At 45.3% G+C, this 144,179-nt stretch overlaps 5 protein-coding genes and 1 long non-coding RNA gene across 8 annotated transcripts in view; 2 read left to right on the top strand and 4 right to left on the bottom strand.

Annotated features, from left to right (window-relative positions):
* cttnbp2 (cortactin binding protein 2) overlaps nt 1–19,402 on the bottom strand; it is a 53,064-nt gene extending 33,662 nt beyond the window's left edge. Inside the window, exons 1-2 of the mRNA XM_056598982.1 lie at nt 19,256–19,402; nt 14,798–14,905 (exon numbers count right to left, since the gene is read on the bottom strand). Of these exons, the coding sequence (XP_056454957.1) occupies nt 14,798–14,905; nt 19,256–19,336 (189 nt within the window). The 5' untranslated portion in view covers nt 19,337–19,402. The remainder of the gene's footprint in view (nt 1–14,797; nt 14,906–19,255) is intronic.
* Nucleotides 19,403–41,521: 22,119 nt separating this feature from the next.
* Nucleotides 41,522–49,566, bottom strand: tph2 (tryptophan hydroxylase 2 (tryptophan 5-monooxygenase)). The gene is made up of 11 exons (XM_056599425.1): nt 49,356–49,566; nt 48,786–48,920; nt 48,006–48,189; nt 47,261–47,361; nt 46,228–46,295; nt 45,856–46,052; nt 44,830–44,965; nt 44,354–44,480; nt 43,841–43,936; nt 43,021–43,154; nt 41,522–42,448 (listed from the first exon to the last, which is right to left on the bottom strand). Exons 1-11 carry the CDS (start codon nt 49,524–49,526, stop codon nt 42,274–42,276), a joined length of 1,524 nt encoding a protein of 507 aa, XP_056455400.1. The 5' UTR covers nt 49,527–49,566; the 3' UTR covers nt 41,522–42,273.
* A 2,528-nt stretch (nt 49,567–52,094) lies between these two features.
* tbc1d15 (TBC1 domain family, member 15) lies at nt 52,095–71,789 on the bottom strand. Of its 3 annotated transcripts, none has more exons than XM_056599688.1 (17): nt 71,695–71,789; nt 71,012–71,113; nt 70,686–70,760; nt 70,222–70,363; nt 69,276–69,483; nt 66,431–66,533; nt 65,796–65,987; nt 61,049–61,177; nt 59,990–60,093; nt 59,684–59,778; nt 59,305–59,421; nt 58,876–58,976; nt 58,073–58,172; nt 56,988–57,085; nt 55,503–55,619; nt 54,873–54,959; nt 52,095–53,388 (listed from the first exon to the last, which is right to left on the bottom strand). In XM_056599688.1, the coding sequence occupies exons 1-17, from the start codon at nt 71,716–71,718 to the stop codon at nt 53,182–53,184; spliced, it is 2,001 nt and encodes a 666-aa protein (XP_056455663.1). In that variant the 5' UTR covers nt 71,719–71,789; the 3' UTR covers nt 52,095–53,181. The 3 variants fall into 3 exon arrangements, with proteins under 3 accessions (XP_056455663.1, XP_056455661.1, XP_056455662.1); XM_056599686.1 differs by lacking the exon at nt 71,695–71,789 and adding an exon at nt 71,374–71,688; XM_056599687.1 differs by lacking the exon at nt 71,695–71,789 and adding an exon at nt 71,374–71,688 and having other exon boundaries at nt 65,796–65,984.
* A 419-nt stretch (nt 71,790–72,208) lies between these two features.
* Nucleotides 72,209–98,880, top strand: LOC130389753 (zinc finger C3H1 domain-containing protein-like). Its single transcript, XM_056599685.1, has 36 exons — nt 72,209–73,055; nt 73,491–73,973; nt 74,136–74,311; nt 74,525–74,671; nt 74,763–75,117; nt 75,365–75,573; nt 76,065–76,188; nt 76,285–76,379; nt 76,620–76,796; nt 77,033–77,197; nt 77,685–77,822; nt 78,140–78,255; nt 78,447–78,596; nt 78,939–79,113; nt 79,415–79,543; nt 79,685–80,401; nt 80,889–80,998; nt 81,120–81,251; nt 81,343–81,464; nt 81,712–81,816; nt 82,945–83,073; nt 83,912–84,089; nt 85,639–85,825; nt 86,048–86,239; nt 86,780–87,017; nt 88,025–88,130; nt 89,434–89,632; nt 90,333–90,427; nt 90,563–90,670; nt 92,169–92,273; nt 92,381–92,546; nt 93,858–93,958; nt 94,252–94,353; nt 96,402–96,441; nt 97,277–97,339; nt 98,704–98,880. The coding sequence occupies exons 1-36, from the start codon at nt 72,518–72,520 to the stop codon at nt 98,839–98,841; spliced, it is 6,510 nt and encodes a 2,169-aa protein (XP_056455660.1). The 5' UTR covers nt 72,209–72,517; the 3' UTR covers nt 98,842–98,880.
* Nucleotides 98,881–103,183: 4,303 nt separating this feature from the next.
* LOC130389657 (uncharacterized) lies at nt 103,184–104,367 on the top strand. Its single transcript, XR_008896583.1, has 3 exons — nt 103,184–103,404; nt 103,801–104,011; nt 104,092–104,367. It is a non-coding gene; the product is annotated as an uncharacterized LOC130389657 (long non-coding RNA).
* A 2,330-nt stretch (nt 104,368–106,697) lies between these two features.
* LOC130389019 (leucine-rich repeat-containing G-protein coupled receptor 5-like) lies at nt 106,698–119,231 on the bottom strand. Its single transcript, XM_056598679.1, has 13 exons — nt 119,068–119,231; nt 116,770–116,841; nt 116,229–116,300; nt 115,830–115,901; nt 114,690–114,905; nt 114,323–114,394; nt 111,383–111,451; nt 111,009–111,080; nt 110,069–110,140; nt 109,826–109,894; nt 109,228–109,299; nt 107,715–107,780; nt 106,698–106,851 (listed from the first exon to the last, which is right to left on the bottom strand). The coding sequence occupies exons 1-13, from the start codon at nt 119,229–119,231 to the stop codon at nt 106,698–106,700; spliced, it is 1,242 nt and encodes a 413-aa protein (XP_056454654.1).
* Between the last annotated feature and the right edge of the window lie 24,948 nt (nt 119,232–144,179).

Genomic DNA, 144,179 nt, shown 5'->3' with positions numbered 1-144,179 from the left:
TAAAATGTCTATAGTAATTCTTTGACCTACGGTATGACCCTCAGGGTCCCACAGACAACAGAATGCAGTGGCCACTAGTAGTCATGGAAAGACCTCAGTATGCAGTAGTATTATTAGACTGTCTTACAATATAAAAGCAGCGTGACTTTATAACAAGCAAGTTTGTTCCCATCAGCTGGAATAGATGAGTTTGCTCGATTAGCTGACGGTAGAAATTAGCAGGGTAGTAATACTCTGTTTAGCTGAATAATCAGTCTTTGAGGTAATGCATATCCCCCTACTGTCGGGTCAAGAAGTCTGGGAAAACACACTGAACCACAACTATTAGTAGTATTAGTAATTCTCTTGACCTCTCGAGTCAAGTCATCCATGTAATCAGAGCATCATTGAAAATGACTATATCCTTCAATGTTGGCTATTCACAAAGGCAGGCAAGAGCCAATTTGTGGGACATTTGCCCAACAGTTGTGTTTATTTGAATCTCTTAACTAAAAGTGGTTTAGTGCTGGCGGTGAAGCATAGCCAACCAGGGGGCCAGCTGTATCAGCAGAAAGCAAAGCGTTGACATTACAATAGATGACATTAGCCAGCAGGCCCTACATCCTTACATAACATGCTACCACTGCCAGTGGGATTCAAGTCAGCCTCATCTGCAATTGTGGTATAACACTCTGGGCTAGCATGGCAATGTGCTGGACAATGATCAGGTTAATTGAGGTTTTATAATGTAAATAAGGGGGAAAAGTATGTGTACCGGGCAGCCAGGGTATTTTATGGTTTTATTAGGAACAGAATCATTATATTGGAACTGCAGGACCAGCGCTGTCCCTGGTGAGGCACGGTACTGCAGGACCAGCGCCGTCCCTGGTGAGGCACGGTACTGCAGGACCAGCGCCGTCCCTGGTGAGGCACGGTAAATGGCATTGCCATTTCTGATTGGCTGAAATGACGTTGAGAAAGTGCAATTACATTCTGCGATGCGTTCGATTATTAAACCAAAAAGGGACATCTTCTATATTATTTCAAATACATTGTACTAAACTTAAAAAGGTATATACATTTTTTGAATTGAATCTTTCACTTAAACTGGCTTGTTGGTTAAACGTATCGACGCTATGATATAGATAGAAATCTAACCAGCGACAAAGTAGAAGAGCGAAGGGAAGCTACAATATGTCTCTAATGCTAACTCCTGGCCCAGAGACGACATCACCAAACCAGGCCAATTAATCCTGAATGTCAGCCACTGAGAAAGTTGTTTTCCTGTACTCAGTAAGCAATAAATGAGCAAGAGATATACTTGGCCCGATCTATGTGTGCAACACACGCTCTGTGATGTCCAGGCTACTTGCTGGCATATTGGAGAGCGGCAGTTGGATCTCAGGTTATAACGCACCTTTAAACCAGAGGTTCAACACTTTAACAGTAGCGGTGTGAAGTCTGCCACCCTTGACCCTATGTTGTCCATTCATCACTAGCTTGCCCTAGGCAGCATGTGACAGGTGGCCTCATATGCACTATTTACGTTCAGTGAACATTTGCATGTTACTGTGCAGACTGGGAACTGGAAGGCTTTGAGTGGCTGAGGAGAAGTATTTTTACCCAGAATGCCTTGTGCTTGCAGCTCTCCTCATGTTTAATGAGTTCAAGCTGACGGTTTGAAATGAAAGTTTGATGAAGCCCCCGATACCACATGTCCAAACACGCACACCAAACAATACACAATCTCTAGGGGGGGCTTCACGGCTTCTGTATGAAAACAAGGCCAACCCCTGACAAGAATTGCTCAATGAGGAGAGAGAGTCGCATTTCATTTTAACTGCACTTGGAAGGTAAACACACACACACACACACACACACACACACACACACACACACACACACACACACACACACACACACACACACACACACACACACACACACACACACACACACACACACACACACCACAATATCAACCAGTGACATTATTTGTCAACAGTTCATTCAACAATTGTAAGTTTGTCAAACACACACACACAACCCCCCCCCCCCCCCCCCCCCGGGCAGAGCAGGGGGGCTGTTCCTCGCCAGTGGAGTCAGCTTCTTCGTTCTATTTCGGTCCTTAATGCCACAGGACACTGATGCAGATCCTCCGCCTGAACACACCACACTCGCCCCTGGGGCCACTACACTAAACTAACCCCCCGTCTGATAGGGCTAGAGTGTGTGTGCGTGTGTGTGTGCGCGCGTGCGTGCGTGCGTGCGTCTTATGGAGTCATGTTTATGGAGCATGGTTGGATTGTAAACTAGTTTACCATTTGTGTGTGGGTGAAACCCATTACAGTGTGCGTGTGTGTGTGTGCATAAATTATATAGATACACATGTTGTTACATAACACTCACACACCCACTCTGTGTGGGTGAGTGAGTGCACGTTTGTCGTGGTGGAGCGATGTGCTCGATATCTGTGGTGTCAGCATTTTTCTATCAGGATCATTGAACTAAGCCGGAAATAAACTCTGCAAGCACATATTAAGCGCAAACACATTATCAAAGATGCATGCCAAAATAATCACAAAGTTTTCATGCTGTAATTGGTGAAATTAACTCCCAACACACACACGCACATGCACACACACACGCACACGCACACACACACACACACGTCAACAGGCTTGTATTCAGGAGTTCATCTCTTGCAGCCCTTTATAGTCCAGATAAACGCACGTAGAAATAAAGAGCAACCGTTGCATAAATGTGTAACAAGAGTCGAAAGTCCTCCTGCCGGTAAAACACCCAATATGAACCAAGCAGGGAGTGCGTCCCATGTGGCTATCAGCCTGCCGGGGAACTCGTACCCCAGTACGCAGCACTGTTAGTCCAGTCCAGTAGCACCGTGCAGAGATGCACCCGGGGGGGCGAGAAGAGAGGATGGATACCAAACGATGGTGCGGTGGAATAACTCCATCACATGGACTTCAGTTCAGTGTATCCCTCCGCCCACTGCTACAGCGGGTTGGACTGTGTGGGTGGAAATGTCACAGAGCTCTTGTCAGAACATTTGGTGTGATGCTCTCCATCTTTATGCCACAGACACACACAGGCCGATGCAACCTACATCCCGTTACCATCGGCAACCCATGAAGAGAGTTTGAAAGCCGTCCGGAGCTCACAATAAGCCACATAAAATCTAATACTACCTCGGCCATGTATTCATATATATACATACACACACATATACACATACAAATATAAAAATATAGATATAACTTTGGTCTACTGACAACCAAATGATCAAATAAATCCCAACCCTTCCTTACTTACACATGACAAACGTATAAAACCGTGCACCAGACTATAAATAGCTATAAAGACAAACTAAACGCGTTGTGTTGGCAACGCACCCTTGAACAGAATTCACAGGGTTCTTTAGCTGTACATTCCACGTCACGATGGGATTGTAGCTCCTTTGTCCCCCTACCTCCCACCCACTCTGCCTTTGGTGTAAATAACAGGCCTTCGTATGAGAGAACCACACCATAATGCTGTGATTACGCCGCGCTCTGTTTAAAAAGCACACCCAATTGAATGAAGGACCACGCTGTGGAAAGACTGAATTAAGAAGTGCCTGAAAGGCATCCAGTAACACTAGAGAAGGGAGAGTTTTGGACATTGGAAAAAAAGACTGATTAAACCTAAAGGAAGTAACTACTGTTGGACAATCTGCCCATAGGGATCGTTAAAGCAACTCAATCAATTCTGTGTGTTTATACATTCTGATATTAGTCTCCAGCGATCTGAACCAGCTAACATATTGGACGATGTCCTTTATGCTAACAAAGCTCATTTGTATTCCATCAAGTTTAATGCATCATGTCGGCAATTGAAACTGCATGTATTCCAATTTGTAAAAAGAAAAGTCAGCTAAAGTAAGCCCCTATTACAACGGTTTGTTTCCAAAACAACGATGGAGCTATTGGGACCGGACAGCTACGGGCTCCACTACTGAACTCTTACTGACGTTCCTTAAAGAGCTGATCCACTTCAGGCCTGAGGCTAAGCTGAGGACCAGGACAGGAGTCTGTCTCTTCATGTGCATGAGATCCAAGAAGCTCCACCAAGCAGGGCCCCTAGTGAAGGGTCAGCGGGTTCCTGAAACCAAGAGCTCCTGCTACGGGCTCACCGCTGGGACACCCGAGCTCCTGGCCGGGGCTTTCAGAACCGGACATGGCCCTGACAAGCAACCGATACCCACTGGGCATGGTTGGCCAGGCTGCGCCCCACACACACACACACACACACACACACACACACACACACACACACACACACACACACACACACACACACACACACACACACACACACACACACACACACACACACACACACACACACACACACACACACACACACACACACACGTTTGGGTTAAAAAAAATTGAAATACCCTTATCTTAGCTGATACCATTTCTGTTCGCTGAACGTAGAACAGTGTCTGATTCAAGCAACCGAGAGGGCAGAACAGGGAGCATCTTTGTCCCCACTTCCTGTCGGGAGAAGACGCAGATAGAAGTATGCCCGGCTACTCAGATTGCAGCGAACACCTGGAAGTTTAAATGTGATCCCAGGGGTTTGCTCGCGTATCAGTTATATCAACACAAGCGTTTAGGAATAGCCTCTACATCGTCCCGGGGTTCCTTGTCTTCAGTGAGTTTCTTCCAGGGATAAGTGGGGAAGAAGATTTGTTTCAGGTTACCATGTTGAACACTAACCCAGTGAAGCTACATGAAGAGCACCAGAAGATAGCTTTGGCTCATCCTGGTTCAAAGTCAGACTATTTAAATGACCTTAATTCCTGTAGAATGAGACTAACCACATAGCAAGGTAACACAGGGGAGTCCACAGTGCATCCATGGGTTGGACTCCAGACCACGAGGTCCAGCACTGCTGTGGGAACTAATAAGGACTTCAAACATTGTTCCGCTTCATTTCATTGTAGCACCGCATTGCCTTTTCCTCTCCTGTCCAAGTTTAACAGGCCATCCGTCTTTCTCGGGCGGTCTTTCTCTCGTTGCTAGGGGCGGTTGCTAGGGGCGGTCTGCATCTGTTGTCTGTACATCTCTGCAGTGCCGTTAAAAGCTTCCTGGCTGGCTTGATCATCACATATGGGGACATACAGTATGCGACGTCCTACTGAACTATCAATGATCCCATGACATTTCCTCTTTAGCTTTTGCACTGCAGGAAAGACGACATTCATGATTTGGATTTTATGAGCAAGAGTGAATTAATTGTTCACAATTCACATTACTAGCTGGAACACTAGAACAATGAACGGCTTTGTTGGACATGGAGCCTTTGACAGCGGGGGGGAAGAGACGCAGATTGATATTATATTAAACGGCATTCAGTGGCTGCCACCGACATCATGCAGCATCATGCGGGTCCAACAATAGAAACGCATGCGTCCAGACCCGAGCACAGCCTGCCCAGCCCCCGGGACTGCGTCCAGACCCGAGCACAGCCTGCCCCGCCCCCGGGACCGGGCCCCGCCCCCGGGCCCCGCCCCCGGGACCGCGCCCCGCCCCCGGGACTGCGCCGCTGAGCATAGCGTCACAGGATTAGCGGGGGAATGTGTGCATCTGGGTATCCGTGTGACAGTTCCAGGCGGTTCCTTGACATTTACAGTGGCATGAATCTCCTCTTCCCATGATCTCCGGCTCCCAGGCCTCTGGCATGCAGTCTCACTTCCACCCCTAAACCATATGCTCACCGCCCCACTGTGAGCCCCGGTGGAAGACAAACGGCATCAATAATACTGTTATGACCCGACGGTTGCATTGCAGTAGTCTATGTAACGGACGCTTTCAATCTACAACTTTATGCTAATTATTAAGGAGGTGGAAAATGGCAGGTCCAGTTAACAATAAGTTAAAGCGCATCCACCTTTACCGATTAGAGGGAATTATGGAGTGACTTTCTGTGTCTGTAGATGTTTCACCTCTGAAAAGCCGCGGGAGTGTTAAACAAAGGCTTTCCCTACTGTGCAACGACTCATGAAGTAAATTTATGACATTTGATGATATCCCAACTGAACTTCATCAATTCACCGCACAACAAAGACTACCCTGAACTATTGCAGCTTTTCTTGACTGCAGCGTCTGCCCTCTAACCTGCAGTTAGCCCTGGAGGTGCCTGATTCAACCAGCTAACCCTAACCCTGATTCAACCAGCTAACCCTAACCCTGATTCAACCAGCCAACCCTAACCCCGATTCAACCAGCTAACCCTAACCCCGATTCAACCAGCCAACCCTAACCCCGATTCAACCAGCTAACCCTAACCCCGATTCAACCAGCTAACCCCGATTCAACCAGCTAACCCTAACCCCGATTCAACCAGCCAACCCTAACCCCGATTCAACCAGCCAACCCTAACCCCGATTCAACCAGCCAACCCTAACCCCGATTCAACCAGCTAACCCTAACCCCGATTCAACCAGCCAACCCTAACCCCGATTCAACCAGCCAACCCTAACCCCGATTCAACCAGCTAACCCTAACCCCGATTCAACCAGCTAACCCTAACCCCGATTCAACCAGCCAACCCTAACCCCGATTCAACCAGCCAACCCTTACCCCGATTCAACCAGCTAACCCTAACCCCGATTCAACCAGCCAACCCTAACCCCGATTCAACCAGCTAACCCTAACCCCGATTCAACCAGCCAACCCTAACCCCGATTCAACCAGCTAACCCTAACCCCGATTCAACCAGCTAACCCTAACCCCGATTCAACCAGCTAACCCTAACCCCGATTCAACCAGCCAACCCTAACCCCGATTCAACCAGCCAACCCTAACCCCGATTCAACCAGCTAACCCTAACCCCGATTCAACCAGCTAACCCTAACCCTGATTCAACCAGCTAACCCTAACCCCGATTCAACCAGCTAACCCCGATTCAACCAGCTAACCCTAACCCTGATTCAACCAGCTAACCCTAACCCCGATTCAACCAGCCAACCCTAACCCCGATTCAACCAGCTAACCCTAACCCCGATTCAACCAGCTAACCCTAACCCCGATTCAACCAGCTAACCCTAACCCCGATTCAACCAGCCAACCCTAACCCCGATTCAACCAGCCAACCCTAACCCCGATTCAACCAGCCAACCCTAACCCCGATTCAACCAGCTAACCCTGATTCAACCAGCTAACCCCGATTCAACCAGCTAACCCTGATTCAACCAGCTAACCCCGATTCAACCAGCTAACCCTAACCCCGATTCAACCAGCCAACCCTAACCCCGATTCAACCAGCCAACCCTAACCCCGATTCAACCAGCTAACCCTAACCCCGATTCAACCAGCTAACCCTAACCCCGATTCAACCAGCTAACCCTAACCCCGATTCAACCAGCCAACCCTAACCCCGATTCAACCAGCCAACCCTAACCCCGATTCAACCAGCCAACCCTAACCCCGATTCAACCAGCTAACCCTAACCCCGATTCAACCAGCTAACCCTAACCCCGATTCAACCAGCCAACCCTAACCCCGATTCAACCAGCTAACCCTAACCCCGATTCAACCAGCCAACCCTAACCCTGATTCAACCAGCTAACCCTAACCCCGATTCAACCAGCTAACCCTAACCCCGATTCAACCAGCTAACCCTAACCCCGATTCAACCAGCCAACCCTAACCCTGATTCAACCAGCCAACCCTAACCCTGATTCAACCAGCCAACCCTAACCCCGATTCAACCAGCTAACCCTAACCCCGATTCAACCAGCTAACCCTAACCCCGATTCAACCAGCTAACCCTAACCCCGATTCAACCAGCTAACCCTGCCAAAAAATACTGCCAAGGAGGCAGTGATGAGGGCGATACGGTCAGCAATCATTTGCAACTGGACATTAACTGGCTGGTGGAAGAAGATGGGCAGGTCCTAGCTGGAGGCATGTGCACGCTCAGAATCAAACTATAAGTAGAAATGCTATTCAGAGGCACCCAGATATTCAGTAACACAAAGTCAAATGTACACACGTACACACGTACCCACACACACAAATGGTCAAGTCAAGGTTATTGATCTGAAAGCCTGGCTGTGTTTTAGACAGTCAGCTGATTTTCCAGAAGCCAGACTGACCGAAAGCAGGACGGACAGATAGAGACAAAAGAGACAAAGGATGGACAGATGCAGAGAGTAAGAGAGCCTTGAATACAGCTAGCGGGGGAAAGGGCTTTAGTTTGGTTTGTTTGGTTTCGAGCTTTTCAATTGATTAGAAAATCTTCCAAAGACAATTGAGTGAATTAGCTCATAGACAAACGTGACATAAAAAGGAAATTCAGTGTCCTTCTGATCGAAAGCAAAATAAATCGTCTTAAAGCATCCACATTACTTTGAAGAAGCATTAAAGATCATGCCAAACCAAGCAGCAGAGATATCAAGAGAGAAGTGATACCCATCCGTGTGTGAGAGCTGAGTCGTGCGTGAGGGCTGGATCGTGCGTGAGGGCTGGATCGTGCGTGAGGGCTGGATCGTGCGTGAGGGCTGGATCGTGCGTGAGGGCTGGATCGTGCGTGAGAGCTGAATCGTGCGTGAGGGCTGGATCGTGCGTGAGGGCTGGATCGTGCGTGAGGGCTGGATCGTGCGTGAGGGCTGGATCGTGCGTGAGGGCTGGATCGTGCGTGAGGGCTGGATCGTGCGTGAGGGCTGGATCGTGCGTGAGGGCTGGATCGTGCGTGAGGGCTGGATCGTGCGTGAGGGCTGGATCGTGCGTGAGGGCTGGATCGTGCGTGAGGGCTGGATCGTGTGTGAGGGATGAGTCGTGCGTGAGGGCTGGATCGTGCGTGAGGGCTGAATTGTGTGTGAGAGCTGAGTCGTGCGTGAGGGCTGGATCGTGTGTGAGAGCTGAGTTGTGCGTGAGGGCTGGATCGTGCGATTCAGGCGACCGACAGCACCAGTTTGAGGGTTAACACAGGGAAAGGGTTACACTGTTTAGCAGTTGATAAGGTAGGATATAAATCATAAAGGCAACAATCACGTTAACCTTTAATTATATAATTATAGCAACTATTGAATTAAGCTGCTGAGAACCCTAGCCATATTCTGAGTGCATTGCGATGATTCCCAGAAACAAAAACACAGTAATTGTATGCATAAATTGTATGTTATACTTGACTGTTTTCCTTCTATCTGGCTAAGCGGCGTTTGGGTGGCATTACTGCGGATCTCGGTACGCAGAACTACGGGCTTGGCCGTTGACTTCGTGGGCATTTGATCTTGCGTCTTGTGTATCTTGGTGGCCCTCATCGGGCCAGACCCCAAGAGTTAGAAAGAGGAAGAAAAGAGTTGAAAGATCTTCATAATGAACAAAGTAATATTGTATTATTTTTCTTTAAACCTTCATTGAGAGAAATTTGATTTCTTTCTTTCCAGCCAATATTATTTCAACATATCATTTTAGCTCACTGAATAAAAAGGTGATTTATTTCAAGTGACACAGGGTGAAAATGCACAGAAACCATAAATTCACTTGTACAGAAAAAGTCCCAAAGACATACACAGACGCCGAGCACCATGAGGAGCCGAATGTAGAGAGAGACGGAGGAGAGAGAGAGAGAGACGGAGGAGAGAGAGAGAGAGAGAGAGACGGAGGAGAGAGAGAGAGAGAGAGAGAGACGGAGGAGAGAGAGGGAGAGAGAGAGAGACGGAGGAGAGAGAGAGAGAGAGACGGAGGAGAGAGAGGGAGAGAGAGAGAGACGGAGGAGAGAGAGAGAGAGAGAGAGACGGAGGAGAGAGAGAGAGAGAGAGAGAGAGAGAGAGAGAGAGAGAGAGAGAGAGAGAGAGAGAGAGAGAGAGAGAGAGAGAGAGAGAGAGAGAGAGAGAGAGAGAGAGAGAGAGAGAGAGAGAGAGAGAGAGAGAGAGAGAGAGAGAGAGAGAGAGAGAGAGAGAGAGAGAGAGAGAGAGAGAGAGAGAGAGAGAGCTGTGACCTACTTGCTAAGCTCATCTCGAGCATCCATGCTTCCAAGTGAGGATGCTACAACACACACACACACACACACACACACACACACACACACACACACACAGTGCATCCTCCAATAAAAAATAAAAAGCTGACCCCATCCTTCCATTTGACTGACAACCCTACAAGACGATCCTTTAAAGAGACACACACATACAACTTTGGCCCGCATGAGGAGGAAGGGCATGGGGGGGTTGTTGGTGAGGGTGTGTGTGTTTGGAGGGGGGTGAGGGGGGGTAGAGGGCCAGAGCAGCCTGCCGGTGGGTGGTAGTGAAACTTGAGATGGGAGCCTTGATAGGGAGCACTCCGTTGCTATGGGAGACCGGGGTAAGGGGAGGGAGGGGGTCTGGTTGCTATGCAGTTGACGGATCAGAGCGCGCGCTCTCTGTGTGTGTGTGTGTGTGTGTGTGTGTGTGTGTGTGTGTGTGTGTGTGTGTGTGTGTGTGTGTGTGTGTGTGTGTGTGTGTGTGTGTGTGTGTGTGTGTGTGTGTGTGTGTGTGTGTGTGTGTGTGTGTGTGTGTGTGTGTGTGTGTGTGTGTGTGTGTAAAGAAGAAGAAAAAACAATGCTGCCATTTAACATAAAAAGACGACTAGAGAGAGACAGAGAGCTATTATGATATTCTCAAAGACTTCAAAGTCCTCTGCATGCTGATTACTTCTGCCATGCCCACTGCTCATCAAATGAAACAGCAGAAGTGCAGACCTACATAGCCCCCTATTCAGCAGGGCACCAATGCACGTTGTTTGGATTCAGTGGAGTTTGATTGACTTGAGCTCATACAAAGCAATTTTTCCATAGAAACATAATCCAGGTGTATACAAGGCAGACTTGTACATAGCTTGTATGCTTAGGTACTAAGGAGTAAACAAAAGAGTGATCTTCAGCCCAAACGGTTCTTCCCTGTTGATCTCCATGTCAGAGCGCAGGGGTCTCAGTGTTGCCAGGAAGTCTGGATGGACCAGGGGCTGAATGTAATGGAGGAACGCGTCGGCAGGGTCTCTTAGCATCAGGGCAGCTCCGGGAGAGTGCACCCATTATTACTGACCAAATTAAAAACACCATCTTTTGGCTTTTCTGATAAACTGTGGTGCTGACAGACTGGAGCCTCAGACTGAAGCCAAGAGACACAGATATTATAAAAAAGGTACAGAGAAAGAGAGAGAGAGAGGGTGAGATATCAAGACCGAGATAGAGAGAAAGCAAGAGGAGCAACCTCAGTTTAAGAAACATACGTAGCTATAAAAGATGAATGGATGCCATTTCAAGTGTAAATGTCTGTTCCACTCTATGCATCATAGAACTGTCTCTATGCACCTTATACCTTTTTGGGCTCAATCAATCCATGACCAACTATTACACAATAGAATGTACAGCATTATCGTACCGGCCAAAGGCTTGAGATAAGTCCTCCTCATTCTTTTGTGTTTGTGAATCCACTTTTAAAAAGACTGTGTGTGAATAAAGACTCACGGATAAAATGTATTATTAATCTCATTTAAAATATCAATACAGTAAGCGTGGGAGAAAGAAGCAAGAATAAGGGCAAGCGAGAGTGAAATAGCGAGAGCGATCAAGACTTGAAGGGAGAATGAGAGAAAGTGTGAACCAGAAAGAAAACCGGGACTAGGGAATGAAAGTGAGCGAGAGAGGAAAAGTGAGGGCGAGTGAGTGAGTGCACGGTCAGAGTGATGGGGAGGCCCAGCGACAGTGCATGCCTTAAATAGCTGGCTACTGTAACATGGTGCAGGAGAAACACTCCTGGCTCTCTCTGTGTGTGTGTGTGTGTGTGTGTGTGTGTGTGTGTGTGTGTGTGTGTGTGTGTGTGTGTGTGTGTGTGTGTGTGTGTGTGTGTGTGTGTGTGTGTGTGTGTGTGTGTGTGTGTGTGTGTGTGTGTGTGTGTGTGTGTGTGTGTGTGTGTGTGTGTACCTCTGGAACAGCCAATCACAGGACTCGTCAGAGGACCACGTGACCTTTGCTCGTCCAAGTCGGTAGATTGGTCCGGACCAGAATATTGACTGCACACATGGTCTCCTTTGGCCATCAACAGATTAACTACTGAGCTGAGAATGAATAAGGTAATTGGCCAGGTTTCAATGGGTATTTGCACTACTGAATAGGTAGTGATGGCTGACAAAACAGTGATTGTCGCCCAGGGTTATTGAACTACAGGCCAGAGTTAAGAAGCCATTTCAGTGCAAGATACTGAATCTAAGTGACAAAGAGTAGTGTACGGCTCGGCTCGCAATACATCCGACCACGTGATCTGTTTGTGTTTCTACAACCTGCCGTTCTGTGAAAACCGATACGGTAGCTTAGCCAGCTTTAGCCGCAACGCTAATTAATCAACGACGATACCAAAGCCTCTTATTAATGCTCGACAGGCCTCACACAATCATGGCACACCAGGAGAAGCTGCGGCTTGGCGAGGCCATTGTGGGAGCAGTGAAACGGCACCAGGATTAAGCCTGGCACTGGTTTTAGCGGGGATCAGGCCTTGCCTTCAAAATGAGTTACAATTGATTTACGTTTCCTTCACTACCGTTTTGACCAATATGTACCCGTTAATAGGTAGAGCCCTCCCACTGCCATGGTAAGGGCATTTGCAGGTCAATAGGCCAAACACTAATGATGCGAATACAATACATTAATGTATGCTTTTTATTTGGCCATTAAAGTCAAATTCTTAATTTGGCCCACAACCATTAGCTGACAAAACGATTCAGGTGAGGGAGTCCCACTGGCGTATTGAGAGAGAAGTTACGCAAGCATGGTTTCCCCGCCATTTATATGCAGTCCCATTGAAGATCTATACAGTCAAGTTATCATCCTTATACCCTGTACCAACAGGGTATAATAGGAGTGGCACAAGGCCTTGGTGCTGGGTTAATGGAGGACATTGATGATGCATGCAGCTGGTGTCCACGGCAACTCTCTTTTTTCAGAGATTTTTTGAAAAAGAAAGATTGTCTGGGTTAATCCCTTCTCGTGCGCCATTCTTTGTCCAAAAGATTATAACCTTGCACTCTCTCCATCTGGTTTTCGGTGGCTTTTTCATCATCCGTCTTCGCACTTAAATCACATAAATGTCTCAAATACAGTCCGTTGAGCCTTATGTTGGATAAAAACAAAGGGGCGTTGAATGTTTTGCAGGGAGTCGACAGCCGATAGGACGGCCACAAGAGGGAGGGGCGCAGAGAGGAGAGGGAGCGCGACAGTGAGGGGATCCATCGGAGAAGAAGATGACTGAGACAGGGAAGAAGCGGATAAGAGACGGTAGAAACCTGGCCAGGCATCGAAGTAGGACAGAGAGAGTGAGAGAGTAGTGGCCGGGACAAGGACAAACATTGCCCTTGCGGAAAGGGGATTGCTAATTTCACCACAGGCCGCCCGGTTTAAACAAGGTGAATTATTGATACAAAGGAAGGCACTGAGGTGCTCCAAAAGGACACTGGTCCCAGCCCTGATGACGTCACCGAAGAACAGCCCGGGAGATGGCATAAACGAAGGTTTATTAGGGCAGCATCGAAATGGGAGCAGTGGCAAAATATGATGTTAATCATGACCTGAATACAGCTCTGCCCCACACAGAGAGGGCGAGACAGCTCTGCCCCACACAGAGAGGGCGAGAGACAGCTCTGCCCCACAGAGAGAGGACGAGAGACAGCTCTGCCCCACAGAAAGAGGACGAGAGACAGAGAGATTGTATAAGAGCTTGTTCAGAAATAGCACGTCATCCTTGCATCTGTGGAGGACAAGCAACATCCGAAGGAAGTAAGCCAGAAGGAAAAGAGTAAGAGAGAGGCATGGGATGGACTGAAGCACTTCCATTTTGAACCTCGTAACCCCAGTTTGTATGGGTTAGAGTTGGAAAGGGAAGCAAATAAGCCGAGTGAAGATGGGCGCACCTCAAACAATACCATTTCAGCATCTCGTTGACTGCTACGTCGCACCATTCAACCACAGCTTTGTCTGTTTGCCATGGTTTGTTTAATTTGTTACATGGAGAACATAATGGCAACCATGTGCAAAAGTGCTATAGTACAGTAGTAGTAAATATTGATACAGGCAACAGAAGGTGGATTACGACCACAGGACCTTAAAGCCACTACGGAGGCCGGCTATTTTCTCAAGGGCTTGTCACTCTGTCATCCAGCTGTGATTTAACAAAGGTAATCCGAGAGGCTCCTTATCTGAGGGGAGACTCAGGGTCCAGGCACCGAGTGTTGTCCCTACATCCACCTCTTAGCACCATTCTCCGTTTGGACTAAACCCCCATCTGTTCCCCGTCACCGTGCTACACTTCATTTAAAACCAGGTCAAGATCCCTTTTTCTGGTACACACTACATTCTTAGCGGCCGGTCTACCTTTCACACGCGCACAAAGGCTTTCTGCTCCGTATAGCCAGCACTACGGGTTAGGGTTAACCCTAACCCAGCACTACGGGGTCAACATCCATGGATGAGTTGGCAAGAATTAGCTGGGAACACTGTGACACTGTATTTGTGAGACCGCTAGGTGAGTGCATGACAGCTACAAAACGAGATACAACACACACGAGATACAACACACACGAGATACAACACACACGAGATACAACACACACGAGAGAGAGAGAGAGAGAGAGAGAGAGAGAGAGAGAGAGAGAGAGAGAGAGAGAGAGAGAGACCAGGGTAGATTGAAGAAGCGGGCGAGAGAAAGCAGACAGACGGATGCTATTATTAAAAAAAAAGTGATTAGATGATTAGAGAAGAGAGAAATGTCAGGACTCACCCTCAGGGTCTCAATGACCAGGTCCCGTGCTTCCAGCTCTCCCTCCATGATGCTCAGCAAGGTGAGGAGCTCTGGTTTGCTCAGACTGTCCATGTTGAACTCACATTTCTGAAAGAACACAAGACACACAGGGTTATAGCTGGAGATAACATGATGGTAAACGGGTTGGTATATACATCATTGTAAACAAAATGGCGGTTTACATTGTGCCATTGAGGTAGACGGAAAAGGTCAACAGCATAGTCATAAAGATGGTCTTCAAAAGATTGGGATATAACAGTTCAGTTACTAAATCTAAAAACATGTGATTTGCCAACATGTCAAGTCTGAATCTCAGTGTCCTTTTACATCTCAGCATTGCTATAGCAAAATGGATCTAGTTGTAGACGAGTATTTAAAAAATAAAATAAAATACTCCACCAAGCTTTTAAAATTCTCACAAAATTATGCCTAACACACACACTGGATGGCTATATGCAAATTTACTTTTGACGTGTGTAAATGTGTGTAAACACACTCCTCAGTTTCCAACTGGTCCCATTAAGTCCAACAATCAAAAACCATGCGGCAACGGGTATCATTCTACCTTGAGGCTTATTTTCTCCAATTAGTCCACATTTAGCCAGGTCATTAGGCTCTGTTTTGGCTAGCAGAGGCTGCAGGGCATGCCAGTGCAGATGAATAATTGGGATTGACCAGACCACTTTCCACAGCGCCTTATGTAAATTAAACGTTTTTTTGCATCTACTTGTAAAAAGATGGGAGAAAAAAACTGCATCTCACTCTCTAGTATGCGTTGTAAATTGCAGGAAAGCCCAACTTCCATCGACACCATCAGATTTACAAATAAGGATCTATATTGCTAAACAAAACATCTGGGGTGCAGCTCGTTTTCAGGGTTCCATCTTGCATCCTTTCAGTCACATTCCCAGACATTGTGACTGAAGCTAGCTGGTCGGCATTCCGAGAGCCAGTGTCGGAATGTCGTGTTCATAAACAGTAAACGCCATTGTGTTCGTTCAACGCATAGAGACGAGGAATACGGTGAAATTCTTACATGGTCTGTTGAAAAAAGTTAAATGGGAGTGGGAGGAGGACTTGGAGGTTCACAGCATGTCCCAGAACCCCACGCTAATCAGATGTTCACAGTAGAGCTTGGTGACACATTCGTTTCTTGGGGCCGTTCCTCGACACCATCTGCTGCAATAACTTGGACACAGCCATCCTTATTCTTCTTGTGTAATATCAACACGCCTGTCATCGGATAGATTGTAAAACCTAGATCAACGCAAAGCAGCAATCCAACAAAAGGGAAAATCTCTCTCTCTCGATCACAGGTTTCCACCAGAAATATGTAAACCTTCAACTCCTGCAGATGATCGGTTGCCTGTAGGGATGGACGTCTGATGTGTGACCCATCTATGATCCATCCTGAAAGACGTCCATCTCTAAAGGCCTCACTGGAGCGGCCATGAGCCCAATGTGTCTTGTTGAGAGTGATCCATCGAGACCCAGGGGAGAGGGGTTAATACAGACCTGGGAGATGGTCTCCCTGAGATGGTTAAAGACTTCCTGAAGGTTAATGGTGGTTTAGGGTTAGGGTTAGGGTTAGGGTTATTTCATGTGAGCTGGAGAAGGGCTTCATGAAGATTATTGGTGTTTTTCTGATGTTTTGGTATGAATAGTTTGAAATTGAATAGTGTCACATGTAAAAATGACTGAGGATAAATCAAGCTACCCCAATGAAGATTTTTCAAGTAAATGTGACTTAAGAATGCTTGTTTTACAGGCCAATATCATTAGAGGTAGAACTCTGACGTCAAATCTGAGAAGCGGTTTCCAAGGACAGATTCATAGACTCAAGGCCGACCAATCGATTTTCACAGCCTGTTCCCAGAAACCCTTTCACTGTATAGGCCTTTCAGAGAATCACAGTGGAGAATCTAGCTTCTCAGTACCCAATCCCTTCTATCCGGTCATGTGAACATGGTGTCAATGTGTGATAATGTTACAAGCCAAACCAGACACAGATAAACAGACACTCAAAATATGGCAAAGCGATGAAGTTACAAAGCTGTCATAAAAAAAAGTTGGAAAAGGCTTGTCTCTATTCTCCTATCATGGGATCCATTAGCCCTATATACATCACTTGGCAGGCTTCTGTCCCACATCCCAAATTAAATTACAAGGGCCAGGGCACTGCCTGCAATCCTCCAACCGACCTCGCGGACAAAAGTGTGTACTTTTGTACACACTTTATTTACTAGCAGGTTTACTAGCAGGTTTATTTACTGTATTTACTAGCAGGTCATGATACAGAGAGTTGCATAATATATTTCTGCTAATAAAGGCTGATTTACATTCAAGTGATGCTATTTTTCCGACCCAAATTAAGTGATTGAAATTAAATAAAAATATTCCACTGAATGACTTGTCAGATTGCAAATGATCTTTTTAATATAATAAGGTATCATACTTAAACCAATTGATCTCCCCACTGGTTAAATCCCAGTCTGTCAGGTCTGTGAAGGAAGGCCAGGGGGAACTGAGCTGCAGCGGGCATTTAATTGACCTTTAGCCCCTTGACCCCTCTTGAGGACTAAGTTGAGAGGTCATCCAGTTATTTGGACTAGAGAGCGCCCTCCTCTCGGCTCACACATGTTCCCCTAGGAATCAATAGGAGGTGCTGCAAAGAGCAAAGAGCTTCATCAAGCAGCCTTTGGCAAGACTGGCTGGTGATACGAAGAGCAGAAGGCCAAGACGTAGCTTGTAGCTCGGTGGCTGCACAGCACCTGTTAGCGTTAAAGCTAATCGCTAAACACAAACTCTGCCTGGCAGGGAAAGAGCAGCGAGCGTGCTCAGTGGGACACTGAGCTGTCACAGTACTCCCCGCAATGCCCGCTGAGTCACTGAAATTAAGACCAATTTAGAAAGGTGTCCGGTGAGCAGACCACCCCCTCCTCTTAGCCTACAGCTCACACTACCCCCATCAACCATACACTGGCTCTGCCTGCCCCCCCCCCCCCCACACACACACACACACACACACACACACACACACCCCTTCACTCATCAATCAATATTGCCTCCCAACACACACACACACACACACACACACACACACACACACACACACACACACACACACACACACACACACACACACACACACACACACACACACACACACACACACACACACACACACACACACACACACACCATAGGCTAGCCCTTGAATCTCTCAATCTATCGTGGGCCATCTCTGGAACTAAATGTTACCCTGGTCTTTCTAGCCAAGCATACCTCGCCTGAACACCATATGCTGCCTGGTCTACTTTTCTAGATTTGGAAACTTGGCCATATTAATGTACATGAATAGTACATGACGGGAATCAAGACACAGTGCGGTTCACTATGGTTAAGAGGCTAGCAGGATGTTGCCAGTTTTGCACGGATAATTAAACTAGGCCCATTGCAATGGACATGGAAGGATTTGGCCGGTTCAAACCCCCTACACCCCACTCCCGGCGGCGAGGCAACAGATTGATTAATTTGCCCAGAGGGGTGGCAAGCTGGTGTCCTCCTGGTACATATGTTGCAACCTGCAAAAATGTCTAGCGTTGGAGATCATAACTAACTGTGTGTGAACAGACCAATCTCAATCCCGATTAATGTTCACATAGTCCGCGTTGGCTGGATAAGATTGTGATCTACACCTCTGGGCATAAAAAACGGAGACGTTATAATGGTAACCATATATGGTTATACCGGACCCATAACAAGGGGTCATTGGAAAATAAGGGACATAAACAATCAGTCCATAATGAGGACTATTCTGAAGCCAAATAATAGTTATGGGGCCAATCGTCTTTAAATTGATATTGTAAGGAAAACATACTCAATCCATCACCATCTTTGGTGATGGATTGGTCTCCCTATGTCTCTCTATGAAGCAGATGGACACATCGAAACAAAAGTAAATATAAACACGTTTTATGATTATAATAAGCAGATCGTCCGACGACGGCCACCCGGCGGGTCCCGTGATGATAAAGAACGGGCTAACGCTCCATTGATACGGGCTACGCTTCGGCGGTTCGCCGACTCAAACAGCAGAAGAACACATCCGACCGGAGAGATATCAGAGCACGGATTTAACAATAGGACCCCTAAAATAACCACCGGGTAACAGAAGCACCGCATGTCATCTCGGCTGGTTGTAAACCTCTGTTTCCGACATTTCCATATCGCCACACATTGTTCCTCCGGGATTAGGTCGGCGGCTGCTCGTCGCCTCGCAAGCCGACGCGCTTCTGGGAAACAGATGCGCGCTATTAGCTCCTGTTTTCCTGGCGTATCTCTACATCAGGGTGATCTACAGCCCTGACAAGCGATTGTATTTTATCTCACTCTCTCTCTCACGCATACACACAGACACACACGAAAATGTCTCACCGCGTCCACACTTCCCATCGCCGTTGTCGCCAGCGTTTGTATTGAAGGAGGTTGCTCCCCGCTTGCTCCCTCCGACGCCATCTTCGTACTGTCGCGGTCTGCTTGAGTGAGGGCACCACACACGCAACATAGAACCGCGCATTCGGTGATGGTTAACTATTGCGCTGCTGAGAGCGAGTCACCCACGGCCGCGGTCGCCCATTACAACAAAAAAGGAGCTGGTTATAGACTACATGTAAGCCAGTAGAGCGGGCCTCACAGGTTGTTCTGGCTAAGAGATGTTGTTGGTGAGTAGGCGGGGTCCGAGGCGTATCCAGAGGCGTATCCAGAGGCGCCCCCCCCCCCCCCACATACACACACACCCCCACCCACCCCCAGTGCTCTCTCCCTAACCGAAATGAGGTGTACAGCAACTGAGTGACAACGGCATTTGTCGAGACGAGCTGCCAGAGCCATAGCTCCATCCTATTTTTGTCTATTACTCAGCCCACCTTTTAACAATCCCCCTGAAAACGAGCCTATTTATCGTGGCATTTACAAGCGGACATCTTCATGTATGAATAGGCCTATATGTCTATAGTCAACAAGGAGCGGTTCTAAAATAAGATAAACTTTAAATCATTCCCTGAAGGAAATTGTCCATTGTGATGACATGTAACAGCTAAGATAGCCTTCTATTTGCTTCATTTGTTAAGTGGAGTAGTACAGCGAACCGAGCTCTCTCTCTGCCATGATGTATATCATTTAGGATTAGTGGATACCAGGGCAATGGATATATTTAGTTGCTATTTGGGTTAACCATTGCTAGGACATAATCCACTATTGGCGATGACAGCAAAGCCATGTTTCCATACGATTGCAACACATTCAACCCGGTCTGGAGTTTGGAACGGTGGTTAGCTTATTATCATGTTACCACTTTCAGAACAACACATGTTTATGGAGAAGACAGTCAGCAATTCTTCATTTTGATGGAAAAGGATCTACTACACACATAGGCCTGTCCTAACACAACCTCACGTTAGAGATGCTCTCGAATTGAAACAGATAGGCCCAGAGATAGTCTGTTACAGATTCAGACTTGTTCCCCTGCAGCCCCCCTGTGTTGTCATACAGGCTGACTCATTCTCATAATTATAAAGTACCCGCATCAGACCTCATTTTGTAATTGTCAAGGCGCCGGCCTTTTTGGAGATTTTCTACGAAGTAGGAACTACTATAAAGAAAACAAGCCCTACATTTTTTCAAGGAAAGTGTCTCACCCCTTGTGACATGAGAAGACTGGTTTCACTGGGAAGGAGTGGGGTCCGTTTATCCAGTGTCCACTGGTTCAGAGAGCTACATGATGTAACTCAGCAGGGCTTCAGTGCATGTATCCATGTAACGGTGTGATAATGCAAGAGCTTTATACATTTTAAATCTAGTCTGGTGGTTCATAAATACACCTAGTAATCTGTACAAATCTGGAAATTGCTTCGATTGCTTCGGTGGTGCTCAGCAAAACAGGCTCCATATAAACGACTGCGGCGGGTCTAATGAGCGCCAGGGGTATAGACTATGAGTGTCTACACTAAACCTGCTGAGAAGCAGTACCACTGTTCTGGCCCACTCATCCAAATGAAAGACAGTGCATCTGCCAAACCGAGCTAATCATGTCTGGTGAAATTGGACTGATCACTCAAAGGGGGAGGCCAAAGACTTCACAAAGAGGTCCTGCCCAGCCAGGGTCTTGTAATCAGCCGGTGGAATGACATTAGGCCACTTGGTAGCAGTATGATGCATCACACCGCATGATCTATCCTCAACTGGCTAACAGCTGAGCCATCTTATTAAACGGATGTAAATCCGTTAACATCTTTTTTTTTCAACTGCCGACTAAATCAAACTGTCACCAGTCAGTCCTTCTCAGGGGATTCCTGCCAGCTGATCTGCACATTTTTAATTTCCTGGTGCTGAAACATCAGTGCAAGCCCATTGTAATGATGTTTCAGCACCCGCTGCGGTGGCATGGCTGCTAATGTAGAAACTGGGTTCATGGCCAGTTCAAGATATGGTAGCTAACAGCACACAATGATGGTACTATTGGCTGGCTACAAAGAGGACTGCAGTTAAACTGGCCCCAGACATGGATAACCGCTGGCAGGGGGAGCCAAGTTTGTTCGTCCAGGATCCTACATGCAATCAATCCTTCGGCTCCCATTGGCTCCCATTGGCTCCCATTGGCTCCCATTGGCTCCCATTGACTCCCATTGGCTCCCATTGGCTCCCATCGACTTTGGCATTTTCTTTGGGTTGTGGAGAAAACGGAGGAGGAGGAGGAGGAGGAGGAGGGGGAGGGGGAGGGATAGGGGGGGGGGGGGCAGCATTTCTCTTCCTGTCAGAGGAAGGGTCCAAGCCCAGCATCACTGGGTCCAGTGTTGTGGCCGGTGAAGCGCGCTCGTTCAAGAAGAGAGGGAGAGAGAGATCATTACAAAGACACACCCGGTTGTCGGATCTCCGATTCTGGACCCGAACGCCTCAGGAACGGATAGACAGCAACTCTGGAAGGGAGAGAGGGAGAGAGTCTGAAACTGGCACACATCATAGTCGGATAAGCCCCAAGGGGTTAGATATAGCTAGCTATCTCTCTATGCATCTATCGATCTGTCTATCTATTTATCCATCTATTTATCTATCTATATCTGTCTATCTATCTGTTTATCTGTCTATGTCTGATTAGCTATCCATCTTTCTGTCTATGTTGATTCAGCTAAAGTCTGACAGTGTTAATTATCAATGTACAGGTAGCGTGTACGGTAGCTATACTATCACTCTTCATTATAATGTATAAGTGCAGCCCCCATTTCAACCATAGACCGTTCTGCCTTCAACAGCTGCTGCTGAGAAGCAACCATAGTATTGTGTTGTCCAATCTAAAGGATGTCTCCACGAACGTTGCTCTATGTACTATGCATGCCTGCATTTTATTTTGCTTGTGTGTGTGTATGGAGGCATGTATGAGTGCATATGCATGTATGTGTGTGTGTGTTTGTGTGTGTATGTGAATATGCATGCGTGCATACCATAAGTGTGTATGTGTGTGTGTGTGTGTGTGTGTGTGTGTGAGCTTGTGCATGCTTGCATTCCTACGTGCATGTATGTCTGTGTAGGGTTGTGTGTAGGGTTGTGTGTGTGTGTGTGTGTGTGTGTGTGTGTTGTGGTAACCCGGTGCTCGGTTGGGCCGGGTTCCACGGACAAACCACGCTTGGCATTGGGGTTTTAGCCATTGCAGGCATTTATTTAACAATCACCTTAAACAATCAAACCATGAAGGAAACGCGGTCTCTAGGGCCTCCGTGGGCCTCTAGGCTCTCTGGCTCTCTCGCTCTCTCGCTGCCACGAGCACTTCCTTCTTCCTCCCGTGCCGTGCTGTGCTTTGCCGTGCTGCTGTCTGTCCTCGACCTCCTTTAAGATGGCTCCTCTGCCACCGGCCAGGTGTCCACCAATCACCCTGATTGGGGAGGCAAAAGGGATGCTCTCCGTCGCCGGCTGGTGGGTGGGGGTGGTATACCCCGTCCTTCACGGTCCCTCGGGCCTGTCCAGGCCGAGGTTTACGTGGCGGGATGCCACAGTGTGTGTGTGTGTGTGTGTGTGTGCCCGTGTGTGTGTGTTTAACCACTCATTAACTTCTCCCCTGTGTAACTCCCCTCCTCCCTGTGGTTGCCGGTCAGGAGCACCTTGAGTCTGCGCTGACCTGGTGCACGGAGAGAGGGGGGGGGGGGGGGGGACAGTGACCTGGTGCACGGAGCCGGAGAGAGGGGGGGGGGGGGGGGACAGTGACCTGGTGCACGGAGCGGGAGAGAGAGGGGGGGGGGGGGGGGACAGTGACCTGGTGCACGGAGCGGGAGAGAGGGGGGGGGGGGGGGGGGGACAGTGACCTGGTGCACGAAGCCGGAGAGAGGGGGGGGGGGGGGACAGTGACCTGGTGCACGGAGCCGGAGAGAGGGGGGGGGACAGTGACCTGGTGCACGGAGAGAGGGGGGGGGGGACAGTGACCTGGTGCACGGAGAGAGGGGGGGGGACAGTGACCTGGTGCACGGAGCCGGAGAGAGGGGGGGGGGGGACAGTGACCTGGTGCACGGAGCCGGAGAGAGGGGGGGGGGGGGACAGGGCTCTCGTTCGGAAGCTGCATCTCCAACCTCCGCTTTCACAACATGAGTCATCCAGGAACTCGATGACTGCGCCGTGCTGCGGAGCTGCTTTCTCTTTCCAGGACATTCTGTCAGGAGCTATAGTACTACCCGTACGAGTAACACTTGAGTGGGCCACTCCACCACCGGTACATCGGATAGAGAAGTGGGCAAGATGACAACGCTAGAACCCATCACCACGACCACTGGAGGCTCCAGTGGTCCAGGAATATATACAAGACATATGTAGACATAGTAATATGAAACGGAAAGAATGAACATGATATGATGTCAAAGGGCACAAGGGTTCCTTACTAGGTACAAATGTAAATAGTAATAAAAAACACAAAGAATGGAATACATGGAATGTCTACGAGAACATGCAGACAGAAAAAATAACATAAAAGAATATCACTATGTCACCTCTGAAGGGGATGACGGCTAACAGTCAGGCAGGTACTTTAGTCCCCAGGTAGAAAGATGGGAATCGGATGGCAGGAAGTTTCTCGACATGCCACTGGGCTTGGCTGCCTGCGCGGGAACTATACGTAGAGAGAAGAGATGGCTTAGGCCCTAGGGTTAGGGTCAGGGTTAGGGTTAGGCTAACCCCAACCCTAACCCTAACAATACACAGAGAGAAGAGATGGCTTAGGCCCTAGGGTTAGGGTCAGGGTTAGGGTTAGGCTAACCCCAACCCTAACCCTAACGATACACAGAGAGAAGAGATGGCTTAGGCCCTAGGGTTAGGGTCAGGGTTAGGGTTAGGCTAACCCCAACCCTAACCCTAACGATACACAGAGAGAAGAGATGGCTTTGTTTACAGCTGTAGTTCCACTGGATGTGGCGTTCCTGAGTCGGACACCACAGCTTCCCACACTCACTCAGCTCATCCAATGTGAATGCACAGCTGTATTGTAATGGATTCTCTCTTGGTCAGTGCATGGCATTGTGCTGCCAAGGTGTGCGCTGGTTTCCTTAAGGGGACTGTAAACAATCATCATCGGGGACAGACAGTGAGATATGGAACAGAAAGGGAAAGACTCGGGAGCACATCCTTCGGTTTGCTCCAGTTTGGTGTCTTTCTGCAAACTAGATCAAGTCACAATGGAGTGCTTGTATTGGGTCTGGGCGCACAAGGAGTCCACAGCCAGAGAACACACACACACGGACGCACAAACGCACGCACACACGCACACACAGAGGGAAGGATAGGTGGATAGGTAGGTAGTAGGGATGGGCAAAATGATTCTTTTCCGGGAACTAGTTCTTTCAGTTCAGTTCACTATAACGATTCGTTTATTTGATTCGTTCGTTTTGATTCGTTCGTTACGTCAGATTACATCTTAAAAAAAATTAAAAATAAAAAAACTTTTTTTTATAATTTTTTTTTTTTTTAATATGTCGTGGGTCCGGATAGGACCGTCAAATCCGCAGTCCGCCGTTTGGAGATGCCTGCTATATAGTATGTCGAACGTCCCACCAATATTTATACCACTTGCTTACTCTCTATATTTCATTCATGGTTTTACATTTATCATTTTATTTTACTTTACATTTAATTCTTCATTGTTCAGGCATTACAGAACTTGCATGGTCATAAATAAAAAATACGAACTGCAGTTTAATTTCTTTGTTTGTTCTTAAATTGACGTAGAATGGAGCAAAGACTCCTGGGATTGGGAAATGTGTTTATCCAATAAACAGATGGAGGTCAAGTCTATTTTCGAAAAAATGTAGGGGGATATATGAGTCGAATGGTATGACCCAAGATACGTCAGAGAGAGAAAGCGCGCATATTCGACGGTACCGCCTTGTCATTGGTTTACCCAGGTGCCATTCCAACACCATTGTTACCTCTCATTGGCTGAATCTTTGAGGAAGTTGTAGACTCAATCAATATGAGTCGCGGGGAGACGGAGCTCTGTTCGTTTGTATATTTTATTTACGTGACCATATGTTTGGTTGATGTTAAAAAAAAAGAATCAAAGAACCAGTTCTTCTTGTTTTGGGGAACCAGTTCTTGTCGTTCACGTTCGGGATTCGTTCTTTGTAACGAATCAGTCGCGACCGACACATCCCTAGTAGGTAGGTAGATAGGTAGAGAGAGAGAGAGAGAAAGAGTAATATTGCATTGTAATATTTATCGTCGTTAAGCTTGACATTCTACTTGGATTTTCTCATACACGGGTGCCCTCTAGGGGAAAGGCAAAGATACAACACGAATAGAACCAAAACAGAACGAGTTAACATATCAAAACATAACGATAGTAATAAAAAATAACATATTATTCCAACGTTTAATGATTGAGTTATTTGCCTACTACAATAATTATTTTTACATTAATTAATTAACTGCATTAATTCGTTATGTTTGTTTGCACGACATAATTCCCAATAGCCCATACATTCCGGTTATCAATCTGTATCCATAATCAATGGTTTGGACAATAAATAAATGTTATGAAAACAATAGGTTTGAAAAGCTCAATGCAAGCAGAAGTGCGCCAACTGTTTTGATCAGGTGTCCGCGGCAGCGACACCGAACACACCTCCTTCCACAACCGAAAGAGAAAGTTGGAAGTCAAAATAGTGAAGCGATCTCAAACGACCTTTCACATCGATCCGCAGCATTACAGCACTGCAGACATCAGGGACTGGTACAACTAAAAGTGGGTTGTTTGAAGAACCTTTTTTCTGCCTAGTGGTTGCTATTTAGGTGAGTGCTGCATGCAGCGCTCAACTATTCTTCTTCTTAAAGTTTTATTTTTTCTTTCTTCTTCTTTATTATTCTCTACAAACTTTGGGACCTATCTCCTTCCTGAATCATCACCTAGAGACTCCATTCCAATTTTAAATTATTCAGATTAGTTTGGAGTCGCTCGCTTCTGTTCCGATTTTTAAAGTAGGCTATTTTATACTTTTTAATATATTCTACTTTTTAAATAGGCCTACTTGTTTTTACATGGAAAGACGGAGGAGCCTTCCGCCCATTCTCTGAGACTTACTATTTCAGCCTTCGTAACTTGTTTTTGCCCCTTTAGCACCAATAGGAAGCGGCGCGCTGCAGCACCGTTGTGATATGTTTTGAAAGAAGCTAGATCAACAAACGTAGGCCTAGTCGGTATAGGCTACCGGGAGCCGTAGTGTACAGGGAGCCAGTTTAGTTGAATGAGGACAGGGGTGATGTGGTCAGATGATTTGGTGCGGGTGATGATCCGGGCGGCTGAGTTCTGAATGATCTGCAGTCTGTTGATGAGTTTGGTGGGGAGTCCGGTGAGTAGGGCGTTGCAGTAGTCTATGCGTGATGTGACAAATTAGTAAACTAGGATTTCAGTGGCCCTGATGCCCATGATCTTCTGTTTGTGCTTACAATGATCGTCACATAAATTCATAGCTACTCGTATTATACTGTCGTATTATCGTAGTTGGGCGGCGCGGCGCCCAACTACCTTTTTTTCCGTCGCGGTTTGCCTACAGAGCAGCGCACCTGCATTAATTAGGCCTATATCCGTGAATTGTCACAATTTCTCAGAATCAAAGGTGAAAGTAGAAACGGGTGGCCAAAAGCTGTCATATTGTTAGAAATTTGTGCTTTTGGCACAAAAATAAATAAATGATGTGTCCCAGATCATGAATGAATAGATTAAATGACGTGGCTCTCACATATTTCCGTGAGACTGGGTTGTTTCGGCTTCAGGGCGGTTGCTGCGCGGTGGTGTGAGAGCAGCTGAAAGTTTCAGCACGGGGAAAGCTGAGCGGTAGGGCAAAATCTGTGCGCGTTCACGTAGGCGGCAACCGCTTCCTGGTCCAACAGCCGCGATTGTAACCGCCTCCCTTCTGCCGCCCTTCCCTCATTAAAATGAATGGAGTGAAAGCAGATGAAAGTCTTACATTTCGGCTGGTTTTAAAATAAACTGGTGGGATTATTATAATTATTTCTACAAATATCAATCAACACCACCTTTCATATGGCATATCGTTTGTGCAGCTAGTAGGCCTACCACTATTACTTCAGCTACTACTATACTACTAATACTTCAGCTACTACTACTGCTACCATTAGGCCTACTACTAGGCTACTACTACTATTACTACTACAGCTAGTACGTACCACTACTACTACTATCCTCCAGCTTTGACAGTAGCTTCCAGCTTTTGCAACAATGTATTTCAGCCCTTTGCCATTTCAGATAATGCAATACAGCATCTGTCAGTTTTCAATTTCAGCCTCCAGGTTTTTCAGCAGCGCACTGCAATACATCTGTCCTTTCAGTTTCTTCAGTTCAATCCCTTTTACATGTCTGCGTTTTTAGCAATGCTTTGCGTTATTCGTTCTTTATTTGTTTCCAACCATTTACATTTTTTTAAATGGTTTGCATGTTTATATTGTTTCCTCCATTTAGACTTTTGAACGTTGTTCAAATCCCTTTGCTTGTTTAAGCCATTTAACCTCTCTTTACGTCTTAATCTATGTTGCTTTATTAAAACATATTTTCAGCCTCACTTTGTACTACAGCACTTACCGCATTTTCAGCAGGAAATGCATTTTCTAGTTTAGTTTTGCTATTCTTGAACGAATTCATTGAGTAAATAGGCCTACCAATAAGTCTACTTCAACTGAGTGTTTGTTCCAGCAATTAAATAACAAAAGAAGGTTAAAATGTAAGGAATCATAATATACTTTTCTATTGATACATTTTTGAAAAACCTTGTTTTATCAATTGTGGATGAAAAACTTGATCCACTTCAATTTGCTTACCAGTCAGGGAGAAGTGTTGAGGACGCAAAGCTTTTAATACTCAATAACTTATACAAACATTTAGAAAAGCCACAAGCGCATGTCAGGCTTTTGTTTGCAGACTTTTCATCGGCATTCAACACGATACAGCCGCATCCTGTAATAGAAAGATTGCTATGTGATTTTAAATTGCCCCACCAGCTCGTATTATGAATTTTGGACCTCTTGACTGACCGAGTGCAGAGAGTGCCTGTAAATGGCAGTATCTCAGTCTCTAACTATGTCAGGCTCACCCCAAGGGTGGGTCCTTTTGCTCTTACTCTTTATTATGTATACTGACGGATGCAGGAGCAGTCAGGAGGAAAAAAAATCTGACGATACCGCATTACTGTCCCTTCTCCAAGGCTCAGATTCAGACCGCAGGAATACTCTCACTGATTGTATTTTTTGGTGTGATGATAACTTCTTGGACTTAAATATATCCAAAAAAAACAACAAGGGACTGATTATTGATTTTAGACGCAACAGAGACGCAACAGAAATTTAGAGTGTATCATACATAACGAAAGTGTGGAAATAGTTACATCTTAGAATTATCTGGGTACTATTTTCTATGATCACCTTAAGTTTGATGTGAACACTGAGGCTATTGTGAAGCGAGGGCAACAGAAAATTCACCTTCTCCAAAAAACTAAATTCCCTTTCTGTCAGTCCCGTCATCCTCTGTCGTTTTTATCAACCTTTTATTGAGCGTCTCCCGAGCTTGTCTTTTATCTGCTGGTTTCACAGCCTCACAGTAAAAGACAGAAACAGCCTGAACAGTATTGACAACAACTGTTCCAAGATCACCAGAGTAAAACAAAGAGACTTGAGTTTTTCTTGCAATCGGCAAATCATTCGGGAAGCAGCAGGTATTTTGGTTCTTCTGGTCATGTTCTTACAAGAGATTCTCTGTGTTTCCATCAGGGCGTCCCTACGCTTCACCTGCTTGTAGAACTAACCGCCATTCCAAGTCGTTCACCCCTCTGCAATTCGACTACTACAGTAGATGCTTCGTAGTTGGGTATGTGTATTTGTTGTTTGTTTGTTATTGTATGTACAACAAGCTGCTCAAACGAATTGCCCCTAGTTGGATTAATAAAGTATATTGTATTGTATTCTCTTCTATGAAAAAATAATCAATTCTTGAATATGATGAAGATTGATGAAAAAAAATGACAGCCTGCCTCATCAATAAATGTAGACAGGGCATGAGCCATCTTGGATGGAGACACAGACTTGGAGCTAGATCAGTCCAAGGTCGGTTCCATATATGTCACCGCCAAAGATCAGACGTTGAGAGTTCATGTTAGGTAAAACAGATCAACCTAGATGTAAAACTGGCATCATCCTAATTAGGACGGTATATACAAGCAAACTGTGTCTAGAATATTAAAGAGGGAGCCAGTCACTATGACCAAACGGGCCTGTGGGTCTGCTATGGACTCAGTAAGAGGAAACTGTACATTTTTGTGTATTAATATCGCTGTTATTTTTGCCTTGGTATTGAATTGTGAATGGTAAAGTTGTCCTACCCATTGTTTTTTAAGTTTCATATGGTCTGATGCTACCAAATGCGGTTCTTGTAAAAATGCTATTTCTGTTCTTAATTTTTTAAGGTGGGCAAAGATTTTGTCCGTTTCACCGGCCCTCTCATGCCTTTTACATACGTATTGTATTCTCTTCTATTAAACTATTTCCCTTATAACCTTGCAATATGAAGATTATGGATGCAAGCAGAGATGACATGGAGGAAGAGGAGGAGAGTGACGAGTTTCTGCTGCTTGAAGAATACTGCGCTCGGCAGGAGAAGCTCAGGTTACGTCGTTCTGGCGTTGGCGTACGCAAACTCAAATCCCTAGCATCTGGCCGGCATCCAAAAGGCACAGGCTTGAAACTATCATCAATTTCATCAGGTAGGCCTTAAAAGTGTGTGTGTGTGTGTGTGTGTGTGTGTGTGTGTGTGTGTGTGTGTGTGTGTGTGTGTGTGTGTGTGTGTGTGTGTGTGTGTGTGTGTGTGTGTGTGTGTGTGTGTGTGTGTGTGTGTGTGTGTGTGCGTGCTTGCCTGCGTGCGTGCGTGTGCGTGTGTGAGAGAAGGAATTTGCAGATAGACGCGCTGGATAAGTACAAAGGCCGAGGGAAATCCCCCTCTTTAAATTGCGTCGCCAAAATCCATGTTTTTCATTGCAGACGTTGAAGGCTTCCTTCCAAATGTGATATTTTTTTCTCCATTCTACCACACTATTTGTGTTACCATAAGATGTGTCCTAAATGTTGACCATTGATGCCGATCGTAGTCCACCAACATAGTTGTTGAGAACCTCTGTTCTGGAACACCAGCTTGATTAACCGGGTCATCCCAGTCGTGTTTCATACCAAAAGTATCACAGTGTCAATCCCCACTCTATCATCGGCCCCATTGTAAAATCGATATATATTGAACATATGCATGGAAAGATTAGATGCTAGCAGGAAATCATGATGTGCTGAATATGTTGATGTGTTTGCAGACTCAGTGCCGATTGCAGAAGGTGATTTGACTGTTGATGACTCTAGTTCAGAGCCCCAACAAGGTCTGTGTGTGTGTGTGTGTGTGTGTGTGTGTGTGTGTGTGTGTGTGTGTGTGTGTGTGTGTGTGTGTGTGTGTGTGTGTGTGTGTGTGTGTGTGTGTGTTTGTGCATCTTAATGATGTCTCACACAGTTAAAGGACAACTTTATTTATTTTTAGGATTTTTAACCTGGATTTAAACATTTTTGAGATTGGTTCCACAACGCTGCAGCCGTAATCCATGAAAATGAGCTGCAATGTAATCTTCGAGCCAATACCATCCGCCAACACATGTCCCCTAAAAGTACTCGCTTTTGCCACTGGCTCAGATTATGGAAAGGATCCTGACAGATAGTTAGGTATTCATGGTGTATCTGTGGATACCTTAAATTCCAGTTTTGATATACCGGTACACATCTTAAAAAAATGTGTTTGGTTTCGATATCTCATTGCATTAGGTCAGTGAGTAATTCCTCATAAGCGCAATTCACCAAATAGCCTAAAGGGAGAACAAATTCACACATAAACGGCATTTTCTATTAAACCACTGTCTGTGTCTTTGTGTGTGTGTGTGTGTGTGTGTGTGTGTGTGTGTGTGTGTGTGTGTGTGTGTGTGTGTGTGTGTGTGTGTGTGTGTGAGTGTGGGTGTGTCTGTCTGTCTGTCTGTCTGTCTGTCTGTCTGTCTGTCTGTCTGTCTGTCTGTCTGTCTGTCTGTCTGTCTGTGTTTGGATGTACGTGGGTGGGTGATGGGAGTAAAAAAAAAATGCTGAAGAACAAAGACTGAGGCATCTAGTAGTAATGACTATACCCACCATGATCCGCTTGCAGTCCTAGTTAAGGACTGCAACTAGGACTCACTGAGGTGTGAGTGGAGTTGCATGAAGAGAACAGTGGAACCATGGGGGAGAGCTGGAGAGTAGAGTGCTTGTTTGTTGGACCAGGAAAAGCGTACGTTAGCGTTATCGAAAAGATTTGGGTGAAGGAGAGTTGGGATGGTCGTGACATTAGGGAATTATCCTGCAACCACGCAGGATGGTAGGTCCTTTCCATAATGATATGATATCATCTGAGCAGTGAGTGGCAAAAACAAGCACGTTTAGAGGACTTTTGCCCTTTTAAGATTACGGCTCCATCATTCTCTCTCAACACTGAACCAATCTCTAAGAACGTTGTCTGCATTAGTCCCTTACACCCACAATTATTGGATAACAGGGTCCAGGTTGAAAAATCCCAAAGTGTTCCTGTAAACAGCACAGTTAATTCAAGGTCATTAAAGTTCAGGACAGCCTGAACTAAACTACAAACAGCACTTTCTGTCAAAGTCCCCCTAGTTCTTCTAGTGATCTGAATGTTAGAACTCCCTACTGACAGCTACGGTATATCTATGTTTATCAACAGTCATTGATCCACTTTATACAATTTGGCAAATCAATTAGGGAAATACACTTGAATCGATATATGTACAACTATTGTTTTATATAAAAACAGATTAAAATAATAATAAAAAATATAAAATGATATAAAGACTATATATATTATCAAGCTTTATATCAACAAGATTTCTTTGTCTTGCAGATTTGGTGGAGAAACTCGTGGTGTTGTTGAAAAAAGAAGGAGACGACATGAATCAGAAGGTGAGTGTGTTTTTTATATGTATATGTTTGTGCAAATTGTCTGTTCTCACATGTAAGGTTAGGTTACCTTTATTATCCCAGAGGGGCAATTTGCTGCACAGCCAGCAGTAATACAAACATCAAGAATCGACACACAAACAACTCACACAAACAAAATGGAATGACATGATGTTAATCAGAAAGCCCTTCTCCCTTCTCCTCAACTCGTGGCCTCTCCTTCTCTTCTCACCGCTCCTCTGCTCTCTCTGTCCGGCTGCAGATCCAGCAGAACGAGGTGCTGCAGCAGCAGCTCCAGGGAGCCTTCAGCTACTCCCTGTTTCAGAGGTTGATGGCCGCACTGCAGGGGGCCCGCCCTGTGGGCTCAGCGGCACCGGGCAGCCCCCTGCCCCCCCGGCCCCCCCGGCCCCCCCGGCCCCCCCGGCCCCCCCGGCCTCTGAAGCGAGGCTGCGGAAGGAGCAGATCGCCTGGGTCTTTGAGGTGACGGACAGGCTGTCGACCATCGACCAGATCCCCAAGAGGAGAGCGCTGAGCTTCGGCAGTCGCTTCCTCCGCCAGAACCACTCCGACTGGGTGCAGCAGCACGGAGGCTGGGTGAGAATAAGAATAAAGAATAGACTAGAAGAATAGACTCCTCCATTAAACGGGCTTGAAGGAAGGAACGTCATTCTGTGATGCCTAAGATAATTCTCACCATGATAACCCTTAAGAACATTATTAGGAGACAATCGACCTACGATTACAGAGGTGAACCTGCTGCCATCGTCTCCCTTTCTCTCCTGTTTAGGAAGGAGTGCTTCCGGTTAAAGGTGAACGTGGCCTCACCTGTACGTCAACAGACCTGTGCTGAGAGCAACAACGTTCTCTCTGTTCCTACTCAATCTTTTTAACAACATGACCTTTTGTAATTATAGAGGCCAATCTTTTAAATGACAATTTGTTAAATTATGTGTTCTCATAATGTTATCTAATTTGTTAATAATGTACCCCTATATTATGTGTTTTGCGACCTATTTTTGTATCCAACATTATTGTACACCGATGTGATCGGTTGTTTTGTTTTTGTTTCTGTATAGAAGTGCATTCTGGGTCATTGACCGTTAGTTAAGACTTAGCACATGCCATGGCTGCTGATGATGTACCGAATATGAAAACGCATCACATTTGTACCTTACAGTTCTGATTTAACTGTCTCAACAAGAATATTTTAGACTGGACTTAGAGATGCTGTTTGTGTATGTCGTGCAGAGTTTATTAGTTTTAAAAAATTGAACCAAAATTGTTTTCCATTAATGTTTTGCATTTTATTCATTAATTTTTTTTTCAATTGTATTACAAATAATAAAAAGCAGTGCTTTTTAGCGATTTGCCCATTAATATGCTCTTTTGAAATGTAATAGGCCTTCCTTCATCACAGAAGTGTAATGGGCGGGATGAAAACAAGGGGCAGCTCATTCCATTCCCCATAACAGCGCCCACAATGAACATCATGAGAACATCTATTATCATTTTTACATTTACATTTAGGGCATTTAGCAGACGCTTTTATCCAAAGCGACTTACAATAAGTACATTTGTCATAAGAAGTGCATCAATATATCGCTGTCGGTACAGAAAGGATGTTCATAGAACCAAGTGCAAGTACCACAATCGCTAGGCTAATCAATTCCCCGTGTTACAGCCATGATAGCAGCTGCAGTTGCTACACAGTTACGTATATGGATGGATGGATAGATAGATGGATCTGACTGGGGATAGCATGGTAAGGTGGTAAACAGTCTGGTTATGCTTTTAAACTGTTTATTATCTTTACAGAAGGACTAGTCTGCTTTATTTTGAGATGTCACTGGAATCCCGATGTTTCTTTCTAAATAACTAAGTACCATTAGTGACTAGAATCATTGTATCACTTCTACATTGAATTGAACTAATGCAGTCCATAGTCACCAGTATATGTACCAATTAATATCGAAAAAAAAATATTATATTATTAGATATATTTGTAAATGCCCTTAGGTACACTGGTGAAGGAGCATACGCATGCGAATGCCTTCATTGTTTTGTGTGTGTGTGTGTGCTTGTTTGTGTTCCAGAGATGTGCGTGTCTGGAGGTGGTTATTGTGTGAATAGTTTGACAGCCTATGAGCCTCCAATCGTGAGATACGCCTCCCAGAGCTGGCGTGAGTGGACAGTCCAGCGCCCCCACACCATCTGCCCTTCATATTAATATGCATGGTACTTATGTGAGCAGATCGTTTGGGCTTGTTGTTATTATACTTTCTTTGTACCGTGCTTTACAGCAGAATGTACCACCGTAAGTAACCACCTAATGGCGCAAGGAAAACTGAAGTGATTTCCTGGAGGCAATAACACTGGCATCACAGAAGTAAACACAGACAGAAGTTATGTATTAATCATTTTATTATACATTAGAGATCAAAGTAGGACTATAGTACACCACGTTATATACACACAATCCACAATATAAAAAAAGACATGGAGTAGACTTGGCCTAAGACATCATAGAACAAAATAGCTTAAGTATAATACATAAGTATATAATACATAAGTATAATACAGCTGCTATCACTGCAGTAGCTGCTATCATGGCTGTAACACAGGGAATTGGTTAGCCTAGCGATTGTGGTACTTGCACTTGGTTCTATGAACATCCTTTCTGTACCAACAGCGATATATTGATGCACTTCTTATGACAAATGTACTTATTGTAAGTCGCTTTGGATAAAAGCGTCTGCTAAATGCCCTAAATGTAAATGTGAATGTAAATTACATAATTAATAATGTTTTATTCTGTTCTGTTCACTTTGTAATCCTGTTTCGAAAAGTGCTACACAAATATTATATATATATATATATAAATATCCACAATCCACAATATATATAAATATATAAAATATATAAAAAAAAGAAGTAACCCTTGTGCTTTGACATTGTATTCTTCAGTGGCGTGGTTGTGTGGATTAAACCTCTGTTGAGGCTTCACTCAGACATAGCTGCTGGGGTTGTAGAGCTAGGAGTTGTAGCCTATTCCTCACTCAGAGGTGGTTGTAGAGCTAGGAGTTGTAGCCTTATTCTTCACTCAGGGGGGGTTGTAGAGCTTGAGTTGTAGCCTTCTTCTTTTGACTGTAGAACAACAAAATGAAACAAAAGAGGGGAAAAAAAGAGATTAGATCATTGAAAAACATTTAACATGAATAAGTCTGTCTTGGTTGAAATGCCATGTTGCGTTTCTTGCAGATAGTTAATAACTCAAGCATTATTTGTTGTAGATATTATGATGTATTGTATATTGTTATCGACATATTGGAGGCTGTAACGTAGACTTACAGGTAGCGACCGCTTTTGGAGTTGGGAATCACACAGAACTTCCCACCATCCTTCCTAGTCACACTGTTGGAGAGGAGGGACAATTCGTTTTTGAGTCATCAAGTCATTATTGTTAGCATTTTGTTTTTTTGCTATTTTCAACCATCCATTATTATTACCATTATACATCCCAAGATGGAGGACAATGATGGATAGAATAATGTTTAATTCAAAATGAAAGCAGCATGCTTTACACACACAGGTTACTAACAGCTTTTAGTAACCTGTGTGTATATTTATTGATTCCAAGTTACAATCTACATGCCATGGACAACATGTGTATCATTGTCCCTAAAACTCTATACACAGTATTAATTGGATTAACAGAAAACAAGTGTAGAATTCTTACACAATCTCCATTTTGTCACAGAAAGCGGATGGATTGTGGATGTCGACTGTTTGTGCATCTCCGTTATATCTTCTGAAGGCGAAACAGAGACAACGGCTCGTCTGAGGTCCTAGAAACAGTAAGAGAGAAAAGAGGAAGAGAGAGAGACACTTTAAAACAATGTATACAACTCATGACCCGTGAAGAAAGGAGGCAAACGCACACACACACACACACACACACACACACACACACACACACACACACACACACACACACACACACACACACACACACACACACACACACACACACACACACACACACACACACACACACACACACACACACACAAATAACCACACCATTCAAAATGATTAACTGTTTCACATGGAAACACTTAATCCTACCAGCGTAATGTACTCACTCTGGGCGCTGGAGAGCGATGCCAGCAGGCTCAGGAGCAGCAGGACTTTGATGAGGCTGAACATGGTGGCTTTCATCTCTTCTCTTGTGGCTTCACAAGGTCACTGGTGCTGTCTTGGTCTTCCAGGCAAAGCGAGAGGACTAGGAGGTTCAGGACTCAGCAGAGACAGGTGGATTGTGAAGGATGAAACATCGGGGTCTCTTTATATCCATCTCCTTCACAGAAAGTGACATCAACTCTTCGTAGTGATGCAAGGGGGAATTCTGAATAACGTGGAAAACGAAACTGCTCTGGCCAGTCAAACCTTCGAATGTTTTACATTCTTGCTGCATATTACTTCCTGTTTTTGATGTCATATTTCCGACCCCCTACACAATTCCAATATTAATATGTATGCATGGTTGATACCATATCATTGGCTAAAACGACAACCGCAAAAATAATAAAGATATTTAAAACACATTTCTTTTTTTGTTCTATGTTTATTATGTCCTGCATAAGTAAAACTTTGTTGGCCAAGAAATATTAGTAACACTTTACAATAATTGTACATTTATTAACCATGAATTAACATTTGTGATTGCAGTAATACTCATACAAAATAGCACCAGCATAGGGGTGAAGGTTAGGGTTAAGGTCAGATTTAGGGTTAGGGTTAACACTTACTCGAAATTTAATGTTTACTGAATATGGCACGATTAGTAAATGATAACTAGACCATTAGTTAACCTTTCATTAAATGTTACTCTATTGTTAGTTCATAGTTGTTTTACACATTTACTCATTTTAATTACAGTTTTAGCCCGTTGCTTGAACACGTTTTGCAAATCTTGGCTCATTGTGTCATAACGCAACACACAAGCAAATAAGACAACACTGGGAAATATACCATTCACATATTGAAACGCTTCTATCGAAACCCAACAATCCTTTGTCAAATTCTCACTCTGACAAAATGATACACACTTGCATAATTTGAATACACTTTCAGATCAGCAGCAGCACAGTAGTCTACTTTATATAAAACACTGCAGTCTTTCATATTCACTGTTTTTATTCAGTTCAACAGAAGGCACGTTTTCACAACAACCAAAAATCTAATATTCAATGCTGTACATTGCAGAACTCTACTTTGAAGTGCAGTAAATTCAGTTTAAGCAAAAATAAAACAAAAAGAAAAGAAAAATACACTGTTTGTACTGTACTGTAAACACAGAAAACACGGTAATTGTGCGTGGGTGGGCTAATGGATCCTTGCCTTCTGTGCAGAATCCATCCATGGATTAACCTTACCTCAATGTCTCCGCAGGCCTGTTCCATTGCCTGCAGAAGAGGCATGTGGTTGGCGGTCATATGCGCACCATCTCCAAGCCGGAAAGAAGTCTTCGATAGGGTTTAGAAATGGCGAGTAAGGGGGCAAGTATAGGACTTCAAATAGTTTATGGTTGGTGAACCAGTTGCGGACCCAAACAGCCCGATGGAAACATTATCCCCGACAATGACAAACCTGGGCTGCTCAGATCTATCCTGTACAGCTGCATAATGAAGTGCATCTAGAAATGTGATGATATGTTGGGTATTGTAGGGACCTATGTTTGCATGATGGTGCAGTTACCCTCGAAGGCTTGGCGGCCTTGATATATTTCCCCCGCGCTGCCCCGGGACGTACACAATTGCCCTTTGGCCTTTTTGTAGCTGGCTGATTGGTGTTCAGTTTTGTAAGCAAGTGTTTTCAGGTGTGTATCTAAGTACTTTAAATTGCCCAAAGTTTTTTGTATTTTGAATAGATGTGTTTTCCCAATGGTACGCTGAGATTTCATTTTTGAACTAAGTGTCTTATGTATGAAATAGTGTTCAGTGTGCAGCAGCAGGTGTGTTGCAGAAAGGAGAAAGGGCGTGTTGTGTTACTTTGGTCTAAGCATGTGTCTATAGTGTTCAAGCAATAGGCAAAAACTGTAATGTATCCTTAATGTAAAGTGATACCGAAATATCTCTTCTCCAGATAATTAAACTCCACAGTTTTGTCCAAAACGTAGAACAAGAACAAAGCGCAAAGCATGAAGTACAGCATTATATCTAATTTAATAATGGTCTAATAATGGGCCAGGATTCAAAAATGCTATGATAAAATGAGTGGTAGTCCGATGCATAGTGCCTGGCTACCTTTGGTATACGACTCACCTATACATCTTGTTACCCCACCAAAGTAAGTGACAGGTGATGTTGAGTATTTTGAGTGGGTTGGAACCTGTCAGAGGTTCAATTAGTTGCAATAGCGGGTATCACCTCACACACATTTAAAATGTTCCTTCATTGGAACAAAAGGTTCCAATGAAGATGCATTTTCCGTCTAGACGTTGGCCTTCAAGCTGATATTCATAATTTGGTATTTAGAGCATGGTGGAACTATGATGACATGTCTGAGACCACCGTCTAATTTCCTTGTCACTGCGTGCCCCATCCGCTCGCGTGGCCCACTTTCACGAAGTGTCCCACTTTCACTGAAGAACACGCCCCCTCCCCACCCACCTACCCGCCCTCCCGTCCGACGGTGACCCCAACCCCACTACCCCCGCCCCTAACTCAAACGATTGGTTAGAAAGTACCAGAGAAATGACTTGTGCAAGCTTTTGGTTTCATTTCCCTTTTTCCTCAATTTGTAAGGCTGGAGAAAGGATCTGTCTTTCTTAAGAAATCTGACATTTATTGAAAAAGTAGAACTGGGTCAAGGGAAGAGGTGGTTTCCAGTCATGCAGGGCAAAGTTGACCAAAGCATAGGCCTACTTTGTACCAGAACATGATGCCATGCATCAAATAAATCATATTTCCTCCTTTCTATTGGGAGGAAAAATGTGCTTTGATTGGCCACTGGTTAGAAAACCTCTAGATAAATGCAGTCTATTTACCATACATATGTTGAATATATTATATATCTCTTGACTCTCTGAAATCTCTCCAAGAAATGATATTGACCTCAATGACCGTCTCATCTCAATGTACCAGTCAGTACAGGAGATCCTTTCTTATAAAATAAAATAAGACGGCTTGAATCTGTCTTCTTTTTAATAAACTACCGGTATACTGAAGATGGACTGAGGCAAGAAGAGGATTACATGCGGCCACAGACCCTGTCTTGGCCCTCGCAGGCCGTAACGCACTTGGCGACCTTTAGAACCTCATGGTCGTCAATGTTTCAGGGGTTATATTTCCGTTGGGTGCTCAGTGCTTTTGTGCGTCATTAACATTACAGGAACTCTGCATGCAACTTGATAAGGGCAAGAACAAAACCAATGAAGCCAAGCCATTCGTCTGTGTACCAGGGCTACCCAGTGCTGCTCCTTGATCACACAGGAACTCTCTTTTACTTTCTGCTGAGATACACTAACCCTAATTCCTAAACAAATTGTTGTTTTTGTTTTGACAATGTTTGCAACTTACATTACCACTGGATCCTATGAACCTAATGTGTGCGTTTTTTTCTAATTTTTTGAGGCCGAAGTTCTGCTGCCAAAACTGGGTTTGGTTTATCCTTAAATTATTTTGTACCTAATTCCAGATAAGCAAAGTAGTATCTTATCAATTCTGTAGGGCGACTATTGCCATACTAACTATAGTTAATAGGCCTACATATATAGGGTTAAGCCACTAGATACATATTTACTATAGCAGTACGGCCCTTCTAGCCTGGGGCAGATCACCACTGATAACGTCCGTTCAATCGAGTGATGAGGTTCAAAGCGTGTGATAAGTTATCCAAGCCTTTTATCCAAAGCAACATCTACTGTGGTCTCGATCTACAGTCATGGAAGATTGTGGATATTGGGACTTTCGGCTGGGATTCAAACACCCTTGCAATCAACCACCCTCGCCACTGACTGTAGAAGACTATCCATCCCAAATACAGCAACCCTGTAGCCTGGCTATTGCCAGACCAAGCTCCATCGTAGATTGCACGTTGGTCTGGGGAGGCTGCTGTCATTTTCTTCACCACAAGAGGCGTGATCAACGGGCCTAGTTCAAACGACTGTACGCAATTGGCTGCTTGCCGTCGCATCCCTGTCGTCGTTGTGTTAAACCAACCTGAGCTACTGCCGTCAGGGAGGCGGTACCAAAGCCTAAGGGCCAAAACCCAGAGGATGACAAACTGTTTTTTCCCCAAAGCAGTCAGACTCCTGGAGAAACACACTACCCCCCAACCATCCACACGCACACCACAACAACAGACTGGTATTTAACCATCGATTGTATTTGCACAGCATTTATCTATTGCACAATAACCCTACCTGTGTCTGCTATCACTACCACTTAAACACCCTACACTTCACACTTTATTATACCTCATTACTTTTTATTATTATTGATGCTGCTACTTACTTATTTATTTTTATACTTATTTTATATTTTTTTACTTAATTTCTTTTCATATGGTTTCTTATCTTTATTTATTTTATCTTGTACTGTTGCTGCTATGTGAATGTTGAGGAACCAAGCCTAATCATTTTACTCTTGTGTACTGTAGAATAAGTATAATATAATAAAAGTGATTCTGATTTTGAGTGTGTTTTTTTATATGTATATGTTTGTGCAAATTGTCTGTTCTCACATGTAAGGTTAGGTTACCTTTATTATCCCAGAGGGGCAATTTGCTGCACAGCCAGCAGTAATACAAACATCAAGAATCGACACACAAACAACTCACACAAACAAAATGGAATGACATGATGTTAATCAGAAAGCCCTTCTCCCTTCTCCTCAACTCGTGGCCTCTCCTTCTCTTCTCACCGCTCCTCTGCTCTCTCTGTCCGGCTGCAGATCCAGCAGAACGAGGTGCTGCAGCAGCAGCTCCAGGGAGCCTTCAGCTACTCCCTGTTTCAGAGGTTGATGGCCGCACTGCAGGGGGCCCGCCCTGTGGGCTCAGCGGCACCGGGCAGCCCCCTGCCCCCCCGGCCCAGACCTGTCCTGAGAGCAACAACATTCTCTGTTTCTAACCCTACTCAATCTTTTTAACAACATGACCTTTTGTAATTGTAGAGGCCACTCTTACTGTAAATGACAATTTAACCGTCTTAACAAGAATCTTATATACTGGACTTAGAGATGCTGTTTGTGTATGTCGTGCAGAGTTTATTCGTTTTAGAAAAATTTAACCGACATTGTTTTTCCATCAATGTTTTGCATTTTATTCATTTAAAAAATCGATAAATGCTCTTTTGAAATGTAATAGGCCTTCATCACAGAAGTGTAATGGGCAGGGTGAAAAAGGGGCAGCTCATTCCATTCCCCATTACAGTGCCCATAATGAACATCATGAGAACATCTATTATCACACCTCTAGTAAAGTTGTTGGGCCTTGTTCCAGCCCAAGAGGAGAAGTGAATTTGTGTGTCAATTCATGATATTGCATGAAAAAGTACCAAGCATGGAACATCGATTTGGTTTATTATTGAACTTAAATAAAAATTACAGATAGAAATTACAGATAGCAAGCAACAGCAACGAGTCCAAGCTACAGAACTGTTTTCTTGGTGTTGTAGATTGTCTACTGATGCATGTGATTGTTACGATTACCCATTACACATTTCTTAACATTTATGCAGATACTACTGTGTATCCTGGTCATATCTTAACATAGAATAGATTAATTAAAGCTCAAGCTAAACCTTTTTCTGGAGATCTATTAGAAGCAGTGTGTGTGGCGTCATTACATACAAAGCTAGACAGGGGGCAGCAGAGAGCCGACCACCGACGAACTCAAATGCCCAAGTAGGTGTTCATTTTGCCCAGAGCATCACACACGGTGGTGAGGTCGCTGCGGAGATCCTGGACCACGTCCTCTATGCTCCGGGTGTCTTTGAGCAGGTCGATGCTCTGGGTGTAAGGGTTGTAGTACACCGAGAAAGGCCTTTTAATAGTCTTGGCAAAATCCCTGTGGAAGCCGAGAAAATATGAGCAATCGAAAGTATTTCGTGAACGAAATAAGCTCAGAAAGGTATAAAAGAATATGGTAGGCTAGTCAATCATTTAGGAGATTATGAGATCCAAATGAGATGCAGAAAATAACAAAACAACCAACTTCATGCAATTATAAAGAGCACAGAAAATATAAATTATGCTTAAACTAACAGAGAGAGAAAATATAAATTATGCTTAAACTAACAGAGAGCTAGGGCCTACAAACAAAGGGGTATAAATGAGGCATTTTAATTGTACCGTTGGCAAAAACAGAAATCCCACATTTATAATATTCTATGCAATGTCCATACAATTCGCTATAATATTACACCATTACTTATTATTCGTTTAGGGAGTTAGAGTTGAGTTTGCTTGCGAATTGGCTGCTTTATCCTACAGCATATCGTATCCGTTGTCAACTTATAAGTGACGTTAAATGTTATAACATCAGCCATCATGGCGTAGCTGATGTTAGGGTTGACCCTAACCCTAACCCTAACCCTGATATCCTAACCCTAAGAAAGATCTACCAAGCGGCTTGGTTACCTCATCTTCTCCTTAGCCTCCTCGAAGCTCTCGGAGACAAAGTAGACCTCCTGGAAGGTGGTGATCAGGCACTCCTGGTTGCAGGTGGTCCGCGGGTCAAACATCTTCACACGGGCCTGGTCAGACAGGGCATGCTGCCGGCAACAAGATGGACCCAACAAAGTGTTAGTTCCTCATCTGAAGTAGGTCTTTATATAGTTGTGGTGTACTTGTAGTGTAGTATTGTAATCACGGTGTGAAGTACACTTTACCTTGTTTTATTTAATAAAATAAGAATTTGAGAAAACGATCAAGAAAATATCACGGCAACTTGCTTCAATACATTTTTGTGACAAAATGTCTAGCTATCTCGCTTTTTTAAGATCAGTTTACCCAGCTTCTTAGCGTAGTCTCAAGCTACAAAAAGGCCTGCTAACTCACATTTTATCGCTTCGTTGACCCAGTTTCTTAGATAGTATCAAGTCTCAATTCACATATTTCACTGCACATATTTCATGGCGGGACAGTGCAGATCTAAAAACACGCATAGGCCTACATATATATGCGTGTCTTGCACTGTTCTGTAGCCTTCCTCCATATTACGACCAAATATGATGACCCAAGAGATTAGGGCTCAAGCTTAAAAGACATACAACATAAAAGTGATACAGTATTATTAACTTCCCCATTGTTACGCTCATGTTTATTCCCACGAAAATGTTGAACAAGCTTTCAGTTAAATAAATTGTGTTTGTTTGTTTGTCACTGTGTTTGACTATGAAGTTCCATTGAGCAGAGTCGACTGTACTTCCTGTGTGTCCGCAGGTGTACTGCTACTCACCCTCAGCTCTCCTATAGAAGACAGTAACCCGGCGCCGTAAGCTCTCAGTTGTCCGTCCTGCTTGCACAAGCCAAACTCAATGGTGAAGAAATAGCACTGTGGAGGCAAACCCGTCACACCATGTCAGCCCTTTGCCTCGGTTAAGGTCACTTGCAATCTTTTTTTTAAAGTATTTTCCAGTTTAAAACCAAGGCTTTGGAATTAAAATGTATATTTAGGGAATTTTGCTGATGCCTTTATTCAAAGCGACTTACAACCATTCATTCACACATTCACACACCGACGGGGGAGTCAACCACGCAGCCAGCTTGTAAGGAGCAGTCAAGGTGAGGCGTCTTGCTCTGGGACACCTCGACACTCAGCTAGGAGGAGTAGTGGATTGAACTAGCAGCCTTCCAGCTATCAGTCAACCCGCTCTTCTTCCTGAGCTATAACCTCCTTAGAGAGTTACTATACATTCAGTAACACGGAACGGTGTTGGGTTATTCTTGGGTCATTGGGTGTCAGGCTCACCGTGGCCAGTTTCTGCACGTCCTCATCAGAGGCTCCGAGGGACGCCAGTCCGATCTCCTGGGAGAACTGGGCGAACTTCGGATCGGCCAAGAGCGGCACGTGGCCCAGAAGCTCGTGACACGTGTCTCTGTAAACCACACAGGGGATGGGTTCTGATGAGACACTCAACATGACACAGAAGACTGCCTTCATAGGAACGACCAAAAGGTTGTATAGACCATGTCTAAATTATATTCAATTTTGACCTTTTCAAATTGACTTTTCGATCATCAATTGAAGGCTTCTACACTCGGTGGATCAGTTAACTTCATGGTCACGCCCTGTTCTACAACACCACACCTTTTCGCTGCATTTCTTTTGGCAAGCCAGTGTCTAAACAAATAGCATATTTGTGGTTGATCCCATGCAGGGGCCAATAGCAAGTGCAACACAGGCCTAAGAGTGATAATAGAAACAGGTGGTAAAGGAGCACCTACGGTTCAGGTGTGTAGAGAGGATCCACACTGTGGCGGATATACTGGGTGCAGTTAAACACCCGATAGGCCAGACCTGCCAAGAAATCTCTGGGCGAGAGGTAGCCGGCTACGGGACGCACAGTGAAGCCAGACCTTTCTGTAACAAAAAGAGAAGCACAAATCATCCATTGGCATACACACCGTGTCTCTACTTGATCCACACAGGAACACACCGTGTCTCTGCTTGATCCACACAGGAACACACTCTGTCTCTGCTTGATCCACACAGGAACACACTCTGTCTCTGCTTGATCCACACAGGAACACACTCTGTCTCTGCTTGATCCACACAGGAACACACTCTGTCTCTACTTGATCCACACAGGAACACACTCTGTCTCTACTTGATCCACACAGGAACACACTCTGTCTCTACTTGATCCACACAGGAACACACTCTGTCTCTACTTGATCCACACAGGAACACACTCTGTCTCTACTTGATCCACACAGGAACACACTCTGTCTCTACTTGATCCACACAGGAACACACTCTGTCTCTGCTTGATCCACACAGGAACACACTCTGTCTCTGCTTGATCCACACAGGAACACACTCTGTCTCTGCTTGATCCACACAGGAACACACTCTGTCTCTGCTTGATCCACACAGGAACACACTCTGTCTCTGCTTGATCCACACAGGAACACACTCTGTCTCTGCTTGATCCACACAGGAACACACTCTGTCTCTGCTTGATCCACACTCTTCAGCCAATATGTTTCATTGTATTTTAAATCAGTGGTGTGTCAAACTCATTTAGAAGTAAGGGCCCGGGAGTGGCATTGAATAACATGGAGGGGCCCCAGACCCTAACAACCACTAAGCACCATTGCAGAGCCATATGCAGAATGTATCATTCGCCAGATGTGGCCCATTGACTGTTGAACGGCTCCTCGCCCTACACCCAACCCTCCAACTAACACGCCCTCGCTCTTTGTGTAATTAGACACTCTAGGATCCCTTCCTGTAAATGTAGACCATACCTCGAAGAAAAACAGAAACGTCTTCCAACTGCGGTATATTGTCCTCTCTGTAACCACAGAACTTGGTCAGGAGGGGGAGGTTTTTGAGGTATTCCCGACAGGCATGGGTGGGGTATAGTTTGGTGAGTTCCCTGAAGACGACGCCCCAAGTTTTGATTTCCTCTTGGGTGTATTCGACGCGAGGGATAGGCTGTCCGCTAGGGGGAGCCAAAGAAGTACATTATTAACCACATAGCCTACTAGGTAAAGGACACCGATATTTTGGTAATCATCAAAATAATCATAGATGAAAAACAATGACTTGCATAAGCCACAAATATTTTATAGAAATATATGACGAATACAGACAGCATATGCAGTTAAAAATCTTACGATTTATAATCCATCGCCACCTCCACAAAGTATTTTCTCCGCTGGCGATACACATTGTCCTTGAACCCCTTGAGAGTAGACAGAAAAACTGTAAAGGAGGAGTGGGGATGCACTAGGCTACAAGATATGTGCTGTAATACATATTTCCACAGAGTGATCATGAAAACGATGAAGGGCTTCCATGAACTTTGATTTATTGACTAAAGCGAGGTTTTCAGCTGCGCTGATCTAGACAAGTGCCCCTGACTGCAGCCCGCAGATCGAGGAGGAGCTAAATGTGGGCGGGGTTAAACGTTTAACCCCGCCCACATTTAAGGACAATTCAGCGCAGTATCATACGTTCTCCCGCTTTTGAGCCGAGGAGCTAAATGTGGGCGGGTCTAAACGTTTAACCCATGGTTTTTTCCTCTCGGGCGCCATCTGGTGGCGGAGATCCGGCAGCACATTCTCAAACATCAATACAGCACAGCACACCACAATGACTTACCGGTAATATGGAAAAGGGTTCATGCATTTGATAGACTTAGACATTCCTACTTTTAACTTGTCATTTCAAATGTCTTTTTTTAGTATAGACACATATTATTTCGTACACTCGTACACAATTATATTAGCTAAGTCAAATAAACCAAAGACAGAAGCGGGAGAACGTATTTCCGTCTGGTCCATGATACTGCGCGGAATTTTCATTAAATGTGGGCTGGCTTAAACGTTTAAGCCCGCCCACATTTAGCTCCTCCGCTCGAAAGCGGGAGAACGTATGATACTGCGCGGAATTGTCCTTAAATGTGGGCGGGGTTAAACGTTTAACCCCGCCCACATTTAGCTCCTCCTCGATCTGCGGGCTGGGCTGCAGTCAGGGGCACTTGCATGATACTGGGCGGAATTTTCCTTAAATGTGGGCGGGGTTAAACGTTTAAGCCCGCCCACATTTAGCTCCTCCTCGATCTGCGAGCTGCAGTCAGGGGTTACTCGATCTAGAGGGAAAAACATTCTTTTGATCCGAATCCTGAAGAGAAGCTTGTTTTCTTACTGGATGATCGGCATCCAGTTCGGACCCGTACATCAACACTCTCTTCGAGCATTGGTCCAGGTCGCAGATCTTCATTGGAAACCACGGAACATCCTCGTCGTCTGGAAGCAAAAGTGAGAAGAGGTGGGGAGGGAAACATGGGAATGTGATCAGGAGCCAAATGCAAACTGGATTGGATGGATCCAAAACATTTGTTCAAATATGAATGTTGTTCAAAAGTGAGAAAAAAATGCTTTTTTTTTGTAATTCATAGGTAGAATTATAATGAAATTCCCGTTATTGAATGAATCAATATAGTTTATTGATTATACAGAATCTCTTTGGTAAATCTGCTTCAATGCATAATACAATAATTAGCAACATTGTTATTCCTGTTGCTTTACCGTAATAAAAAAACAGTTCTTCCCTTTTTCAGAGGCATTATCTTAGGTCACAATCAGGTGTTGCCAATAATAACACTAGTTATGGCTGTGCTCCTTTCATGTACCAGGGCACATAGTCCATGGTAAACGTGCTTTACCTTCACGCCTTGAGTCCGCCACCCCTAAGCCCTGGTACATTAAGCAGCAGACCCATGACAGCGCCTCTGTTTAAAGGGGATTCGGCAGGGCTTCTCAACCCTTGCCCGGCTTTGAGGCCTCCCTATATCCAAATGAGTTATCCCCCCCTCCCACCCACTGTTGAGCACCACTCTCCCCCATCGTGTAGCCCAGTCGCCCGGCGGGGTATCTGGAGAGGGGCCTACCAGCCTCAGTGGACCAGAGCTGGGCGGGGGTGTTGTAGGAGATGATGTTGACGTGGTCCTTGAGGTGCTGCAGCAGGTCGTTGAACTCCTTCTTACTGCAGCTGCAGTCGGCGTAGATCTCCACCTCGCGGGCCACGCGCTTGGACTTACGGGACTCGATGTGGTTCAGATTGACATGCTTCTCCTGCGCGGGGAGGGGGGAGAGAGGAGGGAGGGGGAGAGAGGAGGAGGAGATGGGAGGGGGAGGAGGAGGTGGAGGAGATGGGAGGGGGAGGAGGAGGAGGAGGAGATGGGAGGGGGAGGAGGAGGTGGAGGAGATGGAAGTTAAGATGGGAGGAGAGGCGATTGGAGGAGAAAGTAGACCGCGGGAGAGGAGAGAGGGGGGGGGGTAAGATACAGGGTGGAGTAAACGATGGAGAAAAGGATGCGCGGAGGAGAGGGCATTAGAGGAGGGGTGGGGAGATGAGAGGAGGAGGAGGAGGAGGAGGAGGAGGAGGAGGAGGAGGAGGAGGAGAGATATTATAAGATAACACAAGGAAGGAAATGAATAAACAGAGGCCATGACATGACACGAGTAGAAGAACAACAGGTAAAACAAAAGAAAAAAGTTTGTGAATTCATCGTGAGGGACTGAGAGGAAATGAGAGGAAAAGTCAACAACAGGTTTGCACCGGATGAGACCGAACACCCAGGGGGGATGTGGTGCTAGCAGGGAAATCCAACATGGATCTGTGTGCAGCTCCGTGCCCAGCGGGAAGGCTCTCACCCACACACACCTACCTGGAAGATGCGCAGTGCTTTTACCAGGCAGCCCACCTCGTCCTTCAGGGAGAACACCACGGCCGTCTGGCCGGACTCCACTGCGTTCTCCTTCTCCGGGTGCTCGTTGATGGGGCAGAATGAGGACCGCCGGGACTAGACACAGCACAACATTCCCACTGTCAGCTGGAAGACCTCCCGGTCCTGCCCAGTATACTTTAAGTCAACTTAATTAATCTGGAGGAGCGACGATCAACCGTGTGTGGAGTAAAACCAAATTAAAACAACCAAGACAGGGGTCCATTTAAAACGAATTAAATTGAATAGTATGTTAGACTGCATTTTCCAAACACATTATGTGTTATCTTGAGACCAAAATGATCCTTTCTCACAATCAAAAATATAGTCAACAAATTCTGCATTCAACAATCAGGCTCAGGTAATGAGTCAGGTAATGTACCCGATGCAGTCGGGTAATGTAGGACTATTAGGATTAGGCAGCCTCTCTCGAGGAGGAACATGTCCCATAAACCCCCCAAACCAAGGAGGAAGGAGGGAGGAAGAAGAGGAAGAAGAGGGTACGTCTCTCACCATCTGGCCGCCTGTGTGGCGTTGAGGCTGGCCCTGGCCGCGCTGCTCCAACATGGCCGAGTCCAGGGACATCCCCCTGCGGGACCAGTACCTGCTGGAGAACAGCATCATGGCCGGCTGCATCTTGGGCACTGGCTCCAGGACGTCCCTCTTCACATGGGACGAGGCCATGGGGTACCAGTGGGTGTACGAGTACCAGGGCTCCAGTCTCACTGACACCGTGGCCTCAAAATGACCGCTGGGGGGGTACGGGGCTCTGGTTGTGTGTGTGTGTGTGTGTGTGTACACTCTCTACAAGATAACCACCCGCTCAGCCGCACCAGGTCTGCTTATATAGTGTGACGGAGGATGGGAGGGGCTTCATGGTGTGTGTGTGTGTGTGTGTGTGTGTGTGTGTGTGTGTGTGTGTGTGTGTGTGTGTGTGTGTGTGTGTGTGTGTGTGTGTGTGTGTGTGAGTGTCTGTGGCATATCGGATCGTTTTTAATGCAGCTCTATCTTGTTTGTTGATGTGGAATCTCAACAGGCTTAGACAGAAGGCTAACTTCATCAGTAGTCTACTTGCACACTACACTGAGGTCTTCTGGGAACATCAACAACAACATGTGCTTGAAAATACAACAAAATAAAGTCTCAAGCAATTGGGATTAGAAAAAATTGGGCAGAACTGACTTTTTCCTTTTCACTGGTTACAGAGATTGCTCAGATACATTAATTATACTGCCAATTTGATTTATTTATCTGCGGTATTGTTTTGGCCTTTTTTTCTGCTGTACCACGGCGTTGATGGCGATGGACAATATTTAAACACGCCTCATTCAGAACTTTTTACAAGGTTTGACGCACAGAGCTGAATGAACGAGCCAGCACTCATCCGTCAGACAAAGCAGCTTCTACTTTAATTAAAACACACACACGCACGCACGCACGCACGCACGCACGCACGCACACACACACACACACACACACACACACACACACACACACACACACACACACACACACACACACACACACACACACACACACACACACACACACACACACACACACACACACACAGGGCGAGATAGTACTGATAAGTCACAGTACTGCACATTACGCTATCGAGCATACGGCATGGCAATTTCCTGCCAAACAGGAAATGAAAGGGTAAGGAGATGTGAGAGCGCTGTGGGGCCTCCTTTGTTCCAATGGAGGCTTTATGAGCAGATCGGAGGTAGATACCTGCTCCGTTAGCCAGCCCCCTGTTCCCGCTGTTATACGCAAGAGGCGACTCCAAATGTCTTCCATCAAAGGACACGGGCAGCCCTGCAGAGTGTCAGCTCAGACCTGCCCTGACGCACGCGGCTGCTGTCCGTCAGCACTGGTTGAAAGTGGAGGCAAAATGCCACGTACAATCTGGCACAACCTTCATCTGAAAGGGGAAACGCTGAGTTAATCTCCAACCGCCGGCGAAATCTGGTAAAAATAAGGAAAATAAATGATGGGCCCACCCCCATAGTAACAACAAGGTCCTCGTGACATTTGGTTGGAATATAAAATACATTCATGCAGCTTGTTGTAGAAAAAACTGAAATCCTTCCTTCATTTAGTAAAATATTGGTGGATTTTGTACACTCACTGTGTGTTAATGCATTAAAGTATTGTGGATAGATAGGTTTGAAAAAAAGAAAGCTAACTGCTTCATCTGGTTGTTTATTAATCTGCTGTAACTATGTACTGCACTGTTTTAATTTGCTTGCAATGGGGTTTATATTTTTGTTTTTCTGTTGGGTACTGGCAAATGAATTTCCCCCTGGGGGATCAATTAAGTTTATCCATCCATCCATCAAGCAATTACTGTCCTTGTAACTCTTTCAACAATGTTGACACTAATGTGTCTCACAACAGGCCCCTTTCTCTGCTCCTAAATAAAGCAGACATGGATTATATTTGAATGATTCTATTCTAAAATGTACAGGTGCCAGTGCCACCAAGAGGGGATGTCATCATACGTGGGAAACAATATCACAGTTGCCCTAGAGATTTGTTTTATTAATGGAGAGATAAAGCTGTAAAGAAAAGGTATGCTCCATGTGGATTGGTATACAGGTTTCTTATGGCACGCACCTTAACCTCTATTCAATGGCAGGTGAGAGCCCAAACCTACAGGAACTTCAAAGAACTCAACCATCATGTTTTTCCTTAGAACAACCCACCAAACAGAACCATTTGTTACAGACAGGTGCATCCCATGTCTCTAGCCATCCTTGGCCAAGGGCACTTCAGTAGTAATTCGTTTTTGTGGTTTGAGGTGATAAGGTGATGCCATTCCCCTTAAAGGTGACATATTATACTACCAAGTGAGTGAGATTAGCCGTTATAGGCCGTTTTGAAAATCGGCCTCTTCTGACATCACAAGTGGGCGTGTCCACCTAGATGTGGAGAGATCAGTCTACCAGCCTACCCAGTGGACTGTAGCAAACGTTGCTCATCTATCCGTCATACATCTAGGTGGACCAGCCACCTATGTCAGAAGAGGCAGATTTTCAAAACGGCTTGTAATTGCTAATAACTCTCTTTGAAACTCTGCACTGCAGTCCAACAAAGTGCAACAGCAAAAAAAAACAACCCGTGTGTGCAGTGTGAGGATATGAATACATTTTTGATTAAAAGTTAAAGACTTTGTTGTTCTTCCAGTTCATAATAAGCATGCGAGAAATACGTCAGAATAGTGTTCTGCTTGATTACAAATGATTCACAAGGAGTAAAACACCATTCCTTGAAGTATTATTTATTTTTTTATTGCCCCATAGTGTCATTTCCAGGCCATGACATTTAAAGACACATCATTTCAAAGCTGGTCAACCAGACTCACTCCATCCTGCTGGCAAAGCAAAGTGAAAACAATTTAATCAATCCGTTGGCTCATTCAAAAACCCTCTATGCAAGTTACATTTATAGAAAAATCAATATCTAATATCTTTCAAATTTTGAAAGTAAGTTCTAGAGAAATTGGCTAATTGCAAAATAAGTCCTTAAAAGAGGTGTTAGTTTAATGTAGTATATATTGATAACGACTTCCGATATATTGAGCAGCAGATTTCTCTGGGTACAAATGGGCGATTCAGAGTTAGAATAAAAAAATAACTCTAAATAAAGAACTGGCACACTCGCTTTGGAAGCAGAGGACCGATGCTGGTCCAGAGTAATGTGAAGGCTGATGGTGGGGGTCAGAGGTCATTTAAACATACGGTAGCACTCCACACAGCAGGAGAAACTGATGTTCCTCATTAATACTGACTCCAACTGGTATACAAGCTGTCCAATACATTGGGCGAATATATTGATAAACTGTACGTCACAGTTTCAAACAGTTCCTAACCTCAATTCGAAAAATAAAAAAAACAGCAATACACCAGCTGCCAAATTGGATGCAAAAAAGAACATACCCAAAATCCTACACTCAGCGTTTAGATTATTGATGTAATAAATGATTAGTCCATCGTTTAATCACCGGAGCATGGTTGAGCGTGGGGGAGTGACCTCAGCCGACCTTTAGAAAACGTAGTTACCTTCAGGAATGACTACTTCAATGAAAAGACAATATGGTACAAGAAATTACAAAAATAAGGTTTCTTAATTATCTTAAATCCTTTTTTGTTTGTTTTTTTACATTCCATCCATCCATCTCATCATCATCATCATCATCATCATCATCAAGGCTCCTGATCCCAAGGCGACGGCTGGAGTGGCGTTCCTCTTCCGGGACAGCCAGCTCGACCCTGTCGGGAAAGGCTTCCCCGCTGGACGGCCCCAGTCTCTGAGGTTCAGCTCTCTCCGTACACTAGGACACGAAGGACACTTTGCAGCCGTTCTGAGAGCTCTCTCTCAAGTGTCCGTGGCCGTTGGAGAAGGCTAGCCCCCGGTGGGAGGGGCTTGGCGAGGGGGAGTGGCTCCTCTTGGCGGGCTCCGGGCCCTCTGACCTGGGGGCCTCTGCGGCATCTTCGTCCGTGTTGAATCCCATGATGTCGCTGACGGAATGGGGCAGATCCTGTGGAGGATGTACGACATGTAAGGTTTATGTAAGCTGTAAAGGTTTAGTGTACCGAGTAGTGACCTCCGTCACTGTAAAGGTTCAGTACAGAGTAGTGACCTCCGTCACTGTAAAGGTTCAGTACAGAGTAGTGACCTCCGTCACAGTAAAGGTTCAGTACCGAGTAGTGACCTCCGTCACTGTAAAGGTTTAGTGTACCGAGTAGTGACCTCCGTCACTGTAAAGGTTCAGTACCGAGTAGTGACCTCCGTCACTGTAAAGGTTCAGTACCGAGTAGTGACCTCCGTCACTGTAAAGGTTCAGTACAGAGTAGTGACCTCCGTCACTGTAAAGGTTCAGTACCGAGTAGTGACCTCCGTCACTGTAAAGGTTCAGTACCGAGTAGTGACCTCCGTCACTGTAAAGGTTCAGTACAGAGTAGTGACCTCCGTCACTGTGAAGGTTCAGTACCGAGTAGTGACCTCCGTCACTGTAAAGGTTCAGTACAGAGTAGTGACCTCCGTCACTGTAAAGGTTCAGTACAGAGTAGTGACCTCCGTCACTGTAAAGGTTCAGTACAGAGTAGTGACCTCCGTCACTGTGAAGGTTCAGGACAGAGTAGTGACCTCCGTCACTGTAAAGGTTCAGTACCGAGTAGTGACCTCCGTCACTGTAAAGGTTCAGTACAGAGTAGTGACCTCCGTCACTGTGAAGGTTCAGTAACGAGTAGTGACCTCCGTCACTGTAAAGGTTCGGTACCGAGTAGTGACCTCCGTCACTGTGAAGGTTCGGTACCGAGTAGTGACCTCCGTCACTGTGAAGGTTCGGTACCGAGTAGTGACCTCCGTCACTGTGAAGGTTCGGTACCGAGTAGTGACCTCCGTCACTGTGAAGGTTCGGTACAGAGTAGTGACCTCCGTCACTGTGAAGGTTCAGTACAGAGTAGTGACCTCTGTCACTGTAAAGGTTCAGTACCGAGTAGTGACCTCTGTCACTGTAAAGGTTCAGTACCGAGTAGTGACCTCCGTCACTGTGAAGGTTCAGTACCGAGTAGTGACCTCTGTCACTGTGAAGGTTCAGTACCGAGTAGCGACCTCTGTCACTGTGAAGGTTCAGTACCGAGTTTTGACCTCCGTCACTGTAAAGGTTCAGTACAGAGTAGTGACCTCCGTCACTGTAAAGGTTCAGTACAGAGTAGTGACCTCCGTCACTGTAAAGGTTCAGTACAGAGTAGTGACCTCCGTCACTGTGAAGGTTCAGTACAGAGTAGTGACCTCCGTCACTGTAAAGGTTCAGTACAGAGTAGTGACCTCCGTCACTGTAAAGGTTTAGTGTGTGATTCAGTGAGTTCAACCGACTAATGACCTCCATCACTGTAAATAATAATCCCTTAATAGTTGGTCATTTTGAAATTATGTACAATAAGAATATTTATTCTGTTTGCAGCATTAGCATTACTTTATGTGCAGCGTGGTTTGTGCACGACTAAAAAATTAGCTTACCTTACAACCCTTGATCTGTAAGCAGATGGCCTCTGCTTTACGGAGAATCTCTTCTATGTCCAGCTTCATGGAGAGTTCATTAACATGCTGTTCGAGAGGCAGGGGGATTGACAAGGTCAGGGAAACCTTCATCATAATAACCATGACTCCAACATCGTGGTGGTACTCAGTCTCAAGAATGTCTTGCTTCCTAGGGCTAAAACAATTAGTCGCTTTATCGCTTAGGTAATCTGCAAAAATGTAATCAAGTCTAATTTTGAAAAATCGATTAATCGCTCAAGTCATTTATCAAGTACAAATAAAAAATGTGCTGCTTAATGTTGCAGTTCACTTTAAATATTTGGTTCTAAATATTTGGTTCAAGGATCATAAATATTTGGTTCAAAGATCATATATAAAATGTATTCCTGTTTTTGTCTGAGGAGCTTTTGTCACTGATGGCTGTAGTGGTGGTGGTGTGTTGGCTTCCTTTCTCTTTTGTTCCTTGTTGAGTCACCTTCTTTATTTTTTATTAATCATTAATCATAACTCACTTTTAAATGAATGTCATCTAACTAAATGTAGAGGACATATTTAGAACATATTCAAATTGAAGACAGAGACACTTATTGCAATACAGTGTTTTTTCACCTTGAGGATTTCATTGAAGCCATAGTTCTCCTCCATGATCTTCTGTTTCTCAGAGTCTAGGATGGAGCAGCACACCAGCAGGTGGAGGTTCTGGCAGGGCAGGCCCGTCCACATGACCTGGGGAAAGAGGTGGGGCTGCTGTGATGACCTTGCTCTAGATTGTTGTGGATTGTGGAGGCGTGTCTCAGGTGTCAAGTCAAGTCAAGTCAAGTTTAATTATATAGCAAATTTTAAAAAAACAGTAGTTGGCCAAAGCGGGAGCGGGAGTGTGGAGCTGCAACACGCTAGCCTGGCTGTTGCCAGACCAAGCTCAACGTAGATTGAAAGTTGGTCTGGGGAGGCTGAGGTCATTTTCTTCAGCACAAAAGGTGTGATCAACGGGCCTAATTCAAAAGACTCTGTACGCGATTGGCTTCTTGCCGTCGCTTCCCTGTCGTCATTGTATTCTTTCTGCTTCCGCAAAACGTATCGGAAGCAGAAAGAAATGTATTGCTCTTCTCCAGACCCTTCTGCAGGGCGGACTCAAATGGCCGGCGGAATGGGCGGGGCACCCAGTCTAGCAACACGCCTGATCTCCAATCAGGCTCCTGATTGGACACTTAAAGATAGCTGCTAGTAGGCCATCTCACTCTCTCTACCCTACCCGGACAGGTAGAATCGGTTGGTTGGTATGGTTGGTGTGCTTTTGAAAGTGTTAAATCTCTCCTGTGCTCTTCTCCCGTCTTAGCGGCGAAGCAGTTTGATAAGCTGTTTACGCTGCCAGGTGGGGCCGATCAGGTGGGGGGCGGAGCTGGGCTGCTGCAGGCTGATAGAGGGGGAAGGGGGGGGGTTGGAGAGGCCAGGTGGGGCCGGTCAGGTGGGGGGCGGAGCTGGGCTGCTGCAGGCTGATAAAGGGGGAAGGGGGGGGGTTGGAGAGGCCAGTTGGGTTCTTCTCCAAAAAGTTGAATTCCTATCAACTGAACTATTCAGTAATTGGGAAGGAGGCCCTGGCTTTAATTTGGGGGTCACCACAGTTTGATGTTTAAACCGGTTCAGGTGCCCCCCTTGTGGTGAACACCGAGCATAACCCCCTCACCTTCTTGCGTTCGTTGCAGAATCCAAACCAACGGTTAAAGAGATGGGCGTTGATCTTGCAGACGTTCAGTCTGGATATTCGCCAGATAAAAGGGCTCTGAGAATATAATGGCCCACGTGTCTTTGTCTCGTGCGTTTTAGTTCAGTTAGCATTTCAGTGTACCATGTTAGAAAGCATCCCTGCGCGAATAAAACACTAAACACTATATAAATATGACTTATATAATAACCATTAAAATCTGTTTAAAAATAATAACTATATTTTAGACCCAAACCACGTCATATGTGTTCATCGCCATCCCTAGAATTCGGCTCTTTAAAGTCCACGCTGACAATCTGTTTATGCCTCCAGGTTGAGGGGTTGAGGCCAGGAGAGGGGGCTTCGTCTGGGCTAGAGGATGACCACCGTACCTCCCATAGCCGAAGGACGTCCGGGAAGCTCAGCTCCCGCTTAAAACGGATCAGCAACCAGCGGAAACAGAAATACAGGAATCCCGAGTCCTGGGACTCTGAAAGGAAAAACACAAGAGGGCAGGTGAGAAACGAGTAGGCTGAATGAGTAATCGGATTCAAATCTGAATCGCAATGTAATAGAACGCGATATGCAAATAACAAATTGCGATTAATTTATTTTATTTTTTAATATTCTAAAATTCAATAGTTAAATAAAGAGGTTATAATATCAATTGATCTCAACACATCGGCCTGGCCTAAAGGAAAGAGCCGTTTTTATGTTGACTGCTTCCAATGTTGTGTTGACAATACTAAAGAATGATTTATTGCTCTTTTAGAGAATAATACAGAACATAAGGAACTTAATGAATTAATAGAAATCTCATATTAAACCGCAATCGCAATATTGGAGGCCTGTTTAGAGCTGCAATATTCTGAGAGCTCTGGGCTGGACGGGAGGCCGTGTGTGTGTACTAGAGCCCGACCGGCTGATGTTAGGCATTTTTCAAACTATTCGGTATCGGCACTTATAATGGCCGATAAATGAATATTAAAAAATAAAATAAAATAAATGTTGGCGTTGCATAGTTTGTCCACCAGAGGGCGCTCTAACGCCCGAAACCCGCTGATCAGCCAGAGTCAGGCAGCGTGAATGAAGGAGATCGACGGAGATCATCGGTGTTGTTCATGTGTGCAAGTGTGTTCATGGTAAGTTGCCAACTGTCACGAGACATACATTACTTGAATAACAATTATAAAAACATCGCCATCAATTCTCTAAAGTTGATAAGCATGACATAATTCATGACTACCATGTCCAGTTTCGCTGTTGTTACGTGTTAGCTGAGAGTGAAAAAGATTTAAAGGATAAATAACCTATGCTAGGGAAATCTGTTTGTTTTGTTGCGCGTTTCTTGATTTTTTAAAAAATATATATATCGGCCGATATATATCGGCATATCGGCCTTAAAAACCCTATATCGGTCGGGCTCTAGTGTGTACAGCAGGAGGGGAGGCTGTGTGTCGGGGGGTGTTTGGTGTACCCAGGTAGTTCCAGAAGTTCAGATCCAGCAGTCTCAGCAGAGAACTGAGCTGGACCAACTGGGTCTTCATGCCCTGCATCTGCTCCTCAAAGTTCTGGTGCTGCACACACACAATCAGTCACAATGAGGTGTTAAAGGGGACATTATACCACCAGGTGTGAGTGTGATTGGCCTTACAAGCCGTTTAGAAAATCTGCCCCATATGACAACACTAGTGGGCGTGTCCTCCTAGATCTGTTCTGCATAGATGAGCAACGTTTACTTCAGTCCACTGGGTAGGCTGGTAGACTGATTTTCCAGCACAGATCTAGGTGGACACGCCCACTAGTGATTTCATGTGGGGCAGATTTTTTCGAAACGGCTTGTAAGGCCAATCATAGTCACACCTGGTGGTATAATGTCCCCTTTAAGAGTGACTTCAAACATCATGTATCCCCAGTTCAACGATGTGATTAAAGGTGCTGTAGCTAAGATATTATTTGAATGTCATTAGTTAGAAATGGCACAGCAGACCTTCAGCTGTTGGTGAGGGAAACGAGCTGCGAATATATCGAAAATATTGGTTTTGATTTTAACTTTGACCACTCCGGCTAATTTCTAACCAATCAGAGAGAGCTCTTGCATGATTGGTTCAGGGAATCCATCTTTTCTGTGGATCACAGTTGAATGTTTGTGGATGGAATTCAACACTTCCATCTTAGGGAGGGAGGGTATGATTATTATTTGCTCTATTCTGCTCCCTCTCTTTACAACTCTCCAATCTTCCCTACAGCAGTTTTAAGCTAGATGAAGAGACCGTTTACCATCTGGTCCATGAAGGAAACAAAGCACCAGAAGGCATCAACCTCGTTCTCCATCACAAAGAGGAGTGGCGAGAGAAGGTCGCTCATCCCCTGGACATAACCTGCGTGCGCACACACACACACACACACACACACACACACACACACACACACACACACACACACACACACACACACACACACACACACACACACACACACACACACACACACACACACACACACACACACACACACACACACACACACAATCAGATGCCCCCTACAACATGGGACCTATGTTGACTTGGTGAGATATATTATCTTATACACTTTGATGTTATTATTAGCTGAGCAAAAATAGCTGAGCAAGGAGCCCAGTGATAAAGATGCTAAAGAAAATGTACATTTCAGTAGGATTGACATGTTGTCGAGGTCTCTTCCACTCACCCAGGTCGAAGTCGAACATGCAGTAGGTCATGAGGATGTCGTGGAGCAGGACGAGGCCCGGGTTGTCAATGCCCTCGTAGAACCGGTTGGTCCTGTCCGTTCTGTTGACGTCCTTCTCTGAGGACACAGGAAGAGTGGAACCAAACACTTATTCCCGCACTATATCCCATGCATTGCCATCAGTTTCATCTAACGGAGATGGTCCACCACATATAGATCCTTTACGCAAAAGAGCAGTAATGGCGAGACCTCTACAATTACAGTAAATTGATGGCTTTACACCCAGTTGAAACGAGCGGTGACTAAATCCATCCTGGTTCTCCATGAGGTGTCTCTAACCTGGTGAAGGTTAAGCACATGCAGCAAGACTCAGACTTACCGATGAGACTCCTGTTGTCTCTGAGTTTCGAGTTTCTCCTCTCCTGCTCCTCGCTCACAGACTTCCACTGCAGCTTCATCCTAAAGTACTCGTCCCTTTAAGACACAGGTGACAGAAGAGCGTTTATAAACACCGGAGCCGGGGCATAATACAATTGGAAGACTGGATTCATTCCCTGTAATAAAATGGTTAAATGCAGGAGGGAAACGTACTGCTTTAGCTTTGCAACAGTATTTGGGTTACCAAACAGCAAAACAGGCCGAGGTTTATAGAAGGTCCAGATTGTATAGAAAAGAAGAAGCATACGTCTTATCTCTGGTCACGGCCTTCCTCTCCTCCAGGGTGCTGTCCCAGGGGAAATATCCCAGCAGAAACTTCCAGACCTCCTTCCTCAACATGTGACACAGACCCTGTTCCATCACACAAACCTTTGATTTAGTGGGGCGGTTCTCCATACCGTCTCCAGTAATGAAACACAACTTGCAACCCTGAAATCAATGTATTTGGCAATCACTGCGGTCAGTTCTGCATGTCACTAGTTCAAATGTTGAAGGGTCAGGGGCTAAACAGTTATGAGTTGTCTAGCATTGGGAATTTAAATCGATAATGATAATAAATAAATAAATTAATCATTGTCTGTTAAGAGATGATAACAATGATCGCTGTTCTTAAGTTTTATTTTAATAAATAGATAAATAAATAAAAGATGTTGCAATCGTTATGTCTGTTCTCATATCAATTACATTAACTCTTTTATTTATAGACAGTAACAGTCAAAGTTATAACAGCATCATATAATTATTGTTCCAAGACAAACTCCTTTCCTAATCCATCTTAGTTATGTCAAAACGTTCATAGCCATAAAAATACCATTTAGCCTAGTGTGACAAAAGCAGCACTAGTCAGTTTGGAGGATATAATTTAGTCCCCATGGCAAAATTATGAAAATGTAACAACTTCAAAGTCTTTAATTTCCTTTTTAAGCTCTAAAAAAAAGAGGGTGACTTTTATATATCTTTTTTTTTATGCTGGCATTTTAAATCTATCTTAAATATAGCTTGTTTATACGATGCAAGATAAGGTGTAGTTTGAGTGGGGCCCGGAGAAACGGCCGGTTATGGATATATGAAGGTTGGAATCGCGAGACCACTCAGATATAAGTTTGTGTTTCACAATTATTATATTTCTTGCCATGGCAACTGCAATTGATTTCCACACACGGACACGGCCTTACATTGTGAAAACAACTCTAGCCAATCAGATTACAGACCGCAGAATATGAATCTACGAGATCAGGAATATCTCCAGAGGCTCCATGATTGTAATAAGATAATAATAATCAGAATGGTAATATACTCAACATGCCCCTTTGAAGATGACTTGCTTGAGATGAGGGACGTTGACTACCCTCCCCTCGGGGTCCTGGTGCCCCCCCCACTGCTCCGGGCTCAGGGGCTCCCCCCGCTGGACGTCTGGCCGCACTCCGAGGTCGACCTGAACAGCCAACCAGAGCACAGGAACCATACATTAAACAGGACAATGTGTGGAAGAACCTGAGCCACGCCATAAGACCAGGGAAGCACCTCAGTGGGAGCAGTACATAGGGAAGGAATGACTGCAAGCTGAGGGGCTGTAAACGTGTACTCAACGAGCACTAATAAAGAAGGATACACAACTAGTGAAAAGGCAATCCTTCGACGTTGCATGCAATGTTCTTGAGAGACTGTATAAACTAAGTGATGTTCACCAACATTACTGGCTGGCAAGGGGGGAATTTCCAAAGCGTTCATTGAATGAAAGTTCCCACTTCAAAACCGAAAGCGAAATGAATAGCAGCTGTGGTGATGTATTAAAATAATCACACATCTCAATAACAGCTCAAGTGTGAAAGAGAAAGATATTACAGTGTTCCGATTCTATTACAGTGTTCTGATGCTATTACAGTGTTCTGATGCTATTACAGTGTTACAGTGTACAGTGTAAAAAACAGCTGTATTCTGTGGGGCCTTCAGGTGGTCAAGGAGGGCGTTCCATGGTCTTGGGGCAGCAGTGGAGTAAGCCTGATCGCCCATGGTGCGGATCTTGGTCTTGGGTGGTCTGAGGGTGTGTGTTGATCAGTGTTCACGTTAGCCGGCTATAGCCGGACATTGGCCGAATGCACGCACGCATGTCCGGTATAATAAAATGTAAACGGCCCACATGTCCGAGAAAAAAGAAAGAAAGAAGTTTGCATTAATGTATGAATTAATCAGTAGCATATGAAAACCAGTAGCGGTTCCTGACCGAGCTCACCAGGGAGGCAAACACGCACGCGCATTAATGAATACGCGCAGTGCACAAGCACATGCATGTCTTTCCTAAAGCGTAGGCCTACACAAATTTAAAAAAAAACAAAGTCGCATGACGCGTTGTTTGGAGGCTAACGCAACGCAAAATGCGCAGGTTGAGGTTTTCCCGGAACAAGGCTTATTCTCTCCAAAACAGGATTAAAACATCTATCAGACGCCTAGCTGAGGAAAAGGTGACGAGGCTGATGCGCATATCGAGCCTTGGGCCAGGGTGGAAAGACGTCAACTTTTCGAGAGCAGCGGAGCACTTCCATGCCATGAAGTTGCGCCGAAAGTAGCCTGCAAGAATTGCAATTATCTAATTAATAGTTTTTTACCCGTTTACAATTTTTGCTTAGAATGGCTGTTATGTTTTTTTGCCGAGGCTAATTTAATAAATGGCATTTATTGAAGCAACTTAGTTCGTCTCGTTTGTCGTTTAAATGTGGACTTTTGGTGATTATTTAATTATTAGTGAATAACGTCCGGAAGATATTCCAAATGTCTGAAATTCTGGAATAGTGTCGGACATTTGACCACCCAAGAAAAAGTCTAGCGTGAACCCTGGTGTTGATGCAGAGCGAAGGGTGCGTGAGGGGGTCTGGGAGGTGAGGAGCTCCTGGAGGTAGGGGGGGGCATGTCCGTGGATGCCCTGGTGGGTGAGGAGGGAGACCTTGTATTCAATTCTGAATGCGACAGGGAGACACTGAAGGGATTTGAGGATGGGGGTGATGGGTTCATATTTGCGCACCCTCATCAGGATCCTGGCAGCGCTGTTTTGCATGTGCTGGAGCTTCTGGATGCTCTTGCCAGAGATCCCAATGAGGAGTGCATTGCAGTAATCCAACCTGCAGGAGACAAAGGCGTGGACGAGCCTCTCTGAATCTGCCAGGGTGAATGTAGGCCGGAGTTTGGCAATGTTTTTGAGGTGGTAGAATGCGGTCTTCAGAGGTGATTGATGTGGGTGTCATAATTTAGTTGCTGGTCCATTTTAACACCCAGGTTGGTGACAGATGTGGAAGGGGGAATGTTTTGGCCAGAGAAAGTGATGCTGGTGAGGTGGGAGGAGCGGAGCTGATGTGGTGTGCCGATGAGGATGGCTTCTGTTTTAGAACTGTTTAATTGCAGAAAGTTGAGCTTCATCCACGCCTCTATCTCCTCCAGGCAGGTGGTCAGTGTGGATGTTGGCAGGGGGCAAGAAGAAGTGGGGGTGGTTCTGAGGTACAGCTGTGTGTCATCAGCATAGCAATGGTAAGATAACCCATGCCTGCTGATGACGCTGCCCAGGGGAAGCATGTAGAGGGAGAAAAGGGTGGGGCCGAACACCGAGCCCTGGGGGACACCACAGGTGACACTGTGGGTGTGTGATTTTGCTTTGCCAAGGGCGACGTGCTCGGTTCTGCCGGTGAGGTAAGAGGTGAACCAGTTGTGTTTATTTCCTGTGAGTCCAATGGTGTAGTGCAGGCGGTGGAGGAGGATATTGTGGTAGACTGTGTCAAAAGCAGCTGTTAAATCCAAGAGGATGAGAAGTGATGGGGAACCGGTATCTGCTGCCATCAGCAGGTCGTTGGGGACCCTGACCAAAGCAGTTTCTGTGCTATGGCCAGGGCTATTATGCTATTACAGTGTTATGATGCTAATACAGTGTTCTGATGCTATTACAGTGTTCTGATGCGGGGAACTACAAAACGATGACCGGCATAAGACCCGGTGTGTCCTTCGGTGTATACCTGCCCAGGAGACCATAACTTGATACGCCTCATGTTGGACACACATATGCACATAGACTGTACGAAGTACAGTTAAATATTGACTTTCTATCTTTGCATTTCGATGGAAACTAGGGTGGACGTTATTAGCGCACAATGGGGAACAGAAAAGCTTTGTTTAAGTTTCAGTCACGTTCTGAACCTTCCGTCTTGGATGCAAATAACAAAATCATATCCTTGATCGTCTCGACTCTGTGTAGGCGGGGCCCGCTGTTGCAAGAAGCAGCAATAGAAGACAGAGTCACCAGAGACCTGTGCTGTGTTCCAATATCCATACTTCCATGAGTACACTTAAACGTAGTACACTATCCGCACTCACTAAGTGCGCTGATTTTCAGATGTCAGTGTTGTTCCAAATCGAATGCTCCGTGGTGCACTGACCGGAAATTACGATTGCGACTGCCGCCGCGGCTCCTCCCCCGCAATAAACATTGCGCTTTGAACGGTGAACCCTTTACGCCTAGCAGCTATAAAAAGCTATAAAAGCTATAAAAGCTATAAAAAGTACAACATGACTATTAATGCAGGCTATGTGGAAAATGGGCCGATGTTTGCTGAGCCTGGCCCTGCCCTCTTCCGCTACGTAGCTGAGATGGCTGCCGTTGAGTACGAAAAGTGTACATCGATCCACACTTTGAGTACACCATCCGGGTCCTTTGAGTACACTTATTGGAACGCCCTACGTCCTCAAACTAAGGCCAGTAAGTAGGGATAGTATGGCTATTGGAACGCCCTACGTCCTCAAACTAAGGCCAGTAGGTAGGGATAGTATGGCTATTGGAACGCCCTACGTCCTCAGACTAAGGCCAGTAAGTAGGGATAGTATGGCTATTGGAACGCCCTACGTCCTCAAACTAAGGCCAGTAAGTAGGGATAGTATGGCTATTGGAACATGCCCTACGTCCTCAAACTAAGGCCAGTAAGTAGGGATAGTATGGCTATTGGAACGCCCTACGTCCTCAGACTAAGGCCAGTAAGTAGGGATAGTATGGCTATTGGAACACGCCCTACGTCCTCAAACTAAGGCCAGTAAGTAGGGATAGTATGGCTATTGGAACACACCCTACGTCCTCAAACTAAGGCCAGTAAGTAGGGATAGTATGGCTATTGGAACACACCCTACGTCCTCAAACTAAGGCCAGTAGGTAGGGATAGTATGGCTATTGGAACACACCCTACGTCCTCAAACTAAGGCCAGTAGGTAGGGATAGTATGGCTATTGGAACGCCCTACGTCCTCAGACTAAGGCCAGTAAGTAGGGATAGTATGGCTATTGGAACGCCCTACGTCCTCAGACTAAGGCCAGTAAGTAGGGATAGTATGGCTATTGGAACACACCCTACGTCCTCAAACTAAGGCCAGTAGGTAGGGATAGTATGGCTATTGGAACGCCCTACGTCCTCAGACTAAGGCCAGTAAGTAGGGATAGTATGGCTATTGGAACGCCCTACGTCCTCAGACTAAGGCCAGTAAGTAGGGATAGTATGGCTATTGGAACACACCCTACGTCCTCAAACTAAGGCCAGTAAGTAGGGATAGTATGGCTATTGGAACACACCCTACGTCCTCAAACTAAGGCCAGTAGGTAGGGATAGTATGGCTATTGGAACACGCCCTACGTCCTCAAACTAAGGCCAGTAAGTAGGGATAGTATGGCTATTGGAACGCCCTACGTCCTCAAACTAAGGCCAGTTAGTAGGGATAGTATGGCTATTGGAACACACCCTACATCCTCAAACTAAGGCCAGTAAGTAGGGATAGTATGGCTATTGGAACACGCCCTACGTCCTCAAACTAAGGCCAGTAAGTAGGGATAGTATGGCTATTGGAACACGCCCTACGTCCTCAAACTAAGGCCAGACATTAGGGATAGTATGGCTATTGGAACACACCCTACATCCTCAAACTAAGGCCAGTAAGTAGGGATAGTATGGCTATTGGAACACGCCCTACGTCCTCAAACTAAGGCCAGTAAGTAGGGATAGTATGGCTATTGGAACACGGCCCCAGACTCACCCGGGTGATGACCTCGAAGCCGGGCTCCTCCTGGTGGTTGATCTCCAGCCCGGGGATGACCTCCCCCAGGAGGTCCGCTGTCTCCTCGGGGGGGCGCTGTTGCTCCTCGGCGCCGCGGAAGGCGTCGTACAGGTAGTTGGTGACCTTGGAGAATCCCCCCAGCGTCGTCACATACGGGTCCTTCTTCAGCTTCTGGCAAACGGGAGAGGGACACGTTCACGTTGCTGGTGACCTCAAATGAACCCGCGGCTCGGCGTCAGAATGGAACGGCAGCAGTCAAGGATGCACTGCCTGAAACTTTCTTAACCCTTTTTTTGTTGTTGTTATAAATGTAAAATGGAAATGGACTGCATTTACATAGCGCTGTTCTAACCATTGGCCACTCAAAGCGCTTTACAATATTGTCTTACATAGGTTAGGGGGCTTGCTTAAGGACACCTCGACACTCCGCTACGAGGAGCCGGGAATCGAACCAGCAACCTTCAGGTTACCAGCCGACCGGCTCTACCTCCTGAGCTACTGTCGCCCATTATTAAAAACATTAAGCTGGAACTAAATGAATAGGGAGAATATTATTAAAGTCTATAAGATTATTATAAAGCATGCAATTTGACTTTGGTCAATATTCTGTTTACATGAACAAGGCCAAAGTTGTTGTCGTCCAGCAGGTTCTCGAAGGACTGGGACAGGGTTTTGTTGACAGTGCTGACCAGCAGACAGCTCTCATCTTCTGGAGACCTTTGAACACACACAAAACAGGACTCACATCACACCCCTCCAGACCTGACACGGCCCCAGTCAAGAGATGCGGGGAAGTCGGCTGTTTTGTTCAGTGTAGTCGTTTGACATGGCTTGCGGATTTGTAGGGCAAGCCCTTAATCCAATGATGAGTAGCGCCATGTAGTAACACGTCGTTATTCTGCATGTGGAACACTGAGTAGCGCCATGTAGTAACACGTCGTTATCCTGCATGTGGAACACTGAGTAGCGCCATGTAGTAACACGTCGTTATCCTGCATGTGGAACACTGAGTAGCGCCATGTAGTAACACGTCGTTATCCTGCATGTAAAACACTGAGTAGCGCCATGTAGTAACACGTCGTTATCCTGCATGTGGAACACTGAGTAGCGCCATGTAGTAACACGTCGTTATCCTGCATGTGGAACACTGAGTAGCGCCATGTAGTAACACGTCGTTATCCTGCATGTGGAACACTGAGTAGCGCCATGTAGTAACACGTCGTTATCCTGCATGTGGAACACTGAGTAGCGCCATGTAGTAACACGTCGTTATCCTGCATGTGGAACACTGAGTAGCGCCATGTAGTAACACGTCGTTATCCTGCATGTGGAACACTGAGTAGCGCCATGTAGTAACACGTCGTTATCCTGCATGTGGAACACTGAGTAGCGCCGTGTAGTAACACGTCGTTATCCTGCATGTGGAACACTGAGTAGCGCCATGTAGTAACACGTCGTTATCCTGCATGTGGAACACTGAGTAGCGCCATGTAGTAACACGTCGTTATCCTGCATGTGGAACACTGAGTAGCGCCATGTAGTAACACGTCGTTATCCTGCATGTGGAACACTGAGTAGCGCCATGTAGTAACACGTCGTTATCCTGCATGTGGAACACTCCTAACAAGAAACAACCGGAAAACATTTATATACTATTTAAGAGGATATGAAAGCCATAATTGAAGTAGATATTATTTTGGACACGCACACAAACACTTTCAGGGTTAATAACATTCATGACAGGGCAAACAAGGCAGAAAGAGACCACGGCGTGACGGAGCATCACAAGCTGCCTGGAAACTGCTCCTGAGGACGCCTGTCACTCAATACAGAGCACTACCATTATGAACGGGCTTTGATAAGAACTTTAATAAGAAACCACTATCTGGGCCAAGATAGCGATGCACATTGCCTGGGCTGCCCAGGATGTTATCTAACCTGATATTATGTTCAGGGTAGGACGAGTGGCTTCCAGACACACATCAGGAGGCAGGACACATAACTGAACACCAATTGCCCAAAAGGGCTTGAGCATAAGAATCTATCATGGGATTATTTGGTGTACTATGCCATTTTGAGAGGACTCCAGAGTAGTACTGTAGAATTCTAAATCATCAAACGTCAATAAACCGTGACCAGGGTTGAAAACGCCACTTGGAAATGGAGAATGAACTGAGAGTATTACGCATTTGTGAACTGGTCTGGCCAGTCGGGCTACTGCCAACTCGCAACTTGCAGTGTCAAGTAGGGCTGTCAAAACGAACTTCGCTATTCGAATACAATTCGAATTTTTCAAAAAAGGAGAACATTCGAGTGCGGCAACTAACGTTCGAACTTTTTTTAATTTATTTTTTAGCAAATTTTATTGACAAGTCAAGAATTACATTTAACTTTTGTCTAGCAACGACGCAAATCAAAGTCAATGTTGTGCGTCACGACGTTCGGCATTGTATGCTTACAAGATGGCAGACACAGAGCTGGAAAGCATAGGTACGAACACACCAAACGCGTACCCGCGTAAAGATTTACGCGCGTAACGCAGCTAAAATGTTGCTTGACCATTTTGTGTCAAAAATGGTCCTACGCAGCTACGCGCCTACGCTCCTACGCGCCTAGATGAATCCATGTCCATGCAAGTGAACGGAGCGTTCCCTCTTCGTCATAACGATCAAACCAAACATCCTTCACATTCACCGAGCGAACATTACGAAAGTAAAATGCACATTTCTCGCAATTTTTTTTTCCATAAACGCATTTAATGGCGTAACTATGTTACTATTTCCACCCAGAATAAAGAAAGTTGTCGGCCGTGGCTGCGCTGAAGTCCGAGGTAGGAAACCCAAACGCCGCCGTGTTTGGGTGATAGAGTTTAGATCGGGTTAGATTAAATAATCTCGGATATAAATAACAATAATCGGGTTAAATAACTTCACATGGTGTGTCTGGTGTGTTTCCAGCATTCGTAGTGTTGATCAGCAGATATATAGTCCGCCAAGACGTTGAGGTTGCTTAGTAACCAGAGACTCTGTCCATGCAAGTGAACGGAGCGTTCCCTCTTCGTCATAACTATCAAACCAAACATCCTTCACATTCATCTCGTTGTCTGCAAGCTGGGCGGCAGACAACATCTTCATTAAACATCATTGCTTGAATATTTCTGGCGTTATATCTTACCTATTTATATAAGTTTTGTATTGATTTTGTAAAACTTGTTGCAAATGTTACATAACAGATTTGGTTGACGCGCCCTCTAGTGGACGCGGGACATAGGCCTAATAATAAGATGGTATCGGTGTATATAATGATATAATTAAAAAAAATTAAAAAAAACATTAAAATATTCGAATATTATTCGAATATTCAACATAAGAAGCATTAGAAATTCGAATATGATTTGAGGGGAGGATTGACAGCCCTAGTGTCAAGCTGTGGTTTATGGTTCTGCGAGGTTCCACTCACTCGCTTAGCATGGCACATCTTCGAAGGCTATCCAGGAACTCTGAGACACCGCCCTGGTGGAAGTAGAGAGTAGGCAGGGAGATCGAGGTATCCTTTAGCTTGAAGAAGAGGGAGGACCAGCTGTCCACTTTGACTGTGATGGTACGCAGGTCAGTGACGCTGAAGGTAAAGGCCCAACGGTACCTCTCCTGACTGTGGTTCAGGGCACCTGAGGGGAAGAGGGCCAGAGGAAGATTGGACTCATGACATTCTCAGAACATTCCAGGAGCTTGTTGGAACCCCTCTGATGGTGGAAGAAAACACATGAATATTATCCTTTGTTATTGTATTAATGTTCTTTGCATTGTTGAACAATGGCTCTGTTGGGCTCTGATGGGACGTTGTGTCAGTCTCGATCCTATCAATTTACTTTGATTGGATCATTCTTCAGAGGACCCTAACCCTAACCCTGTATTTACAAAGCTTGCACGATTATGACAAGTTATCATTGCGATTATTCTGCCCGATATTGAGATTGTGATACTTCATTGCGATGAACAGATTATCAATTCAATTTGCTAACCTGGCAACTTCACACTGTTTCGTGTCATATATTAAGTGGTAGTGATTACAAAAAAAACGTGCATGGACACTGAAGATTCTATCGCCCTTAATGGGAATTCCTGTGATCCGTTAGAGCACTTATTGCTGAGTTATAATGGCTTAAAAATTGATATAATCTGACAGGCGTACAAAATCGGATTTTATCTTTTTTAATAATTACAACGGCCAAAAAAGCATTAATTATGCAGCGCTACCTATACGTCATACCTTATCAATTATGTGAAAATTCAGCTAGTTTCAAGTAATTATCACTGATTTGAAAAACAAACATGCTAACTAACAAACAACTGCCTGCCGGCGGGAGACGGGAGTTAAAGGATAGTCACATGGCTGAATTACCCACCATCTCCATTGGAGAAGGTCTTCTTCTTAAAGGAGATAGCGTTCACCATATCCCACTCTGTCTCATAGCTGTGCTGAGTCTCCAACCCTTGGTGCGGCCGCTCCTCTGCACTCTGGCCCCATTCCATGACAGAACTGGAGTCCTGGAATGCAAGCAAATGTATACAAACAAGGGTTTGTCATGTGGTTTACTATGCTCCCACCATGTCAGCTTGCAGAGGGGAATGTGTCTGTTAATTGTTGTGGTCAATGTTGATTCAGGTTAAAAAGCCATTATTTTATAGGCTTAAATCTAATCACATCTCCCTTAGTGCATCTCTATCAAATTAGCAAAACAAATACATAATTTGGATTTGGACTACTTACATTGTAAATAACTGTGGAGGTGATGCAACGTTTAGAATAAGAGTGTAAACTAATCTTTAATTCTCAATTATCGTAATGGAGAATGTCAAGAGAGCAAACCTTGCCAGCACATAGCATGTTTGATGGGTCGACCGAGTCCTCCAAAGGTCTGTATTCAACAAGGAACTCCCCATCCTGGAGAACACGGGAGAGGATGGACAACAGATGGAAAACAGCTTCACTACATTCCTGGAAACGGGGGAACTTATACGAACATTCAACTAGAATGATCTGCCATATGAGCTAGCAGAGGGCAACTTTTAAATAAAAATGAAGCTGGAAATTGTTAAGCATTGAAATGATCGTATCAGTTATTGCTGGCAATGTTTACCACCAGCACAATGAGTCGATATTTGGGCTCGGTTACAGGATTTAGAAAACAATACCTTGTCGACGACTCGAATGGACCCAGAAATTAGTAGATCTTGTTCAATGCAGTCATCATTACTGTTTGAATGTATGAAAACGCCATCCTGTTCGAATAAAACCTGATACAAAGTCAAGAAATTTGGTTAGCAACCGTAAGATAAGGTAAGAATGCAATTTGGTTTAAATACCATATGTCATAGAGGAAAGGTAAAAACCAACACTAGTAATATATATATGTCAAATATAATTTATAAATGTCATCGCTCAGCTGTTAGCACTTTGCTTTCCTGTTGCCTTATTTTCTGTTAGCTGGTGCTTAAGTTAGCTTATCGAATTATACTGTCTATGCATTTAACATGCATGGAAAAAGTCGCTGTACGTTGGGATCATAACTCCATCCCTTCACACCCATCAGGCTGGAGACGCTGGCACGCCGCAAACCCTGATCACCACAACACTCGTGTGCTATCGTGGCGTTCAGCAGGATGGAATGCTGTAACGCTAGCAGCCGACGTTGCTGCTCGCTATTGGCTAACCTCCGCTATTACAGTGTATGAGGCTAATATGGACATATAGACAAGTACGACGGAACAGATTTGGTACACAAACTCGCAATTTGCACACGGGGCGAATGTTACGACCCGACCACGGGCATTATACGGAATGCCAATCGATTAGACCGTTTAACATTGTTCACTACCTTCTGGGAAGTATCAGCCGCCATGTCGCCTACCGTCAATGACGACAACCACTCACGTGCCTGTCAACTTCCAAAACAACAGTGACACCTCAGCTTCCGTGTTGGGGAATGCGCAGGCCCAGTGAATGATGACGTGTGTGCCACAAGGTGGATTTCTTTATTTTTTAGTCTGGGTGTTTGAAATATGTACGGGAGTGTTACCCTTGGAAAACGACATTTTATATATATTGTATTTATTAACTGAGTCTGGGTGTTAGAAATATGCACGGGAAAGTTACCCTTGGAAAACGACTTTGATTTTATTCAAAACTATTTCTGTTAATATACTGAAGGTATACAGAAATACACAAAACCTAAAAACAGGGCCTCTTTAACCTTCCTAATAAATGTTTGTTATTTTCATTACATATTTTATATACAATAATAACAAACATATATAGTATATAAATAGATTATATTTTCGCTATAGCAGTTTGTTTTAGGTATTATATTCATTTCTCAAAAAGGTGACGTATATATTGAAATAATATACATTTTAAAAAACAACTCGATGTCTTTAGAAAGAATGTGTGTGGATTTCGACTTGCGCAACGTCTACTGTGACGCGCCCTTACTTTCAGTATTGGGCAACTATCGCGATGCTAGAACGAGGTAAGACCAAAGAGAGAACGAGGGGGTAGCTAAAGCAAGCTAGCGTTCCGTCACCGAGTTGTATAGATGACTAGATTTGTGTTCATTTGATACAGATAAGCCCCATATCATAATAACGAACAGGCTCGCCGATGACACGACATATCTAGGAACAGTCTTATTTCGTTAGAAAATGGCTACAAGCAATCGTTCTCCGCGGGAAGAAGGGGAACTAGAAGACGGAGAGATCTGTGATGATGACACCGAGGAAAATTTGCCTGTCGAGCTTTGCGGCGGTAGGCCAAGCGTTGATTCTTCTAGGAGGCTAAACCACCATCATACACATAATTTGTTGCCTCTAATGGCACACCCACCGCCAGATTTTCGACATTTAATGCCATTCGACTTCGGACCTCATTTGCTCGGACCCTTCCCCCCGAGCCACCGACAGCAATGTGGGCCTAGTGGGCCTGATCGACCTCCCCCGCCGGGGCTTGGTCCACCGCACATGGACTTGAACCAACGATCAGGCTTCTGGGAACGAAGTCACAACGCCTTGGGGAGGTATAGGCACAGGGCTGTTCCGCCTGGAGGACGCGACGACTGGAGCAGACCAATCTGGGGCGAAGGCGGTGGGGCAGGTCGCGGTGCGGCCAATCTGAGACCGCCATCTGAACGTTATGGACCTGGAGAGCTCCAACTCAACAAGAACGAATCTCCTCCTAGAAAACGTATCCTATTCATAACGTATGTTTGAAGGGGACTCTGCATTTTGAACTTAAAGTGCCTTGTCTTACTACTTGAGATAATCTATAAAGGGCATAATGAATAATAGTTGGTTAGCTACTAGGGTGAAAGTAAGTCTAGTGGTCCCACCAATGGTTGGTTAGCTACTAGGTCGAAAGTACGTCTGGTGGTCCTCCCACGAGCAGGGTTCCAGACAGAGTCAATGTTTTTGTTTCCCGATCATTGTTTTATTTATATGTAACCTATTTTTACTTCATCCAACTTTAAAAACGTTAGACCAACGTTTTAACAAAAGTATTAAGAAATGTGAAACAGGCTCTTCCTTTACTAAAGGTTCCCGACCCTTAAACTAAGATATGTACATTATATAAATACAAACTCAAGAGTATTCATGTTCCTTGACGACTTTGTTGACACAGAAAAGCAGCCCTGGCCGATTCAGGTGAGAAAACCAGGGCACAGTGTTGCGAAATCTGAAAACGTGATGGACGAGAGCTTTGAGGACCTGCTATCAAAGTACAAACAGATCCAGCTGGAGCTAGAATGCATCCGGAAGCAGGAATCCAAGGCCCTAGAGCCCAGAGACTCCCCCTCCAGAGACCAGCCGCCGCCAGAGATTCTTGCCAATGTTACAGTGCAAAGAACCGAAGCAGAACCCGCCAGTATTCAGAGTCACAGTGCCATCGAGGAGGCGGCCGACCCACAGAGGACTGAGAAGAAAGTATTCCAGGCTTTCAATCTTAAGCCCTTGCGCCAAAAGCTGCTCACTCCGCTCGAATTGGACGCATTGAAGAAGAAACTAGAAGAGGAGAACGGTGTTGGACAGGAGGTGGAACAGGGGCAAGCTCAGCAGGCGGACGGCCCGGAGGGTGACGTGGTTCAAGTCCCTGCTTGTCTCAGAGGTTTGTTACCATCTCACCACACGGGTGTCTTGTTGTCTGTGGATCAAAGTGGCTGTTTATCTAAACATGTTGACCTTAACGGGCCGACGACTAATTGGGCTCTAGATAAATCTTATTGTGAAATAGCAGGATCAGGTCATTGAATTTGTTTTGTCCTCACAGGAAATGGAGAAGGCCCCAATCATGCAGAAGCAATGCTTCCTGGAGAAGACCTGATTGTGCTGGATGAATGTTTCGGCTGTGCAGAGGAAGAGGAGCACGGAGACCTGGAAAAAAATCCAAACTTCAGCCGAGAGTTGTCAACGTCCAGTGAAGACTCGGTGACTTCCCCTGAAAAGGTACACAAGTGTCATTACTTTACCATATAATATGCATATACATCCAGCTTACGCATGCAAATATAAATAATCATGTCCCCAAACATAATGTGCTCTAGTTTGGCGACATATGATGTTAAAAATCAAAGAATTTTCATGGTCATGTTAATGAATATGTAATAAAGTCGACTCGTCTGATCGTAACCAAGGACCTGTGCCTGTTGTGTCCTTTAGACCGGTCTTCCCAGGAGAGTGGAGGAGGAGGAGCTGTCTGAAATGCAGCTCAGGCTCCTGGCGTTGCAGTCGGCGAGTAAGAAATGGCAACAGAAAGAGCAGCAGGTCATGAAGGAGAGCAAGGAGCGCATCACCAAGGCTTCCCAGGTAGCGATGATGATGGGGAGTACAATAGTAATTTCATATTCCCAGGAACCATAATGATAATAACGTCATTTGGGGTCATTTCCACTTGCAGGACAAGAATTTAGGTATGATCCCAGGGAATGCCACCCTTGGAAGGCCCAGAGTCACGACCAGGTCTGCCTCCACCGCAGCGGCCGCGGAGAGGGCCAGGACCAGGGTCATGCCCCTGGAGAGGGCCCGGGAGAGGGCCCGGTCTGCAGCAAGGACCGCTGCCGCCAGGCCTGCAGTCAGGACCCCTGGCAGGCCTGCTGCCAAGCCCGGGCTCAGGCCTCCTGCTGCCAGGCTCATGGACCGGGGCCGAGCCAGTCCCTTAGAGAGAGAGCGAGCCAAGCCCGTCTCCAAGTTGGCCGCGGAGAGGAGCCGAACCCCAGGAAAGGCTCCCCTGGCCAAGAAGATGATCAGCCCAGGTGGGTCCTGAGCTCTCCTCGCCTCTGTAAAAAAACAACCACATGCTGTTTCTGTCATAGAAAAGAAGTGTATTGTATGAGTAATATGTCGGAATAGATTATATAGAATTGTATTAATTCTGCCTATTAATTTGAACGGATTCTGTCAAAGTCAGACTTTCCATCTATCGAACTTCCCCATTTTGTTGATTTCCGACATTGGGTGTGACCGCACACGACACAGCTGACCACCGCACCTCCCTCCCAGGTTCGTCGGCCAAGCAGGCGGCCCGCAAGCAGCAGCTGCGCACGTGGAAGCTGCAGCAGCAGAGCGAGGAGGAGAAGCGGAGGCTGGAGGACGAGGAGCGCAGCAAGCGGGAGGAGGAGATCCGCAAGATCCGCGACCTGTCCAACCAGGACGAGCAGTACAACCGCTTCATGAAGCTGGTCGGAGGCAAGGCCCAGGCCCGCAGCAAGGTAAGACGCCTGGTGGCGCCCCCCTCCCCAATGGCTGGCCGCCATGTACTAGGGATCGACCCGTATCGATTTTTCAGGGCCGATACCAATTTATTTTCATCAGCCGTAGCCGATGGTCGATACGGCAATACCAATTTTCTTCTGCCGATTTTCTTGGAGCCGATACTGCTTTTGCTCCCGCAATTGACATCATAAAAATTACTCAATGATGATAGCAAATGTTACAAGTCTCAATTGGAAAAAGGAACATATATTGAACTGTCTGTAAATCATGCCTGGAAGAATATAAACAAATAAATCAGCGAAAATTATCGTCCGATGACGACACACGTAAAAAAAAGAAGCAAATATCGGCCGGCCGATATATCAGTCGATCGTGCAAACGGTACGAAGGGCCGCTAAAACGACGGCCTCTGTATGCCGTTGTAGTAAAGCATGTTGAATGGCATGCGACCCCGGCTAAGATGGGCTCTGCCTTTTTGTTTCTTCAGTCGAAAGACAGGGAACACAGGAAGTCGATGAGTAAGCAGGGCCTGGATGCCTCGGGTAACCTCTACCAGTACGACAACTATGACGAGGTGGCCATGGACACAGACAGTGAGACTGGATCACCAGGTGAGTTATTTTGAAGTCCCAAGTGTGTGGGTCGATTGTGACGTGGTGACCGGATGCATTCAAGTCGTACAATGTTTGGTACTTGTCTCTCGACAGCCTCTTCGCCAGCGCACCACCCCCTGTCCACGGAGTACCTCCCATCCATGTCTTACTTGCCCTGCTACCCTGCAGACTCCACCCACTTCGGAATGGTATGATCCCAATGCTCATAATGGTTCAGTCTGCTTTTGTCGGGGACTTCAGTGTCCAAAAGGAGTGTGATAATGTTTCTTTCCATTAAGGCCTGTTCATGGAACTACTGTACCATTTGATTATTATACGTCAAATGAAATGGACTGAGGTCTCCCCACCACAAGGTGGCGTGTGAACCCGGTGTGATGCTACTGGTGTGAGGTCCTCCTCATGTTCCTCATCTCTCCGCCTCTATGTAGAACTTGGTGCAGCAGTTCCTCCCCCACATGCTTCCCGGTGTTCCCCCCCCACCTCCCCCTCCGGATGAGTCCCTGCCTCCCAAACCTCCGTTTGCGGATGAGGAGGAAGAGGAGGAGATGCTGCTCCGGGAGACATGTTTGATGTCCATGGCCAACAAGAGGGTCCCTGGGCCTGGGGTATGACGCTCTCTCTGTCTCTGTCTGTGTTCCTTTCACCCTCACACCCGGAACTCTGCTAGGACGGAACTCTCTTACCAGCTTTAGTCATAGGTGCCTTGATCAAAGACGCTGCATAGCCATTAGAACCAAGACGCCTTTTTTTCCTTGTTTTTTTAACCCTAGGTCACACCTCCAAATGTCTTATGTTTCTGTGTCTGTACTATTTCTCTCTCTCTCTATCGCTCACTCTACAGGAGGAGAGCCCAGACAGCGAGCCTCCTTCTCCTAAAGCCCCGGCCCCTGTTGGAGTCCAGCTACCACCCAGGGGCAACCTGAGCATGGTCAACCTGAACGCCGTGCCCCAGGCGCGGGCACCCAAGTTCAGCAGAGGCCACCACGTCCCCAGGCCCCCTCTCGTGGTACGACACTGGTAGAATTATGGCAAATGAAAACCAAATAAATTAACCAAATACATTTAGATATCTATTGATATTGCAAGTCATTAATCAAGTACAAGTAATAATGCTTGCTGCTTATTGTTGCAGTTTATTTCCAATATTTGCTTCATGGGTTATTATAAAAGTAATGCGTCAGATAAAGCCATCCCATTTAAGACATCACTTTAGACTCGCATTTGTGTAAACTTGCTATTATTCATGACATTTGAAAGACTACATTTTTCAGATCAAGGAATCAGAAAATTATTTGATTAATCGACAACTAAAATAAGTTGCCTCCCTTGTTATTTTTAATATTTAATTATGTTATACATTCAGAAGGGGTGCCCAGAATAAAAACCCTGGGCAACAGAAAGGGCAATACTTGGCAGGAGTCAAAGCCCTGTGTTCCTTGAGCCATTTGCGTCCGTTGTGTCTGCTCACCGCTGTGTCCCTGACCCCTCTCCAGCTCCCCAGACACCGGCCGGTGGTGGTGCAGCTCCACGACTCCGACGACAGCGAATCTGAGCCGGAAGCCTCCAGCTCTACGATGTCCTCCTTTGGGTGCCTGGACCTGATGATCAAGGAGGCCAGGCGGACTGTTGAGGTGGGTAGTGTAGTCCATCATCAATTTATACCTATGTGGTGTTTAAAGTTGACATATTATACCACCAGTGTGAGTGTGATGAGCCATTACAAGCCGTTTACAAGCCGAAAATCTGCCTCTTCTGATACCGCAAGTGGGTGTGTCCACCTAGATGTATGACGGATAGTAAAAAGAGCTTCTAATGGCTAATCACACTCATACTGGTGGTATAATATGTCTGCTTTAACGGTTGAGGGTTAGAATGGGAAGTGCCCGCCCGCCCCATTCGAAGTCGAGCTCCAGTCAGTGATTTGTGGACGTCCTCTGTCATCTTCTAGGCGGCGAAGCCGAAAGCGGCGGTCTCGGAGAAGGAGAACAACCCACTGAAGACCCCTGAGGCCCTGCCAGAGGCAAAGAAGACAGAGTACCGCAAGCTGAGGGAGGAGATTGCAAGGTATGGTGTTCTCATCTAGTGCTGCAGTAGGCACTCCGGGGGAAAAAATGAATTCATAGAATTTATATTTAAAGTTGTATTTATGTGGCTACTTTTTACACCGTTGACCTGGACCAAAAGATAACCCCCTGTTAGAGTATGAGTGTTGGTGTATGAAGCTGACCTGTGTGTGTGATGGGGGGGGTCTCCAGCCGCGAGAAGCAGCGGCTGCTCAAGGACCCGAGTCACAGCCCCATGGGCTCTGCGTCGCCGGCAGCCTCTGACACGGAGATGGACACGTTCTCCAGGGCCTCGGCCGAGCTTCACCTCTCGGCCACAGAGAAGAGGCTCACCAAACACCGGTACGGCCCGCGCCCTCGGCTCAGTGCCCGGGGGGGTGGGGGGTGGGGGGGGTGCAGAATGCTGAGTGCCAGCGTCTCTGCAGAATGGGGGGGATCTGCTAAGCTTCTTGGGACATTGGAATTTACTCCTGATTTCTGCGAGTATTAAATCTTCACAATAAATGGAACATTTATGCTGAATCAATTTTGCAGCAAGAACGAGGTTATTCCTGTGGCAAAATGGTATTTCTCCCTATCCGTGTTCAGTGGAGAAAATATATATTTTCTTTTTTTTACCAAACCAAAAATCTCCATTTCTCCAGTTCTCCAAAAAAACAAGCATGATTGTGTCGTTCCTCCCAGAGCCATCATGCAGAAGGACGAAGCAATCTTGAGACAGCTGCTCCAACAGGAGCTGAAGAAACGCGAGTCTCTGGGCGCTGCCGAGGGCAAAGTGGCCAAGCTGAGGGAACAGCTGCTCGCCTCGGAGAAGGTTGTCAGCGCCAACCTCACTCTGCTCAAGAAGCTCCAGGAACAGGTGGGGGAAGAATCTCAAGGCCCTGACGCCTGGCCTGGAGCGCAGCCAAGAGTCCAACCTTGGTTTGGTGCATGGATAACGCTCTCTGTCCCATGTCCCTTAGCAGTTCCACACTATAGCTTCATGCACTGCAATACATTCCTCCGTCATCTTTTGATACTGCACGAGATCCCGATATACCGGCATGCTGTAGCTTTTCCCCGTACCTATCAGCAATGCTCTGCATTACCTCTCTGCTGGGCTACCGTCTTCACCGTGGGGTTGTCGCAGTCACTTAACACACAACCCTTCCGACCTCTAGGTGCAGCGTGTGGAACACCGCGTGGCCGTAAAGAAGGACCAGGCGGGGAAACTGGAGAAAGAGTTGTCCCAAGCCCAGCTGGCCGCCGGGAGAGGGATCAAGAGGAGACTGGAACCCAACCACTCAAAGGTAAACCTCACCCAGGTGTGGTACAATCGTTACAGGGTGGTGATACGATGTCTGCACTGGTTTGGAGATGGACTACGTGTGTGATCACAGGATGTGGTTTGACTTTGTAGTAAACCTTGTTCTGTCCTTGGTGCTCCTCAGTCGGGGAAGCTGTCCCGTCTGGACGCCGCCCCGCACGCCGGCCGCCACTTCGCCGAGCTCATCGCCCAGAAGCAGCGGCTGCAGCAGCTGGAGTCGGAGTACGCCCAGAAGATCCAGAAGCTGAAGGAGACCCAGGCCCTACACAACCGGGCCAGCCTGGCAGAAGCCCCGAGGGCCCCCACGCCCCCACAGCCCCAGACCCAGCCTCTACCGCCGTCGCTACCGCAGCCTCTGCCACAACCCCAGCCCCCGGCCCCGGCCCCGCCCCCCCCTGCGCCGCAGGCCCCGCCCTCCAGCCCCTTCGCCCTTCCCCAGCCCTCCCTGCTCGACCTCTCCCAGGACAAGCTGACCCTGGGCAACGAGGAGCCGCCCGACGACGGCGAGGGGGAGCCGGCCCCCGCCACCGGTCGAGGGGCCCGCCGCCTCTCCCTACGCCAGCAGGGCACCTTCACCAAACCCAAGCTGGAGCAGCCGGGGGGTTCCACGCCCGCCGCCCCGAACAAGCCCGCCGCCATGGCTAATGCCACGCCCACCAACACGGCCACGCCCAGCTCCCAGCCGGCGGCCGCAGGCTCCACTGGGCCCACGCCGGTGTTCCAGGGCCTGGACGCCGAGGCCCTGAAGGCCCAGTACGAGCTGCAGGTGGAGCTGGGAGAGCTCCTGCAGAGAGAGCTGCGGAAGGCCTGGGAGGACACCGAGAGCCCGCCCGCTGGAAAGGTAAAGTCTAAACCCTCCAGCGTCACCTTTTAAAAGGGGACATTATACCACCAGGTGTGAGTGTGCTTAGCCGTTAAGAGCCTTTTTGAAAATGTGCAGCTTCTGACATCACAGGTGGGCGTGTCCACCTAGATCTGTGACGGATAGATGAGCAATGTTTGCTAAAGTCTACTGGCTAGACTGATCTATCACAGCACACATCTAGGTGGACACGCCCACCTGTGATGTCTGAAGCTGCACATTTTCAAAATGGCTTTTAATGTCTAATCGCACACACACACGCACACACACACACCTGGTGGTATAATATGTCCCCTTTAAAGGCCCTTACAAGACGTTATAGACGGATGATACCTTTTAGAGATAGTAATAGGGGTTCATACTGTTTGGGAAACTATTTTGTAACCTTGTCTCTGGTCAATTCCTAACAGCAATGTTTATCTCTTGCACCGTACTTCCTGTTGGGTGACGGTATGTTGCTGTGCAGGTTATCGTTGTGGACTTGGAGACGGTGACAAGCACAGCAGCGTTGCCAGAACTGAAGCCAGTACCATTTGCACCATATCACAGCCCTCTCCTGGCGTTCAAGGCCTACAGGTTCAGTAGTCTTCCTGGTTCATTGTTGTTTCCTGATGACGGCTCAGCAATGAGTCAAGGTTTCAGAGTTGTATTTCAATACCAGTAAATACTAAAGATATTCATTGTGTTGATCTCTCAGGTTCAGCCCGTATTACAGGACCAAGGAGAAGTTGTCTCTGAGCTCGGTAACGTACAGCAACACTGTGGAGGCCAAAACCAGCTTCTGTCGCTTCGACCTCACCGGCACCTGCAACGACGACGACTGCCAATGGTCGGCTGCTTATGAATGCAAAACAAGTTATTTATAAAAACCTATTTCTATCATATTTTGAACACCTTTTGTAATGTTTTTCCCCGTCCAGGCAACACATGAGAAACTGTATGCTGAGCGGAAACCAGCTGTTTCAGGATATCCTGTCCTACAACCTGCCTCTGATCGGCTGTTCAGAGAGCAGCTCAGACGATGACGTCAGAGTTTCTACAGGTTTGCCAAAGCTCCTCAAATTTGTTCCACAGCATGGGCCTTCCATAACCCTTTAATCCCATAATACGGAAAACATCTTAAACTGTTCACTTTAAGGAATTATTTAGGAAGATATTTAAAGTAGCTATGAAACACTTGCCACCTGAAACCTGTACCTTAAAAAAGATATAGTATATATTCACTACATTACATGTACCTAAACAAAAGGTATCTTCACAATGACTCGTTGATCGTTTTTATTTTCTAGAAAAGTACATCAAGAAGCTGTTTGGCGCCCCTACCAAGGACCGCATGGGCATCGACCAGAAAGCTGTGCTCCTGGTCAGCAAGGTCAACGAGAGCCAGCGCCACGGTGGGTCATCTCCCCACACACGAGGCCCCAATACAGTAATCCAAGCTGCGAATAGTCATTAGTGTCCGGACGGAAACTTGAAAATTCTGAGGAAAGTAGATTTGTGGTGCGTATCTTCACCTTACTTAATTAGAACCAACAGAGACCACTGTTGCAGAATCCTGATTTTTACCAACTGATCTTTATTTCTACAGTGTTATTTTGATGACATGAAAAAGTAAAAACCGATTATAAGTTAACGTAGTTTTGCTTCGTGGACACCAGTTGCATTTGGATTCACTCAGCCGGTCTCGGTTACAGCTGAAATTGAGTGCAGCCTAAAAGTTTCAGACCACTTACGAAATAGGAAATTTGAACATTGTGCCATGTTTTGATGAAATTGCATGTAAGGCCAAGCTCTACTCGATAGTAATCCCACAATCGCTATTGTTGGTGACGGATTTGCATCGAACACATGCTTCCTTTCATGTTTATTAAAGAGCTATTTCATATATTTTGGCCTTGTCTAAACTTTGAAATAGTGCTAAATAAGTGCATTATTAGAATTATTCGATATCATTTACACTTTCTTCAGAATCACAGTTTTAGTTTCATACCGGCTTGGTTTCAGTTGGTCTCATTGATTGACGCTGGAGCGTGAGGACGTTCAGCTGTGACACACACACACGCACACACACACACACACCACCCCCCCCAGCGCAGGGCAATGCATTTGACCTTTCAGATCCTTCAGTTCAATTAATTTGACATTTTTAGCAATGCTTTGCGGTTGTCATCCAGCTGTCACTTTTTTTGTTTACAACCATTTTCATTTTCTTAAATGGTTTGCATGCTTACAATGTTTACTCCATTTAGACTTTTGTTCAAATCCCTTCACTTGATTTAAGCCATTTAACGTTTCTTTGTCTTAATCTATGTGGCTTTATTAAAAAATATTTTCAACTTCACTTTGTACTACAGCACTCACCGCATTTTCTGCAGGAAATATATTTTCTAGTTGAATATAGTAGTGAATAGAATTCCATTGACAATAGAATTGAGGCACTGAGGCACACCACATTTTAGAGGCTGAATGTTTTATGTGAACAGAAATAGTTAGATCCCTCTCCTCCTGTCTCTTTCTCTTAGTCCCTCCATTCACCACCTGTAAGGACGTAAGGAGGTGGAGGCCCAAGCAGGCCGCACAGAGGAGCTCTGCTCCTTCTGAGGACAGTGACGAGGAGAGCCCGGGAGACGCTCCAGCTGCAGGGAAACACGGTGAGCACCGAACCTTACCGCTCTGCAACAAGAGCTAGGTAGGAAGCTAGGTAGGTAGAGGTAGCAATCCAATACAGGAGAAGCTAATTGGGTAGGAAGCTAGGTAGGAAGCTAGGTAGGAAGCTAGGTCGGAAGCTAGGTCGGAAGCTAGGTCGGTAGAGGTAGCAATCAAATACTGGATTCTGGATACAAGATTTGTCCAGAGACATTTCTTTGATTATTGATTGCTGTCGGGTTGTAAATATAATTCACCAAATATGAAGCTAGGGCAGGCAAACAAATTGCCTGCCCTAGCTTTAATAACCTGTATCGGAGTTCACTGTAAATCGCTTAGGATTATAGCGACTCTGCTAAACTTACTAAATGGGATACGGGAGAGAAACCATTTAATAATGAAAATAAGTTGCCTGTCCCTCCCTGAGAGCTAGAGCTATGCTAACCCTAACCCTGAGAGCTAGAGCTATGCTAACCCTAACCCTGAGAGCTAGAGCTATGCTAACCCTAACCCTGAGAGCTAGTGCTATGCTAACCCTAACCCTGAGAGCTAGAGCTATGCTAACCCTGAGAGCTAGAGCTATGCTAACCCTAACCCTGAGAGCTAGAGCTATGCTAACCCTAACCCTGAGAGCTAGAGCTATGCTAACCCTAACCCTGAGAGTTAGAGCTATGCTAACCCTAACCCTGAGAGCTAGAGCTATGCTAACCCTAACCCTGAGAGCTAGAGCTATCCTAACCCTGAGAGCTAGAGCTATGCTAACCCTAACCCTGAGAGCTAGAGCTATGCTAACCCTAACCCTGAGAGCTAGAGCTATGCTAACCCTAACCCTATTCCCCCCAGTCGAGCGGACCAAGAGCAGACTGGCGTCCCTGGACGTGTGTGTGGCGCCGGAGGACAGGCGCTACTTCATCAGCGAGACGGACGACATCGCCAACCTGGAGAGCAGCGTGGCGGAGAGCCCCCGCGACGCCCAGCTCTGGATCAAGCTGGCCTTCAGATACCTCAGCCAGAACGACACGTGAGTCTGCTCCACAACGTGGGCCGTATGGATATAGGGGTGTTCCCGTCGAAAACAACCTTCAGACGGGATGGCACCCACAGTTTGGGTCGGGACGGTTTAACTGCGGTCGGACAGCAGTGATACTTTATTATGCACCCAACCAGTACAGTAATCTGCTGATCGCTGGTCAGGGGTTAGAACGTTAGAGGGGTTAGAACAGAGAACAGACTGATCGCTGGTCAGTGGAGAAGATGCAGGCAAGCAGTTGTTAGATCCTCCAGTGTAATCTATCACTATAAATCAGCCACCGACCTCAGCGTACATTACCTACACTAGCAGGAGCATGTCGAACCCGTTGAGCCCTTCATAGCGTCACCATCTAAATGCGGAGCGGGTCAGACACTTTGACTACTATGAATTCATAACGGGAGCATTAACACTGGCTGCATTGCGATATAACTACCAGCTCTGCTCCAAACCTTGGCCACCCAGCGCCATCCATTGGCACCTGTTATATTAAGCACAGAACAAGACCTAATATGGCACTTAGTATACACACTTAATGTACGCACTTAATCGACATTGCACTTATTCATGGTACTTAATTGTGTAGCATCTGCAGTAGCTGCTATCACTGCTGTACACGGGGAGTGGGTGAGCCTAGCGACTGTTAGCACTGGCACCTGGTTCTATCACTGCTGTACACGGGGAGTGGGTTAGCCTAGCGACTGTTAGCACTGGCACCTGGTTCTATCACTGCTGTACACAGGGAATGGGTTAGGCTAGCGATTGTTAGCACTGGCACCTGGTTCTATCACTGCTGTACACAGGGAATGGGTTAGGCTAGCGATTGTTAGCACTGGCACCTGGTTCTATCATGGCTGTAAGTTAACACAGGGAATGGGTTATGCTAGCGATTGTTAGCACTGGCACTTGGTTCTATGTACATCTTTACTGTAATGACAGCGATGTATTGTTTCACTTCCTATGACAAATGTACTTATTGTAAGTCGCTTTGGATAAGAGCGTCTGCTAAATGTAAATATGGTGTGGAACATGCTTTAACGCCCGACTTGAGCGAAACAGGCTCGGATAAGCAATGCTTAGAGACCCCTTCCAAAAAGCGCTTGCCTGCTCTGTCCAGTGGCTGGGTGAGTTGTTGGTAGATCAATATTAAACCCTTGCCTGTGGGTTAGATGGCCCCGTACTACAATGACCCACCAATCTCAATCAGTGTTGGGACAAACCAAACCGCAGGCCAACCGCTCATCTAGAGCTCATAAGAGCGGCTGTGGACTCCTTCATGTAAAGTTGTCATGGTATGTTGCTCGCATGGCTATTTAAAACAGTCCTTAAAGTCAGAATGTGTACATTGAGCCACTCTGAGTAAGCATGCAGAAGCCTTTCAGTATTTAAAGTATAGCATCCACTTAAACTGACTGACAAGATCTAGGCAGCTAGGCTGGCTAGGAGGGATGGGTGGGAGGAGTTCTGTTAGGGTTAGGGTTAAGGTTGTGTGTTCATCCCCTATTCACACTGCCCCCCCCCCCCCGTATGTTCCCTCCAGCCCTGCGTCAGAGAGCCTGGAGGCCGCTCTCAACACGCTGTCCCGTGCCCTGGAGGACAACAGCAGCAACGCTGAGATCTGGTGCCACTACCTGTCCCTGTTCTCCAGACGCGGCAGCTGGAAGGAGGTCCAGGAGATGTGCGAGATGGCTGTGGAGAACGCCCCCGACCCCCAAGTCTGGTGGAGAGTGAGTGCCCCTAATGACCAATAATTACGTATATTACAAGGATATGATATAAGTGATAAAGTACATTAAGTCTTATTGTACACAATAGCCTGAATCAAACCCAATCATCACATCAAGTTAAGTGCAATAGTCAGAGTTATACGACACTCCAGGAGTAGTTTGGTGAACTGCTTGTTGTGTGTAGTCGGTGGGTTGGTCCTAATCTCCCCTCTCTCCCTCCAGTATCTGAACCTGGAGAGCTCGTTCGAGGGCAAGGACTACGTGTGCGACCGGCTTCTGCGCTTCCTCGTTGCCAGGGCGACGTCGGACGGCGTCACAGAGAAGCTGTCCTTCCAGCTGCTGGAGACGCTGCTCTACCGGGTGGACCTGAACATCTTCACCGGCCGCATCGGGGGCGCCCTGGCCATCCTACAGGTGACTGACCTGACCAGACTCTCCTGCTGTTAGTGGCCTACTGGATAGCATCACCAACCCATTACGGTCCTGTGCCGACGTTTAGCCTGTTGGCCTTCACCACGGTGGTTAAACAGTAAGCCCTGTTCCTGAAGAGAAGATGGGTCATATCTTAGTCATGTTCTGCTACTGAATGACACTTAAGTCCCAAGTTCAGATGGTTCAGTACAAGTCTTGGATTTGATCGGAACTCTGAACGCTTTGCAACTAACCAATTCAAAACTTTCTTTACCGTGTTCGAAAGCCCCTTCGCCCCGTCGAAAATGTTTGCTCTGTCCTCGCTTATTGCTTTCGCTTGCTTGGCAAATGTCAGACATACCAAGTCTTTCTGTGATTATATAGTGCCCTTTTTGCGCCTGACTCTAGTGGTCCAGTTGGGCTCGGACCACTGTTAAAAAGAGCAGAGAATGGTACCATGCTCCAAGTATAAACCCGTCTCCTCCAAATGCAGTCAAATCAAACAAATCAATGAAATCAGGTTCTTGTTTATTTTCCTACCAGAATTCCTTGAAGTCGGCCAGCGAGAGGTGCATCGCGGAGCACCTGACGGCCAGCGACCGCACGCTGCTCTGGCTCTCCTACATCCACCTGACGGAGTTCGACTGCCTGCCGTCCTGCCTGTACGACCCGGCCGCCTCGGGCCCTGGCCGGCTGGTCAGCAGGGAGCCCTTCCAGCTGCCCTGGAGGTCTGCCCAGGACATCAGCACGCCGCCCCAGACCCTGGTGGCTCTGTTCCAAGGTAGCCGGCTCAGACGTACCGGGGCTGGGTTGGTCATGGGGCCGAGACTTTTGACTTGGAGTTGGTGTGGAACATTTTGTCTCCTGGCTGGCTCGCTGTAGGCTCATTCAGAACAAGGGCGTCGATTCCAAGGCCTTCCATTCATCACCTGATCCAGGTTATACGATACCAAAAGGTGCAACTCCTGTGGCCTATCGGGTTACCGTTGTTTTGAAGAAGCCAATCACCAACTACATACTCCCTCTCTAAGTTGATCAACAGGTTTGATGTGATACCTGGGTTAGATTGGCAAACACAGACCAATTGTTCTGGGTAGGATCGTCATTTTTTGAATGATGCATGAAAGAAGGTCAATTTAATGCTAATCCCAACCCCCGATTCAGGTATTCACAACATTGAGGGGTTAGAGCCAGAGGTCTGGCAGGAAGGGGGTTGAGTACAGGATGAGGGTGAAACCATATTAACTGACTGAATCAGTACATTCTTCTTCACAACCAAACCTCTTTGTTCCCTCCCTCTCTCCGGCGTCAAGAAGTGTCGCACTTCAAACACCTGGATGGACTGAGATGGATTCTATGAACCAATCAGTGAAGAGATCGCCTGATTGGGAAGAAATTAGCCGTGAACAGTGTTAAATATGAATTGGCTCATTCCCGGGCAATTCCACTGAAATAATGGCTCTTGTATCTCACCTACAGCCCATTTTAAGTGAGGACAATTCCGGTTTTACAAAATGCGAAATAAAACACGACTAACTATTTTGCTACGATACTTGATTTGGAACATCAACGAACACCGCTTACCACTCGTGAGTTGCACATTTCTGAAATAGAATGTCTGAAGCAGGCAGGGGTGATTCTGAATGAGCCAAATACCCGAGACAGGACCTGTAGCCACAATTTCGGTGTCAACCACTCCATTTCAACCTCGACAAAACCGAAAGGGGGCTCAATGTGCTAAATACTGGAATTGTCCATTCAGGGAACGTTGTTTCTCTCCCTGACCAGATGCCATCCTTCAGTGCACGGATGAGAAGCTGCCGGCTGCAGAGAGGGTGATGGCCTGCCTTCCTCTGCACACCAACCTCCTCTGCCTCAACCGCTTCCTTGGAAGGTCAGTCTTCCTTGGCTGCCTTGCTGGTTAGGGTTACCAGGGTAACCCTAACCCTTGCTGGGCTTCCAAGCCAGCGATGTTATCGCCTTCTTTGGCTCAGATCTAAATATAGTCACGTCCAATATCTAAATAAGTTACCAAATAAAATAACGTATTCAGAATGATATTTATTAGGGCTGAACGATTAATCGTTTCAAACCGACATCGCGATGTAATAAAGCGCAATATGAAAATCGCAAAGGCTGTGATAAAAAAGAAAAAAATGGATTTCCTACTTGTACTGTCTGGAGATCAATAATCTTCATATTTAGATTTTCATTTGTTACTATAAAGATTAGTTAAATAAAGATTTTAGAATGTCAATTCATCTCAACACTTCCAAAGCTTCCAATGTTGTGTTGGTCATACTATAGAATGATTTATTGCTTGTTTAGTAATTAATACAGAACATAAGGAACTTAAAAAAAAAAAAAGAATTGCATACTGAATCGCAATATTGGTCGAAATAATCGCAATTAGATTATTTCCCCAAATCGTCCAGCCCTACTAGTTATCATGTCATCAACCTATATCTTTTATGATGTCAGCGTTGGGTGTTCTGGGACTGATCTGTGTGTCCTGCCCCAGGGTTAGGGTTAGGGTGTTCTGGGTCTGATCTGTGTGTCCTGCCCCAGGGTTAGGGTTAGGGTGTTCTGGGTCTGATCTGTGTGTCCTGCCCCAGGGTTAGGGTTAGGGTGTTCTGGGTCTGATCTGTGTGTCCTGCCCCAGGGTTAGGGTGTTCTGGGACTGATCTGTGTGTCCTGCCCCAGGGTTAGGGTTAGGGTGTTCTGGGACTGATCTGTGTGTCCTGCCCCAGGGTTAGGGTTAGGGTTAGGGTGTTCTGGGACTGATCTGTGTGTCCTGCCCCAGGGTTAGGGTTAGGGTGTTCTGGGTCTGATCTGTGTGTCCTGCCCCAGGGTTAGGGTTAGGGTGTTCTGGGACTGATCTGTGTGTCCTGCCCCTGGGTTAGGGTTAGGGTGTTCTGGGACTGATCTGTGTGTCCTGCCCCAGGGTTAGGGTTAGGGTTAGGGTGTTCTGGGACTGATCTGTGTGTCCTGCCCCAGGGTTAGGGTTAGGGTGTTCTGGGTCTGATCTGTGTGTCCTACCCCAGGGTTAGGGTTAGGGTTAGGGTGTTCTGGGACTGATCTGTGTGTCCTGCCCCAGGGTTAGGGTTAGGGTTAGGGTGTTCTGGGACTGATCTGTGTGTCCTGCCCCAGGGTTAGGGTTAGGGTGTTCTGGGTCTGATCTGTGTGTCCTGCCCCAGGCTGGAGGAGGCAGTGCAGCTGTGCGAGCCCCTGCTGGAGGCGTGTCCCGTGGCGTGCGAGCTGCGGGATGCCCTGGCAGACCTCCACCAACGCCAGGGCAACGGCGAGCAGGCGGTCACCGTCTGGCTGCACGCGCTGGCCGAGTGTCCCAACAACGCGCAGATCTTCTACCACACCTGCCGCTTCCTCATGGCCCAGGTGAGTCTCGCCTCGACTGCCGGTAACCCCCGGCAACCATGCCGTTCATAGGTTCACGTCCCACCGGAAGTAACCAGCGGCCGTTATTGTTTAGGTGTTTTTGTAGCAACTTGAATGCAGACTATTCTTGGGCCCCTTCCACAAGGAAATATTTTTTTGCTAAAACGCATCCGTCTTGTGCCTTTGGGCCCACCGCCCAGACAAATCCGGCGCTTCGCTGGCCGAAAACTGACTTTTTTTGAAACCATGTCCAGATGAAAACGGCCCTATTCGCTTTCGTGTTCGGATTCGTGTTGACGTGTGGTACGCAAGCGCAGACGTCATCACCCCCCACCAACTGGGCGACTGGCCTTTTTTTTCGTTCGATTTGTATTATTTTTGTAGCTTTAAATACAGCTCCTTGGTCAATGTTATTACTAAATGACATTAAGAAGTATTTTCTACTCAATCTAAAAGGTTTAACAACTGCTTTCTCCTTCTTTTTTTTTTGGAGAATCAGCGCAACACAGTGGCCTTGAATATGTACTACAGCGTTTCTAGAGCTCACAAACCGCGGAGAACGGAGGGGAAAAGCTTGATTTTCTCCGGTGTGGAAGGGGCCTTACACTGTTAGGGTTAGACTACTACTACTACTACTACTACTACTACTAATAGGGTTACACTTACCCTAACCCTAAACCGTGTGTTTCTGTCTGGGTAGGACAAGCCCAGCGCCATCCCTCCCCTGTTCGGGGCCTTCTTCCTCTCCCTCTGTGAGGACGAGCAGAACCAGTTGGACCCCCTGGACATCCTGCGGTGAGACCCCTATCCTAACCCTAACCCCTATCTTAACCCTAACCAAATGAAAGGAGAGGGGGCATAATCGGCGGGGTGGATGCGTGCGGTCAATACGCTGAATACGTATTGACCGTTTTGGAATTGTTTTTCCAGACACATCCTTGGCCTCCCGACTTCAGTTATATTGAAGGGGTCGATCATCAAGAAGCACCTGGAGGAGAAGCTCCTGCCACAGATGCCCTACCTTCACCTGATCCACTGGTGGGTATCTCGTCTATCCCTCTTTCTTTTCCGTCTTGTTCTCGGTCCCTTGTTGTCTCTTTTCAAGCCTTCCTATATTTCCTCCATATTCTTCTCTCTCTCCTCCCTATCTCCATGACAACCTACCAACATCCCGTTATGTGTAGTCATCGACCGATGTACAGGCCGGCCGATATTATCAGACGATATTTATGTTTTCCACGTACGTATCGGAATCGGCATTCTTTTACGGCATGATTTACAGACAGTTCAATAAATGTTCCTTTTTTTTTTTAATTGAGACTTGTTTTCATCATTGTCATTTGTATGATGTAAATTGAGGGATTGGCTTAAAATATCGGCTCAAGAAAATCGGTATCGGCCTCAAGAAATCTGTATGTGTGATCCCTGGTTATGTTGTAACGTTAGAGGGGATCTATGATCCCTGGTCATGTTGTAACGTTAGAGGGGATCTATGATCCCTGGGTATGTTGTAACGTTAGAAGGGATCTATGATCCCTGGGTATGTTGTAACGTTGGAGGGGATCTATGATCCCTGGGTATGTTGTAACGTTAGTGGGGATCTATGATCCCTGGTCATGTTGTAACGTTGGAGGGGATATATGTTCCCTGGGTATGTTGTAACGTTAGAGGGGATCTATGATCCCTGGGTATGTTGTAACGTTAGAGGGGATCTATGATCCCTGGGTATGTTGTAACGTTAGAGGGGATCTATGATCCCTGGGTATGTTGTAACGTTAGAGGGGATCTATGATCCCTGGGTATGTTGTAACGTTGGAGGGGATCTATGATCCCTGGTTATGTTGTAACGTTAGAGGGGATCTATGATCCCTGGGTATGTTGTAACGTTAGAGGGGATCTATGTTCCCTGGTTATGTTGTAACGTTAGAGGGGATCTATGATCCCTGGGTATGTTGTAACGTTGGAGGGGATCTATGATCCCTGGGTATGTTGTAACGTTGGAGGGGATCTATGATCCCTGGGTATGTTGTAACGTTGGAGGGGATCTATGATCCCTGGTCATGTTGTAACGTTGGAGGGGATCTATGATCCCTGGGTATGTTGTAACGTTAGAGGGGATCTATGATCCCTGGGTATGTTGTAACGTTAGAGGGGATCTATGATCCCTGGTTATGTTGTAACGTTAGAGGGGATCTATGATCCCTGGGTATGTTGCAACGTTGGAGGGGATCTATGATCCCTGGGTATGTTGTAACGTTGGAGGGGATCTATGATCCCTGGTTACGTTGTAACGTTAGAGGGGATCTATGATCCCTGGTCATGTTGTAATGTTAGAGGGGATCTATGATCCCTGGGTATGTTGTAACGTTGGAGGGGATCTATGATCCCTGGGTATGTTGTAACGTTGGGGGGGGATCTATGATCCCTGGGTATGTTGTAACGTTAGAGGGGATCTATGATCCCTGGGTATGTTGTAACGTTGGAGGGGATCTATGATTCCTGGGTATGTTGTAACGCGTGCTTTCTGCCCCTCCAGCCGGTGGAACTGGCTCCAGGGCTCCACGGAGGAGACGGCCAGCGCCTTTGAGCGGGCGCTGGGGTCGGCCATGCCTCTGGACCTTCTTCATAAGCTCTGGATGGAGTAAGTCCCCCTCCCCACTCCCAGTCCCCCTCCCCACTCCCAGTCCGACTCCCAGTCCGACTCCCAGTCCGACTCCCAGTCTGACTCCCTGCTGTGACTCCTTGCAGCTACCTGCTGTTCAGCAGCTGCCGGCCGGGCGGGGCCCAGGCCCCTAGGGGGCGCTCCAGGGGGCTGTGGGAGCTGGTGCATCGCTGCCTGGGCACCGTGCCGTCCCGGCTGGAGGTCCCCTTCAGCCCCGCCCAGTACTGGAGCTGCTACCGCTTCCACAACAAGGCAAGTCCCCCCCCCCCCCCCCCCATCTGTAGCCTTTATATTGGGGTCCCCTCCACGCGGGGACACGGCAGTACCAGCGCCAGCTGACCTGGTCAACCTCTTGACTCAAAGGATCGTTGGGTTATGATTTGATGAGAGTGATAAGTGCTAAGCAGGCCACACTAATGTTATCACCCTCTCATTTCTTTCTAGTATATTTATTAGGGCTGTAACGATACACAAACTCACGATTCGGTTTGTATCACGATTTTTGACCCACGGTTCGATACATCCCACGATTTTTTTAAATTTAAAAAGCATTTTATTTAAACAACACTTATATACCGATTAACAAATAATTTGGAACACTGAACAAATTTGAACAGAAAGAATACTATTAAAGTATAGCTAAATTAATAAAGAAATAACCAAAGATTGCAGTTGGAGGATGCTTTTTGCTGGTAGGCAAAAACCCTCAACTGTTTGGTTGGTTTAGTCAAATATCCTGATTAGCGCTTCTTATTAGGCTATGTAGCTTAACTAATTACATTATCAGGCCGTATAGAATGCAACATGTTTAATAGCCTAACTTTCAATAGATGGGGAAAAACATGAACTTCTAACATGAACGTCGCAATAACGAGGCATAGTGTTACGAGTAGCATATGTGTGCGTGCGAGAATGTTAGTTTGAGTGACGTCAGCGAGAGAGTGGACGAGCGAGGAGAGCGAGCGGTAGCGCGTGTGTCTAGTGAAGAAGCGAACGAGTCCGGTAGAATAAAGTACCCATCCTGTCAATAATCGGTGGCCGCTTCATTCCGACCTATAAGCAGACAAACTGCCAGTCAAATCACACAAAACGATAGAGACTTTTTCGCACTTGGCCCACTCTGGATAAATGTCGTTCATATCGCATATGAGGACTTCGACGGCTGTGGAGAAATGCAATCCTCCGTAGCCACGGAGAGCTGTCATCACAGAGAGGGCATCTCGCCGCATACTTACGGCATCGATAAGAGGGGGCGCTGTCAGCAGACTATTATTTAGACAAATTATTAGCAAATTTCAATCGGAAAATTTGACCGGAGAGTTAGAAAGGGCGTATCGCGCTTCTGCCTCCTCACACCACGAGACAGGTTCGTGGCTTTGAGTGTCGCGATTTCGGTTTCGATACGCATATCGTTACAGCCCTAATATTGATATATATTTTCTGAACATCTGACGATAAAAGATATTGAAGGCTTTAAGTGTCTTCCCACCACCCAGTTTCCAAGTGACTGGTGAAATACTAGAGCACCTTCCATTGTCTGTTGGTTTTCTCGTGGACGTCCAGGTGGTGAACCATTACCTGAGCTGTTTGCTCCCATCCCAGCACGCAATGGTCCTGGAGAAACTCCGCTATGCCATGCCCAACAACGCTGAGCTGGGCCTCAGGTTCGTCCTAGAACCGCCGTCATGCTGGTTGAGAGCACAACCGTGGTTACTTTGGAGAGGGGAAATTACGTGTGTGTGTGTGTGGGGGGGTGGGGGTGTGTGCGTGTGTGTGTGTGTCTTCACGGTCAAGAGAGCTTGCTGACCTGCTACATCATACATTGATTGCCGGGCGGCCCCCCGGAACATGACCAGTTGTTGACCCATGTTGGAGCGCAGTCCGCCCCGCGGGTTCTCCGCCGGCTCTGCCCAGAGTCGGGCCTTGTTGTCCAGCTGTGGTTGTGCTCCCGCTCCAGGTTATTGTACCAGGAGTGGCGGGATGGAGGCATGGAACACCTCAAGTTCCAGGCCCGCCTGCTGACCACCAGCCATCCAAAGTGTTTGGCCATCTGGAAAATGTAAGTTGGACTTTTTTTTTCTTTTTTACATGTTTCTCCAGGGTTCCCACGGATCCAAATTTAAAAAGTCTTAATTCATAAATCGAAAAATAAGGCCTTAAATAGCATTAAAAAGTCTTAAATCCATCTTTCAAAAGTCTAAAAATGTTTACGCATGGTAAGTAGGATTTTATGATTGTAATTAGTCTCAAATCTAAAAAGGAATAGTTAACATTTTCTATGTATATATAAATTAGGGCTGTAACGATACGCGTATCGAAACCAAATTCGCAACACTCAAAGCCACGAACCTGTCTCGTGGTGTGAGGAGGCAGAAGCGCGATAAGCCCTTTCTAACTCTCCGGTCAAATTTTCCGATTGAAATTTGCTAATAATTTGTCTAAATAATAGTCTGCTGACAGCGCCCCCTCTTATCGATGCCGTAAGTCTGCGACGAGATGCCCTCTCTGTGATGACAGCTCTCCGTGGCTACGGAGGATTGCATTTCTCCACAGCCGTCGAAGTCCTCATATGCGATATGAACGACATTTATCCAGAGTGGGCCAAGTGCGAAAAAAGTTGCCTGTGTGATCCTGTCTCTATTGTTTTGTGTGATTTGACTGGCAGTTTGTCTGCTTATAGGTCGGAATGAAGCGGCCACCGATTATTGACAGGATGGGTACTTTATTCTACCGGACTCGTTAGTTTCTTCACTAGACACACACGCTACCGCTCGCTCTCCTCGCTCGTCCACTCACTCGCTGACGTCACTCACACACACACATACGCACACTACCATTCTCGCGCACACACATACGCTACTCGTAAGTAACACTATGCCTCGTTATTGCGACGTTCATGTTAGATGTTCATGTTTTCCCATCTATTGAAAGTTAGGCTATTAAACATTTTGCATTCTATACGGCCTGATTATGTCATTATTTAAGCTGCATAGCCTAATAATAAGCGCCAATAGGATATTTGACTAAACCTCCAAACTAGTTGAGGGTTTTTGCTCCAACTACAATCTTTGGTTATTTATTTATTAATCTAGCTTTACTTAATAGTATTCTTTCTGTTCAAATCTGTTCAGTGTTCCAACTTATTTGTTATTAAATGTGACATTAAGTTAATTGTTATACAAGTGTTGTTGAAATAAAATGCTTTTTAAATTTAAAAAAATCGTGGGATGTATCAAACCGTGGGTCAAAAATCGTGATACAAACAGAATCGTGAGTTGGTGTATCGTTACAGCCCTAATATAAATTAATAGCAGTAATGTTGCGCAATCACGAGAGTGGAACCAACAAAACATTTGTTTTGCGGCCGTGACCCAGATGCACGTCATTCAGGTGCGCAAGAGGTCATTTTTGTTTCTGTCCAAAAAGCCTACTGATAGTGGCAATATGTTCAAATACATTTTTCCACTAGTGTTTATTGTGTCGATGGCCTCAAATTTCCTTTCAAGTGGCATTAAAAAAGTCTTAAAAAGTCTTAAATTTAACTTCCATTAAGCTGTAGGAACCATGTCCTCCCTCAATCTCGGTCTGTCTCGTAACCGTATCAAGTTAACCCTAGGGTTAGGGTTACCTAACCCTAACCGTATCAAGTTAGGGTTAGGGTAACCCTAATCGTATCAAGCTGGGGTTAGGGTTACCTAACCCTAACCGTATCAAGTTAGGGTTAGGTAACCCTAACTTGATACGGTTAGGGTTAGGGTAACCCTAATCGTATCAAGCTAGGGTTAGGGTTACCTAACCCTAACCGTATCAAGTTAGGGTAACCCTAATCGTATCAAGCTAGGGTTAGGGTTACCTAACCCTAACCGTATCAAGTTAGGGTTAGGTAACCCTAACTTGATACGGTTAGGGTTAGGGTAACCCTAATCGTATCAAGTTAGGGTTAGGGTTACCTAACCCTAACCGTATCAAGTTTCGGACAGACAATCTGATGCGGCTGAAATTCTTCTGTTTGCCAGTTTCAAAAACAGTATAGGAGCATTCCTCCCAGTATCCCGTTGTAATGTTGAATGGACGCTGACCGCATGCTTGCTCTGTGTCCCCTGGCAGAGCCATCGCTGTGGAGTGGGAGCTGAAGGAGCGAGCGGAGGTAAGTCCAACAGCACCGGGGAGGGGGGTGGAGACAGGTGGAGCTAGAAGGGATGTTGAAGCACTGCACTGTCGAAGGCTGTGACCCGACACGTGGCCTCCGGTTAAACCGAATAAAGGGCTGATTATGGCTCTGCGTTACGCAACGCGACCACGCAGACGCTTCAACGCAGTCCTGAACCTTTATGGTTCTGCGTCTGGTTTTACTGAGCGGACCAATCACAGCCCTCGCTGCTGCGTTGCCTCAACGGAAGGTTAACATTTTTGAAAGGCGCACGTCAGGCCCTTGGGGTGCACGCAAGGAGGGTCCGCAAGGACCTAAAGGGTCCGTGACCCCCCTGCGATGGGGGAACGTGGGACCATAACCAGCCCTTAGGGGTCCGTGACCCCCCTGATTTGGGGGATCGTGGGACCATAACCAGCCCTTGACCTTGATCCCACACTTGTCTCTCAGTTGAATGTGCATATTGTTCTTGGTCCACCCTGGACGGTGTTCAACGCTTTCCAGAACGCCTCTTGCTCAACTGTCAAATCCTCATCGTCGTCATGGTCTTCCTCGTCCTGACCGGGCTCCATGATGAAGGGTATTCCCTATTGGTAACGGCCGGGACTACAGGGACGTCTCTGGGTTGACCCAACTGACCCGCTGCTCCCCCCTGCTACGGCTTCTTTCCCTTCTCCATCTCTTTCTACAACTTTACCTTTTTCTCCTTCTTTCATTCTTTGTTGAATTCTTTGGTTTCTATGGTTTATTTGTTTCTTTCTTTTCACATTATTACTTTCCTTCCTTCCATCCGTCCTTCCTTCCTTTTCTTCTGCTCATGTATTTACTGCAGGTGCGTCTCCTGTATCGGCAGGTCCTCCGCCATCTACCGCTGTGTGCTGCCCTGTGGAAAGATGTAAATCTCTCAACACACACACGCACACACAAACACACGCATATTCAGGCAGTCATCCAGGTGTTACACAAACTGCACCTGACTTCAAATTCAGCCGCTCTCCTTTTTGTTTCAGGTTTGTCTGTTTTTGATCTGCTCATATTGTTGCTCATGGTTTTGACTCCTGTTTTAGAACGTGATTCACCTGCTCCTCCTCTTCTTCCGTGTCTCTCTATCATTCTCTTGTCTCTCTCCATCTCTCCTCTCATTCCCTATCTTCCTGTCTCGCCTCTTCCCTCTCTTCCTGTCTCTCCCCTCATCCCCTCTCCCTGTCTCTCTCTTCCTGTCTCTCCTCTCATCCCCTCTCCCTGTCTCTCTCTTCCTGTCTCTCCTCTCATCCCCTCTCCCTGTCTCTCTCTTCCTGTCTCTCCTCTCATCCCCTCTCCCTGTCTCTCTCTTCCTGTCTCTCCTCTCATCCCCTCTCCCTGTCTCTCTCTTCCTGTCTCTCCTCTCATCCCCTCTCCCTGTCTCTCTCTTCCTGTCTCTCCTCTCATCCCCTCTCCCTGTCACTCTCTTCCTGTCTCTCCTCATCCCCTCTCCCTGTCTCTCTCTTCCTGTCTCTCATCCCCTCTTCCTGTCTCTCTCTTCCTGTCTCTCCTCTCATCCCCTCTCCCTGTCTCTCTTCCTGTCTCTCCTCTCATCCCCTCTCCCTGTCTCTCTCTTCCTGTCTCTCCCCTCATCCCCTCTCCCTGTCTCTCTCTTCCTGTCTCTCCTCATCCCCTCTCCCTGTCTCTCTCTTCCTGTCTCTCCTCTCATCCCCTCTCCCTGTCTCTCTCTTCCTGTCTCTCCTCTCATCCCCTCTCCCTGTCTCTCTCTTCCTGTCTCTCCTCTCATCCCCTCTCCCTGTCTCTCTCTTCCTGTCTCTCCTCTCATCCCCTCTCCCCGTCTCTCTCTTCCTGTCTCTCCTCTCATCCCCTCTCTCTTCCTGTCTCTCTCTTCCTGTCTCTCATCCCCTCTCCCTTCCTGTCTCTCTCTTCCTGTCTCTCATCCCCTCTCCCTGTCTCTCTCTTCCTGTCTCTCCTCTCATCCCCTCTCCCTGTCACTCTCTTCCTGTCTCTCCTCTCATCCCCTCTCCGTCTCTCTCTTCCTGTCTCTCCTCTCATCCCCTCTCCCTGTCTCTCTCTTCCTGTCTCTCCTCTCATCCCCTCTCCCTGTCTCTCTCTTCCTGTCTCTCCTCTCATCCCCTCTCCCTGTCTCTCTCTTCCTGTCTCTCCTCTCATCCCCTCTCTCTTCCTGTCTCTCTCTTCCTGTCTCTCATCCCCTCTCCCTGTCTCTCTCTTCCTGTCTCTCCTCTCATCCCCTCTCCCTGTCTCTCTGCTCTCCAGCGCCTGTTGTTCCAAGCGGCGGAGGGAGGTAATTCTGATAAGCTGAGGAAACTGGGGGACAGGTGTCGAGAGCTGGGAGTGAGTCTAAATGAGCCACTAAGTTTAGGCCCCGCCCAAACTCAGGGAGACCATACATGAAGCAGGCTGAGACCCATCCCTCCCCCCCCTCCCCCCACACTACCCCCCCCACCACCCTCCCCATACCATTTATCTTAAGTATAAACAAAGCAATCTATCTTAAGGTTCGACCGACCACTGCCAAGTAAGGTAAAGCAGAATTAGAGTGGAGGGGGGGGCAGGGTGGTGGCTGGGAGGGGGGGCGACTCCCCCCTCTCCTCCCCCTCCTCCTCCTCCTCTCCCCCAACCCCTCCCCCCCTCCTGCAGCCAATAAGGGGGCACCGCTTCGGCACGGAGGCCAATGAACTTCCTCTGATTGTCAGAACTCTCTGGGCTGCTAGTGTCGGCCTCCCAGCGCGACCGTAAGTATAGTCCCTGACCGGGGACTCCGCTGCCTTGTTAGCCTGTCGTTTTTAATTTCTCTGTCTCCCCCCCCTCTCCATCCCCCCCCCACCCCCCACCTCCTCGTTGCGTTTTCTGTATTGTATTGTCACTTGTGGATTTTTGCTTTCTATTATCCTTTCTGCCTGGGTGGGGGTGGGTGGCGTTCGGACAGACCGCCGGCACCTCACTGTGGGTTTATTTCAAATACTGTGTTTTTTAAAGGAGCTATTTACCCCCCCCCCCCCCTCTCTGCTAGTGATGCTGCTGCCACTTTTTATTTTTTTTCGCCCGTTTCCATGGAATAACAATTGACAATTTATCCGCAATTTTTTAAGTAACCAAACAAGGGCGGGTGGAGGGGGAGGGGGGTGGGGGGGGGGTGAAATTGGCCGCTGCTAGTATTCTGTCATGGTATTTGTGAGACTGACGCCAAGACTGCACAATGCTGTGACTGTCGTCTACCAGCCGACCAATGGGGGAGGCCCTTTTAGACGAGCGGCATTAGTCGTCGGGCGGAAGAGCCGGTCAGGAGCTCGTCCAATCCTTTTTTTGTTTTTTGTTTTTATTGTTTTGGTTGAAATTATATTATTATCGATGAAAAAAGTATTAGTCGGGAACGGAGGGCTCACTTCCTTCCAATGTTCTTTTTTTGTATGTTTGAAAATGTTTATTAAATTATTTTCTAATGAAAGTCTTGTCTCGTGTTTTTATTTCATTTTGTCACACAAACCACGAGCCAAAGAGCGGAGGTTTATCGGGTTGACAGGTTTTATTACGGGTCCTGGTAAAGGCTACATTCACCTCGGTACACTTATTGCCATGGTGGTGAGGAAATCACATCGTTTCAGACATTGCAGTCTTTTAAGAGTCTCATCCCTCATTTAAGGCGGGTTTCAAGTTCTGATGAGACAACTGAACTCTGTTATACTATGTAGCAAAAGCCTTGATATAATTTTAAATGGTTATGACAATAGCTTGGAGTCTGTCTTGAGGGTTTTAATTAAACCCTTCATTCAAACGATGAAGTGCACGATAAATTAGTTATTTATATAGCCATGTCATATTTCTCATTCGTTTATTCGTATTGTTAAAAACCTTTTTGTATTTGATGGCCATCTTCTATCTGACCTGATGGTAATGGTAGCCTGTGCTTATCTTTATATTTTATGAGGTCTATGAAAACCTTTTGTAGTTTAATGTTTTCATATCGCTTGATCCTTTCAATTGTACCAATTCAAAATGCATATTTATTAAAAGAAAATGGTAATAGTTATGACCGTGTCCTAAATGATTAGTGGGCTGAGACCAGTCCGCAGACTGCTCAAACCTTTAAAAACGTCTTCAACATCTATTGCCTCTCAAGGTCTACTGCAATGACTTCACAAGAATTATTGTCCCCGTCATCTTGTCATGACTAAGTCAAACCAAACGGACAAAAACAAATTATTTAAATTAAATTAAAATAACCTTTTATTGTCCACAGTGAAACCCTTGGTTAATAAAGTCGAACAGGAACACATGAAAGTCATTTAAATGAACCATGGATGAGACATGAACTTACTGGACACAAATTGCGTGGAAAGTTTATTATAACGCAGTGACTGGAAACCTTGTTTACGTTTCCCTTTGCTTTGGTTGTATGTGTGTGATCACAATGTGTTCGTAGTTCAAGTCGAAACATTCCTTGAGGGAAAACATTTGGCTTTTATTTGAACATGTCTCCAACACACACACAGCACCTGAAGCATAAGGTAGAGATTGACCTGGAAACAATTCCTTCTGAGAATAAGAACGCATTTGTGAGCCTGTCTGCACCAACGGGTGGGGGGGGGCTCGGCACCATCGGGTGGGGGGGTCTGCACCATCGGGGGGGGGTCTGTGCACCATCGGGGGGGGGTCTCGGCACCATCGGGTGGGGGGGTCTGCACCATCGGGGGGGGGGGTCTGTGCACCATCGGGGGGGGGTCTGCACCATCGGGGGGGGGTCTCTGCACCATCGGGGGGGGGTCTGCACCATCGGGGGGGGGTCTCTGCACCATCGGGGGGGGTCTCTGCACCATTGGGGGGGGGGGGTCTGTGCACCATCGGGGGGGGTCTCTGCACCATCGGGGGGGGGGGGGTCTCTGCACCATCGGGGGGGGGTCTGCACCAACGGGTGGGGGGGTCTGTGAACCATCGGGGGGGGGGTCTCTGCACCATCGGGGGGGGGTCTCTGCACCATCGGGTGGGGGGGTCTGTGCACCATCGGGTGGGGGGGTCTGTGCACCATCGGGGGGGGGGTCTCTGCACCATCAGGGGGGGGTCTGTGCACCATCGGGTGGGGGGGTCTGTGCACCAACGGGTGGGGGGGTCTGTGCACCATCGGGTGGGGGGGTCTGTGCACCATCGGGTGGGGGGGTCTGTGCACCATCGGGTGGGGGGGGTCTGTGCACCATCGGGGGGAGTCAGTGTTTCCGATCTCCAGGTCGGCCCAGGTGTGGCTCCGCCCCCTGCAGGTGGAGGAGAGCGTAGAGCAGCGGGTCCAGCATGGCGGGCAGGGCTGAGAGGAGGAGGGCCGGGGCCCCTCCCGCCGGCTGTAGGATGGGGGCGGTCCAACCCGTGACAGAGGAGCCCTCGGCCAACCAGAGCAGAGCTTCTGCCGCGGAGAGCGCGGCGTTGGCCAGCAGCAGGCAGGTGACGGCGTGCGTGTTGCCGAGCGCCGGCCAGGGCCGCTGGGTCGCCGTGTTCCTGTCCCGCTGGGTCGCCGTGTTCCTGTCCCGCTGGCGGCGGCGGAGGACCAGCCCGTGGAAGGCCGTCAGCAGCAGGTACCCGGCGCAGCTGAGAGCGACCCGGGCCGCGTCGGGTCCCCAACAGCGCCCCCTCCCCGTGCGGACGGAGCCGTCGAGGCCGCCCTCGTCCAGGACGACCCGCACGTACGCTGTCAGAACCAGCGCGGCGCTGCCGCCCAGGACGACGGCCACCAGGACGGCGGAGGCGGCACCTAGCAGCCGCCTCACCCCTGGAGCCGCGGACCGGGTCGCCCGGAGGCTCCTGTGCTCCCACGCCAAGGCCGTCATCAGGAGCACCAGGCAGCCCTGGGAGGGGGGCAGGAACAGCAGCCGCGCCCCCCAGCACGGGGCCTGCAGACCGGGGAGAACCGCGGCGCCGTGGGGGTCCTCTGCCAGGGCCAGGCCGGCTCCCCAGAGCCCCCCGAGCAGACGCAGGGAGAACAGGGCGGCCAGGAGGAGACGCCGGGCTGCGGTGGTCCTACACCCGGAGCTGCGGCGCAGCACCAGGGTCAGAGCCAGGCCGCTGACGGCGACGGAGGGGAAGAAGACGGCCCAGACACAGAAGTGAGCCATCCAGGGAGGCATCTGGAGAGGAAGCCCTGGAGGGAACACCGAGGAATGGGATCTTGCTGAATAACATAACGCAACAGCTCGAATGTGCAAGTGATTTTCTTTAATCTACAAATGAACTGTATCAATTTAAAGCAGTTTAGTGTTCTGTTTATTGGATTAGATTTTGTCTGCATTTGACAGCGTTTACACAGCCAACAACCCTGGGATGTTGTGGTTTCTGCGTGGTGCCTTTGTTCTAGTGTTCCAGTGTTTTCACATGAGCCTGGAGGGACGGGCTGATGAGCAGACTTCAGTTCTGCTCTCCATAACGCAGGCCTTACCTCTGGGTCAGTGTTCTCTCTCAGAACACAGTTTCCTTGTCAGGTCATCAAAAACATATAGGGCCGGTTTCGGAGACAGGGCTTAAATCAAGACTGGAGTAGGCCTAGGTCAGGCTAGTTAATCCTGGCTATTTAAGTGGCTTGCATGAACATGGCATGAATTTGGCTTAGTTAGTCTGAGACTATGGAGTCCTGGAGTAAGCTTAATGAGAACACTTGGTTCAAGCCTCATTAGACTAAGTGGAAGCACAGGCTGTTGGTCCAATTGTGCTCATGAAAACCTGAAATGGAGTATGAAACACCATTGTTGCGGTGAATTTTGAGACATCACACAGGCAGAGGCAAAGAGAATTCGCTCCAAAAATTATAGTGAGCATGAAAAAACACTACTAAAACTAGTTGTATCGAACCATCCAGTCATTGAAAGCAAAATCCATACTGCTGCTATTGAACAGAAGAAAAGAAGTGCTTGGACTGCAATTGGCAATGCATTCAATGCAAATGAAGATGTCACCACAAGAACAGTACAACAACTGCAGGTGAGTTAATCTTCATTATTAGGCACAAAAATATGTGTTTGTTTCCTGTTGCCTATACCCTGCTTATTTATGGCCTACCCAAATACAATACTCCTGCTGCTTGTAGCATTCACATTGAATGAATATCCTGTTTAAAAGGATAGTAACCTATTTTAAAGGGGCATATGCATGTTAAACATGGTGGTAGAGTAAGATATGTTGCACAAAGGAAAATCCATACCTATATGTGAGGGGGAAAGAAATATAAAATAAAATCATTTCTCCAACATGACCTAAATTATCAGGAGACAAACTTATTTTTATTATGCCTTATCAGTACCAGTATTTCAGATTTCCCATATTACTATTTTTGTGACATCAAAAAAGAAAACTAATGAATGATATCTGCCTTCATAGGTTCTATGGAAGAACATTAAACTGGGATTAAAAAAAGAGAATGCAGCAAGCAGAAGAGAGCGATTTATTACAGGTGGTGGACCACCAATAAAGGACACATGTGATGAATTGGGTGACTTGCTGTCTGGTATAATAGAGCACCAGCAACCTCTGGATGGTATTCCAGACAATGACCATTTGGACAGTGAACATGGAGAACTGAGCACAAATGGTAAATATACCTTAGGAAGTAAATTGGTTACAGGACCATATTAGTTGATTTGAGTTTGGAACAGTGGTCTTTTTTTCCAGAGGAAACCAATCAAGAGCCAGTTCACAACGAGCCTGAACCCTCCACACCTGCTATGGCACCCCTGGGAGATGAAGCTGCTACCATCCAACAGAGACCAAAAAAGATAACTATGCATGAAAAGTTAGCCAGAGAATTTCATGAGCGTAAAATTGAATATTTAAAAGAAGAACATGAAATGAAAATGAGAATTCTAGAGGTTGAACTGGATATGAAATTGGGAGAGAGGGCTATGCTCCAAAAAAGAATTCTGCATACCAGTAGGTAGCCATGGTGAATATGAGGAATTGTGAAAAATAAAAATAAATGTATTGTCATTTGGCATGTGAGTGTGAGTGAGTATTAATCATCACAAACTACATTTTAACCAGCCTTGGTTCACTCGTTTAATTTTGCTACATTATTGTAATTTTGTACAGAAACAGTATGCAAGCAAAACTATACCATAATGAATACATTCCATATTTAAATGCTGAAGTGCTGCACTGGGAAAGCAGCTCTGTGTGCCCTCGCTGGTCATTGGCTGCCTCTGCCACCATGGGCACATCTGCATCATCCTGATCTTCCATTGGCAGATCAGGACAGCCATGCTGCTTCAGGTAGTTGTGCAGCACAGCTGTAGCAATGATCACTTTGCAGCATCTTCTTGGCTTGAAACGAAGCGTATTTCGTAAGCACTGGAATCAAGTTTTCCATACTCCAAACATACGCTCGATCATCCCTCTAGTACGGATATGAGCTCTGTTGTACCTTTGCTGCTCAGCTGTTGTGGAATTTAGATGTGGTGTGAATAAATAGTTACTCTGACCATATCCACTATCACCAAGTAATAGTCCACTATGTTGTCCTCTCTCAAATTGTGCACACAATGAAGAGTTGAGAAAAATCCTTGAATCATGGGTTGCACCTTTCCAACGGGCAACAATGTTTGAAAACTCCAAATTAGGAGTGCATACACCCTGAACATTGATTGAAAAACAGTTCTTACGATTCCTGTATTCCTCTGCATCAGGAGTTGATGGACACTTGATGGGAACATGACATCCGTCTATACAGCCAATCACTCCTGGGAAGTGCCCATATTCATAGAATTGCACTTTATAGTTGGCTTGCCCAGCAGCATCAGGGAACTTGATGTAAAGACTCCTCAGTTCACAAATGGCACTGCAGACTATGTGAACTATTCTACATACAGTTGGTTCACTGACACCACACAAATCACCAGTTTCACGATGAAAGATTCCACATGCCAAGAACCTCAAAGTGATCAGAACTTGCAGTTGATTGGACACAGGCCTTCCTCTTTGAGACAGAGAGGAAAGTCTAGGCTCAAGCAAAGTAATTATCTCCAATGCATTTTCCTTGTGCATACGAAAGCGGTCTCGAAAAGTTATTTCATCAAACTGATTCAATGGATCACTCCTATCCAGCAGTATTCGTCTGGCTGGCCTTTGTCGTGAATGTTGGTCCTCATTTAGATATTCCAAATAGTCCATACAATCCAAGCTCAGTTTCACAAACAGTAGCCTAGCCTACTAAGCGGGAGTTAAACCTGCCTCCTTGGCAGATTAGTTTAAGCTTCAATTCAGTCCAATTTAGTCCTGGAGTAGCTCTAATGCTCAATTTTGCAATCGGCTTTGTTTAATCCAGAACAGGCTTAATCCACGACTATTTTAAGCTACGTCTGTGCAAGTGAATTTCAGTTAAGCCAGCTCAAACAGCATTTTAGTCTGGGACTAGGCTTAAGCCTTGTCTCCGAAACCGGCCCATAGAGTCATAGATTCAAGCCGGGGTAGGCAATGTATTTTAGCAGCATTTCGGTCATATTTGTTGAATCCTGACCCCAATCAATGGACAAAGGAAAACACACTATAATACCTGCACACATTCGGCCTGTGTACTCATTGCACAACAACAGGGTAGCTTTGTTCTGTAGTTGCATTGTGAAGAGAGAGAGCGGAAGAACGCAGGTTGGAGAAAATAAATATGCAGAAAAGTTGCTCCGCAATTGAGAGGATGAGTCAACTCAAAACAGATATTCTCACCCCATAAAGGCTGATGGATGGCTAAGCCATTTCTAAAAAAGATAGCAGCTCCTTGCAGCACCCTTAAATAAGAAGTGAGATTAATGGAGTTTTTAATGGGATGAAGTGGATGCTTGTCTTGGCATACCGTTCTGTCTCCTGCAGGGGCACATGGGATAGGGCTTCCCAGGACGGACACGGGGCAGCACACAGGACTGGAAGCCGAGGGGCATCTCTGCTATTCTGGGAACCAAAACAATATCCAGGTAAGCTTAAAGGTCCCATGACATGCCACCAGGTGTGAGTGTGATTAACCGTTATAAGCCATCCAACACACATCTAGGCGGACACTCCCACTTGTGATGTCATAAGAGCCAGATTTTCAAAACGGCTTGTAGCGGCTAATCACACTCACACCTGATGGTATATAGGTGGTGATGGTATATAATTATAGTCAAAACATATTTTGAACATATTATATCTAATCTTTTATGTATCTCCATGGTTTCACTTTTCTGAGTTCACCATGAGCCCAACTGTCCCCCCCCCCCCCCCCCCCCCCCCCCCCGGCCTGTGGGCCTCACTCACAGACGGTCTCCCGGCCGGCAGTACCTGAACCTGGGGAGGAGGTGGGGGGGCAGAGGGTCCTTCCGCCCCTGGGCCCCGGCCAAGAGACGGGTGAGGCCTGATAGCTCCTCCCCCCGGGGGAGGTGGGAGAGCGGGTTGAAGGAGAGGTCACTAAGGGGGGAGGGTTGTTGGTGTAAGGTCAGCTTAAAGAGGCCCAGATCATTGTTATTTTTATCTCTTACAAATAAAACATAAAACAAGACCTTCACAAAAAATAAACCGAGGGGTCACAAGTCTATGGAATGATTCAACAACATTTGCTTTATTTTTGCACAAAAATCTATTCATTTGGGAAAAAGGGGAAAACTATTTCACACAAGCAAATTTGTACACACACGTTTGTACATTAGTAAATCTATTTTATTTGTGCTAAATGAGTCTGTGTGTGTGTGTGTGTGTGTGTGTGTGTGTGTGTGTGTGTGTGTGTGTGTGTGTGTGTGTGTGTGTGTGTGTGTGTGTGTGTGTGTGTGTGTGTGTGTGTGCGTACGTGTGTGTCTGTGTGTGTGTCTGTGTCTGTGTGTGTGTCTGTGTCTGTGTGTGTTGCCGTGTGTGTGTGTGTGTGTCTGTGTGTGTGTCTGTGTGTGTCTGTGTCTGTCTGTGTGTGTGTGTGTGCGTTTGTGGAGCTCGTCACTCACAGCGAGGAGAGCTCACTCATCTTCCGGAATGTTCCAGTCTGTATTACATGTATGAAGTTATACCGCAGATCACTGTTGAACCCACAAGTTAAACCGTTACAAGTTATTGTGTATTGTACATAAACACAACAAACAAACAACCTAGTACTAGTTCTTTAACTATTATAACTACTTCAACAATTACTAATCTAATGAGGTGGCTAGCCACAAAACAACAAATTATTACTCCTACTCCTATTCCAACCAAAATGTATAATAGATAACAATTCGGATATAAATATCACTATTGCTTTTATTAACCGTTATTTATTCGCAAAAAAAATTATAATGATGGCTTACATTTTCTGCATATTCCTACAGTCGGTGAAGCAGGGCAAGGACAGGATGCGGTTGTGAGACAGATCCCTGCAGACAGACAGGCATCACAGGACACACACCGCCCGTCATTTAAATGACACACACTTGGGGGCAATCCCATTTCCAAGAACGTTAGAGGGTAAGAACGTTAGAGGGTAAGAACGGTAGAGGGTAAGAACGGTAGAGGGTAAGAACGGTAGAGGGTAAGAACGGTAGGGTAAGAACGGTAGAGGGTAAGAACAGTAGAGGGTAAGAACGTTAGAGGGTAAGAACGTTAGAGGGTAAGAACGGTAGAGGGTAAGAACGTTAGAGGGTAAGAACGTTAGAGGGTAAGAACGTTAGAGGGTAAGAACGGTAGAGGGTAAGAACGGTAGAGGGTAAGAACGGTAGAGGGTAAGAACAGTAGAGGGTAAGAACGTTAGAGGGTAAGAACGTTAGAGGGTAAGAACGTTAGAGGGTAGGAACGTTAGAGGGTCAGAACGTTAGAGGGTAAGAACATTAGAGGGTAAGAACGGTAGAGGGTAAGAACGGTAGAGGGTCAGAACGTTAGAGGGTAAGAACGGTAGAGGGTAAGAACGGTAGAGGGTAAGAACAGTAGAGGGTAAGAACAGTAGAGGGTAAGAACGTTAGAGGGTCGGAACGTTAGAGGGTCAGAACGTTAGAGGGTAAGAACGGTAGAGGGTCAGAACGTTAGAGGGTAAGAACATTAGAGGGTAAGAACGGTAGAGGGTAATAACGTTAGAGGGTAAGAACGGTAGAGGGTAAGAACGGTAGAGGGTAGGAACGTTAGAGGGTAAGAACGGTAGAGGGTAAGAACGTTAGAGGGTCAGAACGTTAGAGGGTAAGAACATTAGAGGGTAAGAACGGTAGAGGGTAAGAACGTTAGAGGGTCAGAACGTTAGAGGGTAAGAACGGTAGAGGGTAAGAACGGTAGAGGGTAAGAACGGTAGAGGGTAAGAACGGTAGAGGGTAAGAACGGTAGAGGGTAAGAACAGTAGAGGGTAAGAACGGTAGAGGGTAAGAACGGTAGAGGGTAAGAACGTTAGAGGGTAAGAACGTTAGAGGGTCAGAACGTTAGAGGGTAAGAACGGTAGAGGGGTAAGACCGTTGCCAAGCAATGAGACACCCCTCCATTACCGTCGCGTCATCATTGCTTGACGCTCTTGAACCGCTGTCTGCGAGGCCAAAGTATTACAGTCAACTTCACAGCACGAGTCTGTGAGTTAATGATAACAGCTAGTAAGGATTCAGGACAGATGCCAGATTTTCCGGCCTGCTTTTCCTCAAAGCCCTCCCTTCCAAGTGTGGTCGTTGTGAAGCTTCATCTCAAGGGCTACGTAGCCCTACCTCTGAGCCCTAGCCCTTAACCCCAATGAGAACTGAGACAGCCCTACCCCTCACATGAACGTGCAAAAAAAGAGGGGTGGGGGGAGGGGGAGGATAAGGGTCTTCAGACGCCCTGGTACATTAGAGACGGAGGCGGAGTCAGACTTACAGCTGCCTCAGCAGGGGCAGGTCTTCACACAGGCTGCTGGGGAGCTCTGCTATGTGTGTTCCTGAGATGGAGCTAAACGAAGCATCACATCATTAAGGCATATATATCTGTATATAATACCAGGAAAATTAAACTATATACACATATATATATATATATATATATATATATATATATATATATATATATATATATATATATATATATATATATATATATCCGTATCCATATATATATATATATTTATAACCATATATAAAAATTACATAACTTCTGTTTCTACATTAATACACACAAAACAGCATTTTTCTCATTGTATATCATACTTGTAGCAGCGATGTACCTATCTGATATTTGTACTTTGTTTAATATAGTGTATATTTTCCTTTGTTTCTAAAGTACCTAAATGCTGCAGCAAGGCGATAACACTGTTGAGAGTTAAGGGTTTGATCGCCTGCTGAGCTTCATTATCAGAGCAGGGCACTAAACCCTGACCCAATCGGTCCTGTCGTGTCTGTCTCGTCTTGAGGCGTTGCGTGCGTGTGTTTGTATGCGTTGGGTTTGGCCTCTGGTGGGGTGCAGATGTAGTTATGCTTACAGGGACTTCACACTGCTGGTACCAGTGAGGTCGGGGAACCTCGTGATCGAAGAGGTTCCGCTCAAAGATCTATGGAAAATAAACAGGCTATAAGATGTTGTTGCTGTTGTAGTACAGTCAAACTTAATTTATTAAAACCGAATTGAAAAATTTATTGAGACATAAAATGCCGACCAATAAGATGCAGCTCAAGGGTCAGTTAGGTAGACGGACAGACAGGCAGACAGAGCGATGGGGACCTACAGTTTGAGAAGCCGAGGAAGTCTTTGGAAGCTGTTTTCTCCTATCGACTGAACTGGGTTGAGATGAAGGTTTCTGGAGGTTCAAAGAAAAACAGAAAATGACAAAATATTGCAGTTGTAGCATCAAAGTCCTTTTATTTTTCCGTTATTCCTGGTCCGTCATGACGCTGAGCACAGACTCAGGGGTCGGAACCTTTGGTACCGGAAAAGCCATTTTTGAGATGGCTCATTCTTTTGTAATTAATGTACTGTATACTTTTTCCTATTACTTAAAAATACATATGAAATCCCTTTCATTTGCATTTCATGCATTTGTCAAAACTAAGTTTGCTCTGCTGTGCCTTTCAGTGTAGTTTTATGATGTTTTGTCTAATGGTTTTAAGATTGGAGAATGCAAAAATGTAGAATAAAACATATATATATATTTAAAATAAATATAAATTGATATATAGGTTGATATAAAATATTTAAAAAAATACATTGATATAAAAATATATTTCAGATAACTCTTTCTTCATGCCTGAGCTATCAACTTTTAACCTTGGCAACATTGTACATATTCCAACATATAAATGTTGGGTTTACGATTAAAATGTTTTTAATTGATCAGCATTTTATTTAGTATTTTTGGTCTATGCTTTTTATGATTGGAGAATGCAACAATAGGAGGTTCAAATAAATACATGTAAATATACACCATGGGGGGTTACTAACCCTAACCCTAATACATGTGAATATACACCATGGGGGGTTACTAACCCTAACCCTAATATATGTGAATATACACCATGGGGGGTTACTAACCCTAACCCTAATATATGTGAATATACACCATGGGGGATTAGGGTCCTAACCCTAACCCTAACCCTAATATATATGAATGTACACCATGGGGGCCCCATGCGAGGCCTTCCCAGAGCCCGGGCCCCTGTCCTACTCACAATGTCTCCAGGGAAGGGTTTCCAATGAAGGCACGATCTGGGATGGTTTTAATATGGTTGTTATGGAGATTTCTGTGAAAGAAACACAGGCTTAAATGGATTTGTCACGTGACTATGTACAGTATATATCAATTTACCATCATAATGTAATGTTCATCTAATTTGTGATTTGGGTTTGTGTACATACACTTGTGTGTGTGTACATGTGTGTACATGTGTGTGTGGGTGAGTAGGTGTGCGCACTTTGTTGAATGCATGCACATGGTTGTGTGTGTGTGTGTGTGTGTGTGTGTGTGTGTGTGTGTGTGTGTGTGTGTGTGTGTGTGTGTGTGTGTGTGTGTGTGTGTGTGTGTGTGTGTGTATAGCAGACTCACAGATCACGAAGGCTGGGCAGAGCCCTGATGACGGTAGGGAAGCTGTCCAGTGTGTTGGAGCTCATGTCACTGTAGAGACACACAAACTTATGCTACTATCAATGCCGCCATTATAACGACTAACTCTAGCTCTACTTTTACTTAACATCATTTATACTGCTATTATAACTGCTGTATTAGAATAATAGGCTATGAGACATGACTTAAACTGGAGTGAATTATTAAACCAAAATAATCCAGAACATCTATATTCTTTGAATCTGACTATATGTAATTTCCAATGAAGGCAATTCAGGTTTATTCGTTCAGCACTTTATCCTCAATAAGTGGTATCACAAGACCTCCTGTGAAGGTCTCCATCACATGGCCTGAACCCTACACCACATCCTTCACACACCGCCCTCTCACCAAAACACGCCCACACCCACCCACCCACACACACTTATCAGGATGATTCACATATGACTCCCTGTTTTCTAAGCAAGTGTCTTATTGGCCCTAAAAGGTACAAATGTGGTTTATGACTTCCTCTCTATTTTACCCCTTTCGACTTGAGATGAGCGTATGAGTGGGGGTTAGACTGAGTATAGTGGTTTTTCTAACTTGCCTTATTAACAAGTAGGGGACAAAGTGTCTGCTGAAATAAAGGTGCCAATTTCGTGATAATTTAATATATATTTAATTACTTGGAGTGCATGCCGGTACTTATTTTTTATTTTCGATTTTAACATTTAGTATATTGTTTTCTATATATTGGGTGACCTCGAGACGTCGCCAAATCGAATCCATATTACATTTATCGACAATCGACAAAGTCTTTAATGATAGGGTGTCGTGTCGGGAAAAGTGTGCGTGCGTAAAAAAGCCATTCCATTCATTTTCATGTTTTTTGTGGGGGATTAACGCAAACTTCTGGGCAATTGGTGTTATATGTGCTGCTTCAATAAATGTCTTATTGTTTGTTTGATAACCCCTTTGTGTAAAGTCAGTGGCACTATCCGATAATTTTCTTTTCGAAGTGATTGCAGTCAAACGTAATCAGTCCAACGCCTCTCTTTATCGATTAAGGTTTTATCATGATCAGATCTAAATAGGGTGCGTCATCAGACTGAACGGAGCTCTCCGTCTCCAGAAAGACTGGTTCCATTTCATAGATTTATTAAATTCATTACAATTTATTAAAATAGCCTACACTATATTTTACTGGGCTAATAGTAGCCTTTATTATTTGTCAATTGGAAAGCAGTTGCGGACATGAACGGACGTGCAAATAGTCATATTTTAAAAGTATATTTTTCAGTAAAGGCAGATAGTCATTAAACGCAGGCGTTGTATCTGGCCTTACAGACAGCTGTGGGAAACCCTGATAAAACATATAGGCCTATGCATCTATCCAACATATAGGCATAAAATATATCATTCGACGATCATTCGACGATGGGTCTTGGCTGCCTGACAAATCAGATTCGACCATGCAAAAACTTTGTCGGGGACACCATAGTGTGGAAAGTAGTTTGGGGCCTCTTGGGGCAGTGATGAGTCAAAGATGACGGTAAAAGCATTGTTCTGTACATCGGCGTCAGTGTGTGGACTGGATCACAAAAGGCAGGGACATTCTCATATTCTCAGGGATCTAAATTGAATCCTGGAAACAATAATGGAGTCTATACAGAGAATACTAGAATGTCTGTTTCCTTTTGCGTGCAATGAAACACAAAGAGACCGCAGACTGATCTATCTAACGTAAATGTACCTAGTAATAGGCCAATCTAGATAAATACCAGCCAGATGAAGCTGTAAAGCTCAGTTTAAACACACACAGTACAGATTCTCTCTCTCTCTCTCTCTCTCTCTCTCTCTCTCTCTCTCTCTCTCTCTCTCTCTCTCTCTCTCTCTCTCTCTCTCTCTCTCTCTCTCTCTCTCTCTCTCTCTCTCTCTCTCTCTCTCTCTCTCTCTCTCTCTCTCTCTCTCTCTCTCTCTCTCTCTCTCAACGCAACGCAAACGCACACACATCACAAACAAAGACTTGCCCAAAAAGTATTTTTGGGCAACAAGTTTTTCTCAAACTCAATTCGAGGAATTACTGCCATCGAAAACAAATGTTGTTGAAATATCTGCTGCAGGTTTGATTCTTTCATGAACCGCTTCACACCCGTCCCGCCCAACATCCAGTAGTCACATCTTTCCCCAGAGATTGGCCTCATCTCCTCTAATCAGGAGCAGAGCAGCAGCAGTGCTCTGTGCTGAGCCGACGGTTCTGGATGTCTGCTGCTCTTGTTTGGGTCCTGGACTCAAGCAGCCGGGGCAACATGTGTACGGTAAATTGAGGGTAATTGTCAGAGATCTGTGTTTTTGACCACACACAGCGACGCACCAGATGAGCCCTGCCTGGGGGTTGTTTGAACTGCACTGGTGGCTCGCAGCAGTCCTACCCAGAGTGCTTTGCTGTAAAAAAGACACTTCAGAGCGTGACTGACTGGGGGTGAGACGTCACACCTTAACTGTTTCCCAGATCCTTCCACTTTCTTTTCCTGTCAGTAACTTCGAGAAAAACAAATACTTGCGTAATTCAAATAACCTCAGGGTGGTTTCCAAGGCTCCACAATGTGGTATTTGTGAAACAAAGGGGGAAAATATGGGGCGAAGATGTCCCAGCTTATTTTCTTCTGTATTTATCAATGTCAGTTGGATTCAATCAAGTGTAAAATTTCACAATAAAACAACAATATGTATTTTCACCAATGTGACCTTTTTCGCTGCTGAAAAGAGTCGAATCAGCTGCAAAGCTTTGATTCAAACTATAACTTTTGTTGAACCTGAGACTATTTATCTTATTTCATATCATATGATTCAAATGTTCCCCATCAGAGACATCGAACTCTCTTTCCTAGACACAAAACAGAAGATAAACGTAATGATCAATACATAAGGTCCACTCACAGTGTCTCGAGGTCGGGCAGGCCCTCGAAGCATTTCTCTGCTAACGAGCCGATCTGATTGTTGTGAAGATGGCTATGATCCAAGATAACAAGTGTAGTTAGTTAGTGGCACCAACTTGAGGTTCTGACCGAAAACAACATCTCCATCGTTCTCCGTTGTGACTGAAGATGCTCGGCTCTGAGGTGAACCTCAGACTAACGTGTAACAATGACACTCAAGATCTCTGATCACCTTAAAACAAGAACACAAAGACACAAACACGCTTTCCAGAATAAAAAGGACTTCCTAATCAGTCACACGCAGCATGTCTGAGGTGAGTAAACCCCAACCCTCCGTCCACACATCCACACAGTACACCGTCGCTCACAGGACCAGCAGGTGCCTCATGGTGTGGAAGGCCAGGTCCGGGAGGTGGGAGATGTGGTTGAGGGCCAGGCTGAGTGCCTGGAGAGCTGGCAAGCTGGCCAGAGCGGCCACCGGCACCTGGGGGAGCCCGTTATCGTCCATCCACAGGAAGCGCAGGGCCCTCAGCCCCTTGAAGCTCCCTCTGGGCACTGTGGACAGGGCGTTGGCGTCCAGATGCCTGGTGGAGGTCCAGAGAGGACATTGAAGTACGGTGGACATTGCATTTGAATTCAAATTCATGACAGAAGCTGTCAATTGAGAGGGTCATCCAATCAAACCGCATTGAGGAAGAAGGAATCCTCACACCCTTGTTTATGTGCACAATGTCAGTATTTGTTATAGCAAAACAAAAAAGGAACTACTTTTGGGTTTGTATTATAATCCTCTGTTTTCTCGGTGTGACTAGCTCTTATTGATGTTGAATATACCACAGATTGATACAGAATAAAAAAAGTCTTACAAAGAACCTTCTACAACCAGGGAGGTCCATGAATTCCTCTGGTGCATGTTAGTCATTTCTGATGGGGACACGGCTTTTTGACCAAGCATCCTGGCAGTGCCACAAGCAGGCATCCAACATGTGTCCTCCCGCCCACCCCCAACACCTGTCCCACCATAACCCCTTTAGTGTGTGAACTTAAGATATAACCATCTAAACAGCATTGGGCCGTGTTTACGCCAGGCCAAAGAATCAGCAAACAAGCAACTGATTCAAATACAAGTAACAGCAGTTAAGGATTTGGGAAGCCGCAGGGCGCAATATGAGGACCACTCATTTTGCGGTGGAAAAAAATGTGTGTGTGCGTGCGTGTTTATTTCAGAGACGCTGAATAGAACCAGCCAGACAAGCAACTTCAACCAAAACATGTAGTCCACGGACTGTGATGCTTGACAGAGATAAGATAAGATGTTTCAGAGGAGTCCCAGAGGGATAAACATACAATGCTGCAAATGGTTGTAGACAATGGGTTTATTAACCTTTAATCAAATCTATCTTAATTGTATTTTGCAAGCATGTCTTTAATTATCTTGGTTAGATAATGGTATACCTTATAAGGCGGTGGAGTGATAATTACATTGAATTAAACAGGGGAGCACTCACAGAGACCGTAGATTCCTGAGGTTCTTCAGAGACTCAGTAGGGATTTGGCTTAGATGGTTGTTCTGCAGCGTTCTGGTGGAGTGAGGTTGTAATAAAACATAAAGCACAATTTAAAAGCTGTCAGTTGTTTAAACAGAGCACTTAAAGGGCCTACGTTATTCTGTGAGGTTGACGATATATTTTTTTTGTCACAAAATTCACAAAACTGAACCTCTCTTAGTACCATACAATAACTGTCAAACTGTGGGTCTTTGGCTTACATCATCCTTTTGAACTCTTGTCAAAATGTTAGGGCTTCTCTTAACTGGAGTCATACAATAACTACAGCCCAACTAACCCATAGCTAACGTACATACGCTTTGAACAGTTTCAACTAAATGGGAAATATGATTCACATACAGCGCTTGCAGATGAACAAGTCCTGCGAACGAGTCTTTGTGGAGGGTATTTAATTGATTTCCTGCTAGCCGGCTGTGGAAAGGAGAGAAATAAAACAGGGCACATCATGGAATAAAATAAAGGTCAAAGGAAAGTGCCTTGGATACGTAAAACACGCACACAAAGAAAAGAAATGTCGTTGTGCAGCAGCCGCGTGTAACCGAGTTCTGCTTAACGTGAGTCGGCAACCACTCTAGTACTCACAATAGTTGGACTGTCATTGTAATGTGTTTTAGCTGCAGGAACCACTTATATCAAATGAGCAGGTTATGGTCCAGTTACCTTTTTTTTTCTTTAGTCAAGTTTGATATAGCTAAATATGAAATGAACACACCATGATAAAATAGAATAATGAACAATTCCTACACTTTTACTGAATTACAAAAAAGTTTCAATACAACAATACAAATGCTCAGATTGGCCTAACCTTTCCAGAATTTAAATGTGAATTCTTGGACAAAACAATCGTAAATTTTTTGTGAACAAGACAGTGAGTTCTTACAGCTCTCGCAGGGCCTGGAACCTGGAGAAGGAGCCGGCGGGCAGCCTGGAGAAGTCGTTCGTGCTTAGATCTCTGAACACAAGACCACAAGAACAAGTTGTTTTTTATCCACTAAATAACATGACGCATTGTGTTGTTACATATTCTCTTTAAATGTAGATGTGACAACTGAGGCTATTGTCCGTGCATTCAGTGGTTTAGTTTGGTCACACATCACAGTTTTCCCTCTGTAAATGCATGTTCCTCTAGCACCAGGGCAAAGACAGTGGTTCCTGTTCTATTAAATATTGGTCTTTCAGGGTTTTAACATGGACACGAATGGGAAAAGAAGATATCCTTACATTTCTGGTACTTCTAAGAGGCTCTCTTGGGTCCTAAAGCATCATTACAAATACCAAGTTGAGTGTTTCATTTAAAGCACTCTAAGGCATGGTCAAATTTGTGATGTTAAAAACAAGACATTTTACATTAGTTATTTCTGATACTATGTTGTCAAATAATTTTGTGTGTGACATGGGCAGAGATACTGAATGTCATATAAATAATGTCAAGGTATAGGGCAGCTGAGGCTCAGAAGGACAGCCGATAACTATACCTATTTCGAAATGAGCAGACAGAATAATTACACACACACGCGGAAACACACAAACACACACACACACACACACACACACACACACACACACACACACACACACACACACACACACACACAGAAACACACACACACATGGAAAAACCCCCACACAAACACACACACACACGGAAACACACACACACACACACACCCAATATCCCTGAGTGTATTTGGTTGTTGTAATTAGGCTGATGAAGATGGATTAGACATCAAAGAGCTTCTTTTTGGCAACACGACACTGTCCACCACATTAAACTACACTGCCATCGCACAATGAACACATACTGGTCCTCTGAACCCTGGGCCAGGTCCCACTGACCAATCACTGCTTTTATTGAGACTTAGCAACCAGATCATGACTGTGAACAATTTACCTTACCTACTCGTACTTTATGGTATAATAAGGTAATTAATTGTAACAATGATTACTGTAAGATAAGCTCTGATTGTATATAATTGTATGCATATTCCTGTAAATCATGAGGATTGGTTACAGTGCGTTTTATTTATTTTCATTATTTAAATCAACATCAACTTATGTGTTTTGATCGTTGTGTAGGCTAGGTCTATTTAAATAACGGGAAACATATTTTTTTCAAGAACATAATTGTCTTTTACCCAGAAAAAATACAATTAACCCTCCAAAAGTAAACGAATTAAACAACAAAATTGTAACAAAATTACAACAATATAATAATATTGCCTGTTGCTTCACATCAAAAAGCCCTGGCCTAGTTGTGTAGAAAATAACTATAGTCGGAAAATGATAAATAAAAAACACGCACTGACCGAAATATATCAATTAAAACGGTACAATCTCGTATTCTTTTGCGTATTCTTTTGTGGAAGTTCAATTAGTTCAAAGCTATTGAAGTGAGAGCTGTGCAACAGACATGTAGGCCTACCCGGCCTTTTCTGTTGATAACCCGTCGCCTCTAGTCTGAAATACCCTACGTTCTGGGAATCATAGGCCTCTACTTTTTTTTTTTATCGGATATGCGTATATACATAGTTTCATTAAATCATTCAGGATTATAATGGCGGCTATGTCTGAGATATTATATATGTCGTTTGAATAATATTCATTCTAATAGGCGTTAAAGTAGGCCCATAGCCTCTGGTGTTGGCTGGGCAGTAAGCCATACCGTGATTGTTTAAACATGCAATAGGCATCCCTAGTGCCTCAAATTAAAGTCCAATTTAACCTTGCAAGCGCAGATAATTGTGGATAACAGATTTATAAGATGCAGCACTGTGAACGGCCACCCACATTTTTTTGGCCAATCAATCAAATGTCGGTGACTGTTCTTAGTTAATGTGGGTACATAGGCCTATATCTACATGAATGGTCTTTTAGCTACAAAGTATGGCTATTTTAATTACATAATATATGCCTAAATGAATGGGACATAATATGGCATAATGTAAGCCAAATATATTATATATGCCATGTACCATTATATTTAAAACAAATATAAACACATAGTTGGTGTAGGCCTACCTATAGCCAAACATATAATTGTAATTTTCATGTTAACGAAAAGCTCGATATAAAATAGCAGATGTGCAACTAAAAAAATCCTACAAATTCTTAGACAAAACCTTGTCATTTGAAATAAAAGATTCAGTTAAACAATCCCATCTGCAGCCTTTATACTTACAAATACGTCGTCAAAACGTTGATGTTGGACGGAGTTTCGGTGAGCCCCAGGTCCGAGCAGTCGGCGGTCCGAAGCATGCCGTCTGCCTTACACCTGCAGCCCGCCTCGCACCCGTCTTCCAGTACCACCAGTGCCCCTGTGCAGTGTAACATCAGCTGTAGCATCAAGACGATGAGCACTAAGGTGAGAAGCTGTAACATCATCATCACGAGCCAAATCCACCCAAAAGACGAGCTGGCATCAAGCGTCAGGGTGCAGGGGAGTGCAGCCTTTATGAGTGCTGCTGCAGAGGCAGTACTCGGATGTGTCCCAGCTCAGACCCTCGTCATGAAACACTTGACACATGGTGATGAAAAGTAGTTGTTTTTTATTATGGGAACAGAAACTCGTGTTTTATGGCAGCATGGAGTTTGCTGCCCTCTCCTGGTCTGTTATCACATCAGGCGTTGTAAGCCCCATAGCCCCACTGATGGGTGCTTTACCTTTAAAGACTCTGGTAAGAGAAGAAGTACGGATTCAACGTATTTACTCAGGTAAAAGTGAAGAGAAGCATGCAGGCTCTAAAATGTACTCAAAGTATAAAAGTTAAAAGTACCCCTCTGATATATCTACCTTCAGTTTCTGTGCAAAGCCATCTTGAGTCTCACTTCAATTTTCGAGAAGGGTCCAGTTCAGGGATGGGCAACTTGCGGCCCGCGGGCCGCATGCGGCCCGCATCCTCGCTCAGTCAGGCCCGCACATAATATTAAAAAAAAAGAAAAAAAGAAAATAATAATAATAATAATAATTGATCGAGTTACAGAAAACTCGGTCAAGAAAGATGAGAAGAATTCATTGAATTCGAAGGCAAACCCATGCGTCTAGTTTGCTTAGAAGCGATATCAGTCATTAAAGATATCCACTTAAGTCGCCACTACAACTACTACGACTGCTTGTTGGATTTGAGTTCATTGAGTTGTTGCACTTAATGTTGGACCACTGTTTTTCAGTTTTTTGACTTCATTGAATGATGATGTATGTGAGCCCTTTGCACTGATAAAGATACTGATCATTCATGTGGCTGTTTGAGCATGGAAAACATGAAATGAATGTATGTTGGTTCAATTAACATACCGTACATAGGTTATGATTCTGGATGATTTTTTAGGTAGTGGCCATCCCCAAAATGCACCAGAATACAGGAAATCATATCTACCAAATTCAAAATTGTGTGGCTTCTCTCAGCTCACGTTTAGTTGAAGTGTTCAGTCATGTGGCCCTCCGATGGTTATGATGAAAAATGTGGCCCTCTTTATCATGAAAGTTGCCCATCCCTGGTCCAGTTGCAGGCTTGGGCGTTTCCGTAATGACACAAGAACGCCCTTTAGGCGTTCCTGGTAGCGTTTCATCGACCAATCACGAGGTGTTTCGAAACGCATACTGGTGCCGTGTTCCAATACCCGTACTTCCATGAGTATACTTAAAGGAAGTATACTATCCGCACTGTCTACTACGTTAATTTTTCAGATGCGAGTGCTGTTCCAAATCGAGTACTCCGTGGTGCACTAACCGGAAATTACGATCACGACTGCTGCCGTGGCTTCTCCCCCGCAATAAACATCCCGCTTTTAACGGTGAACTCTTTACGCCTAGCAGCTATAAAAAGCTATAAAAACTATAAAAAATACAAAATGACTCTATTAATGCAGGCTATGTGGAAAATGCGCCGACTTTGGATCAGCATGGCTCCGCCTCTTCCGCTACGTAGCTAAGATGGCTGCCGTTGAGTACGGGGAGTGTCCTTCGATCCACACTTCACGATTAGCCCGTTTTGAGTACGGCATCCGGGTCCTTGAAGTATACTTCTTTTCGCCGGATCTGAATTGGAATGTACTGCGTACTCAAATTTTGGCTAGTAAGTACGGACAGTACGGGTATTGGAACACGGCACCATCGCAATGCATAACGTAGATTTAGCAATCATGGAGCCCCCACTTGGCTAATGTTAGTTCTCTGCTACCCGTACTTGAAACTGCTGTTTGAGAAAATCTAACTAGCGTATGTTTCGGATGTTGACAGCCGTGCGAAGAAGAAGGGGTTCGGTGTTGATGGTGAAAGTTAGGCCGGTTTATAGCAGAGTTTCCGTTATTGTCCGTTTTTGTCGACCCTGGCTTGCTTCTTCCGGCTGAGTTCGTCTGGAGGGGCAAGAGGGGCTCTAGCCCCACCAGCCCAATGCAATGTGTATTGGACTTGAAACATTGAAATTCGCATGCTCAGAGTGTTTCTCTGTTGAAGTGGGCGGAGAGTATTTTACTTACTGGTGGGGCTAACCCAATACGTCCATGGTGTGGACCTGGGACCGTTTAAATATCCCAGGATGCATTTCGCATTTCGCATTCCTGTTTTAAAATATCAGTTTGTAAGCTATAAAATAGGCTATATACGAACATTTTAAAAGTATAACAAAGATGGAGGCCTATTCAACATATTTGCATACTATTATTTTAAAATGAAAGAGGGGTATTGTTTTACATAATTTGTTTATTGTATAAGTCGCTAATGGAGGAAACCCATCGCAACGGAAATCCCGATCGGATCCATCTGAGTGTGTGTGTGTGTGTGTGTGTTTCTATTCTATTATATTCTATACAGTGTTACCCTTTAGGTTTCATTTGATAAAAAACGACAGTGTTAGCCCTTATGTTTTATTTGACAAGGACACTTTTCTTTTTTTTTCAAATATGTTTTTTTTCATGACGACCAATAAAATACAACAGTGTTACCCCTTATATTTTATTTAACAAAGACAACAGTGTTACCCCTTACGTTTTTTTGTCATGACTACCAATAAAAAACAAGTGTTACCCCTTGTGTTTTTTTTTCATTTAGACCAATAAAAAACGACACTGTTACCCCTTATGTTTTTTTGTCATGACTACCAATAAAAAACACCAGTTTCACCCCTCATGTTTCATTTGATAAAAATGACAGTGTTACCCCCTATGTTTTATTCGATACATTTCGACAGTGTTACCCCTTATGGGTTTTTCATGACGACAGATAAAGAACGACAGTGTTGCCCTTTACGTATCTTTTGATAAAAACGACAGTGTTACCCCTTATGTTTTTTTCCCATGATGACTGATGAAAAACAACAGTGTTACCCCTTATATTTTATTTGACAAAGACAACAGTGTTACCCCTTATGTTTTTTTGTCAAGACTACCAATAAAAAACAACAGTGTTACCCCTTGTGTTTTTTTTCATGATGACCAATGTAGGTTCAATAATTCTAATGTGAAGCTTCAGCTTGACGCTCCGTTTTCCCTTCGATGCATACCTCATCCAATATCCACGATAATGATCCACCGGACCACGACGTGATGTTTTTAAAGGGTGTACTTGTCCAACGCAAAATACAAAAATAACAATCGTTTTCCACAATGAGGTTCTGATTAGAGGTACGAGAACAAGAGAGATATTGAGAGAGGTCAAAAAACTGTGTGGCTCCACGCTTGTATACTGACAGTCTAACACCGGTAGTTAAAACAATTAAGTTCCTGTCACACTTCAAAATTAAGTGATTAAATGTGCGCATACACCAAAAACATTGCAAGTGAATTACAAAATAAAATTCTATGCATTTGAAATTAACACAATTGACTATTATTATATTTACTATTATTTCACTTATGAAAATCCAACCGTCATTGTAAAATATGAACTTAAATAAAGCGAATAGGCATTTAGGCTCCTACAACCAATAAAAGACAACAGTGTTACCCCTTATGTTTTTTTTTTCATGACGACCAATAAAAAACAACAGTGTTACCCCTTATGTTTTTTTTCATGACGACCAATAAAAAACGTGTCACCCCTCATGTTTCATTTGATAAAAACGACAGTGTTACCCCCTATGTTTTATTCGATACATTTCGACAGTGTTACCCCTTATGGGTTTCCCATGATGACTGATGAAAAACAACAGTGTTACCCCTTATATTTGATTTGACAAGGACAAATTCTTTTTTTTTTCAAATATGTTTTTTTTCATGACGACCAATAAAATACAACAGTGTTACCCCTTATATTCTATTTGACAAAGACAACAGTGTTACCCCTTGTTTTTTTTCATGACGACCAATAAAAAACAACAGTGTTACCCCTTATGTTTTTATTCATGACGACCAATAAAAAAACCAGTGTTACCCCTTATGTTATTCTTCATGACGACCATAAAAAACAACTGTGTTACCCCTTATGGTTTTTTTCATGACGACCAAAGAAAAACGACAGTGGCACCCCTCATGTTTCATTTGATAAAAACGACAGTGTTACCCCATATGTTTTTTTTCATGACGACCAATAAAAAACAACGCTGTTACCCCTTATGTTTTTTTTCATTTAGACCAATAAAAAACAACAGTGTCACCCCTCATGTTTCATTTGATAAAAACGACAGTGTTACCCCCTATGTTTTATTCTATACATTTCGACAGTGTTACCCCTTATGGGTTTCCCATGATGACTGATGAAAAACAACAGTGTTACCCCTTATATTTGATTTGACAAGGACAATTGTGTTACCCCTTATGTTTTTTTTCATGACGACCAATACAAAACAACAGTGTTACCCCTTATGTTTTTATTCATGACGACCAATAAAAAACAACAGTGCTACCCCTTATGTTATTCTTCATGACGACCAATAAAAAAACAACAGTGTTACCCCTTATATTCTATTTGACAAAGACAACAGTGTTATACCCCTTATGGTTTTTTTCATGACGACCAAAGAAAGACAACAGTGTCACCCCTCATGTTTCATTTGATAAAAACGACAGTGTTACCCCCTATGTTTTAATTGATAAATATCAACAGTGTTACCCCTTATGTTTTTTTCATGACGACCGATAAAAAAGGACAGTGTTACCCCTTATGTTTCATTTGATAAAAACGACAGTGTTACCCCTCATGTTTCATTTGATAAAAACAACAGTGTTACCCCTTGTGTTTTTTTTCATGACGACCAAAGAAAAACAACAGTGTTACCCCTTAGGTTTTTTTTTCATGACGACCAAAGAAAAACGACAGTGTCACCCCTCATGTTTCATTTGATAAAAACGACAGTGTTACCCCCTATGTTTTAATGGATAAATATCGACAGTGTTAGCCCTTATGTTTTTTTCATGACAACCGATAAAAAACAACAGTGTTACCCCATATATTTTATTTTACAAGGACACTTTTTTTTTTTCAAATGTTTTTTTTCATGACGAGCAATAAAAAACGACAGTGTTACCCCTTATGTTTTTTTTCATGACGACCAATAAAAAACAACAGTGTTACCCCTTATCTTTTTTTTCATGACGACCAATAAAAAAACAACAGTGTTACCCCTTATCTTTTTTTACACGACGACCAAAGAAAAACGACAGTTTCACCCCTCATGTTTCATGTGATAAAAACGACAGTGTTACCCCCTATGTTTTATTCGATACATTTCGACAGTGTTACCCCATATGGGTTTTTCATGACAACAGATAAAAAATGACGGTGTTACCCTTTACGTTTCATTTGATAAAAACGACTGTGTTACCCCTTATGTTTTTTTTCATGAAGACCAATAAAAAACAACAGTGTTACCCCTTTTGTTTTTCTTCATGACGACCAAAGAAAAACGACAGTTTCACCCCTTGTTTCCTGTGATAAAAACGACAGTGTTACCCCCTATGTTTTATTGGATACATTTCGACAGTGTTACCCCTTATGGGTTTTTCATGACGGCCGATAAAAAACAACAGTTACCCCTCATGTTTTTTCCATGTTGACCAATAAAAAATGACAGTGGTACTGTCTACGTTTTTGCAGGGATCCGAACCTGGGCCCCGTTTCCCGATATCAATGGATCTTTGCTCGTAAGATCATTCTCCCGATGGATCTTTCGAACCATCGATAATTTCTTTGTCGCGTTTCCCGAAACTCCTCTTAACGTGAACGCGCATTCGCTGCACTCACGACGTCGTAGGATTGTAACTGTCTACTGACACGGTGCTGAAATGGGCTACGTAGGAGGGGGAGATGCAGGAATGTCGCAGGAAAATTGTGTTGAAAAGGGTTAAAATATCTCCCCATCAAGGACAACCGCAGAGTAGCCTACGAAAAAAAGACTGCAATTATATGAATGCTAAAGACATTAAAACACAATTGATTAGGCTTAAGCCGACATATCAGTCCTAATCCTGAATGCACTGTGCGTTTCACAGCATTTTCCCCCCTGAAATAATTCCATATGACAAAAAATTTAAAATAGCTTGTGTGACAACTACATTTATCTTAATGGGCTGATTTCTGACACATGCTTTGCACAGCAAAGAGAGCCGACTTAATCTGATTCCGCATAAAGTATCCTTGATTGATCATTTGATTGGCTATAAAAGACCCTCCGGAAAAAGGGTAAGGCCTCTAGAAACGCGCATACAGTCATACAGCGCTACAGGCTGCCCAGGGAGGCCAACAGACAGCTGCTTGGGGCGATCAGGCAAGACCTCAGACGTGCTACAAGAAGGGGCTTTGCGCTCACACCGCAAGTGCAGCTCTTGGCCGCCCTCCGATTCTACGCCACAGGGAGCTTCCTGCAGGTGGTAGGAGATGGCCAGGGCCTGTGCAAGGCGTCAGTGTGCAGATCGGTCCAGGCAGTGACATACAGCCTCCTTCGTCTCGTACCGCAACACGTCCGTTTCCACAGCAGAGACGAGATGGGTGTGACCCAAGAGAACTTTTTTCGGTCGTTCCGCATCCCACAAGTGGCAGGAGTCGTGGAAGGAACTTTGATTCCAATTCTCACGCCCCATGTTGATGTCCACGTCTACATCTGTCGGAAGGGATATGCCGCTGTCAACTGCCAGGTGGTGTGCGACCATCAGGGCATCATCCTGGATGTCGTAGCGAGATGGCCTGGAAGCACTCACGAGTCACGACTCCTTCGTGTTCCGCGAGTCCTCCATCGGACGGCTGGCTGCAGCCTCCAGGGGAGAGTGGCGGCTCCTCAGAGACAGTGGCTATCCGCTTAGGCCTCACCTGTTCACCCCAGTGGCTAACCCGGGAGACGTCCACGAGGAACGGTACACCGAAGCCCACCGTCTGGCCCGGTGCATTGTCGAGCGCACGATCGGCAGGTCGAAGTTGCGCTTCCGATGCCGCCACAAGTCCGGCGGAGGGCTCCAGTTTGCGCCAGCCAAGTCGTGCGCTGTGATCTGCGTGACAGCAATGGGTGAACCAGACGAGGACGAGGACGAGGAAGATCCGTTTCGGGACGGCCTCCCGGATTACGCTGCTGGTGTGGAATCACGCCGAAGAGTGATCGCGTCTTTTTTTTAACCCCCCCCCCATGTCACTAAACATCCCCGTCAACGTGACCAATCCCCACCATATCCCAGCCATTTGCCTTCTCCTTTTGCCTTTAATTTTTTTTTCATTTCTTTCATTTATTATTTGGTTTCTTTTTTCTTTCATTTCATTCATTATTTTATTTTATATTTTTTTCATTTCTTTCATTCATTATTTTATTTTATATTTTTTTCATTCATTCATTATTATTATTATTATTTTTTTCATTTCTTTCTTTCATTCATTTTTTTTTTCTTTCATTTCTTTCATTCATTATTTTGTTTAATTTTTAATTTTTGGTTTTTTTTTAGGCTATGTTTTATGAGTAGCCTATGTCACAGTCTGCACAAATCCCCCCACTTTCTCTCACACATTTTGAGTGCCGTGCCTGCGCAAACTTTTGCTGGACTGTCACGTTTTATTTTGGCCATTTTAACATCTTTATTAATAAATTATTTAATAATCTCTATTAATCACCAAACTAAGAACATAAAGGCGCAATGCGTTTTAATAAAACGCATCCAATACACGGAATTTCCGATGGTGACGCCACTGAGGCTATAGTAGGCTGACGATGCTCTTAGCGTCCTACGAGTACCTACGAGCACCCCTGGAGTACTCGTTAGCTACGAGCGTTTTCAAGACGTTCGTTACCAACGATGCTTTCGGGAAACGCGGTGAAAACTCTACGATGCCCTTTCGACGCACTTCACGATCCACTTAGGCTAACAACGCTTTCGGGAAACGAGGCCCTGAGCTGTTTAGAGTATAAACCTCCGAACTTATCAATGCACCATCACGACACCAAATATACTCAACGCAATAGTTATACTTGACTTTATAATTCGGATGAAATAGAGATAAGAGTCTTCCAACAGAGGACATCAAACAGACTTGAACCCCGGTCTCCAGGGGGTTAGCTCACAGCTCTCTCCACTTCCCACTGAGATTTATAATTTAAATATGTCTGTGGTTATATATGACAATATATATGCAATAGACATGACGGCATTACGTTTCAAATTAAAGATAGTTTTTTCCACAGAAATTGAGCCGCGGTCGCCAATGGGTTAGGCAGAGTACACTCCACTGCACCACTGAGGCGATGACAATACACAATAATCAATCATCAATAAAGAGGATATATGACATTAAAATGTATGCGTGTATTTCTATTATTTCCCTTATGTTTTTTTCATGACGACCAATAAAAAACGAAAGTGTTACCCCTTATGTTTTTTTCATGACGAGTCATTGACGACTGATAACAAACGACAGTGTTAACCCTCATATTTTATTAGACAAAGACAACAGTGTTACCCCTTATGTTTTTCTTCATGACGACCAATAAAAAACAACAGTGTTGCCCCTTATGGTTTTTTTCATGACAACCAAAGAAAAATGACAGTGTCACCCCTCATGTTTCATTTGACAAAAACGACAGTGTTACCCCTTATGTTTTTTTCATGGCGACCAATAAAAAACGACAGTGTTACCCCTTATGTTTCATTTGATTAAAACGACAGTGTTACCCCTTTGTTTTTTTCATGACGACCAAAGAAAAACAACAGTGTTGCCCCCTATGTTTTATTTGATAAATATCAACAGTGTTACCCCTTATGTTTTTTTTCATGACGACCAATAAAAAACAACAGTGTCATAGATCGCTAACTAGCAGAGAGTTGTAAGCACTTTCCACCCTTTTCAGTGGAGGAATTGGACTCCCCAAGCAATGTTATACTTAAAAGGAGCAAGTAAGTTACATATTAATTGAGTCTTTCGGCCTGTAGCATATAAACAAAATGAAGCAACTGACCCATATTTCTAACTGCATTTGAAGTAGACATTGAGACTCACAAAAAATGGACGCTATAGGACAGTGATCATGATTTGTCTCAATATCAGAATAACAACAATGGGTCAAATAGCAATGGCTGGTGGAATGGCCATGAAGTAGGTCTGTATATGCAGTGTAAGCTTGTCCAGGCCCTGCAAGTCAGGATGTAGGCTATGAATCTGAATGAAAAGCAGGTAAATAGGTAGTGGCCATCCCCAAAATGCACCAGAATACAGGAAATTAAATCTATTAAATTCCAAAAAAAATTTGGGGGGGGGGGGGGAGAACCTCAGACCCCCTGTCTATTACTGTGCCCCACCAACATGTTTGATCGCCAGCCGCAACTGAGAATGACCAATGGAAATAATTCTCTGCACAATTTGAATTGTGTTTAAATATGCTACAGTGGTCATTTGTTTAGCCAATTCATGTTAAACAATGAGGGTCGGGCCTTTGATCGAGCGTTTGTGTTTTTTTGGTTTTTGTTATCAATGTTTTATTTGCCTAATTTGAGGAGAAATCTATGCCATAAACAGACATTTTATAGACCTTTATTACACGGGTCTTCTCAATGCCGTGGAACGCTCCGTTCACTTGCATGGGTAGTAGTCCGGTAACTTGTCAACCCCAGCGTCTTCGGTTGCTAAGCGACGTCAACGTCTTATAGTGGACTATTTCACTGCTGATCAACACTACGAATGCTGGTAACGAATAAATTGTAAAAAGACACACCATGTGAAGTTATTTTCCAAATAAGATTTGAAAAGCTTTGGAAGTTTATTTACAACACTATTTACATGGTTTCGGAGTAGTACACTTTGACATTTTAATACAGTTCAGCGAGAAAGGCGACGAAGAATAAGAAGGGGGCGTTCCAGTTTGTGTAAACGGGAACCCCCACCACACGAGAACGCCCATTTGCGTCTGCAGTGGGATGATATTTCAATTTTCTGTAGTTATTGATTCTTATTTCCCCCAGAATGCATTGCATGACGTCACGTTGGGTAGACACGGACCAAAGCCGCATTGAGGCCCTTGAGACTAGACACTAGTAAGAGAGTGTTCAGCAGATTATACAGATACATAGATATTATATATAGTTAGTATATGCTGCATGTGAACCCTCTAAGATGGCGCAATTTGATTGGTTCGCTATCTCGGGATATTGGGCAATATCCCAAGATTGACACCTCAAAGTCGATATTGTTTGCAATGCAAAATGCCCGCTAGTAGCAACAAACCGTGGGTCTTGGGGGCTATTCCCCACTATTCACCTTGCCTTCGGCGAATAATTGTTGATTAATAGCCTAGATCAGGGGTGGCCAACCTGCAGCTCGCGAGCCGCATGCGGCTCTTTTTTTTAATTTATTTTTTATATATATATATATATATATATATTTTTTTTGTATGTGTGCGCATGTTCGCAAACGTTTTAATTGATGACGCAAAATAACGTTCACAAACGTTTGGTGTGGATGCAACATAAAACGGCCTGCTCAGCTAGGAGGAGCTCCTTCCCATGAGTAAACAATTTGCGTCAAGTAGGCTACACTCCAGAAATGGCAGGTAAAAAATGCAAAGCAAAAAGAAAATATGAAGAGGAACACAGGACGTTTTTGACAGAGTGGGAGAGTTTATATTTTTTTGTTGAACGTAATGGGAAGCCATTCTGCCTTATATGCCAGGTGTCATTAGCGCAATTCAAGGCTTCAAATCTTCAGCGCCACTTCAGCTCACTCCATGCTAACGTCGACCAGGAATTTCGGAAAGGGACTGAACTTCACAAGTTAATCGCTTTGAAAAGGCAGGCAGAAAAGCAGACACAGATGTTCAAAAAATCTACGACGCACTTGAAAGGGCTTGTGGGGCTGTGCAAAGCTGACCACACATTTCCAGAGTTTTGGAATTTCCATTGTATAATCCACAGGGAGCCACTCGTCTCTAAAACACTGAATTTAGACAACGTCATGAAGCCTGTGATGGAAATCGTCAACTACATCCGCACACATGCGCTTAACCACAGGCAATTCAAGAATCTCATCGCTGAGCTGGACCAAGGGCTTCCAGGTGACCAGCTGCTGCACTGCACTGTGAGGTGGCTGTCAAAAGACAAGGAACTTTCTCGCATCTTTGAGCTTTTGGATGCCGTGAAACTGTTCATGGAAGAGAAGGACAAGGATTATCCGGAGCTCTCGGACCCCAAGTGGATTATGGATCTGGCCTTTTTGGTCGACATGCTGTGTCACTTGGACAGACTGAACCTGACCCTGCAGGGTAAGTTACACATGCTGCCTGACCTGGTGCAAAGTGTGTTTGCATTTGTCAACAAACTGAAGCTGGTCAAGACGCATATTCAAAGGGGAGATTTAGCGCATTTTCCCGCTCTGCTAAAAGCCAACGGGCAAGACACCTGCTGCACCGCCCTGAAAGAGCAAAAAGCCAGATATGCAACACTGGTTGAAAACCTGCACGAGAGCTTTGTGACCCGGTTCTGTGATCTACAACTGAAAAGGCCACAGATTACGTTCCTCGTCGACCCGTTCAATGCGGAGACAGACTGTTTGAAAGCCCCACTAATCACAGATGGGGCTGCGGCCGAGTTGGAGATGATCGATCTTTGTGAGGAGGACCAACTTAAACCTGCTTTAAGGGAAGGGACCATTGAGTTCTGGAAAAGTGTGCCAATGGAAAAATATCCCAATGTCAAACGGGCTGCGCTCAAGATAATGTCAATGTTTGGGTCAACATACGTCTGCGAGTCTGTGTTCCCTACCCTTAAACACGTGAAATCAAAGCATCGCTCTGTTCTGACTGAAACACATGTGAGAGAATTGCTTCGAGTGGCAACAACGGAATACAAGCCAGATTTGAAGAGAATTGTTCAAGGCAAGGAATGCCAGAAGTCCCACTAAGCAATATGCAAAGTAAGAGAAAAACGCTATTGTTATATTTTTGTTTGTGGACTTGGTTGAACTGAGAGTTTGTGTGTGAGACAGTGCACACAATGTTCTCTGTGGAAAATTGTTCAAAGCAAGGAATGCCAGAAGTCCCACTAAGTAACATGTACATAAGAGAAAAACGCTATTGGAAATTGTTATATATTTTTTTGTGGACTTCGTTGAACTGAGAGTTCAACCAAGAGAGTTTGTGTGTGAGGCAGTGCAAACAATGTTCATTGTTAAACATTGTTTAAAATTGTTCAAGGCAAGGAATGCCAGAAGTCCCACTAAGTAACATGTATATAAGAGAAAAACGATATTTTAAATGTTTATATTTTTGTTTGTGGAATTGGTTAAACTGAGAGTTTGTGTGTGAGACAGTGTTCTCTGTGGAAAATTGTTTAAAATTGTTCAAAGCAAGGAATGCCAGAAGTCCCACTAAGTAACATGTATAATAGAGAAAAACGCTATTGGAAATTGTTATATATTTTTTTGTGGACTTCGTTGAACTGAGAGTTTGTGTGTGAGGCAGTGCACACAATGTTCATTGTTGAAAATGACTGGCCTGTGGTCTTGGTACTGTAGGAGTCCATTTCTGTCATTATGTTGGTTGTGTGACATTTACAGTAAATATGGCTGAGCAGAGATCTGTGTGTGTGTGTGTGTGTGTGTGTGTGTGTGTGTGTGTGTGTGTGTGTGTGTGTGTGTGTGTGTGTGTGTGTGTGTGTGTGTGTGTGTGTGTGTGTGTGTGTGTGTGTGTGTGTGTGTGTGTTAGGAAGGTTGGGGGGGATGTTCATGTGTACCCGTGTGTATGATGTGGCTCTTTGCAGTAACACAGTAAAAAATGTGGCTCTTAGTCTCTGACTGGTTGGCCACCCCTGGCCTAGATAGATAGATAGCCTAGTCAAGTCTTTATTAATACCAAACTACAGAAATTGTCGGGAATTCATTTAGGTGATTCGGCTCACACAGTATAGCCGACAAGAGCACACAGATAAAGGGAGACAACAAGTCTAACTGGACACACACAAAATTCATCACATTAAAACTAGACCCATGCGTTGATAGATAGATAGACAGCCAATCCTGTGCACGTATGCAAATTAGCCATGCGCGCCTAACACAAGAAAGACGTAATGTTGAGAAGTCATACTAAAAACGGATAGCAAGCGAAAGCCAAACCAGACTGTATCAATCAGATACTTTGGGTCCATTCTAACTTATGATAAGATGCTAGTCTTTAAATCTTTGCAGTGACTGAATGTTGATGATAAAACGGATGGTTTTGCATAAGATGAGTGTGGAAGGAAGAAGTCCCCCATCGAGGACGCTGGTCTGACGTTGCGCTGGGCTTTTTATTTATTTTTCACGCTTTTTATTTTTCATAATAATAGGACTAGTATAGATTTCGATTAGTGTTAAGGAAAGTAAGGGGTTTGAGGCCCATGGCTTCTGGGAGCGGGGGGGCTCAGGGGGGTAATTGGCAGACAGTGTGTGTGGTAAAGGGGGGGAATAAGTGAATGGCATCTAGTGAGAGACTAGAGAAAATAACTAGCACTTTAGAGAACCAGATAGGCAGGGATTTTCAAGCAAAAATATTATATAATGGAATGCTGAGAGTTTGCAGCAAAAACCAGAAACAATATGATGATGCTCGGGCAGTGGGAAAGTTGGTGGTTAAGGTGGAGAGTTTGGTCCCTAAAGGAAGTCAGCAGGGAGTCAGGGGAGTTGTGTATGGAGTGTTTGCTGGTTTATCGGAGAAGGAAATCTTAGAAAATGTTAAGGGCGGCAGGGTATCTGAGGTACTGCGTTTTAGGCGCAGGGAGGGAGCTGATGGGGATCCCCCGGTCCTATTAACATTCACGGACAGTGTGCTGCCGCAGAGAGTGTTTTTAGGAAGTATGGCATATCAGGTAAGGGAGTACATAAGGCCACCGCTGCTCTGTTATAATTGCCAGCGATTTGGACGTGTAGCTGGGTCTTGTCGGGGGAAAAGAAAGTGTGCAAAATGCGGTGGAGATCATGTAATTCAGAATTGTGAGACGGAGGCTCCGAAGTGCCCTAATTGTGGTGGAGATCATGCAGCAGCGCTTTGTGGATGTATGCACTCAGTCCGGGCTGTGCAAGTGCAGGCTGTAAGGGAGATAGACAAGGTGTCATATGCAGAGGCAGTTCAAAGAGTGGCTAGAGAACGCACAGATTCCACTGTTAGGGAAGGAGCAGTGTTGGGGCAGCGAGATGGGCCCAAACTGTTGCCGGCGCTTCCTTCTGACATCTTGGTTTTTAATAAGGAGTCATTTTTGGCTTTTGTTTCTAATGTGTTGGTGGGAGCTCAAAAAGCAGCTAACAGGTCAGACATCATCAGGCTAGTGGTGGGGGCAGCCGAAAGGTTCCTCGGAACAAAGCAGCTGCCAAAAAAATTGCATCAATTCATGACAGAGACTCAGGGCATGAACACGTCACAGTTGACGAGGACCAACAGTTTGGAGGATGTAAGCGATGATGATGAGGTTCCTTAACGTTTGAATGTGGTTTTTTCTTCAATGGAATGCCCGGAGTCTGACTGCGAATGGCCAGGAGTTAAAGAGATTTCTTAATGAATTTAAAGAGGCTCCAGAATTGATTGGTATTCAAGAAACATGGCTAAAGCCCTGTCTTGATTTAGTAATTCCAGGATATGAGTGTTTGAGGTTAGATAGGTCGGATAGATCAGGTGGGGGTTGTGCAACTTTTGTTAACGGATTGCAATATAGGAGAGTTGATGTTTGTTCTTGTGGTGAGTGTTGGGCTGTGGCGGTTTGGAGCAGGCATGGCTCTATAACTGACTGTGCTAAATTATTATAACCCCTGTAAACCTTTGGTATTGTCGGATTGTGATGATATAATGGAGAGGGTAAGGTGTCCTGTTATATGGGTTGGAGATTTTAATGCACATAATCCTTTATGGGGCAGTGATCACAGGGATAGTAATGGTGTGATAAAAGAAGATTTTTTAGATAAGTACGATCTGGTAGTGATAAATGATGGAAGGCCAACTAGGTATGATATTCTGAGAAACGTATGTAGTCAAATAGATTTATCAATTGCTTCTTCAAATTTAGCTAGAACTGGTGAATGGGACGTAATGGACAAATACACTCTTGGAAGCGATGATTATCCAATTATTTGCAAGTTTGGTAGGGATTTGAGGAGAGTAGTGGAAGAGAGGGTTCCTAGGTATAATTTTTCTAAAGCTAAATGGGATAAGTTCCAGGAGAGTGCTCAAAGCTTAATGAGATACTTCACTGGTGGGAATATGAAGGTTTTATGAAATAAATAATTCAATGTATTATAAATGTGAAAAAAAAATTGAAATCGGTTCATCCTAGCCTGAAAAAAGGCAGAAAGAGTGTTTTCATGGTCTCTCTGGCTCAAAGTAAGAAAACCTCCAACTACCACAGTGCATTGCGCTCGCTGCCCCGCCCACCTGTTTCCGGTCTCCCGTCCCCCTCAATCCCCCTCAGTACGCGAGCTCCCGCCCCCTCTCATTCCTTATTGGTGGAAAAATTGGCGGCAAATTTGCCACCAAAAGTGTGTTGTAGTCCTCGGCCCTTCTAGTGGGACAAGAGGTTTCTCCCGAAATGACGTCAAACGCGTCATTTGACGCATAGGCGTCGATTACGGGGGGGACGGGGCCCCACTATTTGAAATACGAATTTTGTCCCCACCAGTTTTAAAAATGTGCAAACCAATTGCGACTGAAAAATTCCCCACTTACTCAACCGAAATCGTCGAGTCTAAAATCATGCGATAGGCGCGCTCGAAGACATAATTTATTAGATAGGCCTACCTAATTATCTGTTGGAACACACAAGACCGGAACCCATAGCAACGCCGGTAAACAAACCCCGACTCTGGAGAAGCCCAATCCCTATGAGCTCCCCGCGCTACGGCCATCCGGAGGCACACAGAGCTTTTGGCCGTGATATTATATATACAATTATATTATATTATATACTATTATATATAGAGCTCAGAGAGTCGCAAACGGCAACAATCACTTTCTCCTCCATGCTGCAGTACACCCCGGACTGTACTGCGCTGAGTTTGACGGTTGAACGCTGATTGGCTGTTACATTACACATGTCACTCAGTAGCCACGCTGTTGAACGCTGATTGGATGTCATCACGCGAAATTCGTGTCAAAGTTGAAATTTGTCGCGCCACAAATCCTCGTGAACGCGCTCGCCTGTGCACGGCGAAAGTGTGGCGCGACAAATCAAAAAAATTTGCCCGATACGCGTCTATACGTTCACTTTGTATGGGATCTTGTCGTCCCGTTGCGTTTGGTGTGAACGCACTGGAGAAGTTTCAAGACAGACAGCCAAAATTGACATTTTTATTCAGAAAATAGCCGGTCCTTTTGCTTCCTATAAAAAGCATGTTTGTGACGCTGGATATCGATATGGATACGTCATCTATGCTGCATGTGGAGGGCCACATAAGGTAAGAAATTGGTTTACGTAAACTTTGCTGCTGGTTCTGTTTGCTCGTGAATCGTGATGACCTGGCCAAAGGTTACCCACGGTCCTAAGCGATTGTGATCTGATTCTGGTTGGTGCTCCAGCATTGTATATATAGATTGCAGCTAGTAGCAGCTACACACGGTGCGATTGCTATGCCAATGTGGTTATAGTTGGTTTTGTCTGATTGAGATATGTGACGACTTGGAGCCTGGTAGGCCTATCCTGACATAAATATGTTCTCGCATAACCTGTGTGATTATCCTAAGCTGAAGGGGATTTTATTTGCGATGATGTTGTAATGAGTGAAGTCTACATTGGTCCTTCGCAAGTGTTTACTGGTGGTCAGGATTTGGCAGATGCAATTCTCCTCTGGGTGCTTGTATTTTTCTTCTTTTTTTAATGCAGCATAACATATGCTACCAGCAGCCCTTGCTCGTCTTCAAAAGGCTGATGCTCAGTACCTCGTTTCATTTCGTACCCCCTTTACAGTCTGGCATTGTTTGTCTGGTAAACTTTGTTGATGTCAAGATAAGTGTTAAATTGCCAACACTGTTCTTTGTCCTCTGTGTATTAGTATTAGGCCTACATATCCCGAGCCAATACCCTGGTGTTTCCAACGCCGTTTTGTAAAACAAGCCAAAACACAAACTGTGGTTTTCAACTTTTATTGTTCGAATAGGATCTTCATAGGGCTGGCCCGAATGCCATTTTTCAGGCTTCGAATACTCGTTGGTTTTTCCGAGCGAATATTCGAATACTCGTTCCAGAAAAAAACACCATCAAAAACAACATTAATAATCCTTATATACATATTTTGTTGAAGATTTAATAGCTTTTGAACGTTAATTAGTAGGCCTAAGTAGGTTGAAGTTACTTAGTTTTTCCCCGTGAAAGCGAACAGCTGTTGCTCCGTTCCAAATCAGCTGTTCTCTGCCACCTCAGCCCTTACGGGAGCTTTTCAATTCATCCTGGAACGTGCATCTTTTCAGGGAATTTGTACAATAAATCCATAACAAATACCGAACATTGATTGTCTTATGTGTCCATATTATATCCATTATATTGACCGGGTATTCCCAAGACGCTCACGCTCTGCAGCAAGCCAGTCACAGTTGATTGGCGCGGCGCTGTACAGCGAACGTAAACAAACAACTAAGCTAAGGTTTTAAGTATTACTTTTCCTCCAGAGATCCCGCTAATGTTGTGTTATAAAGTAAAGGGAAACAAGATATCTGTTCTTCCTCCACCTCTCTCGCTTCTCTGCTTGGTGTCGCTGACGCTTATAGTTTGCCTCCCTCGCTCTGGTAAAGTCACGTTTGTGAAAAAAATAAATAACGAAGCTCCGAATACTGATTTAAGCTTCAAATACTAATTTTCTGAACCAGTATTCAAATATCCGAATAATTTCAACACCTGACAATACACTGTAGAGCATATTGTAATGCAGCGTTGAATGGATGAATAGCACCTGTGTGAAGTTGGCCCCCCGTCTCATTCAAAATATTAAAATAACACTGCTGTTCGTTTGTGCTAGGTTTGTGCTGGTTTGTGCCGTAAAAATTATCGTTTGTGCTGGTAAGGATTTTGAGTAATTCAAAATTGCATTTTCTGGCATGTGACGTCACCCAGCCCCCCGTTCACGCCCAAATCTCATCAAAATAGTCCCAATCGTTAGTGCTACGTTTGTGCTGGTTTGTGCCGTCAAAATAAATTGTTTTCCTATCATGGTTTCTTAGTTTTTCCCGTTTGATTTTTCACACATGACGTCACTCAGCCCCCCGTCCTCCTTCAAATCGCGTCAAAATGGTCTCTATCGTTAGTGCTACGTTTGTGCTGGTTTGTGCAGTCAAAATAAATATTTGTGCAACTATAGTTTAAAAGGTATTCCAGTTTGATTTTTCTCACGTGACGTCACTCAGCCCCCCCTCCATCTTCAAATCGCGTCAAAATTGTCTCTATGTTTAGTGCTACGTTAGTGCTGGTTTGTGCTGTTAAAAGAAATGTTTGTGATACTTTACTTTTTAAGTAATTAATACAACTTTATTTTCCCTTCTTATTACGTAAACAGTCCACTTGTTATGCAACCATCACCCCTAGAACGCTCAAATTGTGTCAAAATGGTCTCTATCGTTAGTGCTACGTTTGTGCTGGTTTGTGCAGTCAAAAGAAATGTTTGTGCCACTACAGTTTAAAAGATATTCCAGTTTGATTTTTCTCACGTGATGTAAGTCAGCCCCCCTGTGCATCTTCAAATCGCGTCAAAATGGTCTCTATGTTTAGTGCTACGTTAGTGCTGGTTTGTGCTGTTAAAAGAAATGTTTGTGATACTTTACTTTTTAAGTAATTAATACAACTTTATTTTCCCTTCTTATTACGTAAACAGTCCACTTGTTATGCAACCATCACCCCTAGAACGCTCAAATTGTGTCAAAATGGTCTCTATCGTTAGTGCTACGTTTGTGCTGGTTTGTGCAGTCAAAAGAAATGTTTGTGCCACTACAGTTTAAAAGATATTCCAGTTTGATTTTTCTCACGTGATGTAAGTCAGCCCCCCTGTGCATCTTCAAATCGCGTCAAAATGGTCTCTATGTTTAGTGCTACGTTAGTGCTGGTTTGTGCTGTTAAAAGAAATGTTTTTGATACTTTACTTTTTAAGTAATTAATACAACTTAATTTTGCCCTCTTGTTATGCAACACAGCCCACCGTCAACCTTCAAATCGCGGCAAAATGGTCTCTATCGTTTGTGCCAGGTTTGTGCTGTCTTGTATTCTTGTTACTCGTTGCGTTCTCGTCATTTCAGGTTGTGTTCATTGTATTTCTCCGTGCTACGTATGTTCATTGTTTACTCGTGTTTCTGACCTCGGACTGAACCTGTGTGCCCTATTTGGATTATGTTTGCTTACCTGTGTACCGTATCCTGCCAGTAAACGTTTGTTCTTTATTCAACTACTGAGTTCTGAGTCGTGCATTTAAGTTCTGCACATCACCTTCAATTCTTAACAACTATAGTTTTTAAGTTAATGTTAAAGCTTTATTATGCCCACGTTTGACCTCACCAGCCCACAGTCCACTTTGAAATCTCAAAATAGGCTCTATCGTTTGTGCCGTCAAAATAATTGATTGTTCCCCAATCATCACATTTGTATGTCCTGTTTATATGAGGTGTTTGCTTGTTTTTTGTGCGTTATTTTCAAATACATTTGAGTTTGGTTCACTTCAGTCTGGTTTTGATTTAGATGTAATATTCTTTATTAGCCACTTGTCACGGTATCTGCTGTAAGTAGAAGGGTCATGAGATGAAACACAAACAAATAGATGCACAGAATGTGCACTCAGCCAGAGCAGCAGGCAACCATACCACTGTACCACTTGACCGGCAAAGCAGAAGAAACTGCTTAGGTATCTATTTTTACCAGGAATATATTTTAGGAATATATTTTAAACTATAGTGGCACAAACATTTCTTTTGACTGCAGAAACCAGCACAAACGTAGCACTAACGATGGAGACCATTTTGACGCGATTTGAACGTTCTAGGGGTGCTGGTTGCATAACAAGTGGTCTGTTTACATAACAAGAAGGGAAAATAAAGTTGTATTAATTACTTAAAAAGTAAAGTATCAAAAACATTTCTTTTAACAGCACAAACCAGCACTAACGTAGCACTAAACATAGAGACAATTTTGACGCGATTTGAAGATGGAGGGGGGGCTGAGTGATGTCACGTGAGAAAAATCAAACTGGAATACCTTTTCAACTATAGTTGCACAAATATTTCTTTTGACTGCACAAACCAGCACAAACGTAGCACTAACGATAGAGACCATTTTGACGCGATTTGAAGGAGGACGGGGGGCTGAGTGACGTCATGTGTGAAAAATCAAACGGGAACAACTAAGAAACCATGATAGGAAAACAATTTATTTTGACGGCACAAACCAGCACAAACGTGGCACTAACGATTGGGACTATTTTGATGAGATTTGGGCGTGAACGGGGGGCTGGGTGACGTCACATGCCAGAAAATGCAATTTTGAATTACTCAAAATCCTTACCAGCACAAACGATAATTTTTACGGCACAAACCAGCACAAACCTAGCACAAACGAACAGCAGTGTCATTTTAATATTTTGAATGAGACGGGGGGCCAACTTCACACAGGTATGAATAGCTTACATAAGGGTACCCAGCACTTTTCAGACCACACTCAAGCTTATGGTTATTGTCCCCACCACTTCTAAAAACAAACTGACGCCCTTGATTTGACGTCATTTCGGGAGAAAATTAGATGAGAAAAAATGGGCCAAGGGGAGACTGGTTTGGACTGATATTTATTTAGATATTTATTTATATTACAATAGCGATTTTATAATGATAGAACGCCGGTTCTAAATGGGTGAAGTATCCCTTTAATTGGAGAGTGGGGAGGTGGGGCGGCGTCTGGCCTGCAGGGGGAGTATGGAGCACCGGGTCTGCTGGGGTGATGGGGTCTGATTGCGGACAGGTGTCTGCAATCTGACCCAATCAGGAAGTGGGTATTTATGTGCCTGCTTGTCTTTCAGTCAGGGGTTGAGAGAGAGAGAGGGAAGACGCTCTCTGCGAGCCAGAGAGAGCGTCATAAGAGCTGGAGACGGACGGAATGCACATGGAACGTTGTCCTTTTGTTCCATGACTTTGTGTTTGTTAACCCGAAGGGGAAATAAACGGGAGTTCACTCCTTTTCTTCAAAGAACTGTGTCCTATCTCCGGTGAACCCGTTACAGAGAGGTTGAAAGTGAGGATTCTGTGGACAATTGGAATCCTGCCATTAGCTTCGTGATACATGAGGCTGCTCGTTGTTAGGGTTAGGGTTGACCCATGAGGCTGCTCGTTGTTCCATTCCTGTGAAGCAGGCACCTAGGCCCGTATGCTGGTTTCATGGTGGAATAAAGAGTGTGACGAAGCTGTAAGGAATAGGAATGTAGCATATAGAAGATTAAAAAAATACCCAATAATGTTTAATGCAACAGAGTATAAAAGATTAAGGGCAGTGGCAAGAAGAGTTATTAAAGAGGCAAAGCGATGTAGTTTGAGGAAGAATTGTGGTACGCTGGGTCCTGAGACTCCAGAAAGGCAGCTGGGGTCAGCTGTACGTAAAATGTCAGGGGTATACAAAAGCAGATCAATGCCTGTGTTACAGAAAGGAGTGAGTGGAGCAGTTTCCAATAAAGAAAAAGCAGACATGTTTGTTAAGCAGTGCACAGTTCAGGGAGCCTGGGAGTTGAGAGACGTAGGAAGAGGGCAGAGCTGTGGAAATTGGAGGGGAGTTTAGATAATGCTAATCCCATTAATCTGTTTTTTACTATTAAGGAGTTGAAGGAAGCAATTATGTCTGGGACAAATGCTACCCCAGGGAGAGATAGGTTGTCATACGAGTTATTTAAACATCTGGATGATATGGTACTCGAGGACATTTTGGCTTTGTTTAATAATGTGTGGGCAGGGGGTTGTTTGCCAAAGGAATGGAAACATGCGGTTGTGGTCCCTATCTTGAAGCCAGGCAAAGAGGCGTCTGACCCTAGTTCATACCGTCCTATAGCACTCACAGGAGTGCTATGTAAAATTATGGAGAAAATTGTTACCAATAGATTAATGTATTTTTTAGAGACCAAAGGACTCCGATGGAGTCAGTTACAATTTTAGATCAGGACATTAAAAGGGCATTTAGCAATAAGGAAAGTGTAGTCAGTGTATTTCTGGATATTGAGATGACGTATGATTCCTTGTGGAAGGAGGGTTTAATGATTAAAATGTTTGATTTAGGAGTGAGAGGGAGGATGTTTAATTGGATAAAGGATTTTTTAATGAATAGAACTATACAAGTCATGGTGGGTGGTGTTAGTTCAAAGAGTGTAGAAATAGTGAATGGAACCCCACAGGGAAGTGTTATTAGTCCAGTTTTATTCAATATAATGATTAATGACATTTTCTGCAAAGTAGAGGGAGCATTCGGGTTGTCTTTGTTTGCAGACGATGGGGCTATCTGGAAAAGAGGGCGAAATGTTGAGTTTATTTTAAAGCAGATTCAAAGAGCATTGGTGTCAGTAGAGGAATGGGGGAACACATGGTCAAAATATCTGCCTCGAAGTCTAAATATATGGTATTTAGCTTTAAGAGGAAGGTGCCTAATATTGCGTTGTATATGTATGGGTCTCCACTGGAGAAGGTAAAAGCTTTCAAATTTTTGGGTGTTTGGTTTGAAGAGCGGATGACTTGGGCTGTGCATGTCAGAAGAATTTTGTTGAAGTTTGGAATGTTATCAGAAGTCTAGCTGGCTGTGAGTGGGGGGCTGACAGGGAGACGATGCTTCTAATTTTCCAGGCCATGATCAGATCTTCTCTTGACTATGGGTGCTTTGTGTATGGGTCTGCGTCTAAGTCTGTTCTGGCAAGGCTAGATGTGCTGCAGGCCAGGGCTTTGAGGCTTTGCTGTGGGGCCTTCAGAACTTCCCCAGCCCTGCTTATTGAAATGGGAGAAATGCCCTTATGGTTAAGGCGCATTAAGTTAGGGTTGCAGTACTGGGTAAAACTAAGTGGGTGTCAAACTTTTCCAGCAAGGTGCCTGTTACAAGAGTCTGACGGAGCCAATAAGTATAAAACATTTTTTGTAAATATAAATCAGTGGGCTGGGAGGCTGGGTTTGGAACAGGTTAGTGTAGCGGAACATACAAGCTGGCTACCTATGCCATATTGGGTGCTGCCCAAGCAGAACATTGAAATGGTCTTTCTACAGGAAAAAGATAAGAATCTGGTAACTCCAAAAATAGCAGAACATCTAAACTCAGAGACAGTACTTTGATTATTTTTACAGATGGATCTAGAGACCCAGTTAGTGGGAGAGCTGGGTTTGGGATGTATGTGGAGCAGCTTGGGGTGAAGATTGGCCGGTGCATCTCTAATGGGAGCTCTGTTTTCACATCTGAGTTAATGGCAATCCTATGGGCTTTAAGGTGGATTGAAGAAACCAGACCTAGAGAGGTTATCATCTCTGCAGCTGCTCTGGAAGCCTTAAAAGGGGGGAAATCTAAGGCTCGACCTGATATTATTACTGACATTCTAACTGTTTTTTAGAATTGGGTTTAGATCTAACATATCCTTTTGCTGGGTTCCGGGACACGCTGGGGTTGGGGGGGAATGAGCAGGTGGATCAGATTGCAAAACAGAGTTTGAGTAGAGAGGTAGATGTTTGGTAGGGTTAGGTACAAAATTAAAGGAGGGTGCACGGGCCATCATCACACAACCAACCTCTATCTCCAACCCAACCCCGCACTATGTGATGACGTCCTGGAGGTATGCTACGGAGAGGCCTCCGTAGATGAGCCCCTCAGTAGTGGAGCAGCCAAAGTCTTCCTGGCAAGCCTCCTGGCGGTGCTGGCACGTCTGGAGAACATACGTGTGTGTGTGTGTGTGTGTGTGTGTGTGTGTCATCGGCGTGACGCCGTCCGCGGGCGGGTCAAAGGTCACACGGGACCTTCTCGCTGTACTGACGCGTTTGGTGGACACCCTGGTGGGCGTGTCCAGGATGGCGCTGTCAGCCGGAGTGTTGAAGGTCAGCCTGGCGCGGACGGAGCCAACGGGGGTGCCGACAGGGAAAGCGTCCTGACGAGCGTTGGTCTGGGCAGACCCATTCGGGGGTGTCATGCCGGGAGACGCAGGAGCTGACTGAAGGGGCGTGGTGAGGGTCCGGCGCCGTGGCGGGGCGGAAGCGCTGTCCAGGTGGTGGGCTGCCTTGATGGCCGCGAGGATAAGGCGGTTCTTCAGTGCGAAGTCCGGGTCATCGGAACGCGGGGCAGACGTCTCAGGAGGCCTGGGATGTCTTCGAGGGCAGGGTCGGGCACGGGGCCTAGGACCAGGTCTGGAGGGCACCTGGTGGCGTGGTCGTGGAGGGCCGGTAGGTAGGCCTCGGTCACGGGCGTCGGGGTGGAAGTTCTGACGCGTGTTAGCTTCGTGGTAGCTGCGCTCATCGCGTTGCGGCGAAAACGCGGACCGGTAGGCCTGAGGCCGGAAAGCTGGGGGATACGAGGCCAACCCGAAGGGAGACGGGTCCCGGGCGGGTCGTGAGCGGGCTTCCCAGCCACGTGGAGGGGGGTCGCGGGGAACCCAGTCGCGCCCGTGAGCGACGCGTAAGTGCGTCTTATGTAATTTGTTTGTCTAAAAGGTAGACTAACCAGAGGAGGGATGGCTCAGAGCAGGCATCATCAACGTTGGGTTGCGTGAAAGGCGAATGGCGAAAGGTTAAAAAAAACAACTAATAAAAACACGAGTGGTCCGGTAAAAAGTCTGTTTTTATTTGGATTTAATTAGGGTTAGGGTTAGGTTAGGGAAAATTAAGCGACGCCCCCACAGGGGGCGACGTCAAATGCACTGTCCATCAACCGCTCCCGAACCCGATCCCCAAGCCCCCCCGGACAACAGTTCCCAAA

This window comes from Gadus chalcogrammus, chromosome 9, assembly GCF_026213295.1.
Source record: "Gadus chalcogrammus isolate NIFS_2021 chromosome 9, NIFS_Gcha_1.0, whole genome shotgun sequence".
Classification (NCBI taxonomy): Eukaryota; Metazoa; Chordata; class Actinopteri; order Gadiformes; family Gadidae; genus Gadus; species Gadus chalcogrammus.
Note: the sequence above shows the minus strand (reverse complement) of the source record. Positions and strands in the feature narration are given on the sequence as shown.

Bases quoted from the DNA above. Each gene is read 5' to 3' on its own strand.
- LOC130389753 (XM_056599685.1), top strand. From the start codon at position 72,518: ATGGCTACAAGCAATCGTTCTCCGCGGGAAGAAGGGGAACTAGAAGAC. The intron at 83,074-83,911 runs GTGAGCACCGAA...TATTCCCCCCAG, and splicing joins TCCAGCTGCAGGGAAACACG to TCGAGCGGACCAAGAGCAGA. The intron at 92,547-93,857 runs GCAAGTCCCCCC...GTGGACGTCCAG, and splicing joins GCTACCGCTTCCACAACAAG to GTGGTGAACCATTACCTGAG.
- LOC130389019 (XM_056598679.1), bottom strand. From the start codon at position 119,231: ATGCTACAGCTGATGTTACACTGCACAGGGGCACTGGTGGTACTGGAA. The intron at 111,081-111,382 runs GTGAGTCTGCTA...TTTCTTTCACAG, and splicing joins CTGCCCAGCCTTCGTGATCT to AAATCTCCATAACAACCATA. The intron at 110,141-111,008 runs GTGAGTAGGACA...TTGAACCTCCAG, and splicing joins AACCCTTCCCTGGAGACATT to AAACCTTCATCTCAACCCAG.
- tbc1d15 (XM_056599686.1), bottom strand. From the start codon at position 71,406: ATGGGTGTGAAGGGATGGAGTTATGATCCCAAC. The intron at 69,484-70,221 runs GTGGGTAATTCA...TCTTCCCCTCAG, and splicing joins GACCTTCTCCAATGGAGATG to GTGCCCTGAACCACAGTCAG. The intron at 58,977-59,304 runs GTGAGTGGAAGA...GTGCGCACGCAG, and splicing joins CATGTTCGACTTCGACCTGG to GTTATGTCCAGGGGATGAGC.
- tph2 (XM_056599425.1), bottom strand. From the start codon at position 49,526: ATGGCCTCGTCCCATGTGAAGAGGGACGTCCTGGAGCCAGTGCCCAAG. The intron at 48,921-49,355 runs GTGAGAGACGTA...TGCTGTGTCTAG, and splicing joins GCCACACAGGCGGCCAGATG to TCCCGGCGGTCCTCATTCTG. The intron at 47,362-48,005 runs GTAGGCCCCTCT...TTTTGCTTCCAG, and splicing joins GCTCTGGTCCACTGAGGCTG to ACGACGAGGATGTTCCGTGG.